This window comes from Archocentrus centrarchus, chromosome 17, assembly GCF_007364275.1.
Source record: "Archocentrus centrarchus isolate MPI-CPG fArcCen1 chromosome 17, fArcCen1, whole genome shotgun sequence".
In the NCBI taxonomy this organism is placed as follows: domain Eukaryota; kingdom Metazoa; phylum Chordata; class Actinopteri; order Cichliformes; family Cichlidae; genus Archocentrus; species Archocentrus centrarchus.
In genome coordinates this window covers 25,146,636-25,262,175 of record NC_044362.1, presented here as the reverse complement: position 1 = coordinate 25,262,175, position 115,540 = coordinate 25,146,636, and the positions used below count along the sequence as shown (strand labels likewise).

General features: G+C 39.6%; 2 protein-coding genes, 1 long non-coding RNA gene and 4 other non-coding genes across 9 annotated transcripts; 2 read left to right on the top strand and 5 right to left on the bottom strand.

Moving 5' to 3' along the window:
* The first annotated feature begins 1,206 nt into the window (after positions 1 to 1,206).
* Positions 1,207 to 35,136, top strand: LOC115795540 (rho GTPase-activating protein 29-like). Of its 2 annotated transcripts, XM_030751512.1 has the most exons (22): positions 1,207 to 1,375; positions 1,973 to 2,367; positions 18,468 to 18,611; positions 22,058 to 22,154; positions 22,451 to 22,523; positions 22,856 to 22,916; positions 23,606 to 23,755; positions 24,440 to 24,504; positions 24,642 to 24,752; positions 25,137 to 25,217; positions 25,530 to 25,697; positions 25,855 to 25,992; positions 27,295 to 27,482; positions 28,493 to 28,659; positions 29,184 to 29,318; positions 29,655 to 29,750; positions 30,370 to 30,533; positions 30,683 to 30,871; positions 31,071 to 31,208; positions 31,463 to 31,698; positions 32,309 to 32,609; positions 33,082 to 35,136. In XM_030751512.1, exons 2-22 carry the CDS (start codon positions 2,055 to 2,057, stop codon positions 34,267 to 34,269), a joined length of 4,203 nt encoding a protein of 1,400 aa, XP_030607372.1. In that variant the 5' UTR covers positions 1,207 to 1,375; positions 1,973 to 2,054; the 3' UTR covers positions 34,270 to 35,136. The 2 variants fall into 2 exon arrangements, with proteins under 2 accessions (XP_030607372.1, XP_030607373.1); XM_030751513.1 differs by lacking the exons at positions 1,207 to 1,375; positions 1,973 to 2,367; positions 18,468 to 18,611 and adding an exon at positions 20,873 to 21,169 and having other exon boundaries at positions 33,082 to 35,127.
* LOC115795541 (uncharacterized) lies at positions 32,626 to 35,324 on the bottom strand. Its single transcript, XR_004021267.1, has 3 exons — positions 35,204 to 35,324; positions 34,294 to 34,386; positions 32,626 to 33,214 (listed from the first exon to the last, which is right to left on the bottom strand). It is a non-coding gene; the product is annotated as an uncharacterized LOC115795541 (long non-coding RNA).
* Positions 35,325 to 35,550: 226 nt separating this feature from the next.
* LOC115795539 (retinal-specific phospholipid-transporting ATPase ABCA4-like) lies at positions 35,551 to 84,840 on the top strand. Of its 2 annotated transcripts, XM_030751510.1 has the most exons (51): positions 35,551 to 35,730; positions 36,402 to 36,454; positions 37,042 to 37,154; positions 37,242 to 37,335; positions 37,529 to 37,670; positions 37,842 to 37,981; positions 38,687 to 38,814; positions 38,974 to 39,171; positions 43,790 to 43,879; positions 47,316 to 47,553; positions 48,368 to 48,507; positions 49,220 to 49,336; positions 50,802 to 50,999; positions 52,435 to 52,640; positions 54,525 to 54,701; positions 55,236 to 55,458; positions 56,021 to 56,242; positions 56,563 to 56,767; positions 56,876 to 56,968; positions 57,453 to 57,650; positions 58,104 to 58,281; positions 58,637 to 58,768; positions 58,985 to 59,124; positions 59,212 to 59,349; positions 59,699 to 59,880; positions 60,090 to 60,195; positions 61,389 to 61,594; positions 61,944 to 61,998; positions 62,304 to 62,363; positions 69,016 to 69,176; positions 69,420 to 69,544; positions 69,844 to 69,942; positions 70,808 to 71,089; positions 71,360 to 71,392; positions 71,524 to 71,629; positions 71,720 to 71,794; positions 72,061 to 72,230; positions 74,370 to 74,547; positions 74,717 to 74,832; positions 75,054 to 75,201; positions 79,040 to 79,163; positions 79,346 to 79,475; positions 79,629 to 79,749; positions 80,652 to 80,714; positions 80,996 to 81,102; positions 81,801 to 81,942; positions 82,215 to 82,349; positions 82,641 to 82,744; positions 82,954 to 83,046; positions 83,214 to 83,463; positions 83,881 to 84,840. In XM_030751510.1, the coding sequence occupies exons 3-51, from the start codon at positions 37,089 to 37,091 to the stop codon at positions 83,995 to 83,997; spliced, it is 6,951 nt and encodes a 2,316-aa protein (XP_030607370.1). In that variant the 5' UTR covers positions 35,551 to 35,730; positions 36,402 to 36,454; positions 37,042 to 37,088; the 3' UTR covers positions 83,998 to 84,840. The 2 variants fall into 2 exon arrangements, with proteins under 2 accessions (XP_030607370.1, XP_030607371.1); XM_030751511.1 differs by lacking the exon at positions 36,402 to 36,454.
* trnak-cuu (transfer RNA lysine (anticodon CUU)) lies at positions 66,566 to 66,638 on the bottom strand. Its single transcript has one exon. It is a non-coding gene; the product is annotated as a tRNA-Lys (tRNA).
* Positions 67,680 to 67,752, bottom strand: trnak-cuu (transfer RNA lysine (anticodon CUU)). The gene has a single exon. It is a non-coding gene; the product is annotated as a tRNA-Lys (tRNA).
* On the bottom strand, positions 68,104 to 68,214 carry trnal-caa (transfer RNA leucine (anticodon CAA)). The gene is made up of 2 exons: positions 68,177 to 68,214; positions 68,104 to 68,149 (listed from the first exon to the last, which is right to left on the bottom strand). It is a non-coding gene; the product is annotated as a tRNA-Leu (tRNA).
* Positions 68,609 to 68,681, bottom strand: trnak-cuu (transfer RNA lysine (anticodon CUU)). Its single transcript has one exon. It is a non-coding gene; the product is annotated as a tRNA-Lys (tRNA).
* Positions 84,841 to 115,540: the final 30,700 nt, after the last annotated feature.

The following is a 115,540-nucleotide window of genomic DNA, read 5'->3' as shown; positions in this document are numbered from 1 at the left end:
ATCCTGTGAAAGAATTATTTTTTTTTTGATTGGCAGTCAACATTGTTCATTTCTTGTTGTGTGGATGGATGTTTGAATTGTGTGACCTTCCCTGTTTATGTGACCTGTGTGTGTGTGTGTGTGGTGTGTATTGGTTGATGATTTCACTAAAACAGTAAGAATGGTAATTTTATCTGTGAGATGAAATGCTTAGAAATATAAACTAGATGAGAAATACGTTCATCCTTTTGTATATGAAAATAAAGACAAATCTTGATTAACCATGTAAATTGAGTTGTTTGTATCTGTTTCACTGTCTTTACTGTCTCCCATGAGAACATGCTACAAAAAGGATTAACACAAAACAGCTGTAAATATTTAATGCTAGCAGAAGAAATACCTGCACAGCATCTATGCCTGTGATATAGTTCAAGTATTCTGTGTCCAGTAGATGGCAGCAGTGGTGCTGCTGGTTTGATTTGGCTGACGCTTTCATTTTAAAATTTCCAGCTGTGATAGTAAAAAACTTAAATTTCAATTAAGAGTATAGACTGGATTCAGTTCAGGGTGTCACGGTCAATACTGGTAATTTATTGTTGTGTCTGCCTATATTATTATATTATATTATATTATTATATTATATATATTATTTTGCAGAACAGAAAGATTAGTGTAGTGTAAAGAAATCTGTCTTGTTCACATAGTTTACATGCAGACGGATGTATCACTGATGTGTTAAATAACGTTTAAGTCCCAGAATCATTACATTAAATAAAAGCTATTTCAGCAATTTTGTGTCAAAAAATAGCGGGGCAAAAGTAATAAATGGAATATGGGTGGCAACTGTGGCAATACTTCATATTACAACATAAATGTATGGCGTCACACGCCACCAAATGTTGCCCATGAGTCTGATTCTGGGAAATAACTACTACATTAAAGTCACTCGTACAGTCCACCTTCCGCATGTTCCTATAATATGATCATATGCCTGATGAACCTCAAATTTACCCTGTATCCCATAAAGATACACTATAGCGCGTCAGATAATAAAGCCAGTTCCATCTGAGCTCCTGTACTTCAGATCAACCTATGGTACCAAAATAAAGAACGTCCACCAGGGCGTGAAGGCGTCACAAAACTATCCTCCGAAGGAAACTAGCCAATCAAAACACGCCGTGATAGTCATGTGACGACCCGACTGGTAAATTACGATTGACTGGAGAGTTGCCGACAGTCAGCTACTTCTCGATGTACAGTTAGGCAAAGCTGACAACTTTTTGCCTTTGTTGGAGTTTGTTCTTTTCTCGCGGAAATACTCCGTTGCCTTCCCCGTTTTAATAATTAACGCTTTATCTGGATATTGTGATCATTATGTCAGCAAAGAGCCAAACAGGTGAGTGTAAATGGCGTATTTTGGCTGTGCCAGCAAAGCAGTTTATGACCCGGGGTCGACTGTTTCTACCGGGGAAGTAGCATCACTTTTTTACTGTAAACTGTACGCAAAGAGAAAAATTTGGGGTGGCATATTTTTACTTGTTGCTCGTATTTAAACATATCTAGTAAGCTTAAGTTGTCTTGACCGTATTTTAAATGTGAGTGTTTTGTTTTTGTGAAAATGTGTTACTGGAAGATAACGTTATTTTTACAACTTAACGCTAGCTTAACTAGCCAGGAGCTAAAAGCTGCATAACGTTACAAAAGATTCAATTAAGTAAAAATATCACATAAAAGTGGACAAGAAAAAGTAATTTAAAGACATTAAAGGGCACGAGGAAAAGACCATTACTTATGTGAACATTATACGTGCTGTAAACTCAGTATTTGTTAAATAAATACATAATTTATATAAAATAGATATAGTAATATAGATTGGTTTACACGATTACTGTAGAGGTATATATTTTTTTGTAATACAACAGATTAATATGTTTCGATTGTACAGCCCCATCTACAGATACATCATTTCCACGCATCATTTTCTGTCTTTCAGCTGTCCAGGGACCAGGGCAGCGTGGTGGGTTTAGGGGCTAACTGACCTACTGTAAAGGGTCGCAGCTGCACTGGCTTCTGGGATGCTACGGAAGAGCGGCAGCAGCAGCAGCAGCAGTAGTGGTGGTGGCGGTGGAGGTGGTGGGACAAAGCACACCCAGGGACTGCCACAGAACCTTTCCAAACCCCATGCAGGATCTCAGTCAGCTGGATCCAGCAAGACGTTGGATATGGGCCGCAGTTCAAAGAACCCAAACCCCCTGAGCAACATGGGGCTTACCTCCCGCCTGATGGGGGCACCGGGAGTGGATGCAGAGTATGTAATGCAGCTGGTGAATGATGTGCGATTGTTTGCTGATGTGCTACACAACCTCAAAGAAGCTTTCCAGTGTAAAGGTGAGTTCAGGTAGAGCTGGAATGCGGGGATTTGTGCAGGGGCTGTGGAGGTCAGGGAACCATAAAATGACTGATGATGAAAGAAAATGCACCCTGGGCGATAGTACCTGCGCCATTAATATCAGATGCCAAGGACATTCTTGAGGTTATTTTGTGATAAGGTAGAATTGTTAGTAGCAGGCATGTTTTCCCTACAGGTCTACTTATCCATCAGGTATGATTTCTTTGACAGCTTAGATTGACCTATAAACCCAGACAGGGTTTATATGTCACATATAAGTGATGGTTGAGAGAGCAGCGTTTAATGGTAAGATAAGGAAAGTTAGTTTTTGAAATCAAACAACAGCACTGACTGATGGTTTAGAAAAAAAAATCACTTTTTAAATCACTGCTTTTTCTAGCAGTGCTGTAGTGAATATAATGTCTTGGAATCACTATTACTATACCACACTTTCAAAAACCACAACATATAGTGGCACATGGCGCTGTAAAACACTCTGAACAAAGTGTCCAGGAAATCTCTGCATTTATTTTATGATATTACATCCCAAAGTGTGCTATCATAACAAGACAGCTGATACCAGCTGCGGCATGTCAGGCTCACATGAACTACACTCACTCACCCATATATTTTATACACAAAAATACAAGAGGAGCTGAGAGTAAAACAGAAACAGGGTTTACTTTCTTTCTGTTTTTCTGACTTTGTTAATTGGCTTTAATTGCTTGGCATTTGTTTGCAGACATATACAAACGCTCTACCCATACAAATGCTCATTATTTCACACATTGTAAACACTGATAGTAGCTTGCTGTATATTATTAAAGGGCTTTTAGAGCTGTTTTATACAAAAGCTTAAAGTTGTCAGTTTAATAATTGTTGACTCCATATGTTAAATTGCAGTTTATAAGTGTAAGATTGTGTTAACCTTATCTCCTACTGTACTCCTAAAAGATACATACACACACACACACACACACACACACACACATACTGGAGTCCTACTGTAAGTCTGGTAGTAAGGAGTGAGTTGTTTAGCCATTCCTCTTTCCTTGGGGGAGGGGTTGCAACCTCTGTGAGAGAGACTTGGTTTGTGCCATGCTGAGTGTTACTCTGAGCCATCACAAAAACATTTGGGGTATTTGCCTCTCCAATAACAGCAGCGTTTATTCAAAAGGAGGGATGAAATCATACTGTATGACCCTATAATGTCTTTTGGATTAGTGTTATTGCTGAGACACTGACACAAACAGAATGGCAGACTAGCGTGTGCAAGATGCTGTTACTGCAGTGTGGTTTCCTGTTCATTCAAAAGTAAACAATGAGTCATTTTTAATGAGCAATTGGCAACAAAAAGCACTAAAGGATAGCAACAGAAATCAAGCATACTAATGAATAGTTCTAGTTTAATTAGAACTATGATTGAAGACTTAAAGAAAGACAAAACCAAACGTAATGCTAGCAAACAGGAATCCAATATGTGTAGTACTTTGAACTAAAAACTGTTTTTAAAGCATAAAAAATCTCCCTTAAATGAAATTATTGATATATTTTGAATTATATTTTGTCTACTTGAGTTTCCAGTAGCTCCTTATAGAGTAGGGAGATGGCTCAGTCTTTCATCACACTGTCTTTAAGTAAATGTAATCATAAAACTATAAAACTATAAAACAGACGGATAGCCATGTGGCAGTCAGTGTTTGGCTATTAAATCATAGCATCCCTTGTTGATGTGGTGATGAACTGCTAATTTTATCATCTTTGTATAAAAGCATTTTTGTCTGAGGTCTTAAGGACAGGTTAAGTCGATCTGATTTAAATTGATTTACAGATTTACCGTTTAAAGTCTAAGTGTTTTCTAGGGTCAAGAAACAAATTCTTTTGAATTTGATTGGACTTAATGTATTAACAGCAATATCTATTTAATTTTCATGAAATTTATGGTTGCATATATATATATATATATATATATATATATATATATATATATATATATATATATATATATATATATATATATATATATATATATATATATATATATATATATATTCATATAACAACATAAATTTACATCCTGTAATAAATTCACATTGTTAGAGTTATTAAAGGGGAAAGTATACTGTACTTTCTGTGTCAGTTAGTGTTGTGTGATTGGAGGCATGCTTTATGTGTCTTTTGCTTGAATAGACAAACATCCTCACTGCGACAGGAAGAAGGTTTTGACAGAGGTGGGGAGGAGGTTAGCGAGGCACATGTCACTTCTTCTGTTATTCTTTTTTGTGGAGTACTGTGTGTGTGTGTGTGTGTGTGTGTGTGTGTGTGTGTGTGTGTTTTTGTCTGAGAGGTGTGCAACCTGTTGAGCTCTTGCGAGCTTTTATTGCTATTGCAGATAGGCATATTTAAGACCCATATATCCACTTACAGAGCAAATCTTAGTTTGGAATATGCTTAGCTTTCCACTCAGACCTTGCACCATGTTTGCTAGACGCAATGCATTAGCATGCAGCATGTCTGGTTGGTGGAAACCTACAGGAACTTTCCATGACCGTAAGCTTGAGTTAACTGGACCACCCACATACACATCATGAACTTAACATCTACTTTTTTTTCCTCCATAAATTATTTTTTGTGAACATTAAGTCTTATAACTGGGCCCTCAAGCCACAGCACTCACAAGAATGGTTGCCTAACAGAAATCAAACTGTCAAAGAATATGGCCCAAGAAAGACATGTGAGGGTGAGTGAACTTCTATTGAGCCGGTGATCCCTGTCTCCATGCTCCTGTTATCCCCAAATTACCTTTATCTACTCTCAGGGGCTATAATCAATGAACCCTAGCGTGTTAGCTGCTCTGCAGCATACTCATAATAGTGTTATGATCCTGATGTCAATTTTGAACTCTAACATTTGAGTTCATTTTAATTGTAAAAAAAGAAATGTTAACATGTCATTTCAGCATTTAGTTTAGCACAAATCTTTATTGAAAAGAAAGGCAGAGAAAGTAGAGATCAACAGCATGATTTCAGTACATAGCCTATCAGTCAAATCACACATAATCCCTGCATGTGATTGTTGTCAGTGTTGAATCAAGCATTTCCTTTGGTTAGAACATTTCTTTTGCTTTTACCTATGCCCACCTGGTGAGGATGAATAGCCCTTATGTTAGTATTACAAGCATTTAATAGTATGAATGTAGCACGCAGCACTGCAGGGTCAATATTAAAAAGCAGCGAAAGTGTCAGAAAATGTTCTTCATTGTTAAGTTTCCATTTTAGTCTCCGTTCAGCTGCAGAATACAGTTTAGTTAATGGTTTTAATCGGCATGAAAAGGAGTCCCAATGCACACAGCCTAGCTGCTGTCCCCCTCCCATCCCCCCGCTCTCCTGCATACTCTGCATTCCTTCTGAACAAATGTTCACTTGTAGCTATAGTGCCTTCAATAGACTACTGGAAGGTGTGAGGCACATTGATGATAAAAAAAAACCTTGCAAAATAAATACACTTTAAATTTGAGGCCGTATCAACTTTTCATAAGAAGGTATATAGCAAAGGTTCAAAGGTTGTCTTGAATTTACAATAACCTGCTTTTAAGGGAACTAAGGAAATATTTCACTGAATGAATGCCACAAGCTGGGCAGTAAGCTTGATGACCATTTCAAGTCTTTTTTTTTGTTGTTGTTGTTTGTTTTCACCAAAAATTTCACACTAAAATATGTTGGTTTTTTTTCTTTTTTTTTCTTTTTTTTCTCCCTAAAAATGTTGAAATTGGCTAAGGAATTCATTGCTTTGTCCTTCATCAAGCCAAAGCAATTTTAGGAATGTGCGTTCAGAAATATGCATTGGAAGCTATGGATAGTGGGGCTGAACAGGGTGAGGCTTTAACTTTAAATGTCTCGCGTGACAGCAGCAGATGGGCTTCAGAACACCGTGTGAACTTTTATTTCCTTACAGGTTTCTTTGCTCAAGTGCTAGTAGGTTTCTTATTTTATTGTTGTAGCCTCAGGTGCCGAAGAGTTTCACACCAGCACCTATCCAGTTGCACATGATAGAGCAGACATCTTAATTCGTAGCTGCAGAGCATGAGCTTAAAAGCTTATTCACTTGTTGTATGGTTTTCATTGTACAGTGTGTTTGTCCACAGATGAACTAAAGATGATGTTCTTCAAACAATCTAGTTCTTTGTAAGAAGAGGGTTTAAATGTCTTAAAATGAGGAAGAACTGAACAGAACATAGGTCTGTGAGTCAGCTAGCCTGTCAGACCTATGTTCAGCTATGAAAACTGTTGGTGTCATCATGACACTGATAAGATTTGGCTGTATTCCACTTAAGCTGCATTGTACTGTGCCTCAATGTACCAGTCTGTAACTCTGTTGTTGTCTAAAGGAGCAAAAACCTTAATACTAACTGTTAGAAGCAGCTTTTTGGATATTATTTTCTGCTCAAATGTGTCTTGAGGTTAAAATAAAAGATTAAGCTCTATAAGTGACTGACATTGAGCAGGCTCATCAGTAAATAAATGCTGGCATTTGCATTCCTTCTGTACTTTTATTGTAGATTTATTTACTGATTATAAAGCCACGACCACTGTGGTGGTGGTGGTGTGTGTGTGTGTGTGTGTGTGTGTGTGTGTGTGTGTGTGTGTGTGTGTGTGTGTGTGTGTGTGTGTGTGGTGGGGGTTAGTAATAGCTTCCACAAATATCCTTTTCTCTCTCTGTCACACACGTAAGTGCTCCTGTGCCAACTGAAGTGGCCATGTGCAGGTGGTTCCTTCAATTGAGAGAAAAGGTGAAATCTACCCCATAATGGTTTAATGGTTTGCTGCTCTTAGGAGAAAGAGAGGCTAGATTTGTAGGGCAGTAACTTTCCCCTGTGATACTGAAGGATGTTTTTGTGCAAGCTTGTGGTTGGGTGTGTTTCCTGGGGTGGGATTTATGGTTATGGGCTCTGGATGTTTGTGTAGGATAGTGGTCATGGAGAGTGCTGGATTAGGCACTGAAGCTTCTGCTAGCAGGGGACATTGCAGCTGGTGATTGGGTCAGACTACTGAAATTTACAGCTGTGGGACAGGGACAGGCTTGCAGCAGTGAATGAGCCAAGGCCGCACTGTAGAGTGTTGTGTTTTTTTTTTTTTTTTTTTTTGGTAGAGTAGCAAAAACAACTCGTGCGTTTTGTTTCCCCAGCTTTGACTTTAGGAAGAGAACAAGAATATTACGCCTGTCTCCACAAGTTCTTAAGGCTCCTCATTTCGCATGTCTAATATAATTAGTCGTTTCTCTTGCCCAAGACAACAGCTTCTATAGACATTTAGAAAGCAACTAAAATAGGTGAAGATTTATTCTCACAACCTTGTACTAACCAACTTCTTGAGGTGAGGTTATCATCAGATGTGCGCCTGTGCCACAAAACTCTAACAGTGCCAACCGTTCATTGTTCTTGTGATTATAACAGTACCCTTAGAGACTGAACTATCAATTAATTAATTAGCTTAAATCATGGTTCCAGCATTTCAAATTCAAGCATTTGCTTTACTTCTCTTTACTTTGGACAGTTCAAAAATGCCACTTTGCGCTCTCTGAAATTATGCTTTGCATTAAGTTTTATAAACATGGACTATGGTGAAAATAACTGACAGATTAATAATAATTAAAGCCACTGTTAACTGGGGTTCTAATCACAAAAATTCAAGAATACAAAGTAGACTTGATTAGAAACATGTAACGCCGAAGCCCAGACCTCACTGAGTGTAGTTCACTACTAATAGTCTGATGGCAGGTAGCTGTTTATGGACTGCCTGCTGTTTACTGTCTTTGTGATGTCTGGGGCTCACTGTGTCTCCAAACAAGGCATGGGAAAGACAGAGAAGCACCCAGCAATGCTGTGTTTGTTTGGACAGAAGGGGAAATTAGTGTTTAGAGATGGGATCCTGGCAAAACAATTCCACCTGTTGCATATCAAGTTGCAGGCAGCTCAGTAATGCCAGCAGAGTCTGATACAGTGATGTTTTCTGGCCTTGTAGTTTGCTATTGAAGAGATTTGTGGATAATCTCTGTTTAGCTTATTTCTTTCTATCTGTGGGAAACACAGAAATTGGCCATTTTTGGGGTGGGGTGGGGGTGGGGCGACTAATTCACCACTCAGGACAGTGTGTCATCAACCTGGAATGTATCACACAGATATAGATCTGAAACTAAATCTGAAGATCATCCGCTGCAATGGGTGTGAATGTACCACCTTTCCTTCTTGTAAAAAAGAAGGAAAGGTCTTGGTAAAGCCCTGCAGCTGTTTCCCAAAGCGGTGCTGTGCCACTAGAGTTCCTGAAACTTGTTTCATGTCGAGCAGATCGCGTGTCCAGACAGGCCAGTTGAAAGCTTGTTGTTATCAGTGGGGGGAGCGGAGGCTGTAACCTCTGTCAGGCCACCTGAAGATTTGGATTAGATTGGTCTCTCCAACCACCAGACTCACAATGAGCTTTATTAGACACAATGGGTACACCCCCCCCCCCCCCCCCCACACACACACACACACAACAATGTGAGAGGCAGCATTAATTTAAATGGCAAATGTTTGAGCTGCTGTATTGCGTTAAACTTAAGCCACCACTTAGGCCTCCTTAGAAGTTATACTCCAGAGCACATGTTTTGAGTATTAAGCAATATAATGGAATTATACATGTGGATGTTTGCAACACACTGCATAGAGACTGACAGCATGGATTATTCTGAATGAGTGGTCTGAGAACTCTTTATTGCCCTTCTTTTCCTGTCATTAGTTTTTTTTTATCCTTCAGTGCAAAATAAAGTGGGAGGATATTGTCGTCATACCATTCGTGCGTCTGTCTGAGAGGTTTTACCTTTCCGGTCTCTAGACTCCAAAACCACAGGGAGTTGAGCCATGAAATATGACATATTTTCATCCTCTTAAAATAATGGCCTAAGTCATTTTTTTAACTAAAGTTTTTTTTTGTTTTTTTTTTGCCTAAATCATCATATTTTCAATGTTTGGTTCAGTTTTTTGTCTTTTCTGAAGAGCCTGAAACAAATGACTTAGGCCTTTATTTTAAGAGGGTAACAACATGTAACCTTTCAAAGATGTGCAACGCAATATTCATATTCCTGGATGTTTAGTACGTTTGTACACTTTGGTTGTAATTATCTTAAGTGGAGAGTAAACAACATGGAGGATTTCAGGCTCCATTAGGGTTCATCATATGTTTCATTATGTACACACAAGTATGACATGATGTTATTACCTTGTAAGGATGCATTATATCTGGCTTATTGTTATAGCTTGTATAAATAGAAAGACATTATGTAATATAGACCCTTTGACAAGAGTGTAGTGTGTATGTTCTCTGATTTGTGTACCATGGAAATTTCTTGTGCCTGTTCTAGGATTTGGATACCAAAAAGTATTTGTAGAAATGTTAAAGAATCACAGAATTTTAATCTCTTACGGCATGCTTAAAATTGTTTTTGATTTAATGAGTATTGTTAATACTGAAACATATTTTTGCTGGAATATATAGTCAGGGGTGACTAAAAGTATTCGGATAAAAGTTCACAGCAAGGGCTTCAAATTAGGGCAAAATAGTTTTGCAGAAGGTAAGAAGATGTCTGCTGATGGGTTTTCTATTATGAAATGGGGCTGTCATGTTATCCTGTTTTCTACATTTATTTTATATTTTCATTAATTGTGGGTGGATATCCCCATCAGTGATGGGTCTTGTAGATCAATTCCCTTATCACTTTCCACTCTACACCCATTATGTTAATTTAAACATTATTTAACCATCAAGTGTTCACTGCATTCAGAGCTCTAGACGCATGACTACCCAACATGTGAATTCACAATAACATTCTATCTAACATGCTGTTATATAGCTTAAGTAATGAATTAATTAGAAGTTTAAGACACTTTTCGAGTAGGAACACCAAATATTTCATAGTTGCACTGTCTTATCTGTCTTACTGTCTTAAATATGCATATGTATTTCCTTTTTCCCTCTGTTTAAATGCATTTTCCTTAAAGAGAAAGAGATCTTGATCTTGTAGGAAGTAAATGAAGCAGACCAAGCGTGAAGAGTGGTTGGGACATCACCAGAGCCTTCCACCACTGTAAAGAAAGACAGGGGAGGTTTGAGATGCACTGGCATAGGCAGGGGGTCTTACTTTAAACAATATGGCCTGGCTGTATGCCTCAGCCCTGTCATCTCTACCAAAACAATGGAGTGGCCCCCACAATCACCAGCAAATTTCCAGTGAGCTTTTTGATCCCATTGTTCTGACAGAGCCACTCATCTGCTGCTTTTTTTTTTTGTTGTTAACCAGCTTTCTCTCATTTGTCTCATGCTGCAGTAAGCACGGATACGCTTGCACAAAGCAACAGTGGTGATCTGTGTGCGCTAAAACTTCAATTTTGACCTTGTTTTGGCAGCTATTTTTATGTTTCTAATTTTTAAGTTCTTTTGGTTATATTTTTAACTTGGATTTTTAGGGTGAAAATTATCTGTGATTTAAATAACCTATTTTGACCCAGGCTATTCTGGCATAGGAAAGGAAAAGTACGTGCAAGCTTGGCCAGAAAATAGTTGAACTATTTAACAATTTTTGCACAACTGGAATAGAATAATTTCTGATATTTTTATAAAGAGTTTTTTCTTCCACAAACCCTTAACTGAAATGTGGAAACTATTTTATCTGCCTATTTATATTCCAGCATAACAAATTGACAGCTTTCGTAGGGGTGGTGCAAAATGTTACTTCATGAAACTCTATTCTCATCTCGTCTTTGTTTGCTTATGGTCACTGGTGGCATGTTTATCATTAATTGAGATTGCTGGCTGCTATTTATATATTTGTGCCACTCTAGTCCAGTGTTTTAGCTCTGCACAGTGCTGCATTTCTGACAGCTGGCAGTAAACAAAAGGATGAAGAAAATGCCTTTTTTGGCTTTAACTGTCATCCTCTATATTTTTTCTGGATGTTTGTCCTTGCTGACTCAACATCATGGCTGCTGTTATTTCCTCACAATTTCTGCCCCCTTTAATTAGACTAATCTATCCTTCACTTAAATTATTTTATTTTCAGAGGAAATGGGTGATCCTCATCTACATTTCTGCTGTGATTCCATAACAGAGCCTTTAATCATGCTCCACTTGTGTCATGCTAACTGAAAATTCTCAGATGTGCATCTCATTAGGACAGGCTCTTATATGCTAATAACCAACTCACACATGTCTTTGATAAGAAAATCTTCAAAAGCCAGTAAGTTAACTACTAAGCCCTCGTGACCACAACTGAAAGGGAGGGTTAAAAGGAAGGGGAGGGTGCTTAATGAAGATCCCTTTTCAATAGGTGGACTTCAAAGCCTGTGTTGCAGGGTCAGGGACCTCTCACCTTGGGGGAAGTGACCAGGTGAACCACCTGCTGTAATGGACACCTTTTTGTTAATCCTTTTTGTTAAACCTGTGGAAAAGGTATGAGGTGCAAGATGGACCATGTTGTTAAGCCATTTATATTTTGTAAATGATAAAAACGCAGATCTTTGTGTGGTTAGTAATATTACCTTGCAATTCTTCTTGCTTAGCCTCCTGTAATTTCTATTTCTCCTGTTGTTAGTGAAATAGTGTCACAGATGGTAACATGTCTCAATTTCAGGTTTGTCGTTTTTATGTTTTACACCAGTCAGTTGAATTAGTGTGTGTGTTTTCACAAGAGTAGGAGTAGAAAGTGTAACAAAAACACACCCAGGCTTTCTTTTTCACTCCCTCTGTAATTCCTTTTAAAATTCCAATAAATTTAGTCTCGTCTCACCCTCCTTGATTGCTAGCGTAGCCTTGATGAAAAACAGATGAGTTTCTGTTTCCAGCTGGTGGCCATGCTTCTTCCAAAACAGTGAGTTAAATATGAATTCACCTATTGTCTGGTGTCAGCTTACGGAACTTCTACTAATTAGCCTGGATCAGAGCAGGACTCCTCTCCTGTTGTTCATTGTGTGCTTCATTGTGTGCATAATTTTTATTGTGTCACATTATTTGTTTTTCATGCTGACTTTCATTTTGCCCAAGGTGCTCAATTGTCTGTAAAACACTATAGCACTGCTTTGAATTGTTCCAGAGGAATTATTCGTTTCAATTTTATTTTATTTCTTTAGTGCCAAATCACAACAACAGTTGCCTGATTATTTAAAACCTTGTATGTCAGAAGAAGGTTTTTAAAGTCAATGCTGGGTTTAACAGGCAGCCAATGAAGAGAAGCCAATATGTGAGAAATATATTCTCACATATTTCTCTTTCTAGTCCCAACTGAGTCCCAGCTTTTCAGGGCGATTTTAGAACAAACTGATAATAATGAATTACAATAGTCCAGCCTAAAACTAATAAATGCATAAACTAGTTTTTCAGCATCACTCTGAGACAGGATGTTTCTAATTTTAGCAGTCGTACATATTTGTTTAATATGTGCATTGAAGGACATATCCTGGTCAAAATGACTCCAAGATTCCTCAGTGCTACTAGAGGCCAAGGTAAGGCCATTCAGAGCAAGTATCTGGTTTGGCACCATGTTTCCTGAGCTGAGTACAATAACTTCAGTTTTATCTGAATCTACAAGCAGGAAATTAGAGGTCATTTAGGTCTTTATGTCTTTAAGACATTCATGCAGTTTAAATAATTGGTTTGTGTCATCTGGCTTCATGGATAAATAAAGCAGGGTATCATCTGCATAACAATGAAAATATATGCTATACCTTCTAATAACACTGCCTAAAGGAAGCATGTAGAATATAAATAGAATTGGTCATAACATGGAACCCTCTGGAACTCTGTAATTAACCTTAGTGTGTGAAGAAGACTCCCCACTTTCTTGAACAAATTGGCGTCTGTTAGATATGATTAAAACCACTGCAGCGCAGTACCTTTAATACCTATGGCATGTTATAATCTCCATAATAAAATATTATGGTCAACAGTATTGAACGCTGCACTGTGGTCTAGCAGGACAAACACAGAGATAAATCCACTGTCAGAGAGGCCATGTAACCTTCAGTAATGTGGTTTATGTACTGTGATGAATTCTGAAACCTGATTGAAACTCTTCAAATAAAATATTCCTCTACAGATGATCAGTTAGCTTTTTTACAACTACTCTTTCAAAAATTTTTGAGAGAAAACAAAGGTTGGAGATTGGCCTATAATTAGCTAAGATAACTAGGTCAAGTGATGGCTTTTTAAGTATTGGTTTAATTGCTGCCACCTTAAAGGCCTGTGGTAGGTAGTCCGTTAATAGAGATTGATCATATTTAAGATTGAAGCATTAATTAATGGTAGGACTTCTTTGGGCAGTCTTGTAGGAATGGGGTGTAATAAACACGCTGATGGCTTGGATGAAGTAACTATTGAAGTTAACTCAGAAAGCTCAGTCGGAGAGAGTTTAAAGTATCTGTACATAATGATACGTCTATGAGTTGGTTATGAATAATTTTTTCTCTAATGGTTAAAATTTTATTTGTGATGACGTTCATGTAGTCATTACTAGTTAAGGTTAACTCAACAGCTCTGACTCTCGCAGCCAGGCTACAGTGCTGAAAAGAAATCTGGGTTTGTCCTTATTTTCTTCAATCAGTGATGAATAGTAAAATGTCCTATCTTTACAAACTCTTTGTCCAGGCTAAATGAAGATCATCTAAATTAGAGAGACGCCATTTCCTTTCCAGCTTACAGGCCATCTGCTTTAAGCTGCGCATTTGTGAGTTATACCAGGGAGTCAAGCACTTCTGATTTTATACTTTCTTTTTCAGAGGAGCCAGAGTATCCAGAGTCGTACACAGTGAGGATGTAAAACTACTGGCGAGATAATCGACCTCTCTGTGGGAGGAAAGTTTAGATAGCTGCTCTGCACTGTGTTGGCACATGGCATTGAGGAAGATAATAGTGAAGGAATTATATCCTCGTTACACTTAGTTACAGCACTTTCAGAAAGACTTCTACTGTAATGAAATTTATTCCCCACTGCTGTGTAATCTATTATTGTAAATTTAAGTGTTAAGAAATGATCAGACAGAAGGGTTTTTTTCAGGGAATACTGTTAAATGTTCAGTTTCCATTCCATATGTCAGAACAAGATCCAGAGTGTGATTAAAGTGGTGGGTGGACTCATTTGCATTTTGAGAGAAGCCAATTGAGTCCAATAATAGATTAAATGCAGTGTTGAGGCTGTCATTTTCAGCATCTACCTGAATGTTAAAATCACCCATTATTATTTGATCTAAGCACTGCCTCAGATAAAAACTCTGAGATATCAGATAGAAACTGTAAATAAGCACCAGGTTGACGATAGATAAAAATCAGTTTTATTTGTTGTTGAGTTTTCCAATTAGGGTCTTTGGTTGATTAATAAGAGGAGTGGATTGCTGCTACTCCTCCTCCTTGGCTTGTGCTTCAAGGGTTCTGACAATTAGTATGACTCAGGGGTGTTGATTCATTGAAACTAACCTATTCATCCTGAATACCAGGTCCCTGTAAAGCAGAATAGATCAATATGTTGGTCAATTATTAAATCATTTACTAACAGGGACTTAGAAGAGAGAGAGACCTAATGTTTAATAATTCACATTTAGCAGTTTTATTTTTTGGTGCAGTTGAGGATACTATATTGTTCTTTCTTTGTGAATTTTTTTTATCCTTAAATCGTTTTGTTTTTTGGTGGTGTGGGAGCAGACACAGTTTCTATGGGGATGGGGTTTTGGGGGATGACAGGATGAGAGAAGCTGCAGAGAGGTGTGTAAGACTGCCTGACTGACTGACTGATAAATTTAGAAAGACAGGCAACTAGGACTAGAAAAACACTTGATTAAATGCATGAATTAAGGGAGTGCTACTCTTCAGTTTTGTGTGGTTCTACAGGAAAGAGATACCTTTCATAGCAGAATGACTGATACAGTTCGATAACGTCAAAAAAAGAAAGTACAGGAGTAATCTGATTGCATTTTGCACATTTTCTTTCTCTTGTCATCTTGGGTAACTTCACTGGCATTCAAGGCATCTTGCAAGATCTCCCTAAGAAATCTATGCTGCTAACACTGTCTGCGTTGCAGCAAACATATTATGTAACTGGTACCACGTGTGTTCCTTTGGTCACGTCCTCCAAAATTTCATTTCTAATTCTTATTCACAGAAAGAGCCCTTTGACTTCATTTGATTAATTTTACAAGTTATATGGTGCGTAAAGTGGTTTGCACTACTGTTGTAGTCATTCCCTAATAAAGCATAATAAATATGAGATTCACCACTCTCTTGTAACACTGTCAGTACTGAAAAATGGTGACAGAAACTGTGGCTTTTGTACAAATGAAGTCTGTGGCTTTGTGAACTGGGACATTTTTCAAACCTTCTAGGTGGAATTTGGCTTACCTGTGACCACAAATCACAAAAAAGCCCATCATCATTTTAGGATTCATCATCCGTCCATGCATCTCAATATTATAATTGTGACTGAGACAGATTAATCTGCTTACAATATACACCTCTTCCGTTGTATGTGGTGTCACTCTTTGCCTGGAGGAAACAGAAAACAACTTGCATCACAGCAGTTTCATGCAACTGAGTTCATCGCTGTCACAACCACAAGCTTCTCTGTTTTCCACTCTTCAACTGGTACAGGCACAACAATACTGATATAAATTACACAACGTGTACAATCGTGTCAAAAAGAAAGTACACCCTATTTCAGTTCTAAGGTTTTACAAATCATGACATAAAAAAAAAATCATCTAGTCCTTATCAGCCTCAGATGAATGCAACCTCAGGTGAACAACAACACATGACATGTTACACCATGTTATTATTTTTTTAACAAAAACTAATCCAAAAAACAAAACCAGTCCAGTGAAAAACTAAGTATGCACCATGATTCAGTGATTTGTAGTAAGGTTTGTGGGCATTCATTCATGTGCAGCTTTTTTAAGGTCCTGCCACAGCATTTCAGTCGGTCTTGACTTCGACTGGGCCATTTCAACAAATACCTTGATGCTTTTTTTTTCTAGCCATTCTATATACAACAAACTTGGCAAAGCATCTTAAAATTCCCATTTCAACACCATCAAAGTATTAAACAATTATCATAAATGTTAACCTGACCAGCGGATACCTTAACATTAGGCATTTAATTATTAGCAATTTCCTGATAGCCACATTAGTTGCCTGTGCAGCTGGTGGCTGTGGCTAATTAGTAAAAGAATGACGTAAAGTGTTGGAACTAGGCGACAAATGTTATTAGTTCTTCCTGTCTGTAATGTTGATCTTCTTTCAGCGGCTCCCTTTAGGGGTAATTTGTCGCCATATCAATCTTTCTCTAGCATTCTTTTTTGTCACACCAACCCTCTGTATGTCCTCTTTTGCTACATCCATGAACTTTCTCTGTGGTCTTCCTCTTTTCCACCTGCCCGGCAGCTCCATCCTTTGCCCAATGTATCCACTATCACTCCTCTGCACATGTCCAAACCATCTCAACCTTACCTCACTAACCTTGTGTCCAAAGTGCTCAACCTGAATTGTCCCTTGATACACCTATTTCTAATCCTGTTCATCCTGGTCACTCCAAGTGAAAATCTTAGCATCTTCAACTCTGCCACATCAAGCACAGCCACGAAAACCATGGAGGATTCCTGCCTGACCTCACCTGTAAATCTGTTTATCACCACTGCAACACCCCACCCCCATCATATGCTTTCTCTAGAACCAAAAAAACACAATGCAGCTCCTTCTGACCTCTCTATACTTCTCCAGCAACACTCTCAAAGCAAGCATCTTCTCTGTAGTGCTCTTTCTCAGCATTAAGCCACACTGCTGCTTGCTGATTGCCACTTCTCCCCTAGTCACCTCCATACCTCCAACTGGCTTCCCAGTTTTCATCCTCTTCATAGTTGCCCTCATTTCTTCCTTCCACGCTCTTCCTGATTCACTAACTGTCCCCCATTCGTCCTCTCATTCTCATTTTCATCATTTTTGAGCTCCTCAAAGTACTCCTTCCATCTTCTCAGTACGCTATCTTCACTTGTGAGTATATTTCCATCTGTGTGCTTAGTCACCTTCACCTGCTGCACATCCATTCCAGCTCAATCTCTTTACCTAGCCAACTGATAAGTCCTTTTCTCCGTTCTTAGTGTTAAGTCTCACATACAACTCAATTTAAGACTTTTCCTTTGCCACCTCTCTTTGCTGTAGTCCTAGCCTCCCAGTGCTCCTGTCTACTTTTGTAATCTCCCTATCTCACTTTTCTTTCTCTTCTTTTGAATACTTTTCTGTACTTCATATCCAGAGGAAATTGTTCCAGAAGTCTTGTGGTTTTGTTCAGGTGCAGCTTTGCAATTCTAAGCCATGCTGTCATGTTCTTTTTAGACAGAAGAGGCATTTGTCTGGCAGCCCTTTCAAACAAGTCATACTTGTTCAGTCTTTTTCTAATTGTGCCATCATGAATTTAACATGTTAAATAAGGCCTGTAGCTCTTGGGTTTATTGCAGTTTTTCTGAGTACTGGGTGAATTTGCTGGGATGTTCACACCTGGAAACTGTCTTGAATGTTTTCCATTTGTGAATAATCTTGTAGAATGATGGACTTCAAATTGTTTGAAAAGGGCCTTATAACACTCCCCAAATTGATGGGCAGTAACAATGGCTTTTTAAAGATTATTAGTGATGGCTTTCCTCCTTGGCATTTTGTTAACACAAATCTGAATGCTGTAGAATAGCAAACACACCAAACTACTGCTTTTATACAGGTGGTCACACTTGCTGAGGATCAATTAATCAAATGCATTTGATAAGCAGGACCTGACTGCTATTTACCCTCTTAATTGCCATGGAAGCTCAAAGGGTGTACTCTTCATAGTATCCACATTACAGATTATTTGTGAAGTTTTGTTTGCAGCATTGACAAAGGAATGCCAAGAATTAATATGACGTCACTAACTTGTGACTTAAAATGCAGTGGGATGGTGTTTATTTTTTTACTAAGAGATGAAAATGCATGATTAATCTTGTCATGTTCTCGATACTTACTCGTCTCAGCTCTCCCTTCTCTCTTTTTTTTTTTTTCCCCAGAGAATTTGGAAGGTCTTCAGGAATTGGTACAGGAGCGTTTGGCAGAGTTAGTCCACATCCTCAAAATTGTCATTGGCAAACACCAGACCCTCAACTCTGTAGACATTCTGGGAGCAGCTGGCACGGTCATTGCTAAGGTCAAAGGTCAGTAATTTCTCACTAGCACACGTGGATGCACAGAGGCACACAACTGAACTCGCACACAGGCACCCAGATAATGGTCAAATATTCTGGCTCGGAATCTCATCATTGCAACACTGATGTCAGCATGTGGGTCTACATCAGCCCCTCAGATCCATGTGGGAAATACCCTGCAGGAATGTTAACTGATCTCTGCTTGGTTAGGGTTGGCTTGGAGAAATGTTGCTAAAAGCTCACGCTGTAAGAAGTTGTTATTTCTTAAGCAACAGATCCGTTTCACATCTCCCAAAGGAACACAAACAAAGGAAAGCTCAACTGATGACTTGAGCTGCTCGAATTAAGATCCTCTGCAAGTGTAGTTTTTCTCTTGACTTGAACTCATAATATACATGTGCATATTTTAGCTAATGTGGAAGCTTTCAACACTCTGAGTGTCAATCATCCCATTCATGTTTTCTCTTTTGTTCGCTTTGTTTTTTTTTTTTGTTTTTTTTTTCCCTTGTGTTGTAAGGTGTCTGGATGTCTGACAAATTTGATTTGAATTTACACAGCACAAAAATGTGTCATGTGTCTGGTAAAAATTTGATGTATCTGAAATTTTTTCTTAAATGGGTACAAACAAACAAACAAACTTGCAAATAAATCATGCTTAGCATAAAAAAGTAAATGCAGTTTGTTAATGTCATTGTAAAATTCACTGTTTATGCTCCATATTTTAAACATCTGGCCTCATTTAAAAAAATAAAAATGAAGTCAACAGATTTGAAGGAAAGATAAAGAGCTCATGTATTGGATTGATACTCATACCCTGAGGTGAGCCAAGTTGGGTGGGTCCCTAATTAGAATAACACTACTCCCCATTAAATTAAATGATGTCGCAGTCAGGCTGATGTGTTCTTCTCTTGTGATCTTGGTTTGAAAAATCAAACCCTTTCCCCTGTGGAAACCATTTGGAGTACACACATTGTCAGATTGAAAATGAAAACGAAAGAAACACTTTAGTCTGATGTCAGGCTAATGTGTTCATGTACATGGAAGTGCGGTGTTGGTTGTTTTTAGTAAAGCTCTGCCATTTAAATTAAATCTAGTACTGTACTTTCATGTGTAGTTGACTTCAGAGTTTGCCTGTCCACAAGGGGGTGTCTTATATCAACTCACTCCCTGGATTTACTGTCCCTAATGGCCAGTAGGTAATAGAGTACTGACACAGACTGCAGGCCAGAGGAGTGAAAAGGAGAAGCTGAAAGAAGGATGAATCAGTTAGACATAAGATGAAAACTCCAAGGTTTGGGTGATAACAGGGCTTGTGTGCCTCACTGTCTTCAGACTGTCATCTCGTCACCCATGTTCCTCTTTGAAGCTTGGCCATGGCACCTGGAGCACTGGGACAGCTGCCAAAATTCACTGGAAAAAAACCTCCTCCTTCCCTCTTCAAACACATGGTTGTCTAACCTGTTTCATGTGTGATATCATCTGCTCAAGCTCTTACAATTTTTCTTCAATTGACACCGTGTGCAAAATGTAATAAACTTGACAGTGTCACGAGCACGTTCGGCTCCAATTCAGCTTTTAGCCAGAGACAGATGCTGTTGTCTGTTCGTCTTTGTGTGTCGTCACAAACATGATCTTTTTCACAGGCTGTCATTGGCTCAAAACAGACCCAGGCGAGCTTTCTTTCCTGGTCACATTTTGACAGTGTGTTCCTTTTCCCCTCCCACTACTGAAAAACTGCAGGGCATTGCAATAAAAGTGTTGACTTCCTCAGCTTATTGAAATTCTTTCCTCGCTTTCTGCTCCCCTTTGTCTATAAATATGCTTACAGATAAAAGAGCGTGTTTGTTCACGAAGTCATTTTTGTACGTGCATGACAAAGGCAGTCTTGTGTCCCTGTGTACCCTGTTGTAGACTGATTAAATTGATCTTAGGAATGCATATTATTTACTGATTGTGGATTCTGTTTTCTGCATTTAAATACAGTTCTTTTTATTAGTTTTACTTAGTACTATAGCTATTACATTCAAGTAAGTCTTATTATGTCCTTTCTGCAGAAACATTAATATATATCAAGTCAGAATGATACACCAATTTTAGACTTTTTATTGAAGTAATGGTCCCACTTACAGCTAAACCATGAGAAAACAATGGGCCCCGTACTTGAATGATGCAGTTTCCATATTTCAGTCATGACAAGGGGGGCAGAGCTCTGGAATCATTGTTAAGAGACCCACAGGATGTCCTGAGGAAGAAGTCCGCGCTGAGTTGTACGCTAGCATTCAGAGCCAGCGAGGTGCGCGGCAGGGAGGCACGCACCACACCTCCTCTCTTTCTGGTGTCCTCGAGTGTCTCCCTGGAAAGTGGGGTCGCCTCTTCAAGCCAGGATGCCATGACTTTTCTTCATAGGCTGGGACTTTATAATTACGCTTCTGCATTGGCATGGATGGAGATTATCCAGGAAGAGAAAATGAAAGCACAAAATCTTGAAAGCGTTCTGGAAACTAGAACTGTTTAGAGATTTTTGGTCCCATTTGCTAGACAACAATGCCAGGTGGCAGAGAGAAAAGGTAAGTATTTTATATGGTGCTGCATGTGACAGAGCTCAAGCTGTGTGAGTGTTTCCTGTTGCGGGGCAGACAGGAAGTACTCTGCTCAGTCAGATTTCACTGAGTGTGCCTTTAGCTGTCCTGATTACTTTCTGCAACCATGTTCTTGCTGAGTTAAGTGGTTTCTGAGAAGGAAAGCTCTGTGTACGTTTTATCAAAGATTTGTCAATTTTGGATGGCTTTCTAAAATCCGAGGACATTTTGCTGTCACCAGATCACAAAGCAAGGGATGTGTTTTTTGTTTTTTTGAGTGATCAGCATGGAAGCTGACTCAATGGTTATTAACACATGTGAATGGAGGAAGAATTCTTTTGAATTGTTGCTGTGAAATTCTTTGAATATCAACCACTGAAGATTTTTGAGTCTGTTCCAGGAAGACATTTTGATTGGGTAGGGAGATATGCAGACTGCACATGTCAGTGCCTTTAGCTGCTTCTACTCTAACATGGTTTTGAAGCCGTTCTCGTAACATTTTCTGCTAAAACTCTTGACCTTATGTTACTGATCAGAGTTTTTGTGCATCCTCAAGAATGTCAGCACTTACTTGAAACCACTTAAACCCTTGTACAAGCGATAAACAACTTCCTGCAAAAGCCTAACTATGATCTTAGCGGCTTATGATTGCAGAGGTAAAATAACACAAAATTTGATTTGCATTGTTGTTGTTGTGTGTGTTTTTTTTCATTTTAGAAGATTTTTTTTTAAACATATAACATTTAATGTGTTTCCCATATGTTTTTTGTAATGGAGGTGATGGAGGCTCGTCATATACAGGTCCAGTTCTGTGAATGCATTTGGTTTGTAATTCCTTTTTGTTTGACCAAAGTTCTCGTGTATCACTCTGCACAGGCGTTAACTTCAAGGAAGTGAACCCAGAAAAGAAAAAAGCTATATTTGGCGAGATACACGCATCCATTGACACTTTGGCATTCACGTTCGGCAATGTGTGAGTACAATGCTTGTTTACATTTCAACACCGCTTCATTTTATTACTTTTTTGTGTTAGTGTCAAAAATGTTGGGCTGATTTTAGACATCAGGACAGCAGCTTGTTTTTCTTGTTAAGCTATCATTATCTCTGTCCTGTGTTTTTTAAATAGCAGGTTTGCTTTTTGTTTTTGATTTATCCTTCAGAGTTGCTTTGTTACTGAATAGATTGCAGTTTTGACCACAGACATTTTCTGCTTCTCTTTCAAATGGACTCGTGACATATTTACACACATATATATATATATACCCTTAGAGTTTCTGACTTCCTTATGGGAGATGTGGACAGCAGCCCAGGGTTGGGGATCCCCCAGAAAAACAGAAGCAGGGTGAGACGTGTGTGTGTGTGTGTGTGTGTGTGTGTGTGTGTGTGTGTGTGTGTGTGTGTGTGTGTGTGTGTGTGTGTGTGTGTCTGTGTGTGTCTTCCTTTTCCCAGCTTGCAAATTTTCCATATATATTTTCTAAGGCTTTGTTTTGAAGGTGACAGTTTCCAAAGGGGTGCACTTAAAGCAGCAATTTTTCCCCGCCTCCGAGTAAAAAAGCCTCAAAGACTTGCTTTCTGTATTTAATTGGGTTGTTGGAAACCCAGCTGCCTCTGATGTCTGACTTTGATTGTATGTCTGCTATTCCCTCCTTATAATCTGAAATGTCTTTTTCACAGTCTTCTGACAACCTCTCTGTGGATCCCAAGGGATATGTTTCAGAGAAAAGTGAGCTTGTGGGTAAGTGTTGTTCACATTTCATCATTTATCTCTGAGCGATGAATATAAAATAACTGAAATGCAAGAGCTATTTAATGGCTTCTTTACCAAGCATTTAATGGTTGCTGTCAGGGCAGCCTGAACTGTCAGTTTGTATGTTAACAGGGTGATTTAGGCTTTGGACTCTTGAATGCCTGAGGTAGACCCGCCTTAAACCTCTGCTTCCACCCCTGTTATTTCTGCTGCCTTTTTCATACTACATCCTCATTTTCCCCTCTCCATCCACATATCTGACATTCCTTGCCTGTTAAAGAGTAGTTCCATGTGGGATGAGAAACACATGGGATTTGTGTTGAATCAGATAGCAGGTAGGTAGGAGAGGCTGTACAGTGTAACCAGTAAAAAGAAAACCCTGCTGTTAGACTATTTCAAAAGATGGCTCGTCCTTTCATATCCACCTACGCTGACAACTCCACTGACCTCATTGTTTCTTTTTTCCTTTATTCATTTACCTCCTACACACACACACACACACACACACACACACACACACACACACACACACACACACACACACACACACACACACACACACACACACACACACACACATCTGCTGGATAGTAAAACTGAGTTTCATCAATCCAGCTCTGGGATATTTTGGTCCTACTACTTAATTCATATGAATTTCTCTTCTCTTGACTTTACAGGCGCAGAGGTGTCACAGTCACGAGAGGAAGAAGTTGACTTGACCCTGCTGAAGAATGACAGTGGAGTCGAATCTGCCCTACTCTATGCCAAGGCCTGGTCCAAGTACATCAAAGACCTTCTGGCCTGGATGGAAAAACGGCTAGCCATGGGTGAGACAACTGAGAGTATATTAGTTTGGACATGGTGGATTACTGCACAGGGCTTAGGACATTACATTAGATTTCCTCAGAAAAAAATATGCTCCCATTTTACAATATAAATCCACACCATCTGTTGTTGTACTACAGTTATAATAAGATGAATAGAGTTAACAGCCAGTTATATGTGACCCAGGGATAAAACTAGAAGGGCTTTTGGAGAGCTGTTTCCTTCATTATATTTCATGAATTTTGGCTTTCCTCGCACTCAGAGGAAAGCCAAAATTCAGAAGAAAAGCTCTTTCCATTTAGACCTCTAAATTATTAAAATCATTTAATGTGATGCTCAAAAATATTTGTATATCTAAGTGATAATAAAAATTTATAGCATGCCTTATAGTAAATTTTTATCTTATGCGATATTCTAGGATATACCTACAGTACTAGTCAAATGTTGGGGGCACACATGTCCTAACTTTTGACTGGTACTGTATATAATGGATGAATATATTAACATATTGAATATATTAACAAGCAGTATGTCTGATGAGGGTTCTGCAGGTCCTGCTGCTATTTATTTATTTATTAACAGTATGCAAACATTTTTGTAGATTTTTGTGCTAAATCCATTTTATTTACTGTTGATCCATTTCTAATAACAGCGTTTGACTCTTAACTTAATTCTCAAATTTTCAGATACCGAGTATGCTAAAAGCTATGTTAAGATGGCGGAGTCTGCAAAAGCACTGGCTGGTCAACAGGTAACTGAATAGCCATGTTTTAAAGGAATATGGACTATATTTGTTTAATCTTATAGAATAACCCCACATACTTATTAAAATAAATATTTATTGGAAAATTAATGTGAAAATGAATTTCTATATCTCATTTGTCCAAGGACTACATGCCATTCAGTGATATCTACGTTTCTACATTCAAGAAAGACATTGAATACAACCAGCTGCTTATTCAAACCGCAATGACTCTTCAGACCAATAAATTCATACAGGTAGGAGTGACAAGAAGTAGATTATGGCCAACATAAACTTGTTAGTTTATCTTGCCTTTAACAAACTCTAGAACATCATTCGATTTATTTAATGGCATAAAACAATCTGTAAAAATACACCAGTGTATAAATTGTGTGTACTTTGCGCAGATTTTTGTTAACAAGTACAGTTTTACATGTGCTCAAGACATAGAAAGTTTGGACTTTCAAATTCGATAGAATAGAGGTCCCTAGATTCCCTAAAGACCTCTAGTTGACAGTAATATTATGCATGAGTCAGTCTTGTCTTTTACATAAGGATTTTAAGAATAAACTTGGTGTAAAAAAATAAATAAATAAATTTTTGAAATACCAAAGTATAATTGTTGACCTATTTCTTCTCAGCCTCTTGTGGCTCGCAAAAATGAACTGGACAAGCTGAGGAAAGAAATCAAGGAGCAGTGGCAGAGGGAGCAAAAGAAAATGGTATCTACAGAATCACTGTATAGTCACACCTTGTTTGATAATTACTCTTAGCTCAGTAGCAGTGCTCCATTGTAGTATTACAGACTGGTGAGCATTCCACAGTGCATGCTCAATGTTGTCAACCAGCCAGGAGATTAGTCATCAGTGACTAATGTAGTGTTTCTGTTACAAATGAATAATGTCACAATTTCTAATTGTTGCGAAGTTGATCATCCACCAAAGAATGTCTGATTTAATGTCTGATAACTTTTGAACACACATGCCACATTTGAATCAGATTGTCTTTGTGGCCTGTCTGTGTGGCTTTGGCAGCAAGAGGCAGATGCAACCTTGCGTAAGGCGCGGGCACTGAAGACCCAGAGGAGGGAGGAATACCAGAAAGCCCACTCATCAGCAAACCGCTCCCAGGAGGATCAGTCTAATGCTGGGAACAAACAGCTGGAGAAGAAGAGAAAGCTACAAGAGGAGGCACTGCAGAAGGTGGGCAGGAGAAAGGAAAATACAGAAAATAACTGGTGTCACTATTTTGTGACATTATTTGATGTGAACAGTGATTTTTTTTTTTTTTTTATTTTTCCGCACAATGTAGCACCTCTTCCCCATCCTTACACTTTTCTTTGTTTATTGTTTTGGGCAGGCGGGGGAGGCTCAGGACCAGTACCAGAGCTGTATGGCTGATGCAGACGGCAGGAGAATGGATCTGGCCACTGCTAAGAGCACCATCCTCACTCAGATCCGAGAAATTATCTTCCAGTGTGACCTCACACTCAAAGCTGTGAGAAGCAGTTTATATTTATGAGAGAGAAATTCAGACTGTACAATAACTGTTTAATTACAGCTCATATCTTATAGGTACACCACAAGATGAAACTGTGAACAGTTTGGGAGCACTACAAAGAAAAATTTGACTTAAAAATCTTTACCATGCTACTGCTTTCAGTTTAACTGAAAATTCTTCTCTAAGGCTGCGCTTCTGTTTCTTTCTTGGAGAACTCCAGTATAAATGTGAAAATATAGAGATTACAGCTTGAATACTTATATAACTGATACTTTTATCATATATATTTGTGCTTCTTATGTTTGCAGGAAAAGTTTTATTATACACTCAAAAATATAAACGCACAAATCCAAAAAAGTTAAGTTTAAGTGGCCTATTTCGTAACATGTCCATACACTCCAGGAGGAATGGGACAACATCCCACAGGCCACAATTGACAATCTGGTGATGTCTGCGCCACAGATGCGTGACGCCAGTGGTGCACACACTCAGTATTGAGTGCTGTGACCTCTGATCGCTGTGTTCGCTTTGTGATAACACATGGACTGTTCCATAAAGATCTGAAACACTGTTTGCTATTGAAGCCTGAAAGAGGGTTGGTTTGTAGACTGTGACCACAGTATAAAATCAAATTTCTGAAATGTCTCAAGTAGTGAAAGCTTGCTCTATATAGTTGATCTTGTATGTTTAGTCAGGGTTTGGCTATTTTCTTACTTGGACTTAAAGTAGAATTATAAACACTATACTAAGGTTGTGCCAAAGCATCTCAATCAGACTTTTACGAGCCCACTCCAAAACCTTCTTGAGAATATTTTCCTACAAGTCTTGGGGGTCATCAAGATGTTTTGTGGTAAATGTTAAGATGAATCTTTGTGGTCAGCAGTGGTTTTCTCCTTGGAGCTCTCCCATGGATGCCATTTTTAGCCAGTCTCTTTCTTATTGTCATGAAAACTGATGTTAACTGAGACAAGTGAAGCCTGCAGATAGTGTTCTGATCTTTTAGCCTACACTTTACTTTGTCACACAGGTTCTATTTAAGTGATTTCTTGATTCAGCGGGGCTGGCATTAATTAGGCTGGGTGTGGCCAGTGAAATTGAACTCTGATTAAACAAGGGTGGCAGTTACTTTTTCACATGGGGCCATTAGCTTTTTTTAAAAACTGCATTTTATAATTACTTGGGTTATCTTTGTCTAATAAAAAAAGTTGTTTCATCTGAAACATTTAAGTATGACAGATACTCATTTGCTGACTCATTCAGTTTTAAGAAGTTTTTTTCTTTTTTTTTTTTTTTTTTCAGGTAACAGTGAACTGGTTTCAGATGCAGCAGACACAGACTGTGTCACTTCCTGCTCACTACCAGGCCCTGAGTGAGAACGCCAAGTTGTATGAACCTGGCGAGTGCTATGCAGAGTTTGTCCGTAACCTGCCCAAGAATCTACCTAAAGAGCATCTTTACTCTGACTCCATATGCTCAGAAAATACCAGGTACAAACGACTATGAATACACGCTCATATTCTAGAAATAGTTTTTGATTTTTAAATTTTTTTTTTGGCTTACCTTTTTTTTTTCTTATGACGAGAAGGGCTTTGAAATGATTATGCAGAACAAGAAATTTGCATCTTCAGAGCTTCCTAGCTTTCCTAGTATTTTTTAAGAATGATCTGCTTTTTGCTCTCTTTTGCGACAGCTTATTGTAGTTTAAAATTTGTTATCATTCGCCAAAGTGTTGCACATGCTGCTATAATAGTTGACATTTGGTCTTAACTGAGGTTACAATGAGTGGCAGTAAGTAGTCTCATAACTATTTGATGTTTTGCATTTTTTGTCATAGTAGCTGAAGTTTTAGGGCATTGTTTTTGAAGTACTTTCTAATGTCGCTCACACCCATTTGGAAGGTTAACAATGAGTTAGAGTCGGAGAGAGAGGGAAAAGACACCAGGAGAGACTGAATGCATGTTGAATTCCTTGCCCTTCCTCAGGAAATATCTGTGGCTCGGGCTGGATACATGAGGGAAGATTGCGAGAATGAGAGTATGTCTGTGGTTGGGAGAAGTCCGCACACTCTTCTTAGTTTGACCGAATAAGCTTCCTACAGTTAAATACTCATTATCACAAAGAAAATAATATTGCCTTCAGTACACACTGACCTAATAAAAAGATTAATGATTGTGTAGCTCTATTAAGTACATTACTGAGTAAGTTACAGGTGTTGGGACAGACTAAAACAGCTTCTTTCTGGTTAGAATGTGAATTCAGTGCTTGAACTTAAAATTTTTTGTGAAGGCATTTTTTAACGTGACTTTATGTGTTGTAACTGTCGGCTGCTGCGTCTAATTTCAGTTTCTGTTCCTTAATGTTGTCTTTCAGTTTTTACCAGAGCACAAGACACTTCTGAAAACGCGTTGATAATTACTCATAACAAGACAAAAAACAAACTGTATGCCTTCTATCAACCTTTATTTATAGTTACAGAATTACAACTTTATTTCTTCAGGTTCGACAACAAAAGGTCAGTGAGCAGCTATCGTTCCTCCCATGGCAACCTGTCGCAGGCGTCGACCACCTCTTGTGATGTGTTGAGCGGAGATGAAATGGACAGTACCATACTCCGGCCTGCAAAGATCAGCGAGCAAAGGTCCAGCAGCAGCGCAGACATACAAGGTACATTCAAACAGACGTGTTAAGTTTCAGTGAAGTTGCTGATATACATTCAAAAAATAAAGGTCAATAAGGACGGTCTTTGTATGTATCTGTACAACAAAATTCACAGAAAATTTCCTTTTGTATCACATTAGTGCTTTAATAGGCATTGGTTCTTCAAATAAACCTTAAAATAAACGAAACCTTTAAATAGCTATGTACTGTTTTAGAAACTACAATTTTAGAAACAAGCTCAGAATGATTGACACTGTTGGCTCGAGGTTGAACAGCTTTATATTAACCCCATCAGGGACTTGCCCCATGTTTTGAGTCATGGAAATGTTTTCCTGACTAAAGTAAAAACAGTTGGGGTTGTGTGTTGCTTAATCATCGTAAGTCTGGAATATCTGTGTGGACTACTTGTTCCTGAAAATAACTGAAACTGACACTACAAGTGTCACTTCAGCAGCAGCTGTCATGTAGCTTTATTACTGTGTTGTGATCCTGGTTGTGTGTGACTGGTGGTCTGTGTGTGTTTTTTGCAGCACTGAGAAGCCAGGTCCCAATGAGAACCTGGGCTTCCAGTAGTCATGGGAGCCAGGGTGGGATGTGCAGTGACTCAGAGAGCGCCGGAGGCAGCAGTGAGTCGAGGTCCATGGACTCCCCCACGGCCAGTCCAGGTAAGAGGACTTGAAATTTGAAAACTTCTTCTGAATTCATTATAAGAGCTGTATGAGTATTAGGTCAGTAGTTTATGAAAAGGAATACTCAAGGCAGGGAAATGAAAGATTTGTCATACTGGACACAGTTTAAGTGATCCATGAAGGTGAACAAATACACTTATTATTGTGATCTGGAGACGTAATGGACAGATAGATCTCCTTGCCACACTCTTCATTTCAGCAGTAACTATATAACTATTATATTTTAATCGTTGTTTTAAGTGTCATTGATTTTGTACTTATGGTAAAACTATATTTTCACATAGTGAAGCATTTTGGAACAAATTTGTTCAGGTGACATGCGACGGATGTCCAGAACTCCTTCCACTGGGACCATGTCTTCTGCTGATGATCTGGATGATAGGGAGCCACCATCCCCCTTAGACAATGGTGAGATGTGTTTGTTATTGTGGGTGTGTTTTGTTCCTGTCACAGTATGTGTACTTTTCTGTTCAGGAGCTAAGAAAGCTAATCAGTCTGTCTATTTTTGTGACAAGGAAGTCTAGGAATGGAAGGAGAAATCGTGAGCAACCATTGCGCAATTCTTTATCATGCTTTACACATGGCACTGTTCTGCTACTCCAAATCTGTGGTGGCTTTTGCTTAGAGCAAATGTTTTTCTTATATTCAGTGGTGCTGCACAGATAGAGGTCATGTTAGTTTTGGCATATAGTTTCAGCTAACACTTCCTGTATCTGTGTTGACCTCCTCTAGTCATTGTTTTTTTTATTTTTTTAAATTGTGAAATGAAACAATCAATGAGCTATTTGACCTACCCCCCCCGCATAGTCAGAAAGCCCGTTTATGTATAAAAGACCAGAATAACAGCAGGTTTTGTTTTGTTTAAACCTAAAATAATTATGCTAACTCTAAGATAGGGTACTTCTCTTATTGACCAAGTTTCAGTTATTTGCTTTGGAGTAAATGCCAGTTTCCCTTTGAATAATAGCTCTGAATGATGTCACTTGCCGAGTTAGTTCCTGTCCTCATCAACGGTTTTGTTTTTCAGGTCTGGCAGAGATGGTGACAGAGACGTCCAGTTCTCCTGGTCCCTTCCGAAATGCTCAGATGTCCAAAGCTGCTCAAACCCATAAGCTAAGAAAACTTCGAGCCCCATCTAAATGCAGAGAATGTGACAGTCTGGTGGTTTTCCATGGAGCTGAGTGTGAAGAGGTACAGTAAATATGCTCATCATTAGCTGCCTAAATGATAATTATCTTGTGTATTAAGTGTTTATAAATGATCAGTGTATTTGGCAACTGTTCATCAGAAGACAAGAATTAATTATTCTGTATTTGACTCCCGCTTTCTCTCTTTTTCAGTGCTCCTTGGCCTGCCATAAGAAATGTTTAGAGACACTCGCCATCCAGTGCGGTCATAAAAAGCTACAAGGCAGGCTACAGCTGTTTGGTATTGATTTTGCCCAAGCAGCGAAAAACAGTCCAGATGGTATCCCCTTTATAATCAAGAAGTGCACATCTGAGATTGAGAGTCGAGCCCTCAACATCAAAGTAAGTCTGTTTGTTTTTGATCTTTTTTTAATATCTTTTTGTTTTGTTTTGTGATGTGGGGATGGTTAGATTTATGACCTCATATTGTAAAAGTTATTGTGTGACCCTAAATACAATAGTGTGACTTCCGTTTCAAGTGTTTTCTGTGACTATGACTTTCATTTAAAAAAAAATCTCTTTATCTACGTATCTCTCTCAGGGCATTTATCGTGTGAACGGTGCCAAATCTCGTGTCGAGAAGCTCTGTCAGGCGTTTGAAAATGGGAAGGACTTGGTTGAGCTATCTGATCTTTCCCCTCATGACATCAGCAATGTTCTCAAGCTGTACCTTAGACAGGTGGGCCTGAAATTCTTACTTGTGGGGGGGTTATTGAGAACTAGCGTTCCACTTATGTTAAAGGTTATTTATGTTAAAGGCTGCTGTGGTGTGTAGTACTGGCAGATAATTGATGTTAAGTTCATTACTTAGATTTTACTCTTATGTAATTGTGCTTCTTTGAGTTGGACTTTTTTTTGGGTACATGTTAAATGATTTTGATTTTGACATTTTCCACTACAAGAAACTTAAAACACATTGGTTGTTTTACTCAGTTACCAGAGCCATTGATCCATTATCGATTCTACAATGATGTCATCGGCTTGGCTAAAGAGTGCCAGAGGGTGATAGTGGATGAGGCTGACAATAAAGCTCAAAACAACCAGCCAAGGGAAAAAAGTGGGCCGAGCACGCAGCTGAACAAAGTCATTCTTAAGATCAGAGACCTCCTCCACCAGCTGCCTCCAGCCAATTACAGGACTCTGCGCTACCTTATAGCACATCTAAACAGGTAAAAGCTGAAAACAAATACCCAGAATTATTTCAGAGTAAGAATTTCTGTCTGTTCCTTACAATTAGAGTAATATGCAAACTTCCTCATAACGGAAAGGGAAGCAGAGACTTCTCTATAGCACAGGGGAAGTAGCAGACTTACCGACACAAAATTTGTTCTGTGTTTATTGTCTCATTGCACTCAAGTTCAAATTTAACACCAACACTAATAAAACTATAAATATAATTTAATTTAATTTCACAGTTTTATTTATTTGGTGTTCTTCTTTGATCTGTAGGACTTGTAGACCATGACATGATAGAAACAGGCATTTAATTATTAGTGGCTTCCTGAAATAGGCTCTTTTTTTTTTTTTTTTAGCTGTTTCAGACTCAGTATTAAAGGTGATTCACTGAAACCTGTTGTTTCATCATTTTATCCAGAACAATCACTGACCCAAAAAGTAATAATTTTTAAAAAGGGTTCCCTGCTACTCTACAGAATATCAGTCTATGTCTGATTCTAATTCAGTGTAGTGTTTCACAAAATGCAGACAATAATACTTGAACAATGCCTAAAAAGAAGTATTTTCCAAATGAAAACGATCATCACTCTTGTACTATCACAGAGTCACTGAACAGGCCGAGGAGAACAAGATGACTGCGAGCAACCTTGGCATCATCTTTGGCCCCACGCTGGTGAAGCCACAGCATACAGATGCAGAGGTGTCTCTGTCCTCCCTGGTGGATTACCCCTACCAGGCACTGATGGTGGAGCAGCTGGTGAAACACTTTCAGACGGTCTTTGATGCATCTTCCCTGCCTGGTTCTGACATAAGTACCATGGGCCAGGCGTCCCCCAGACTCACCCCACAGGAGAAGGTGCGGCAGCTTAGCAGGCACTCAACCTCCCTGATTGACATCAAAGAGGTGAGGAGGGATTAAAGATATCATAAAGCTGATTATAATGTGAATAGGGTATAAGTAATCAAATGAAAAAAGGGCATAATTTGTCACATGGTTAAGATGCATTAAGAAGGAGAGTCGTTTAGTTATTGTCAACAAACCAGGGTCAGATTGTCCACTTGTAAAGCTACCTCTGCTAGCAGTTCAACGTTAATAACATCCACTGGTAATACAGTTGACTAATATAATAAAAAATAATCTCTATTTTGTTTTATTCTGGTTTAACTTGTTAGAAATTACTATGTGACACAACAACAACAGCAACCGCAACAAAAACATTAACTCATTTATGCATATCCATTTATACAGTATCCTGTATACAGCACATTAAACAAAAAGCTCTCTTTCCTATTCTCACTGCTCTGGGCTGCACCTGGATGTGTTATACGTGGATACAGTTTGGTTTATTGTAATCTAACTGTTTACGTCCTTTCAGAGTACTAAAGTGTACAAAAGATACTCATCTATCATCCCATCATCTCACATCGTGGGCGAGGTGCAGGAGGGCCAACCAGGAAAAAGCAAAACGGAGGTCTCTGCAGTGGACAGAGTCAACGGGGTCCAGACGTCTAGTGGAGGAGAAGTTCAGAGATCAACCTTAGTATTTGGCCGTCCCAGCACCATCATCTCCTCACCCACCACAGTGGCACCAAAGGTACAGCTGCGCACCCAGCGCACCAGACAAGTGTGTCGACCAGTCAGCATGCCGCTGGAACGCTTGCCCACGCCGGCTCAAATTGGCGAGAAGAATAATCGAAACACTGCTGATGCTGTTGATTCAGGTCCTGTTAAGCGGGACACCATTACTGAAACTATACAGGAGATGCCAGAGCCAGAGAAGGCTCGGCAAAGTGGCTCATCCAGGGTTAGCACCTACTACATCACTCCTTTTATTGACACTCAGAGGAGGACTTGGGACAAGAAGTACAAGCACTATGATGTTACACCCAGGACTGCTATGATCATGGCTAATCTGCCGTCTCCCAGCTCTGGAGTGCAGCCTGTAAAGGCAATAATACCAGTCAGCAATGTTATAACTGGAACAACTGCCTCTGTGGTTCCAACTACAAGTAGCGTTAGCACCATATTCTCCGGCAACCTTCATACGGCGGCACTCAAGTCTGTTTGGATTTCTAAAAGGGAAAATGACATTCAGAGTTCACTCCGTGAGTCTAGCAGCTCACCGAACCTTTCACTAACACTCAGGGCACCGAGGACTCTGCAGCCTCCTCCTGGAACTTTCTACAAGCCCCCTAATTCATACAGCAGAGCGGCGACACTCACAAACTGGACTACTGCTTTAACCACCACCACCACTACCACCATCTCATCATCCGCTCTCACCACCACCATCACCTCATCATCTGCCCCCACCAGCCCTGTTCAAGTAGTGTCTACATCCCCTGTCCTTACAAGCCCCACACAGAGGCTGCTCCAGACTCAGGACTCCACTGACAGTGCCATAGACGCCGGGGTCTCGACCTCTGCTCCCGTTTCGCCCCCCCAGTCTCCTCCCCCTAGCAGCCCTGACGACCTTAGCCCCAGTGAGAATAAACCTGTTTACCAAAGACTGCGACCCCGGCGGCTGCAGGAGCTCGAAATCAGAGAGGCTCATTTTGTCTGACACCAAAAAGAAAAAAAGACTCACATAATATCTGTAAATATTGCTGTATCTCTGTCACAGTGAATGCTGGGGAAAAGGATTTTTATCACCAAGCTGAGCATGGGAAGACCCGTGGACCTGTTAAAATAAACCATAAAAGTGTTATAAGTTCTAATATATTCTGTTTCACTGTCTAAGTCAACAGTGGTTGTTTTAAGCATTCAAAACTTCAATGCAAACATGATCGTTTATTGCCACATTTTTTAAATAAGAACACGAACTGTCTAATTTTATGTCAAAGAAAATTGGTGACAAATTGAGCTCTGTCTGTAATTAGCTGTAAGCCTATCACTTTTCTTGTTGAATATTTGATTTAATACAGAATTATATTTTACACAATGCACTTAATCCAGGCTCAGATCCTGATGTTGCCTTCAGTTTTTTAAAAATGTGTTAAATTCTGTATTTTATTACACTAGGTATATATGTAAATATTTTCAATACAAGGTTCTTAATGATAAAGAAGTCAACATTTATACCTTTTAAACATGTTCATAGCCTGTGATTGGTACATCTTTTCTACGCATGTAAATCTTATGTATCTGTGTACATTTTTATATTCATTACATTCATACATACTCCATGCCTGTCACAATGGTTGTGTGACTTTTACAGGAGAAAAATGACACGCAACAGTTCTTGCTGCAAATTAAAATTTCAAAATTACCCTCTCTGAGATTGAGTTTCGTTTCTGTTGTGTTTGCAGATTTCTGTTCAGCACTCTGGAGAGTCTGAGTCATACTTGAAACTTTTCTTTTTTTTTAATTGCTTCATACTATATTTACTTGGTATGTGTCTGTTTCAAGCTACCCTTTTACTTACAAAGGTACTCACTTTTTATCTTTGCACAATATAGCTTTAATGTGCTGCTGTCAAGATTTCAAATTCTCCTCACCTAATTTCCCATGTCACCTGCTCCACCTTGTCGAGCTGCTCAAAAGAATGAGTCATTTCAGACCTGAAACAAACCCCCTTGTCTCTGAGTCTGATCAGCTCCTGTGTCACTCAGTCCAAACTGATTTATTCTGGAGGTGCTTAGCTGAAAGGCTTTCTTCCACAGTTACGTGCAGTGACTGTGCAGGTAAATCTCGCTCCTAACACTGGTTGCTGCCGCGATGAAACCCATCTCCAGTATGGAATGAAATTTCTCTCCACCTGGATTCCTCCTTTCCTCTTCTGTAGGTCTCCCCTTAATTCTGCCTCAAAATGGATGACGGTTGTCTTTTTTTCTGCTTGCCCATGTTGAGCTGGGAGATTAGAGCAATCAGATTAGGAGTGCTGCTGACCTGCAGGCAGAGGAGAGGGAGTGGGCAGCTAGAAGGCACACGGATCTACCTTACCTAATTTTTTTCCCAGTACTTCAGCTTGTCAGTGAACCTGTTTCTCTAGATGCCGTTCCATTTTTTTATCATTCCATAACAGGTAAGGATCTGAATTTATTTCTTTAAGCTTGCTGTTGACAAACTTGTTTGGAAGATCATGTAACAAAGACATATGGTTGTTAATTGCTGTTCAGTTTTGTGAGTTTTTTTTTTTTTTTTACACTTTAGTTTCACTCAGAACAGCTTAGTATTGATTTGCAGTGACCTTTCTCTCTAAAGAGACAAGTGGAGCCAAACTCTACCAGAACAACCCTCGTATTACTATGATAGAAGTGTTTTTCCAATATTGATTATTTTTATAAGTTGATAAATATAACAACAAGCAAACCAAGCCTCCAGACTCAATGAAGGGTTTGATAGCCACCGCTTAGACTTTGGGGGAAGCTCAGCCAGTTTTTACACCTATGGGAGATTTTGGACCGAAGCATTCACCACCATCAACAACAACAGTTGAGGGAACATCTTTGATATGAATGGTGTTCACTCTCACCAGTCACCAGCCTAGGTGCATTAAAGATAGAGGGACACGGTGGACCAGCATCTTTTAAAATAATTTTTTTTTTTCCCCCTTTAATTTGACATACATACATCTGTACCTACATGCAGCATTTTCTACAGGACGACAGCAACAAAAATAAAAATTTTAAAAATGACTTGCAGAAATGTCAGATATATAATGATAGCTTTTACTCTTCTGTTTTGGTCTTACAGCTCCCCCCTTGTTTTCTAGACAGGTGTTCATTCGCCTGCATCCTCACTCAGAGGTAATCTGTTGGACACGTTGCTCTGAGCAAATTACTCTTCATGTCCGAGATTCTCTAAAGCACCATCTGCACAGATCCTGTATATGTCACGGGTATTTTTCCCCTAACATCTACCCCAAATCAATTTGTCTTTGCAATAAATCTGCATGAGAGTAGGTTCAAATTGCATTTATTATTCAAGTCTATGGTTTTATTTCAGTCACTGAACACATATAGTTAACATATATGGTAGTTATTAACATCACCTATTACCACTGCAGTTAAAAATAGCTCATTTGCCTTCATATGTGCATAAAATAAATCAGTAGTGGTTTAGTGGTTGTGCAGAGCCCACCAGCAGTGCGTATGTGTTGTGTACAGTCTGTCTACAGTTGTAGTTTAGTTGCAGTAAAAACCACCACAACCAGTCCAAGTGTAAGTCTGATATAAAATGAACACAAAAAAAATCCAGTCTGAGATAAGACGTGTTCTAAGGACTAGATCCACATATGGTTCTTTGTGAACACCAATAATTCGATCTGGTTTGTCTCATGTCTTTGCGACAACTATAGTAAATGTCATCACTAATGAAGTTGTGTTATCTGCAGGTTTATTAAAGTCTGATGACCCCTTCCAGGGGTTGAGCTATAGAGCAATGAAGACAGGCTCTCAAGTCTGCCTGTTACTGTGGAAAAACTGGACTCTTCGCAAGAGACAGAAGGTAAAATGGCAATTGTTTCAATTGTGCGAGTGTTCCTATTGTTCTGTTACTTCAGTATATATGACTGTGTCACGTGTTTCTCTTCAGATCCGCTTCCTGGTGGAGATCTTCTGGCCAGTGTTGTTATTCATTGGTTTGGTGTGGCTGAGGAAAGCCAATCCACTGTATCAACAACATGAATGTAAGAAGAGATTTGCAAGATGTTCTATCAGTGATGGCGATGATCTATTAAGATATCATTTTACACACACATAGAAAAGAAAAGTTGTGTGCTGGAGTTCCTTTCATTGGATTAATATGTGTTAAAACTTTGGCAAATCTTCAAATCGCAATCACTGCTCATGTGCCCTCTAATTTAGTCTGTGTTCCTTTAGGTCATTTCCCCAACAAGGCCCTGCCTTCTACAGGAATTCTCCCTTGGATTCAGGGCATCTTCTGCAATGCCAACAATCCCTGCTTCAGATATCCAACCCGAGGAGAGTCCCCCGGTGTTGTTTCCAACTATAATAACTCAGTGTAAGTATGATCTCATTCTCAAATCTCAGATCATTCTCAATCTCTTTCAAACCTGGTAAAGGCCAGATTTCAAATATTTTGTTTTAAAAATCTTTAGTGCTGACATTGTTCAATATTTAACAAATTCAGTGTTTTTTAGTGTTTATTTTTTGTTTTTTGGGGTTATTCCAGATTGGCACGGTTCTACGCCGATGTCCAGGAGCTTCTGCTCAATGAGACGGAGGTCCGCCAGTTTGGCAGGCTTTGGCATGAAATGTCATCCTTCTCAAACTTCATGGAAACTTTACGCAACAATCCATCTGCAGCCTCAGGTGAAGGGCAAATCTGAGAATCTTAAGAGGAAAATGGTCAGTAGAAGATTTTATTTTTTTGGATGAACAGAAAATACCTATTGAGAACAAGAGTTCTGGACAGATGTGAACCCAAAGATGCTCATAGTTTTCTTTTAAACAGTTATTCATTCTTAACCTGACATTCACAGAAAACAGTAGCTATATATAATATTAATTTTCTTTGTACAATTTCTTGTAAATTAGTTTTTACACTTCCAATGTTTACCCATTATCTTGAAATGGCAGATGTTGTGTGAATACAGACTTTAAAAATATTTATTATTGTTAATTTTGCCCATTACCTATGTTTTAAAACCTATATGACAGCTACACAAAGATTATTCCTCCATAGTAGTTTATAAACTATAAATTCCCTTCACTCTTTTTTCACTTTGAACTCTTAATCCTGGGTAATCTGCACATTATGATGGTCTTTCACATGCAACTTTTTAATGACTAGGCCTGACGGCATACATGGCATAAATGGTGTTCTCAATATTTCTTCCTTAAAAATCAGCTTTCCTTTTTGGCAGGGAAATGTGTATAAACACCCTTCCTCACTGTGCTTTCCCTGAAAATCGCTGCCAATCTGTTTTGCTGTGGATCATTTCCTCAGCGCAGTGGGTCAAAGTTGTTTTTTTTGCTGTTTCTGACCTTTCACTATCACTGTTCATGATTTTCTAGGTCGCGGGCTGAAGGTAGATGATATTTTGAAGGATGATGAAGTTCTCACGGCCTTCCTGTTAAGGGACGCCGAGCTCTCGGATTCTGTGGTTTATCAGCTCGTCAATGCACAAATACGACTTGAACAGGTACATCTTAGTTTTTTCCAGTGGTTGAGGTTAATTTTTTGGTGCATCTCTCTGTGTTGTCAACCTACACTAAAAAGAGTTTTGGTAATTGCGTATGCTTGAAAAGACTGAAAACTACATGAACTGATTGAACATGATTACAAATTTCATGTTGTTCAGTTTGCGTTTGGAGTCCCAGACCTGCAGCTGAAAGACATAGCATGCAGTCAGGCTCTCCTGGAGCGCTTCCTCATCTTCCCCAGTCGCATGGGACTGCATGGGGTCCGCAATGCAATGTGTGCCCTCAGCCAGCACAGGCTCCAGAAGATAGAGGATGTCCTGTATGCTAATCTGGACTTCTTCAAGATCTTCAAGCTGGTTAGTAGCTTATTTTAATGTGCTTCATGCATATACTCTATTGATTTCCTGAATGAAAATTAGGAATCCTAAACAGTGGTACATGATTTATATCACAAAGTGATCATCTAGTATGTCTAATGGCCATCATTGCAGATGTTTCCCACATCTACCCACTGCTCTCTACTGGCCTCACAAGGATTGTTTTCTTTTTCCATTGAAAGACTAGTCATTATCGGTACTTACACAATCCAGAGAATTTATTTTTGTTACTGTATTGATTTCCCATAATTGGTCTGCTTTGAGATGTCTAAATGTATACACTAAGTTAAACAACTATTTATGTAATTTTTTATATATTTTTTGAGCATTTTAGTCTATTAAAGTCTGGTAACTTCACAGTTCAAGCCAGCAGGGCAACATGTGGTTCCACACTCAGGCATCAATTGTCCTCCTACACAGTTTTTCTGTATGTCCCACTGTGAAATATTGCAGACAACAGAGAATATTATCAGCTGGATCAGTAAAATTGATGTAGTGGTAAGTGGGGAGTCTTCTTCACATAAGTTAACCACGGAGTGCCACGGGTTCTGTGCTGGGACCAATATTTTACATGATACATGCTTCCCTAAGACAGTATTATCAGAAAACACTGCATATATTTTCATTGCTATGCAGATGATATCCAGTTATATTTACCTATAAAGCCAAATAAACTACAGGTGTGATTTAAAGACATGGATGTCCCATAATTAATAGTCATTTTTGAGTCATTTTTGATCGGGATATGTCCTTCAGTTAGCACACAGAACAAATATGTAGGACTGCTTTCTTTCATTTTTGCAGTATGACTAGAATATCTCCAAAATTAGAAACATCCTGTTTCAGTGATAAAAAACTAGTTAGTGCATTTATTACTTCTAGTTTCGCTGAAACTAAAACTTCACTCTCAGACTGCAGGCTTTACTGAGGTTATGCTGTTATGCTGCCATAGGCTCAAAGTGTTGCAGGACTTCATGTGATACACTGAGCACTTCTTCTCCACTCACCTCTTCTCATTCCCCACGTTTATATATAGCAGCATGTCATTAGATTTTTGTCTTCTCTCTCCCTCAGTCTGTGTTTTTTCCTGTCTCCCTATGCTATATTTTTCTTGTCTTTCTCTTTCTTCTTTTCTGCTCGCCCTCACCCCCAGCCACTCGCAGCAGATGGCTGAGCCTCCCTGAGCAAGAGGTTTCTTCCTCTTAAGAGACAGTTTTTCCCTTCCCACTGCCACAAAGTGCTTGCTCATAGGGTGTCACTTGATTGTTGGGGTGTTCTCCAGAATACTGTAGGGATGCCAGCTTACTGTATAAAGTACCTTGAGGCAACTATTGTTGTGATTTGGCTCTATAGAATAAACCTGAATCGAACTGAAGTCAAATGAATTGGTACTGTCCTTCAAAAGCTGACATTCCACATGCGGCTCTTGTGTGTGTGTGTGTGTGTGTGTGTGTGTGTGTGTGTGTGTGTGTGTGTGTGTGTGTGTGTGTGTGTGTGTGTGTGTGTGTATATCCCGTTCTTAATCCATAGTGTTTAATATGATGTCGGCCCACCCTTTGCAGCTGTAACAGCTTCAACTCTTTATGGAAGGCTTTTCACAAAGTTTAGGAGTCTGTTTATTGGAATTTTTGAGAAGACCTGGCTCGTAGTCTCTGCTCTAATTCATCCCAAAGGTGTTCTATCGGGTTGCGGTCAGGACTCTGCAGGCCAGTCAAGTTCTTCCACACCAAACTTGCTCATCTATGTCTTTATGGACCTTACTTTGTGCACTGGTGTGCAGTCATGTTGGAACAGGAAGAGGCCATCCCCAAACTGTTCATGAAGCATCAAATTATTCCAAATGTCTTGTATGCTGAAGCGTTAAGAGTTCCTTTCACTGAAAGAAAAAAAAACAAGAGTTCCTTTCACTGGAACTAAGGGGCCGAACCCAACTCCTGAAAAACAACCCCACACCATAATCCCCCCTCCACCAAACTTTACACTTGGCACAATGCAGTTGGCAACCACCAAACCCAGACTCATACATCGGATTGCCAGACAGAGAAGTGTGATTCATCACTCCAGGAAACACATGCCCACTGCTCTAGAGTCCAGTGGTGGCATGCTTCACACCGCTGCATCCAGTGCTGTGCATTGCACTTGGTGATGTAAGGCTTGAATGCAGCTGCTCGGCCATGGAAACCCATCCCATGAAGCTCTCTACGCACTGTTCTTGAGCTAATCTGAAGGCCACATGAAGTTTGGCGGTCTGTAGCGACTGACTCTACAGAAAGTTTGTGACCTCTGTGCACTATGTGCCTCAGCATCCACTGACCCCGCTCTGTGATTTTACATGGCCCAGCACTTCTTGGCTGAGTTGCTGTTGTTCCCAATTGCTTCCACTTTGTTAGAATACCACTAACAGCTGACTGTGGAATATTTAGTAGTGAGGAAATTTCCTGACAGGACTTGTCGCACAGGTGGCATCCTTTTTTCTTTTATTCACGTGTATTTGTTTTTAACTGAGTGAGTTGTCCTCAATTCAGGAAATATTATCTTCACTTTGCCATTCACCAGAGACTCTCACACTCAGTTGAATCAAAGGGTTTCAGATACACAAAATGCACCTTCACTTTTTCTATATTATCAAACAGCTAATAATGTGTAACTAGTGTTAGCTTACACATTAGAAAAAAGGTTTTGCTGTAAACCTTGATCCTATTGCCAGCTCTGACACACTGACAGTACTGATTCCCTATGAAACCCTAGCCAGTAGCCATTTGTTACAGTGCAGTTCCAGGGGTAAAATGTTTAGTCACTGGGTTCACTGCTTTCTTTCCTCATGATCTGTGTTCCAGCATATAAATAACATCATATTTCTATGTTATCAAGGCCAAAAACTCTATTTTTCTTGTAGTATGTCCTGTTACAAACTTTGTTTTTCCCTTGGCACACTCGTTCTTTATCACATCTGTGTTGAAGTTCAGCCTGGGTGCATCAGATGACTGGCTGAGGGAGTTTATGTGGCATTATCCCTCTTGGCCTCTTTCCTTAATGGGCTTAGGCAAGACCTGCCTGCAGCCTCTGTGGTATTCTGTAAGACAAGATGCCTCTCCTCATATAAATTTATATATATTGAGTCAACACACCTATTATCTGCTAAAAGACTTGACTCTTGGACTGAGACAGTCGGTACATCATGGGGTTGTTGTGGCTTTAATTGCAGCTTTCTTTAAAAAAAACAAAACAAAGTCAAACACTTGAAATACTCAAGAAGTTGCCATAAATAGTTTGTAAATAAGGCTCAATTAGAGGCTACAGTATATTTAGACATAGCAGTGTATGTCGTCAAACACCCTTGATAAGAAAAATACAAACTAGAGCAGAGTATTAAACTGTTACATAGTTTCTTTTTTACATATGCATGTTTCTCTCCTTTTGGCAGAAATTTAGAGTATTTAATTAATGTGTGTCAAAATCTATTTTGCTTGTGCACTGTCTCACAAAATGAAATATCAGCAGTACCTGCTGGGTGGATGATCCCCAGAGGCTGAATCCTTATGATTCTGGTGATGCTAAAAAGTCTTTACAAATATTGGATGAACTGCAATAAATTTTGGTAATATATAAATTAATTCTAATTTATATTGTTCTGGTGATTGATTTTTTTTCTGTCTTCCTGTTCAGTTTATTCATTATCTTATGTTTTAAATATTGCTAACTACCCATACAATAAATGTCAAAATGACATTTGCCTATTCACTACAATGGGCATGCAATAACAATATTTTTTAAAACAGTGCATTTTTTTTTCCTGGTGTTATTCTTTAATATCATTGCATCTTCTCTTTACTGATCTCTTAATTTAACCCATTAACTCCATTATATTTAATGCCCACTGCCACACTGACCTTGGTCTTGTAACAGCTGTCCTCCCATCATTACACTCTTGACTCCCTTCTCCCATCAGCCTTTCAATACCCTCCCTTCCCACTCCCTTGCTTTCTCTCTTTCCCCTTCACCATACCGCCTTCCTCCTTCCTTCGTTCATTGAAATTCAGGCACAAGGAATGTGAGAGGAAGGATATTTCATGTGTGTGTTTGTCTTGGCACTCCTGGTTTCCTTAGCCTCAGCACTCTGCCCTGACCAGTCATTTTCTAACACCTACTGTTAATGTTTTCTCAAGAAGATAATGCCACTGAAGGATGTGTAAGGGGAACTATAATACATCCACATAAAACTATTGGTGGATCTCAAGTTTAACACAGTTTACAAAAGTATATTATTACTTTTTAGAGCCAAATCTGTCATGGAAAAATAATTAGTAGACTATTGCATTAAACTCCTGTAAAGGCTTTGCAAAGAATGTATGTAAAAAATGATTTCCTTCAATAATTACAAACACTTGTCGAAAGGTTCCTTGCAAGTACTTTAAGGCTGACAGTTTTTCATTCTATGACATGAATTTTATCTGGTCACAGGTTGGCATATTACATGATTTATGAAGAGCACTAATGTTATGACATAAAAGAACAAAGAGACAGTTGTGTTTAAATCTCCTTTTATCTACAATCATCTCATTTTACTTCAATAGATCTCATGATTTTTTCCCCATAGATGCCTCAGGTTTTGGACAGCAGCTCCGTGGGAACTGACCTGCATTTCTGGGGCCAAGTTCTTAAAGCAACATCAGAGAAGATTCAAGTTGTAAGTGTTTCAAACTCTATCAATCCCTTCCTTTCTGCTCCTCGATTCTCTTCTTCTTCTTCTTCTTCTTCTACAGCAGGGGAGGCTCTAGTATTTTTAGTCCTACAGGAAACGCGCCTCTTCCTTTGCCCCCTGTTCGAGAATCGCTCACAGAAGCTGGATGATGGGCTCAACGCTGTGTGTGTGTGTATGTGTGTGTGTGTGTGTATGTGTGTGTGTGTGTGTGTGTGTGGGGGGGGGGGGGGGGGGGGTACATGTACAGTATGTGTTTAAAAAAACTAAAATTTTACTGTGCAAGTGCTTTGTGAGCAAAAAATATGTATATGGGACTGTGTGTATATCTGCATACATGTAATGTATATGCATATATCTATGCATACAAAACCATTATAAATGAATGGATATGAAATACAACTCACAAGGAAATAGAATAGGACTGAAGAGAATCCAGCAGATAATCCAACAGATATAGAGAAATATATTTCTCTACAATCAACTTCAATTATACTTCAGTTAAACTTCTGGGATATTGATCTGCTCAGTTAAGTAACAGAGGGGGTTGTTAATCAGTTTCAGATGCTTTGGTGTTAATGAAATTAACAACAGGTGCCCAAGAGGGACAACAATGAGACAACCCTCAAAACAGGAATGGTTTTACAGGTGAATGCCATTGACATTTTTCCCCTTTTCATCTTTTTTAGACTGTTTTTTCAGTAGTTTTGCATTTGACTAGGGCCACTGTCACTGCTGGTAGCTGGTAGCATTAAGTGATGCAGTGAAGTTGTACAGTTAGTCCAGCTCCTCCAGGATGGCACATCAATACTTGCCATTGCCAGAAGGTTTGCTGTGTCTTCCAGCACAGTCTCAAGAGCATGGAGGAGATTCCAGGAGAGAGGCAGTTACTCTAGGAAGGTCCTTAACCCATCAACAGGACCGGTATCTGCTCCTTTGTGCAATGAGGAACAGGATGAGCACTGCCAGAATTCTACAAAATGACCTCCAGCAGAACACTGGTGTGAATGTCTCGGACCAAACAATCAGAAACAGACTTCACGAGGGTAGCCTGAGGGCCTGACATCCTTTAGTGGGCCCTGTGCTCACTGCCTGGCACCGTGGAGCCCGACTGGCATTTCCCATAGAATACCAGATTTGGCAGGTCCACCACTAGCGCACTGTGCTTTTCACAGATGAGAGCAGATTCACCCTGAGCACATGTGACAGATGTGAAAGGGTCTGGAGTAGCTGTGAAGAACCTGTAACAAAGTTCAGCATGACCAGTTTGGTGGTAGGTCAGTGATGGTCTGGGGAAACATATCCATGGAGGCATGCACAGACCTCTACAGGCTTGGCAATGGCTGCTATTAGGTATTGGGATGAAATCCTTGGACTCATTTTCAGACCCAGTGCTGGTGCAACAGGTCCCATGACAAAGCCTGGACTCATGTGGTGAGACTATGCAGGCAATTCCTGGAGGATGAAGGAATTGATGCCATTGACTGGCCCCCATTCTTGCCTGACCTGACTTCAATAGAACACCTCTGGGACATTATGTTTCGGTCTATCTGACACCAGCAGGTTGCATCTCAGACTGTCCAGGAGCTCAGTGATGTCCTGGTCCTGATCTGCAATCCCCCAGGACACCATTATGTCATTATGTCAGGCATGCATACAAGTGGGGGCCATACAACCTACTGAGCACCATTTTGAGTTGCTGCAATTAAATTTCAGCAAAATGGACTAGCTTTCTACATAAGGCATTAATAATTTTAATTTCCATCAAATGATATGGCATTCATTTGTACCTAACACACTATTCAGTCCACAGCAGTATAGCCTGATTTTTTTTTTTTCAAAATGCAATGCAGTATAACACAATAGAATAGATTAATGTGTGTGTTTATCAGACAACACATACACACTGTGACTGAGATGTGTGTTTAGGCACGTTCACTGTTTGTCCCATGGGGGAGTGTATCCCATCATCACCTTAGCCAGGGTTGAGAGAGACAGAGACAGGAGGGTGGGAGGTAGAGGGAGGGGAAAAAAAAGAGGGACATTCTTTTGAGGTGACACATCCTGTAGGTGGGACCTTTGTATCACCGTGGTGACAGAAAGGCGAGCCAAAAGCTCTCATTACCCACCTCTTCTTCCTTTCCATCCAGTGTGTGTGTGTGTGTGTGTGTGTGTGTGTGTGTGTGAGAAAAATAAGAAGAAGAAAATGGAGGAAGAAGGAGTGAGAGTGACAGAAATGCGGGGTGCATTGTAGCATGTGTATATATGTGTGTGTCCACATGTAAAAGGTAGCCTTGAGTGGGAGTCATGGGCTATCAAAGAGCCATTCATCACTGACCTCTACAGCCAGGTTTATTATCAGTGTTGACCCGTGCTAATAAATTTGAATGTGATACGAACAAATACTCCTGGAGGAACACGTGAGCCTGTAAATGAACATAAAACTGCAATTATCAATGACCTCCTTCATTATCTTCAGAGAGGAAATGACACGTAACGGGGAGAATTGCTCTCTGAGTGGAAGCTATTTCTGTTCGGTCAATAGGAGGATATTTAGTCCACCTTGCCGCTCTCTTCTGTCCAACATGTTTGCTTATCTTTTAAGCTATTGTTTTCTTGTGACCGTTTATATTGTAAAATTCACAGGGCTTGAATGAGTATGAGAAACATAAATATCCCCGATTTGTGTGTAATTATCTGATGAAGGTCAAATATCTCAAAATGAGTTGTTTATGCTTTCCAGCAATACCTAATAGTTGTTCATCCTGCTGTAGGTCAGACGATGTTTAGCCATCCTTTGCAGCACTGACGAGCAAACATGATAGGTTTAAAAAATATGAAAATTAAAATTAGTAGCTAGTGAGGGTTTGAAGGACAGCATACAACTCATTTGGTGTTCTAATTTAAGGGCTGCTATTTTTGGTAATGATGACAGGAATGCAGATACTTAATATCAAGGTTAAGTTTACACTTAATGAAATGGATTATAAACCAATGCAGTATTTCATGTTTCCTGTCCTGACAGTTCACGAGAGTTTTACATGAATCAGTTAATGATTTTTTTATGCACAAAGTGTATGACCTAAAGATAATTCATGTACTTGTACTTAATGCAAAGTGTTATCAATATCTAATTTTTCTTGCACGTGTGTAAAGGGCACTGACCTTTCGGGATGTTGGCTGCTTGGTGACCTTACAACCTAAATGATGAGAACACAGTAAAATCATATTTCTGTTTGCTCCAGGCTAACACTTTTTGTAATTTGCGCTTTGTGATTAGTGCTAATTAGCTAATGTGTTCACTGTTGAAGCACTGCTGTAGCTACAGCCTCGTAAAGCTGCATGGTTGCAGACTCTATTGGATTGCTTAATGATTTGGAAAAAAAAAAAAAAACGTTTAACTGTGCCTCTCTGTCCTGCACAGCTGATGGAGCGGGAGAGCTCTCAGGAGCTCCTGAAGGCAGTTTCTTCTCTGTTCCAAACTGGGGGTCCTTCGTCTTTCACCCAGTTGATGTCCAGCGTGTCAAGCCTCTTCTGTGGATATCCCGAGGGTGGGGGCTCCAGGGTCCTGTCCTTCAACTGGTATGAAGACAACAACTATAAGGTGTTTCTGGGGGTGAATGGCACCAAAAACCACAACTATGTCTATGACGATACTGCCAGTAAGTTTTTTTAAAACTTTGAATATCCTACATGTATGAAACTATTTACTACAAGTAGTTTTAGTGTGATTTTTTTTAAAGATAACAATGAGAAAATAATATCACGGGTTTGGATCACAACACATACTCATCAAAAGCTTACATTTGCCCAGAAGTCATAGAGTTATAAGTTTTCCATGTTTACAGGGCCAGGGTCTTCAGTTTTGACTGAAAAGTTTAGATTGAAAGTGGATGGTTGACCTGGGAAAGAAAATAATGCTGCTACAAGGCCCATTCATTCATTGCACTTTGTATTTTTGATAATACAATTTCATTCAATGCAGAGCAAGAAATAAATGACAAGAAATTGATGCAATTAAAGTCTGACTTCAAACAAACAAACAAACAACAACAACCAAAAAAACCTGTCAGTTACACTCCACAAACTGAGAAAAACCTTATTTCTTCATGTTTGTATTTCTGTGAGCAGTCCCTCGGGAAAATACAACATGCATATTAGGTCTTTAAGTATGTTCACTGTGCATTTGGTATGTTTGAGCACTACATATTGTTAGATTTAGTTTGCATGAAAAGGTAGAACACAGCTAATCTCACAGCCATATTAAAAAAAGGTGTTTAGATCACTGAGTCATCCTGTGAGTAGAGGTAGCGTCAAAAAATGATGAGCCCCGATTGGCTATTTTTTTTTCATATTAAGAATCTTTAATTGATAATTTATGGCATCTGCATGGCGGCCAGTTCTGGAGGACATAAGGAAAAATCATTACTTATTACCAATTTGTTTCTCTTTCTCTTCATTTTTTCTAACCTTTAGCTCCCTTCTGCAATGCCTTGATGCAGACCCTGGAGTCCAACCCCGTTACGAAAATTGTGTGGAATTCAGTCAAGCCCCTGCTGATGGGAAAGATCCTGTACACCCCCGACTCCCCCGCAGCCCGCAAGATATTAAAGAGTGTAAGCGAGACCACCTCCAGCCTGACCCCGTCACCGCTCTTCACTTTCTCAACTCACTTTCTCTACTCTCATCATCCTCTACTCTCCTCTTCTTCTCTGATTCTCTCAACACTCAGTTTCAGTGTAGATGCATACAAGCACCCACCCACCACTGGAATGAGCTGACTAAAGAAGCAGAGGAAAGAAAAGGGATGGTGACAGTGGTGGTGGGGAGGGGTAATCTGATGCAATGTGAGGTATGGGAAGAGGAGTGGAGAATTCAAACTAAATGTGTGGGTTCAGCAGTGGAAGGAAAAACAGATCTATCACGCCTCTTTTAATGTTCCTGACACAAAACAGATATCTGTTTCAAGTGGAGTTTTGAATAAAGCCAAATTACATAATGCAACATCCACTTATAATCTACTGTATGTTGTTTAAAGAGCATTCCAACTTAAAGCTTAGATAAATTATTGGTAGAGCTTTTGATCTCTGGTATTTTATCTGACACTACTCTCAAAAAACTTACTTATTGACCATTACCATAGGATGACAGTACTGTGTGTTAATATGCTTTTTGCTGTACTACTCCAGAAATATTTTTCAACTTTGATGGGATGTGTGTGTGTGTGTGGTTGTGTGTGTGTGTGTGTGTGTGTGTGTGTGTGTGTGTGTGTGTGTGTGTGTGTGTGTGTGTGTGTGTGTGTGTGTGTGTGTGTTTGTGTGTGTCCAGGCCAACACAACCTTTGAGGAGCTAGAGAGGCTCCAAAACATGGCCAAGGCCTGGGAGGAGGTGGGACCTCAGCTCTGGGCTTTCTTCCAAAGCAGCGTTCAGATGAATATGATAAGGGTATGAATACTGCACATACCTGCACTCTAATTTAATGCACATTTTCACATCAATTCTCTGTGCTACCATATACATTATATGACAGATGGACATAGGCACTGTTGATATCACCCATTAGTTGGTGAAGTCCGGTTTTGAAGGCCAGGCTTGTTTTCTGCAGTCAGAAGTGCTCATATTTGGTTGACAAAATGGAGTAAAAAAAGTTAACAGCTAATGCTAACAAGCTTTTTAGCAAGGTGCATCCATATGTAAGTGCACTGCAGACATACTCACTGGTCACTTTATTAGGTACTCCTGTTTGAAGAAGGGTGAATTAAGTGACGTTGAATGTGGCATGGTTGTCAGTGCCAGATAGGCTGGTGTGAGTGTTTCAGAAACTGCTGATCGACTGGGACTTTCCCGCACAACAATCTCTAGTGTTTATAGAGAATGATCTGAAAAAATATCCAGTGAGTGGCAGTTCCCTGGGTGAAAATGCCTTGTCGATATCAGAGGTCAGAGGAGAATGGATCATAGGATGGTGTGCTGTAGAGAGGAGGACCCAAATGCAGATGCACAGAGGAAGACTGTGGTGAGCGAAAAGCAAGCCGTTTACTGAGGGCTGATGGCAGGAATACATAGAATGTGAAACACAGTATACCACAGGGAACTGAAAACTATAAACTTACTTAAAGCTAAAGCTAGGAAACACACTAGGACTGGGAGACACTGGAGCTAGGGAACACTAGGAAGGTGAACATTAAACAAACCTGGAATCCCATTGAACATTTAAATTAACAAAACTAGAAAGTCCAAAAAAAACTCAAAAGCTGGGTACATTGACCCAGGACCATGACAAAGATGGGCTACAGCAGAAAACCACACAGGGTATAACCCCTGTCTCTAAAAACAGGAAATTCAGGTTGTATTTTGTAGGAGCTCATCAAAATGAATTTGGAAAAATGTTGCCGGGTCTGATGTGTCTTTATTTCTGCTGCGACATTTGAATAGTAGAGTCAGAATTTGGTGTAAACAACATGAAAGCATGGATACATCCTGCATCCTATCAACTGTTCAGACTGCTGGTAGTGGTTGTATAAAGGTGGATATTTTCTTGACTCACTTTGGGCCCCTAAATACCAACTGAGCATTGTTTAAACACCACAGCCTACCTGAGTTTTGTATCTGACTGTGTCCGTCCCTTTATGACTACAGTGTAGCCATTTTCTGATGGCTGCTTCCAGCAGGGTAACGCACCATGTCACAAAGCTCAGATAATCTCAAACTGGTTTCTTGAACATGACAGTGAGTTCACTGTATATGTAGCATATATGTACTCAAATGGTCACCAAAGAGATTGACATCATGGTGTAAATAATGAAATGGTGAATGTTTGCTTGGGGGCTGTCTCCAGGAACTTTTTCCTGCACATATGCATGTACTGTATTTATATTATGCACAGTAACTATACTCTCTCTCACTGAAGGATACATTGAGGAACCCAACGGTGATGCACTTCATGGACAACAGTTTGGTGGAAAGTGAATTTACCACTAAAGACATTCTTAACTTCCTGTACAATGGTCCGGAGCAAGAGAGAGAGGCGGGTATGCCAAACTTTGACTGGAGGAACATTTTTAACATCACTGACCAGCTCATACGCATGTTCAACCAATACGGAGAGGTAAGTAACCGTAATTCAGCCTTTTTGTTAGACTTCCTCTTAATTCTACAGATAGGAGCATCTGTCTTCCAGGTCTGCTTCCTGGAGATTGTGCCAGGCCTTTTGACACAGGTCAAAACCACTTAGCACAGCTTCAGAGCTGCTCTTCCATCCAGCAGGCTGAAAGGTGGCAAGAACAAGCTTGCTGTCACCCCCTTCCTTTGCTTCCATTGTAAATTCAGTGATAAAGTGGAGAGTAGGTGGGAATGAGTCACCCCCTCCAAACTCAGTGCTTTCTTAGTGCATAGCACTTCATTCAAACAAGCCCCTGTGCTTGCAGCATAAAAGAGAGCAAATCACTCTATCCATGCTTCATGCTTTCCCTCTCTCCTTGTATCTGATTAAAAGGGGGTAGGGGTTTATATTTTGGAAAGAACCCTATCAGTGCAGGCACCTCAATCTACCCTTTGTCTCCTAGTTTAGTGCCAAGACCCTTCAGAGTGCCACAAACAAGCCCAGGGGATTTAGCCAATTAGATATAGCTGTCAGCAGTCACTGGGCCACAGGATAACTGCTGCAGTTAGCATGAGGTCCTCTTACTCTGTCAGGGGTATGTTTCTCACACTGACATCCTATTGGAACATGTGTATTGGTGAGGCTCCTTCTTCTCAGCCCATCTCTGAGAGAACATTATTGTGTAGTGATTGTGTGTTCACATAAAGATGAATGGGAAGTGATCTGTTCTCTTTGAGGGCTCTCAGGCTCTCATTATACAGCAAAGTGAATGAGGACATTAGACACGGTGTACGTGGGAGTGTGAGGGTGGGGTCAGAGAGCTGTACGTATGGTGTACACGGTGGGAGTTTCACATGGTAATTACACATTTGATAAATAGAGAGAGTGTGTGTGGGAAAATGAGTGTTGCAGTCATGTGTGATTAGTGTATGTACATTAAATGCATTTTGCTTTCCTGCTTGTATATATGAACATGCTTATGTCTGCCACTATACAATGAATAGAGTGGCTCAGATTTCCCCATGTGACCAGATCACTCCAATGAAAAGCCAGAAAAGCAACAGCAAAGATTTATTATTCACTTCAGAAAATAAATGATCAGAAAAGAAGGAAACAAGTTATGTGTTTCCTTAGCTTTCAATATTTCATGGTAGTTATAGTGTTGGAACACCTCTGCCTGTTAGCATCTAATCTAATGCGTAAGCTAACTAGACTTTCACATGCACTTTCCTCTATTGCATCAATTTAGATATTATAGAGAAGAAGATTATATTTGTTCTACCATCAGTGCAGAGAACACAACTACTGCTTAAAAGGCATCAATAACTATATATACATAAAAACAAAAATATTTATGCTTGCTAAATGCTAAATCATCTCCCTTTTTCACTGATTCTTGTGAATGCAAATCCACACACCTCTTCTTTCTTTTCCTCTGCAGTGCATCAGTCTGGATAAGTTTGTGGTCTACACAGATGAGTCCCAGATGATCCATCAGGCTTTGTACCTGCTGGAGGAGAACAAGTTTTGGGCTGGTGTGGTCTTCGAAGACATGTATCCCTGGACCACAAGTGTTCCGCCACATGTCAAATACAAGATCCGCATGGATATTGATGCGGTGGAGCGTACCAATAAGATCAAAGACAGGTCAGTAACGGTGTGCAGATTGAGTTTTTCTAGAATGACTACTCGACATTTGTGACCCCTAAAATAAAACTAAATTATTGCTTTTGACCCACTGCCACAAGTTGTACTGTAAAATTCTTTAAACTTATTAAAAGGGAAAACAAATAAAATATTCAATTGACAGACCTTGAAATGAAGTCCAGGCTCGCAGGCTGCATTTAAAGTTCCCAAGAACACAGTGACCTCCATAATTCCTAAACTGATAAGGTTTGGATTCGAGGAGCTTACTCTACGCTCAAACTAAGCAAGACCTCGGTAGGAGAGTCGCTCCTCTGGAAAAGACACGTGAAAGCCTGTCTGTAGTTTACAAAAATTAAAGGACTGTCAAACTATGAGAAATAAAGTTATTTGGTCTGATTAAACCAAGATTAAATTGTCTGACATCCATTGTAAGCATCATGTCTGGATAAAGCATTGTTCAATATCACTCCAAACAGTGCAGAATGGTGATAGCAGCATCATGCTGTAGGACTGTTCTGAGGCAACATACGGAGACTGCTTAGGGTTGAGGGAATGGAGCTAATGGAGCAAAGCACCAAGATATCTTCAGTGAAAACAAACTCCACTTGGCTCAGGACCTCAGCCTAGGTAGAAAGTGGACCTCCTAAGAGAACAATGACACTAAGGACACAACAATGCCAATGCCAGAGTGGGGAAGCTCTGTGAATGTCCTTGAGTAGTTCTCTGGAGAGCCCTGATAATGGCTCTCCACCATATATCCCCATCTAGAAGGACAAAAAATCCCAAGTTCAGGTTCACCGCATCATAACAAGAAAACCCTATGGTGCTTCAAAACCAAAGGTACTTCAGCTACATGCTGAATAAAGGGTCTGAATACAGTATTTATATCCACGTGACATTCCAGTTTTTCCTGCTGATGAATGTGCAGTAGTTTATGGGGAAGTATAGTTTTGATTTATTTTAGGATGCTATTTATTTTAGCATGAGGCTTTAAAAAAAAAAAAAATCTTAACCTCACATAACACCACATTGTTTCATTGGAGTAATTCTTTATTTTTTTCAAAAGAGCAAAACAAGAAAAATGTCAGAAAATTTTCTTCTTTCCTCTTTTATGTTGTTTTATGGGACCAAACACAGAACAGCTGAATACAATAAACATTTTATGGCAAATAAAAAAGTGCTGTTCATGGGCTTTGATTGCACTTCTTTACCAGGAGACCAGAAACTGGATTAGATCAATCCAGTATTATTTAAAGCAGCAAATCCCCCTGACAGCTTGCTCTTTATATATATATATATATTTTTTTTTATCTTGTAACTGCCACATTAATGAGGCAATTTATATGGATTTGTCACATTCCCCAAAGGAGGAAAACATCTCTGGCTGGCTTCAATGTGTCTACTAAAGGGTTTTGGGGCTTCCATACCTGCCCTTTCATCCTGCCATGTGCAGCTTTTACATGCATTTTTCCTTTCCCTTTGATCTCCTATTCATAAGTAGACAGTATGTCAATATCCCCTGGGGTGAACAAGCAGATTTAGCTGTTTGCAGCACACCAGCAGGCTGTAATGGAACCAGTGGGACTCCTGCTTCTATACAATTGAATAATCAGATTGTAAAAGGGCTTTGATTCAGACTTATCCGCTTAAGTAAAATCGGTGTGTATGGCTTTACAGACTTTGGCTTCGGGATAATTTATGATTGCCAAAAAAAACAAAAAAACAAAAAATCAGTGAAGATTGTGGCTGGGATTATTTAATACAACAACAGCACCAAAAGCTTACATATTACTCTGATGCAATGAATGTTGATCTGGAAGCAGCATCCTCTCTGGTAGATCAAGACATGTCTCTCTTTCACTCTCTGTGCTCTCTCTCTCTTAGGTACTGGGATCCTGGTCCCAGAGCAGACCCTGTGGAGGACCAGAGATACATCTGGGGAGGCTTTGCTTACCTGCAGGATATGATTGAACATGGAATCATTAAACTTCACACAGGCAACGACTGGCCGCTTGGGGTCTACGTCCAGCAAATGCCATATCCGTGTTACGTAGATGACCTGTGAGTGGTGCATCATTTTTCACCATATGTGTATATCTGTCTTTTCATCAAAAAAAAGCTTTAGAAAAGAAATAAAGCATTTTCTGCACATCAAAAAGTGGAACTGCCTTAGAGACCAACAAAACCTGGTCTCATTTTGACAATATAACATTTCTGTGTAAGTGATCTTCATTTATCCATTTCAGTAAGTGATTTTTAAGCCATATTTTTAATGTATCACCCCCACTTAACTGTGTGAAAATGATATGCCCCATTTCACATCGTTTTGATGTCAAATTGAAGGATCACTGATTGCAGGATGAAAAGATTTGTTCCTGTATAAACTGCGCAAATAACTGACTGCATTTAACCTACATTTGTGTTTAGTTAAGGAAAAGCTTTCATTTATTGACAGAGGTGTTCTGTGTGAATAGGTTGTGTAATTGAATTTCAGTAGATTTTAAAGCCAGCCCAGTCAAGACAAATCAGCCAGAAATGTAACTGTGAGGAAGACAATGAAAATTTACATCCTCTCTTCTCTTACTCCTTCCCTAGCTTTATGATCACACTGAACCGCTGCTTCCCAATATTCATGGTGCTGGCCTGGATCTACTCCGTATCCATGACAGTGAAGAGCATCGTGCTGGAAAAGGAACTCCGTCTCAAAGAAACCCTCAAAGCCATGGGGGTCAGCAACGGAGTCATTTGGTACACATGGTTCATCGACAGCTTCCTCATGATGACCGCGAGCACAGTGCTGCTGACCTCCATCGTCATGGTAAGAAAACAGAAAGAGCTGGAGAGAGGAGGTGAAAGTGGGAGGCCATGCTGAAGGAGAGACCTGGGCAGAGTTTTATCAGCTGTTTGGAGCAGGGTTCTTAAACCTACAGCTCCCGAGTTTAATGTGGCTCTTTTGCACATCTCCACTAACTCCCTGTGGCTTCAACAAAAAAACAAAAAACAAAAAAAACAGATGGATCTAGATTACTATGAATATGAAAATGAATAGATTTTATTTAATTAAAAGATTTCCCCTCCAAGATTGCTGGATTATCAGTGTGCTTGATCTATGGCTTTACTTTAGTCAAACTTAAATCTGTATGTTTTGTGGCTCCATTCAGATTTTTCTGCATTCATGTTATGTAGGGTGTAATGGTGCCCTCTTGTGGATTATCTTAAATAGATCTATTTTTTCTTAGCTGTTATTTAAACTTTTTTTTTTTACAGCTAATTATTCCTTTGGTTCTTTTATTTTAAAGCCTCAGTGTGCCTGTTTCAACATGAAAGTAAAAATCACTTCAGAGATAGTCATACCCTATATATCTCCTTTTCAATCTCAGGGCGGCAAGGTGTTGAATTACAGCAACCCGATCCTTGTCTTCTTCTTTCTGATGACTTTCACCGTGGCCACCATCATGCAGTGTTTCCTGATGAGCGTGTTCTTCAACAAGGCAAACCTGGCAGCTGCCTGCAGTGGCATTATTTATTTCACCCTCTACCTGCCTCACATCCTGTGTTTTGCCTGGCAAGACCGCATCACCAAGAACATGAAACTGGCTGCAGTATGTTTATTCTTTTGTTTAAAGAATTTTAGACAATCAAACCTGCAGGTATGTTTATAACTCAGGTCTTTCAAGCATAGTAAGTCTTTCAATCTAGATTCTTATAATTAAATTATTACATATTATAAAATGTCACCACATGAAAAAAACTTTTTCTGATGCTGGTGCAACTAGAGTGCTACAGGTAGAAGGCCGTACATTTTGAAAATATGCACGGCCACTAATTTAGAAGACAGATATTTAGCAACTAAAACATTGTAACTAAAACAACTGAGCATGCTTTTTTTTTTTTTTTTTTTTAAATCATCTTACTTCTCTAGAGCTTGCTGTCACCTGTAGCATTTGGCTTTGGGACCGAGTATCTGTCGCGGTATGAGGAGCAGGGTTTGGGCCTGCAGTGGGATAACATTAAAACCAGCCCCTTAGAGAAAGACACTTACTCCTTCCTCACCTCCATCCTCATGATGATTTTTGATGCTGCCCTCTACGCTATCCTGGCCTGGTATCTGGATAATGTTTTCCCAGGTTGGGCTTCCTGGAATTTGTATGATTTACTTACAATATTTTAGCAAGTCATTGACACTGTGGGATTATTACTCCTGGAAATAAAACAGCTTTTTTTCTCCTTTATAGGACAGTACGGCATTGGTCGGCCGTTCTACTTCCCATTCCAGCCCTCATACTGGCAAAGAGCTAAACCCTCACACACAGAAACAGCAGACAAAGGTTAGTCAACAGAGGAGCAGCCCTATGACTAAAACCATGTCAGACAAATGAATTCCTACCTTTATTATCTTTAAAATTGGGGCTAGAAAGGGCAACTTATTACCAGAGGAAGGCTGTTGCTGTTCCATTGAATGTCAATATAAGGTCCAGTTTAGGCTGCTCAAGAGGTTTTCTAAATTTCCCATTCCAGCACTTTCAGAGCCAGAGTTAAATCTACAGCTTGGTAAAGGACAGATGAGTTTGGTGCACTCTTTCCAGGAGAAGGTGTGAAACCAGTCTTCGCATTTGAGGAATTGTGCTTCTAACATTATAATAGGTCAGCATAGCCAGTATATTATTCTAACAAAGAAAAGAGTTTTCTTTTTATCTGGAGAGTTAAAATCAAAATGTAGCTGAAGCTCTTTCATGGTGATGATTTTTCATTACAGGCCTGGTAAAACAAAAAAGCCTGCTAGTAAATTGGTGTCCTGGCTATCCCTTCTAGCTCCTGAGAAACCTGAACCAGAGAACCAAGACAAGGATATTGAGAGCACACCAGAGACGAACACCTGTAACGGCTCAGCCAGCAGGAAAATCTGCAAGCACCAAAGTAAGAGAGAGCAGCGAGAGAGAGCGAGGGAACTGTTGAAACAACAAGAGGAAGCTCCAAACCAGGATTTGGGTCAGGACTCGGGAAATGAAGGTGATGACACAACGACAGAACAAAAGCTCAGAACGCCAAAACACCCTCTCTGACTATATTTCGCAGACCAAACAAGGTGAAGACATACTAGATAAGGGCACAATTGGAAAGAGATGCCATACTGCATGTGAGGAACACTCTGGGGGCATCTGGTGGAAATGCGCAAAACCTGCAGCAGGCTGGAAAAACACTGGGGAAAACCAGAAATTAAATATTTGTGCTGATTAAAAGCTGTAAATATATTATAAATATCAAATTTTGCTATTAGTGAAATTGTCAGTACTGGGCCTCTGTTAAGGAGAAGAAGTGTTTATTTTTAGGTAAAATATTAATAAACTAAAGAGCTTCCAGAAACTTTCTTTGAGGGTGAATTTCATATAATTAAAATAAAGTCTGAGACCTACTTAATTCTGTTGCATTGTGATGAGCTTTTCTATCTATTTTCCAATGCAGGCCAGCTGTTCTTTGAGCCTGACCCGGTGGGACTTGTGATGGGGGTGCAAATTCAGGATCTGGTGAAGATTTTTGATGGAAGCTCACGTCCGGCTGTCAACTGCCTCAACATTAATTTCTACGAGGGGGAAATCACATCCTTTCTGGGGCACAATGGGGCTGGAAAAACTACAACAATGTAAACTGAAATAAGATTTAAACATGAATAAATTAGATTTTTCTTATAGAAAGTACACTCTTTTTTTTTTTAAATAAACACAGAACTCACAGAAAAAGCCTGAAAAGATGTAAAGTGAAGTAATTCATGCAGTCTGTCTGAGCTGCAATGATTGAGCAGTATTTCATATTTGAATGGCTTTCACAGCATCCTCCTGGCAAGGATATTTCATTAAAATTTGACAGTCAGATCCTATTCAACTCTCATCTGTTGTCTATTCAGAGCTTTTTCTTTGCTTTAGAATCAAACTGAGTTTAGATGGCTACTCAAATGTTGGTAACACCCGTTTATGATGCTCTATTTCTGCTTTTTGCAGGTCCATCCTGACCGGTCTCTATCCTCCTACATCTGGTACAGCCTTTATTAATGGGAGAGACATTAGAACCGACATAGACATCATCCGCACTTCAATGGGGATGTGCCCTCAACACAACATCCTCTTTAACCAGTTAGTTCCATTTCAGATATCTAAATCTCCTTTTTGTGAATAAGTTAACAATAACATGCATACAGTATTTCCATAGACACTTTAAAATACAGCAATAAAATATTAAATTAAAAAAAATCAGTGTATAAGTCTTCAAAAATAACAATAATGAGTTTTTAAAGCATTCAGTCATTCAACAGTCTTCTTATGGAAATGTCTTATTTCGTTTTGTGCCAGTCTTACAGTGGAAGAGCACATCCTGTTCTACTCACTGCTCAAAGGTCGGACCCAGGCGGAGGCAGAAAGGGAAGTCGAGGACATGCTGGTGGATCTTGGGCTGCCACACAAGAGAGATGATGAGGCTCAGAACCTCTCAGGTCACTACTTATTTCTCTTTGTGTGTGAGAGAGAGAGAGAGCAGGAGAAAAATTCTCTTTTAAACGTCTCTCCTATTCACATTAAAGGTGGTATGCAGAGGAAATTGTCGGTGGCTATGGCGTTTGTTGGAGGGTCGAAGGTCGTCATCTTGGACGAGCCCACCTCAGGAGTGGATCCCTACTCCAGAAGATCCATTTGGGACCTTTTACTGAAATACAGAACTGGTAAAAGCTCTCATTTAATGGTCTGGGCCACATTTTAACCCTCCAGATCTTTTTTTTCGTAGCTATCTTAGTTTCACATTGTAACTTTTAAATGATGCTTTTTACCCTGAAGCCAACATTTCACTGTTGCACAGAAGATACAGCTCTCCCGAGGCACTGGAATTATGTAGAGGACTGATCAAAAGGGGGAAATTCAACTACATGGCAACAACAAAACAAAGAAGTTTAGTCATAAAATCAATACATTTTGCATCTGCTGGTAAAGGCAGTGAAAAAGCTTTGGTAATACATTTTACTTTGCTGATGTATAATGGGCCCAGCTTTTGATAAAAGTTTGCTCCATGTGCAGGCCGCACTGTGATTCTGTCCACTCATCACATGGATGAGGCCGACCTGCTGAGCGACCGCATCGCCATTATCTCCAAAGGGCAGCTGCACTGCTGCGGGTCCCCCCTTTTCCTCAAGAACTGCTTTGGAGTTGGTTTCTATTTAACACTTGTACGGCGGGTAAAGGATCTCAGGAAGAAGGAGGTGAGACTGAACTTTTGTGCTTAATCAACCAGCTTCAGTGTTTCTCATCCCAGCCGGTTTCTGCACAGAAAGCAAACCAGTTTCTACCACAAACATACGCGAGCAAATACTTGATTTTTTTTTGCCTGTTCACTTTTTAGTCAGAAAATCCTTTTGGGTTTTCTTTTCTGCATCGCTCAAGGTGCTCTTGTCTTTTCTATTTCTGTCAGAATAACTGTGACTGTGCCTCAGACTGCTCTTGTTCCTGCTCCATCTGCACCAAATACAAAGATGAATCTCAGTATCAGTGTCAGCATCTAGACAGGGTTCTGGATGGTAAGTGGATACTGTATATCCTTTTTTTCCCCCCTGAACAGTTTTGGAAAACAAGAACATTTTGGCTCACTCTTGCTTCTTCAAGGTGCTTTTTGTTAAGTACAATTTGGTTTTCAAGTTAAAGTTTTTTTTGTTTTTTTTTTGTTAGGTTAAGGATATGGGTAGGACTGTGACAATGGATGGGAAGGAATTCTTCTGCGATCAGTAGTTTGTGATACCTTCACTCCTGCCCTCTGGAGGTTGTTGCTGATGCTTTACAGCACTTCCAATGTTTCTGTCATCCACTGTTGTTTTCTACCTATCTGACATCTGTTATTAAGTACACCAGTAATGATTTTCTACTTCAGAACATTCCAAACAATTGTACTGGCTATGGCCAAAGTTTGTACGATGGCTCTGACTGATTTTCCATCTTCTCTCAGCTTCACAATTGCTTGTTTTTCACCCATAGACAGCTCTCTGGTTTTCATCTTGGTTACTCCTCTAATTATAAATTTACAGTTGCTGGATTATTTATGATATTATCATTTGTCTGAAGGCAGGGTGGATCCACGCTTTCATGTTGTTTATATTAAATTAGTACCCTACCATGACAGCATAATGTCACAGCACATATACCTAATAATCTGGCCAGTAGGTGTGTTATATTGTGAAATTCTTGGTGCGTACCATCACCTTTTCCCAGTAGAGCCTTGGCCTTTTGCAAATTAAGAGAACAGAGGAGAGCACTAATGCATACATCTTTTTTTCAGCAACAAGCTGCTTCAGATTTCATGCCCTTCATGTCAATGAGGGCCTTCGCATGTATAGCAGAACTAATGCATATGCGTGTGTGTGCAATCTGCTGAGCTTTATTGTACACTGACCCACTTATCAAAGTTGTAAAACAGAGCGTAAACAGACACATTATTATTATTTTTTTTTCACATTTCTAATTTAATGGTTATATTGACCCATGAGTTTGCTATTACTGTTCTGCCTGAGGATACATTACTTAAAATGCAACCCCACGAAACGGGTGAAGCATAAATTTGCTCATGCATTTTAGTGCTTAAATAAGACCTTTTTTTTCTTTTTTTTTTTTTTTTCTCAAGCAGTTTCTGTTCCTTTGTCCTTGTCTTGGTTTCTGTTATTGTGGGAACACTTTACTCTTAAGTAGCTAATTTATATGTGAATTTCTGTCCTCTTTCCAGGGGATGTTGACAGCATCACAAGTCTTATCCACCACCATGTCCCCGAGGCCAAGCTGATTGAGATGATTGGACAGGAGTTGACCTATCTGCTCCCCAGTAAAGGGTTTAAACATCGAGCGTATGCTAGTCTGTTTAGGGAGCTGGAGGAGACACTTGCTGATATGGGTCTAAGCAGCTTTGGCATTTCTGATACATCACTAGAGGAGGTATGGAAATCTTTGTATGTTGACATTATGGATAACTTGCATAGTGTTTTAATGCCACCCCCCCTTGTTAGTCCTTTAACAGCTTTTACAAAGCCACCACTTGCTTTCATTGTATGAATTAGAAATATCTGTTTTACTTTTAAACTTTTAGGTTTGGATCCTGCTATTGCAGCTCTTTCTTCCCTCATTTCTTCCCTGTCATTTTTCTGCTATTGCTTTCTACCTGCATACATTTCTAGTAATGTTCTGATTGAAAAATAAAAACAATTACTTCAGAACTTAAAGGATGAACTTATATTAAATGAGTGAAAAGTTTTGAAAGTTAAGGGAAGTTCTTTTTTCTCTCCAGATATTCATAAAGGTCACTGCAGACGGTGAAGCAGCGAATAATGCCACCACTCCTGGTAAATACCACCACTGATATTCCCCATGGCCTTTTCCAGGAATTGAATTTCTGACCCTTTGCCCATTCTCTCTAACGTGTTGTTAATCCATTTGCTTTACACCTGTTTTTATTAGGCTGTTAGTGTTGCGTATCCTCAAAGTAGATTACACAACTGTGTCTTCATCAGCACCTACAGTACTAGTTTAGATTTTACATGTGGTGGTGCATCATTTGTCAGCTTTTTTTTTAACCCTTTAGTGTGCACGTGTGTGAATGTGTGCATGTTTTTTTTTCACTTATCTGTCCTCATGATCTTATCTCTAGAACAGTGGATGTTACAAGGGAGAAAAAATGGCTGCAAGGTTGGCATAGAGGGAGATGAAGGTCAGAGAGTTAAGAGCCGTTGGACTAAACTCTGGCAATATAAATGCTGTTTTTGTCACTGGACCTGGGCCAATCTGATTTTTTTTCTTTTATTGATTTGATATTATATTCCAAACTTTTTATGTGGGACTTATAACATTATAACATAAGGACAGTTATTTATAACATTATGCAAGGCAGAGATTCCTAACCAGGGAAGCAAGTACCCTAGGGAGTACCTTTGCAGTATCTAGGGGTATTATTGCCCTTAATTAAAGAAGCAATCTCAAAAGTTTGAAAAAGGTTAACAGCTAACAAAAGGTAATGGGTAAACAGTAAAAAAAAAAATAGCCAAAGGGAAAGCATAAATTATTAAAATATAAAAGTGAACAAGCACAATCCAAGACTGGATACCTCTGGAAATTTTCTCCACACCATCTATGAATTGAATTTCTAGACTCAGAAGGATATTTGGATCCATTTCATTTTTTAATATTTTCTAGAGAACATCAGTTTTTCTTTTTTCCAAGTACCAAATATGTTTTTGAGCAGGGGGCTAATTCTGGTAGCAAACAGACAAACCAAACTAATCCCAAACTGATCATTTTGATAGAGGTGAAATGGCCCTTAATCAAAGTAAAGCTAATTAAAATATTAGTCAATAGCATGGCTAAAACATACACTGAACAAATATAAGTGTTAGCTAGCCATAATGGAAAAAGAGTTGAAATAGAGTAGCTAGCTAAAAATCACTAATAAAAAGTTGTACATTATTTTGCTAAAAAGCAGAAGAAGATGAATGGATTATTGGATGGATGGATAGATGGAAGTTTGGCTAGCAGTTCTGTTTTGAAGCCAACAATATTTAGAGATGGAAAGATAGAAATATGTACAAAAGCTAAAATTGTTTGTTAACGGTGCAAAAATAATTTGTTAGCAGTTGATTAGCAGGTAAATTAGTCTCTAAGCAGTAAAATAGTAGTAGTAAACAAAGTAGCAGATAAATGTTTGAAATAATGTGCTAATAGTTCTAGACAGGTGATACAATTAACTGAGAAATTGTTAAAATAATAGCAGTATGAAATTAGTTCAACTGAACATGACACGAAAGGCGGTTTGATGATTTTTTTAGTATTTGCCCACTTCCTGATTTCTCAGTTTTTTGCATATTTCTCACACATGCTTCAGATCATCATTTTAATATTAGACCACGATAATACAGAATGTAGTTTTAAATGATAATTAAGGAAAAAAGGCTGTCCAAACCTTCCTGACCCTGTGTGAAAAAGTAATTGCTCCTTAAGCCTAATAACTGGTTGTGCCACCCTTGGCAGCAAGAACTGCAATCAAGTGTTTGCGATAACTGGCAGCGAGTCTTTCACATCACTGTGGAGGAATTTTGGCCCACTCTTCTTTTTCATTCTTCTTCAGAATTGTTTTAATACATGTTTTACATGTTTTAAACTTGATAAAGATGTTACCTTGGGTTTCCAAATTGATACAATCAGTGTATCTGCTAAAAGTCTCAAAGGAGTTTGAATTTTGGTGATACTGGACCTCAAGGTCAGATGTCAAGTTTACTGAAAATGTTGTGAACGCAAGAGCTTGAAAAGGAGGTTACGTAGGATTTTTTCAGCCATGCCATAGGTGTATTTATTCAGGAAGGATATTACATAGGCTTCTCACACTGATACCTTAGCTGCATCTACTGACAATCTCTGAACTTTGGAATGTGGCAACCTTGATACAATTCTTACAGTCTTTCGACAAAATGACATTCAAAGCTTTTTCCCCAATTTGCATTCAGTGCATTTTCATAATGATGATGACTCCTCTGTTGTCAGATTGTGGAACTGGATTTTCAGGCCAGGGGACAATAGCAGAGGTGTTAAAAGATGTTCCACGCTTATAGTTTCATTTTTTATTCTTTTTGCCTTTTATGTGAACATGGCCTGGAATGCTCTGTCAATATCGCTGCAGTTTGTAGTCAAAATAATGATGAGATTCATAGGAGTGACTCAAACGGTGTATAGATTTAAGTGTTTAATTTTTTGTATTATTAGTTACCAATTAAAAATAAGGAGAGTTTAGGGGTTTAAACAAATGTTTGCCAAATAACAGGCAATGATGTACAATCACTGTTTGGTCATGTATGCTGTCATGACACTGCAGGTAAGATCATGATTCAGAGCACATTCATACATTAGGGTTTAATAAATTTGGTGACACAGGTGTTTCAGGGGTGACCTGGCAGGCAGGGAGTTTTTTTTAATTGTTTCATTTATTTATTTATTTTTACATATGTGGCTGTTGCCAGATGTAAAATCTGGGTTTTTAAGTGATTGTAAAGTTTGCTTTGTTTTGCCAATAAAAAATTTTGATAAGGGGGGGTTAAAACTAACCTGGCAGGGTCAAACTTTTTTTTTTTAGGCCTGGCAAAATGCTCATTTCCTTATGGGCTTGGAAGGACATATTTTTATGTTCCTGCTTGCAATAATAAACATGTCTGTTACAATCAACAGTACTGTATAGTTAAAATCTTGAATGCCCTGGTGTCAATTACTGCACATAGACTGATCATATGTCGAGAACCTTCATCATTTTTCAACCTGAAAACATTTCTTCAGTATTCTTTGGTGATGAAGAACCGTGTGGCATGTTTGAGGTAAAATATCACACAGCAAATAAACCTGTAATTTGTCTTTCCATTTTATGACGACCCAGCAAAAAATAGCATCAAAAATGTGTTTCACTTACAAACAACCAGGCCTTTAGGGATGGATCAAAATGGGTCTAAGAATTTGCTGGATGTATGTTTGTAATAGCTCATGTGATTAGTCATGCTAGTAACTCAGTTTTCAATGTTTTATCCATGGCATATACCATATAAAAGCTAACATGTCATTGAGCTGAGTAGGCACTGACAGCCACCAGTATTTATTTATTTTTTTTATTGTTTTAGTCAGTCAGAGATGGACGGGTGTATTTCAGATCATTGTGCTGCTGCAAGTACGCTTAAGCTTTAGGGCACAAACTGATGGGTGGACATTCGGGATTTTCTGGTAGAGCGCAGAATTCATGGTTCCATCGGGTGCAGCAAGCCATCCAGGTCCTGAAACAAAAAAGTAGCCCCTGAAACATCACACTAACACCCCATGTTTGACTGTTGGTATGATGATCTTTTTATATAGAGATGAGTCAGCAGTGGTTTTCATTCTGGAACTCTCTCATGGATGCCATTTTTAGTCAGTCTCCTTCTTATTGTTGAATTGTGACCCCTGACCTTAACTGAGGCCAGTGAGGCCTGATGTTCTTTAGATGTTGGTCTGTTTTTTTTTTTTTTTTTTGTTTTTTTGTGACCTCCTGGAGTAGCTGGTTATGTACTCTTGGACTAATTTTGGTAGGCCAACCAGTCCTGTGAAGGTTCACCACTGTTCCACTGTATTCACTCTGGTTATCTAAAGCTAATATTAAAATTTGTTTGATGATCTGAAACATGAAATTGTGACAAATATACAAAAAAAGAAATCAGGAAGGTAGCAAATACTTTTTTATAGCACTGTAGTAGGGCACCTATTACAGAAATGTACTATTCAGACCCAGAAAATGTTTTCTGTGACCATCTAAATTTTCTTGTACAAATGTGTTAAGACTCACTTAGTGTGAATGGCCCAGGTACAGGCTGTACAGGCTGCTTAGTTTTTAAACACAAGCAAACCCTAGTTAGAATTTAGAATCAGTTTTTGCTTCTTATATGCTGTTTTCTAGCAGAGTGCTGCTTCAGCTTCATACATTTAGTCACATTCATAAAACTGCAAACACCAGAGATGGAGGAACCTTCTTCTGGGGGAGGTTGAAAGAGGAAGCAAAGGAGCAACGGGAGCAAAGGAGCAAGGAGGAACAGGATGAGCACTGCCAGAGCCCTACAAAATGATCTCCAGCAGGCTCCATCCAAACAATCAGGAACACACTTCATGAGGGCCTGACATTCTCTAGAGGGCTCTGTGCCTAAGGAACATGGAGCCCAATTGACATAGAACACCAGAATTGGTAACAAGATTAAACCCTTGCACCCACCCTGTATGCAGTTCCTCGTGATGCACAACAATGCCTGGCCTCATGTGGCAAAGGTATGCAGGCACTTCCTGAAGAATGAAGGAATTGGTACTACTCACTGACCCCCACGTTTGTCCGATCTAAATCCAATGCCTCAAAAGTTTCATCGCCCAACGTGGGGCTCGAACCCACGACCCTGAGATTAAGAGTCTCATGCTCTACCGACTGAGCTAGCCGGGCTCGTTACTTTGCATTTTACCTCACTGTCCACTACTATGTCCACCTGGTTAGCCATCACCAGTTTGTCCATCAGTATTCTGCTATATTATGCTAGCCACTTGGTTATGTATGTTCCATGTAGGCCCTGACTGCTAGCATCCTGCTGCCTATCTGTAGAAACCTTTGTTGTATTTGTAATACACTATATTGCCATACGTATTCACTCATCCATCCACATCACTGAATTCAGATGTTCCAATCACTTCTACGGCCTTGGGTGTATCAAACCAAGCACCTAAGCATGCAGACTGCTTCTTCAAAAATTTGTGAAAGAATGAGTCGCTCTCAGGAGCTCAGTGACTTCCAGCGTGGTACTACACAGGATGCCACCTGTACCATTAATACAGTTGTGAAATTTCATTGTTACTAAGTATTTGATAGTAAACTGTTACTGGTATTATAACAAAGTGGAAGCACAAAAAAAAAAAATTGCAGAATCAAGCATGTATTTACAGTGGAGGAGCCCCCTCCCCAAGTACAGTGATTTGTCTGCAACAGCATGTGTCTTCTTACAAGAGACATTTGACCATTTGCTACATCAGCAAGGAAGAGGAACAGGGTTCGCCCAACATGGGACTCAAGCCCCTGAGATTAAGAGTCTCATGCTCTTCTGACTTGGCTAGCTAGGCTCCTCCCTTATTGTTACTTCACTGGCTGAGGTTTGAGCCCCTGCAGCCAAAATGTGGCTTCCCCGGGCAATATTACCACTTCGGTGGTATGACTTTATGAAGTGGCAGCATTTGAATCTGCAGCAGAATTTATTCTTGAGTCTGCATTTTTAAAAGAGATTCCAGATATTGTTTTTACAGGTATTAGGTCTTTTCCAGTCTTACTGCCCAAGAGCGTACTGGATGACTGAGTGCTTTGGATATATTAAGTGTTTAAGCTGCTGAGATTTGTCTTTTCTCATGGTTGGTGTCAGGAGACCTATCCATGTTTATGACCGGTCATATGCTAAGCCTTATTTTCCCTTCAAACTTGAAGATTGTCCAAAAGCTCCATCGCCCAACGTGGGGCTCGAACCCACGACCCTGAGATTAAGAGTCTCATGCTCTACCGACTGAGCTAGCCGGGCTTCAGCTGTGTTTTTGGCCAGTGGAGTTGAACTTTGAATTCACCATTTGAGGTCTTAGCCCCTGCAGTCCCTGAGTACCTTCCAGGGGCTATATCAAGTGTCTCAGGTCTCCATTCCGGACTTTTGGAGCACAGGAAAACTGCATACACCTGGGGGCGGTTGAAAGAGGAATCAAAGAAAATGCAGAGCATTCTCAAACTTTTGTGCCATCTTCTCAAGCCGTAGCAACATCGTCCTCTTTATAATGTAACAGTCTCAGAGCTCCTGTACTCATGTATCATTGAAATGGCAGGAAAGCTACAAAACTGTGTATTCATACAGGGTGCACTCTGAAGCAAGAGTAAACATGCATGTCAGGAGTGGGATTTGAACCCACGCCTCCAACAGGAGACCAGAAGTCCCTACATTGTGGAAGGAGCACATCCTTGAGTCTGGCACCTTAGACCACTCGGCCATCCTGACAGGCTGCAAGAGGTGCTCAGCAACATCACTTTGCATGCTACAACTGCATACAAAGACGTACATAATTTTGGCTTTACTAAGTTTTGTTACCCATCACAGAACATGCCTTGACTTTACAAAAACATGCATACAGCACTTTTGATACTGTTTTACTGCTTGAGCAGCTTCTTTTATACTGCTCAAACATATGAAAGGAACACTTTTTTAATCAAAGTATGGCATCAAGTCAATTGATCTGGTCAGTGAAATGGTAGTTGTTTATCTGTTTCAGGTGCTAAATCCTTGCACCCACCCCTACACTTGTTGCACAACAATGTCTGGCAAAGGTATGCAGGCACTTCCTGAAGTATGAAGGAATTGGTACCACTCACTGATCTAAAGCAAATACCTTAATCGCCCAACTTGGGGCTCGAACCCACGACCTTGAGATGAAGAGTCTCATGCTCTTCCGACTGAGCTAGCTGGGCTCCTCTCATAATTACTTCACTGGCTGCAGTTTGAACACCTGCACACAGGCAATATTACCACTTTGGTGGTATGACTTTATGAAGTGGCAGCATCTTAGCCCCTGCAGTCCCTGAGTACCTTCCAGGGGCTATATTTTGGAGCACACAATCATACATTTGTGGTGTTCAGAAAATATAATCATAATACTCAGATAAGTTTAGATGCCTCAGTCAGTGTAATTTTAGCAGTAGCACTCATTCGCTGCTCGCCATAGCAATGCTGCACCTCTAAAATGTTTTGTTTTCCATAGATATGATTTTAGCACAGTGCTTAATGTTTTCTGGTTAAACACAGAACATAATGGAGTGAATGACACCAACTACTCATCGGACAGCAGTGCAGGAAAGGGCTCCAGGCAGGTGAAAGGTGTTGCTCTGATCCTGAAGCAGTTCCATGCTCTGCTGGTGAAGAGGTTCCACCATGCTACACGAAGCCAGAAAGACTTTTTGGCACAGGTACTGGATCTAATAACAGAGCAATTCAGTGATGAGTGAAGAGACAATAGTTGAATTCTGTGATATGTTTAAACTATGTAATCTTAGATTTGGGACTCATTGCTCCATTTCTGAGTACCCATTTGGATGCCAGACAGTTTTGACAGACATGATGTGGACGTCCAGTGAGAAAAAGTTTTTTTGAGCCAGATTTGTTTGGATGCATCAGCAAATGTTGTTAGACTTGTGACTGTGTGATTCCAGATTGTCCTTCCTGCCAGTTTTGTCCTGATAGCATTGATCTTCACCATGATTGTCCCTCCATTTGGGGAGTATCCCAGTCTGACTTTGACCCCCTGGATGTACGGACAACAGTTCACCTTCTTCAGGTCAGACTTCATGGCTCATGCAATACTGTGAAATTATTATTTGGCATATTTTAAATTAGGGACACCCTCTGTATAGTAGCACTGTGGTAGTAATTATTGTATAGTCTTTACCTTACAATATAAAGCGACTTTAGGCGACTGTGTGTTGTGATCTGGCGCTATATAAATAAAATGAATTGGTAAGAAGTCCTGTTTATAAAGTATAAAGTTTATAATCTTGCCTGATAACTTTTGCTTGTTTCTCAGGTCAATTTTATCCATTTTATTTTCTTCTTTGTATTTTGTCCACACTGTATTAGCAACGAGAGGCCATATGACCCCAAAATGAAACACTTCTCAGCGCACTTGTTAAACCCGCCAGGCCTGGGCACACGGTGCATGGAAGGAGAACCACTAGGGTGAGGATTATGCCTAGAAATAACCCTCCTCCTGCTACATCCTACAGCACAGATGCCTATTTTCTTAGGGCTCATACCATGCCAGGAACACATATGGTCAATTTGTATTAAGCATTAAACTAATCTAACAAAATTACATTTACATTTGTTTTCATTGACTTTTAGGTTAACCTTCACACTTCATACATTTTTCAAATTAAGCTAAAATAATCAGAATTATTTTAATCAGCTTCAATACGGGGTGCACATTTGGATGAAAAGGGCAGAAACAGTGAGAACAGAATTTAAGTATTTTTGTCAGTAAGATGACGATGAAGTAAGATTATAGAGTGGATCCCTGGATGAAGGTAGGAGGTAGCCATCAGACCACTCAGAGTTTAGATGCTGCTGGTGTTCAGTTAAATGAGCAGATGGCTGATGCAGACTTCGGATGAGACTCCAAGGACAATGAGCTGGATATGGGGTGGAGAAGGGGTGAAAGGCCCAGTGAGATATTACAATGAATATGAAAATCTGGGATAAGGGGGAGGTGTTGGGTTAGAGACCAGACGCAAAGTGGTCGCTTGACAACAACAGTGGCAATATTACAATTTTGAATTAAGTGATTTGACAAAATGGAAATAATGAAGAAAATAGGGCAGCAAAAAAAAATCTTCCTTATTGAACTTTCATATGAAGTTCATGAAATGTATTTGCCTGAAATCGTGGTGCAGAGAGACTGTTTAGTTGTTGATTAAAAATGAAAAATCCAATGGCCAAATCATAAACAGTACATGGTTAAAACTACACCTAAGTTCATACATACTGGCTTTACATCCTGTGGTTTTACCTTTGCAGTTTAATTTCTTCCCTCCTCTCCTTCCAGATTTCCCTGCAGTAACAGCACCTCAGAGTGGGAGCATCCTGAGGTCTCCCCTGTGGTTAGCAACATTTTACAAAGTCCTGCGTGGAACCAAAGAAACCCATCACCTTCCTGCCAGTGCAGCACAAGTGAGAAACTGACCATGATGCCCATCTGTCCTGATGGTGCAGGAGGTCTGCCCCCTCGCCAACGACTGGAACCAACAGGAGACACGATGTTGGATCTGACTGACAGGAACATTTCTGACTACTTGGTCAAAACCTACCCCAGCCTTATTAGAAACAAGTAGGTTTGAATTTAGCTGTAAGCTGCATTCAAAAGGTAAAGTCAGGAGGATTTGAAGAAGAAACAAAGAAAGTGTGTTAAAAACCCCCAGAGAGCCTGGAAATAAATCTTAAAGCAGATTAAAAACAGAAGAGGTTTAAGGCAAAAGAAAAACTAAATACTGCAAAAAAGGTTTAAAGTTTGAAAAAAGTTTATTTATGTTCTTAAAGTTTGTTTTTGTAAAGTTCAATAATTGCCATTCTGTGTAATTAGAACTGTATTTCTTTTCAGTCTGAAGAGCAAGTACTGGGTGAATGAACAAAGGTAATGATTTTATTTCTGCATTGCAGCCAGTTGTAGTCATCCTTCTCCTTTTGTCATTTATTACAACAACACATCAAACGTGTTAAAGACACACTGATGTGGGATACTGAGTGCAAATCTTCTGTCCTCAGATATGGAGGTTTATCAGTAGGAGGGCAACTCCCCATCCTGGATGTGGACCCTAAAGACATCCAGAATGTTTTTCATCAGCTGGGACGAATGCTCAACATCACAGGGGTGATTATTCTCGTGTTGTCCTTTACAGATGCAGTGTGTGACGTTGAAATAAGTCAGTTAAAAGTAATAATAATAAACTGTTGCCTGCAGGGTTACTATAGCAGACTTGCACTGAGAGACATCGGTACTTTCTTACGATACATGGAAAGCGAATTTAATATAAAGGTAGGTGTGAGCTTGATAGAAGAGTGTGTTTTTCCACAAATAAGGGGCGGAAATTACTGTATGCACAAACACAGTTTGACAGTCTGACACTTTGCTTTTATATTACAAACCTTTCACTTTCTAAAGTCTGTCATGTCACAGGGATGTTGACTGTTTGCTGTAACTTAGTTTAGTATATTTGCTTTCCACTTGTAAATATATACTGAAGGCTAGGCTGGTCAAGCAGCTGTGAGATGTGTTCTGTTAACTCTACTCCTCTCTGCCAGGTATGGTATAATAACAAAGGCTGGCATGCCATGGTGGCCTTCATCAATGTGGCCAATAATGCCATTCTGCGAGCCTTCCTACCCCCATATGCCAACCCTGTAGAGTTTGGCATCACTGCCATCAACCACCCTCTAAACCTCACTAAAGAGCAGCTTTCCGAAGTCACTGTGTGAGTAACAACTTTGGTTTTATTTAGTTGTTTTTAAATGTATTTTTGTACACTGTGTAAATCAACCATAGACTATATAAAAGATGGATGCAGGTGACGCCAGTGTGGAAGTGCCTTAAACCTGCACTCTTTTCTAATGTCTATAAATGATCCTACGTTTCACTTGATTTAATACTTCTTAGTTACTTTATTGTCTTAGTTTCTTATTTATTAAATATTTTTCATTTTGTAAATTATGCTCCCATTTAATTTACACACATCAGGGTAAATTGGGTGATAAAGCAGGATATGATTTAGGAAGGGGCTCTGTCACATTCACTTCTCGCTCCTGTGACAGCCAAAATGCTCAACTCTGTGTTTTCAGAATGGGAGCCCACAAACCACCAGTGATTTTACATCCACCTTTTCTGTGTAGACTATGAAGTCCAGTGTTTAAAGGTTGTGATGGATGCTGTAAAAATACATATGTACAGATCAGAATCTTATAGTTTGGTAATTTTAATACTAGTTTCTTTCTTTATGAAAATAAACTCAACAATCTAAACCTAAATTATGCCTACATTTTATTTTTAGCTGTGAAGTATCACAATAAATGGATTTAGCTTTAATTCTACATGGGCTATCTTTTCTATAAGCTCTGCATATCTAGCAAATTAAAGTACTGTGCAAAGGTCTTGAGCCACCCTTCAATTCTTTATATTTTGCTTCCTAGGAGCCAGAATTTCTTTTAATATTTTAAAGTGATCTTGAGCAATACTTTCTGAAGTTTTCTGAAGGTCTTTCAAAGTTTGTCTTTGGATATTGGCCACTTTTTCATTATTTTTCAACCCAGTCCTTGTAACTGATCATTTTCAGAGGATTTTGTATTGCTAAAACACTTAACACTGACCTATGAATCATACAAGCATTAAAAATGGCACCTAACTCAAGAGATGAAGCAGTGTTGCATGTACACATAATAGACAAGTTGGCAAAGAATCAATTTTAAATTGTATCTTTAGGCACTTTTTTAGTAGCAGCCTGTCACAAAAACACACAATTTGTTCCCATTTCTTTAGTTAAATCTGTTAAATGCCAAATATGACACAGTTAGACAGGCATAACATAGTTGTTTTGCACCAACAAGGTGATTCCCAAAGAGCTATTAGAGCTATCTCAGCATGTTAAGCAGTGTGTCCTTAAAAACCTGAGGAAACTGGACAAGTGGAGGACAAAAGAAAGTGGCAGGCCTAAAAAACTGTTTACAGCAGATCAACTGCATCTGAAAGTGATGTCTGTACGAGTTAGGAAAAAAAAATCTGCAAAGACATGACACAGGACCTGAGAGATACATCTGGCCCTTCAGTTGATCCATCTACTGTTCACTGAAGACTCACCAGAAGTGGTCTAAGTAGAAGGGCGGCTGTCAAGAAGACATTCTTAAGGAAAAAAAACAGGGAGAAAAGGCTGAGATATGCCAAATTACACAATAACTGGACTGAAAATCAGCGGTAACAGGTCTGATGGAGTGATGGATCCAAATGTTTGGTTCAAATCATCATCAGTATGTTTGTAGGAGGTCAGGACTGAAGTACAACAGCAAGTGTCTGCAGCCATCTGTGAAACAAAGTAGAGGCTCTGTCATGGTTTGGGTCTGCATTTCAGCCAGAGGTGTTGAGGATCTGAAATTATTGGAATTATGAATGCAGAAAAATACTGTCAGATTTTGATCCACCATTCAATATCATCTGGTATCTGTGTGATTAGCACCAGCTTAATTTTTCAACACGACAATGATCCCAAACACACTGCCAATGCAGGAAACGCATACCCGTATAGAAAAGCACACAATTTCCATGTATGTTTGTACATGTTTCAATAAATTGCTGCACCTGCTTCCCATTGTCCATTATATTTTCCAAGATATAAACAAATAAAGAGACTTTTGCTGTAAATATATATTTATTACAAAAAAATTTTTATTTTTAATTATCTGATTATTAATTTTGAGAAAACTTAAATCCTCAAACCATTTCTGACTTAGCATGGATCCAGCATCTTTCAGGCGAAGAATATTTTTTCTACTTTTTGGTGTTTTTAAGTTTCCTGATGACAAACACCAGGATATACAGGAATGACTTTGTCTGCTTCCTCCTTCAGGTTGACCACTTCAGTTGATGCCGTGGTGGCAATCTGTGTTATTTTCGCCATGTCCTTCATCCCTGCTAGCTTCGTCCTCTACCTCATACAGGAGCGTGTCACCAAAGCCAAACACCTGCAGTTTGTCAGTGGGGTCAGCCCTGTAGTTTACTGGACAACCAACTTCTTTTGGGACATGGTAAGTGAAGTTAGGTTGGATTCAGTGGAATATAGTAATGCCATATTATTATATCCCATATTATTGGTTAAACTGATAAAATATTATTTAGGAATACAACAACACTGTATTACCGCACCCAGTCATTTTTCATAATATTCTTACTCACTGTTGATATTTGTTTGTCTAGATGAACTACACTCTCAGCTCTGCAATGGTGGTTGGCATTTTCATGGCTTTTGACAAAAAGTGTTACACATCACCATCCAACCTGCCAGCACTAACAGCACTCCTTCTGCTCTATGGGTAAACTGTTGTTTGCTTTCATTTGGCTCAGATTTGTTTTAAAAAGCCAAAACATTGAAACTAAAACTAAGAAGGTATTAAAGAAGGCAAAGATTGTACTGTTGATAGGTTCTAACTGGACGTGATGATAACTGATTAACTGAGCTGCTCAGAAAAAATAATCCAATTATTGATTGTTTCAAAGAACATAACTGGGTTTTTTTGGACTCTCTTCCCTTTAGGTGGTCAGTGACGCCCATGATGTATCCCTTGTCCTACATATTCAACATCCCAAGTACTGCATATGTGTCTCTTTCCTGCATCAACCTGTTCATAGGCATCAACAGCAGTGCCATCACTTTCATCCTGGAACTGTTTGAAAACAATCGGGTATGGACATACTGCCTAAAAATGATATAACCTTCTAACCTTTCACTGCAGCTAATGCGTATTCGAATTAATCATTATGCCTTATATTATGTTTTGTATTCGAAGAATTTTACTTCAATTCAAGTTGAGCTGAGCCAATAATTAATGTCTTTTTTCTTTGCTATTATTTTGGGAACAATAAATCTCATGCAGTTTGCCACAGCTGTGGCAAGTTTATTGATTTACAAAATTATCTGCAGATAATACCAAGACTCTGAACAACCCACTGGGATCAAAGAGGAGTGAATGCATCACATAAAGTGATATTACAAAAGTAAAGCATATAATTTTTGAGAAATATCAGTATTTTGGTGGTTTGATGAAGTGACATAGAAAACCAGGGTCCTAACTGAAGGTAGGAAGCAGTGCAAGACCTTAAAGAATAGATGCTGGAAGTAGTGGCAGAGAACACTGCAGATGACGGCTTGAATGAGGAACAAAGACTGAGTGGTTTCGACAAAGTTGGAAAGAAGTTTGGCTCACCAGAACCCTCACACTGAAGTAGTTAAATGGAACTGTCTTCTGTAAAATGGACCTATCCGTCAAAAACTGTAGTAGAAAACATAGTGGGTGCTTACATAAAGACTGATCTATTCTTTGGCACAGCTAGGGAAGCACGAGGGAAGTTACGTTGCTGGAGTGCAGGCAGGGGATCCCTAATAGTGACTTTTAGAATGCTGATTAAAAATTTGGTCTGAACATGTAAGTCAGCCATGACAACTGCCGACACCTATGCTGTCAAGTGTTAAATAAAGAAAAAAGAGGGAGTAGAAGGAAACAGAAGTTGGAGGGAAGGGGTGCAGATGGTGCTCTCATCATGACAGGTGACTACCTGCTCAAAAAATGGAGATTGTCCTTGCCTCCAGATGGTTCTGTCCACTGCACATCTGCACACAACTTCTCTCACGACACGAGTCATGAGAGGACTTGAAGGCTGAGTGAGCCATATTTTTGTTGTCTGGAAATTTCGAAGAGTTTCAAAAAGTTTGCGCATTTTTATGGTAGATAGATACTTTATTGATCCCGCAAGGGAAATTATTGTGTAACAGCAGCGAGAAAAATACAAACTACAGTAACTAAACATCAAAGTGAGAGTGCCAACTATGAGTACTAAAACTATACATATAGAAACGAAATAGATAAGATGGTAAAATAGATAAGATGCTAAAAGTACCGTTTGCTTTTGTGAATACATTCAACACAATTCAAGAAACATTCAGTGTTATGTTTTAACATTTTAGTAGTGTAGAGACTTATCTGTCAAGGGAAAGCAAGACAAAAGTCATCACTGGAATGAAAGAGGGTCTATTTCCACTGAAAGAAAGTATTGTTTTTCTAATTTAGAGTCTTGCTCTTTGGAACAATTAGGAAACAGCTGGGAAAAACTGTTCTTATATCAAATGTGCAATTAACATAAGAAAAGACATACTCCAGTGTCAAGCACAACTGGCTGATGGGTCTACTTTGAACAAAGTTTTAGAAAGTTTTTAAAGTTGAATAAGCAGAAATTTTAGAGCAATTTGGTTTGGGAGTCCCTGGAGTAGGGATACTGGGACTCCATCTTGCGCCCAGGACTTGAGGAGGGGGCCACACTTACCCATGTGGGTTCACTCTCCTGTGGGTGATGGGCCCATAGGAGGAGCTATAGGGTCAGGGGCTTTGTGGATAGGGTGTGGGTCGAAGGTGGTTGACATGGTGGTCTGATCCCTGGCTTCTCAAATTGGCTATAGGGACATGAACTTTAACCTCTCTGCTAGGGAAGGAGACCCAGATGTGACCGTGCATGACACTGAGGACTACCAGCTAAATATGGGCAAGTTTATGGGCAAGTTTACATCAACACAACTTGGCTTCTGGGATCAGTCTCCTGGAGAGGGGCTGGACACTATTCCACTCTGAGTGGAAGTGCCTGTACGTTGGGGTTTTCCACATTGGGCAAGAGGGTTGCTTCCCTGGTCAGGGAACTGTCCCGAGTGTTATTTGTGCCCCATCTGGGGACTCCATTGTTCCACTGGGAGACCTCAGTGCTCATGTCAGCAGTGACAGTAAACAGCCTGCCCAATCTGAAATGAAAGCATATTCTGTTATTGGTTTTCATTGCTAGTTAGTGTCTATAACAAAAACAACCATGTTTAAGCATAAGGTTGTTCAGAAGTGCACTTGGAACCAGGATAGTTGTTCAATTTTGTAATCATATCATCATATTTGCAGTTGTATGTTGTGTACGCTCAGGTGACAAGAGGGTGAGATGTTGTGGGAGAATGCTGGACAAGCCTGGTGTACCTACACGTTCAGTGACTGATGCACATTGAGCCTGACAGAACCATGTTCTGCACCTTCATTGTTGAGGCAGCTGCATTGAGCTGTGACTGTAAGGTGTCAGTTTCCTGCATATGGGGGGCATTGCTGACCTCAGCTGAGGACAGGCAGTGGGAGGAATACTTAAAGGGTTTCCTGAACTCTCTGTTGAGTCTGTAGACAAAAGGGATGATTTGCCCATAATTATGGCTAAAGTTACTGAAGTAGTTAAAAAAAAAAAAAAAAACTAAAACAAGGCTTTGGATGTTGTAGGGCTGTCCTGCAAAATTGTGTGGAAGTAGGGGAGAGCACCCTTGCACTGGCAAACTGGGATCGTGGTCCCACACCAGAGGGTGTGCTCCAACTTTAGGGGGCTTACACTCCTCAGCCTTTCTGGGAAGCTATATGCCAGGGTACTGGAGTGGAGAGTCCATGTGTTAGTCATTCACAATTTTTGTAATTTTTATGGACAGAAATTCATAAAATTTTTAAAGTGTAGCCATGGGGCAGAAGATATCCAACTTTGGTGGTCTCAGAAGCTCATCTCTGCTTGTTACAGATGATGTGGTTCTTTATGCTTCATTGAGTGATGACCTCCAGCTTGCACTGGGGTGGTTTGCAGTGTGAAGTACCTGAGATGAGAATTAGCACCCCCAATCTGAGGCCATGATTCTCATCCAGAAAAAGGAGGAGTGCCCACCCCAGGTTGGGAATGAGTTACTGCCCCCCAGTAGAGGAGTTCCACTGTCTTGGGGTATTGTTCATGAATGAGGGAAGAAGGGAGTAGGAGACTGACAGATGGATTGGTGCTGTACCAGTCTGTTATGACGAAGAGAGAACTGAGTGAGAAAGCCAAGCTCTTGATTTATTGGTTGATATATGTTCCTACCCCTATCTATGACCACTACCTGTCGGGAAGTGACTAAAAGAATGAGATCATGGATACAAGCAATAGAAATAAATGAGAAGCTTGGTTATTTGCTTAGAGTTAAGATGCTACTCCTCCACATCGAAAGGCACCAATTGAGGGGGTTTGTGACTCTGACTAGGTTGGTTCATGGATATCGACGAGATGAGGTGTTTTGGGAGGAGATCCCAGGTTAGGCCCAGGGCATACTAAAGATATGTCTCTTGGCTGGCTTGGCAGCACACAGAAGAGTTAGAGGAGATGACCGGGGAGAGAGAGACCTAGGAATTTCTTCTGCCCCTGCCCCTGTGACCCAGTCCCAGATAAGTTGCAGAGGATGGATGGATGGATAGATTTATTTTAGGTGCTTAACTATCAAAACTCAGCACAATATTTGCATTCTCTGGTCTTTGGAATGAGCTACTCATTCTTAGAATGTTTGATGGTCTGTGATATGAAGTAACTGGGATGATGTAAATTTAGGGTGATATATTTATCCCATAACATGTAGTTTGATATTTACATGTTTTTATATTTAAATGTTTAGGGGAATGTAAACTCATGGTATGTGTACGTGTGTTTTTGTGTGGTCAGTCTTTACTGATGTTCAATGAGTGGCTGAAGAAAGTCCTGCTGGTGTTCCCGCACTTCTGCCTGGGGCGAGGACTAATAGATATGGCCATGAATCAGGCTGTTACTGATGTGTATGCTCGGTTTGGTATGTACTGCACTAAAATTCCATATTATGTACAATTCTCTGTGGAAATATTCAAGTAGCTTGTACTCTTTATACCACGCTATAGATCTATAGATCTTAGTCTTGCACAGTCTACTCATAAAGTCTTCTTTCACTCACTGAAAATTGGGTTAATTTTGAGTTTTGACCTCATCTGTTTCCAGGTGAAGATTACACAATGGACCCTTTCCGATGGGACTTTGTGGGAAAAAATATTGCTTTCATGGCAGTGGAAGGATTTGTTTACTTTATTCTCAATCTTCTGATCCAGTACAGGTTCTTCTTGAACCATTGGTAAGAACCCAGCTAAAGGCACACTAGCTTAACAGTTACATAAACAACAGAAACTTAACCATAAGATTAGAATTTATCAATTTCTAAACAAGACACAGAGCAGGTCTTTTTTTACTAGAAGCTTCCCTACAGATGATTTTTTAAACCCCTTAGGTTGTCAGACTACAAGCAGGGTCCAGAACAAGATGAGGATGATGATGTGGCAGAAGAGAGGCGAAGGATTTACGATGGAGGGAGCAAGGTGGACATTCTGCAGATCAGGGACCTCTCTAAGGTAAAATAAATAAACAAAAATCACTAATTTCATATTCATAGTGATATTTCAGTTTCTGTTTTGCATATTTATGTTTTATAAGACATGTTTCAAGGTTTCTTTCGGGCCATTCTGAAATTTAATTGAATTCATTTTCAGTTTCAACTTTAGATTTATTTTCAGACATCCTTTCATTTGTATTCACGTCAGTATCCAGTTAAATGAAAAAGAAAATGGAGAAGGCAGGAAAGGTTAGTATTTGTGGGAACATTCAAAAACCTCCAGTAGGAGAAGTACTGAATACAGAAAAGGTTGCCACGCATTGGAATTACAGCTCCCTTTAATTTCATTAGCAATATTTCTACCAGCTACAAGTCACATCATGTAAATACCTGAAAAAGAAATAGAAAAGTCATAAAATGGAGATGATAATGTAAAACAGCTTGAAGATACAGTAACCTATAAGTAAATCCCTCTACAGGCCTCACTGAAAAAGATTATTGGTGGACAGTGGGTGGAAAAAGGGCAATGATTTTTTTTTTAATTAAATGACTCTCAGTTGAGAGTGGGGGAGAGGGTGTTTTTCTGATTGCAGAATGATCGAAATTTTCTTAATATATATTGGAAGGCAAAATTATTGCAGGGCTAAAGGTGTATTTTCATTTTTTTGTGTTTGCCATAAATATCCAAAGTTAATATTTATAATTCAGTGAAGACCTGTGCCTTTTTAATAAATAAATAAATAAATAAATAAAGTAAGTACTAAAAGATATTTTATTCTCTCAACAAATCCACAAGGAAACAGCAAAAATGATGAGAAAAATAACATACATCTCTTTTAAATATAAAAATTATTGTTGTTGTTTGAGTAGTACTACACAACCTAAATGAGTTATTTTTGTCTCCCTGCTTTCTCTGCACAGACATATGTGGGCAGGAAGAGGGCAGCTGTGGACCGGATTTGTGTGGGAGTCCCCGCAGGAGAGGTAAAGTCACTGCGGACATTCATGCAAACTACTACTTTCTTTTCTATTTCCTAAAAGTTTTCTCTTTTTGCATTTCCTCAAGTAGACTGACAAGCTTTCAGCCTGAGCATTGGAGTGGCATTGCAATATGCAGTTCTATATTTATCTCTGGTGTTATCTTTGTTTTCCAGTTAGTCCAATCAAGTTTCATTCTCTATAAATGTGAGTTCGTTGCAGTGCTTTCTTTTCAGTATTTCACATGTCCTTGTATTAAAAAGCTTGGTTGTCTTTTCTTCTCTTAGTGCTTTGGCCTCTTGGGAGTTAATGGAGCTGGAAAGACAACAACCTTCAAAATGCTGACTGGTGACACTGATGTCACCTCTGGAGAGGCTATTGTGGCTGGATATAGGTAGACAAAGTTCATTAAAAAAAAAAAAAAAGGTCCCTGGATAATAGTCTGTTCAGGGCTGCATCGAATTTAATTTTTTTTAGAAAAAGTGAAAACTTTGTTTTGGTTTAGCATGCACACAGTTCCAGATGCGTGAAAACCAGAAACAGTTCACTGAGCAAGACAGTTTGAATACAGGAAGGTCAGCCTGACATTATCTGTGTGTTAACACCATCAGACTATGAAACTCACCACTACGGTACTCTGATTCTGAAAAAAAAAAAAAATGCAGCCTGGGAAGCCTTGAATAACAATTAGACTTCAAAGTCTAAATTCTCATTTTGCCATGGAGTTTTATGCCAGTTATTTGAAAATTTGCAGTTTTCCCCCTAGAATACCTGCTCAGTTAAGTGGAAAATGTCTTTGAACAAAAATCTAGGTATTCAAAGACTGTGGAGCACTGATGTATCAAATGGTAGTAATTATTGTGTGACAAATACAGGCATTAAATTAAATACACTTGACAAAAAGATTAAGTATGTGATGTTTTAGTCCCCTTCCCTTCAGAGGAATCAGCTTCTTAGCAACTCTGATAGCATTCTTAAATAATTGCTATAGATCTAGCCCTTCTGGAATTGATTGATGTTTTGTTCTTCCTACCATGGTGGGTGCTCTGTCAGCCCACTGCACTGAATGGCATTTTTTGTCCTATTTTGTAGCATTTTGACAGAGATTCTGGATGTGCACCAGAACATGGGTTACTGCCCTCAGTTTGATGCCATTGATGAGCTTCTTACCGGCAGGGAACATCTCTACCTTTACGCTCGTCTCAGAGGGGTGCCCGAGTCAGAAATTGCCAGAGTGAGTTGGACTCCAGCTGCTTTACATATTGAGCAGTCTAAGGATGTTTTTCACTTTGCTAATCCAGTGACACTTCAGTTTCAGCAAAACACTAGATATCTGTTTTGTTTTGTTTTTCCAATAATTTCCCATTCTTCTTTTTGGTACTCCTGATTTTGCTCAAACATTTTATGTTATGAAATGCTCAGTTAATAGGTGGGTTCCCCATTCTAAAATATCACTTACCTTTGGACTCAGATAGCCACTAAACATAACTCCTTTTCCCAATCTAGGTTGCAGAGTGGGGCATTCAGAAGCTGGGTCTTTCAGAATATGCAGGCTGCTGTGTGGGGACTTACAGTGGAGGCAACAAACGTAAACTCTCCACAGCCATTGCAATGATTGGTTGCCCAGCGCTGGTCCTGCTGGTGAGTTAGCCAGCAACAAAAAGCTCATCAGCCCATTGTTTGGGTTTTTAGTTTTTATGCAGGGATTTATCAATGAAATGCTCTATGGATCCAGATGGGAAGCCATATGGGTTCAGTCAAGCCTGGCCTACAATGTTTTATACATTGGCAAGCAACTGTGCAGATCAATTCAAACTGGCATAAATCTGAGATCTTTGCCATATGCTGATAAAGAAAAGGTTTTGGTCTCTCTTTGTATGTAATTATGTGCTCAGAAATTCAAGTTGGTTGTTTGTGGCTCTTTGCGTTTAGGACGAGCCCACGACAGGGATGGACCCCCACTCTCGGCGCTTCCTGTGGAACGCCATCATGAGTGTGATTCGGGATGGCAGGGCCGTGGTGCTAACATCACACAGGTTCACCTAATAGTGATATCAATCCACTGCACACATTTGCTGCACCAGCTGAGCAGACAGTTAACTCTTGATGAAATCACAGCTACATTTGCACTCACTTGATTTTATCACAGAGATCTACGAAATGATGAAGTATTGCTCATAAAAATGAAACAGCAGTAGTAAAAATAAAGATGGATTATTGCTGTTCTTTTTTTTTTTTTTACCAGTATGGAGGAGTGTGAGGCTCTGTGCACTCGACTGGCAATCATGGTCAATGGGACCTTCAAGTGTCTGGGTACCATTCAGCATCTCAAATATAAGTAAGACAATTTGGGTTTAGCAGACTCTTACTTTTTAAAGGATATAAGTTGCTGTTTAGTCACAGTGGCTATTTCTAACTAATACACAATAATTAGGTAACCCACCAATGATAATAGCACATAAGAAAACTTGTTGAATATATTTATGTTGTGTTTTCTTGATTTAGATTTGGTGATGGCTACATAGTCACAATGAAAATCAAGCCAGCCAAAGCAGGCTTGTCCCCCGAGCTGGAGCCTGTTGAGAATTTTATGGAAACCAGTTTCCCCGGCTGTGTTGAGCGGGAGAAGCACTACAACACGCTGCAGTACGAGATCGCCTCATCCTCCCTAGCGAGGATATTTCAGCTGGTGGTGGCCAATAAAGACAGGCTCAGCATCGAAGACTACTCTGTTTCCCAGACAACACTGGACCAGGTTTGGATGAGATACAACAATGAGAAATGACCTTGTCTTAATAAAATGTAAGGCTATTTGTTCTGATGACAAAGAGGCAATAATTGTCAGTCTCCTCCTGGCATTTTATTAAAATGCTATATTCATATATGAAAATATTCAATCTTTAAGTTGCAATTTTTGTCATTTATAAACAGTACATAAATATACCATGTGTTATTTAAACATTGCCATTCATTATCTATTTATACACAGCTTCCCCTCCACAGGAGAGATTATAGTTGTTGACAAATATCTTAATAATCTGCTAGTAACTACTGTTGTAAGCTTGACATTTGAAATATCACTTACACATTGCTGGATTATAAATAATTGATGACTCAGTCCTATCGCTATATAATTTGTTCATCCCATGTTGAAGCACTTTCTGCTTTTCAGGTGTTTGTCAACTTTGCTAAGCAACAGGCTGGAGAGGATGAGGACATAACGTTACACAGACGAACGGCAGGTGGAAGAAAAGACATCAAGATCTCACCAGCGAAAAGGAAAACATGAAAAAAAAAATCATTTTAAAATGTTGAGTTGCATAAATGTAGAGGTATTACTCTATGGCGCAGTAATATAATTTCAGTATTTTGCTAGCCGACTGTTTTCTTTCAGAATAGAGTGACCATCTCCCTGCCAAAGTGAAGAGTTCATTTCTCGAGCCACAGCCAAACTTGACAAGCTTTTGGCTGCAAATGGAGATCCATCTTACACAACTGCATAAACACCAGTAATTCTGACACATTGCTTTTACATAATATCAGAACTTTCTGTAGTACTTTAAACATCAATCTGAACACAGAAGGTTGTTTTGAAGTAATGTGTGCTTTCTGCTTAGACTGACTGGCTTGTATAAACATGTACATATTGTATGTTTAATGAATACAGTAATACCCCATAAGCAATATTTTTATTGTCTATAATAATGTGCACCTGTCAATTTTATATGTGATCTTTAAATGAAGAATCATGTAATGCTGTTTGTGGAACTGTCTGAGTGCAAAACATGTTTACAATTGCTTCCACTCGTTTCAGTATTTTTTGTTTTGCTGTATTTTGTTGCTTTTCTCTGCTGTCTTTTACATGTCCATGCCACGTTGTCTCCCAGTATCAGTACAAAATAGCACAAGTTTTTCCTCTTGGAAAAAAAAATGTATAGCAGGAGCTGAAGAGGAAATCTATTTTGTAACTGGCATCTGTTTAATATTTATTCCACATGCCCTGTGCAGTCCTCTCTAGCTTATTTGCACCTCCATCAGTCACAAATAAAAGAGTTTCACGAGATATATATGAAGTGCAGTGTAATGTAAATTCGAAGTGCTGTATTTCTTATTAAATATTTCAGCTCTCCTATGCTTCTTTTAAAGCTCTTTAGTGTTACAGTGGGTTGAGCAGAAAGGCTTTTCACACTGGTGAACTGAAGTGACTCCACTGACCTCCATTCAAAAGCTATAGAAGCAAATACAGATCAGTTGAGTCAGTGGCTGTGAGACAGCTTTGCATTGGGGCCAAGGCGACACTGTGCTGAGTGGTTTGTCACAACCTGGATTTATCTGACACACAGTCCAATTACTGTTCTCCTGAAGCAAGTGGTGGTGTCATTGCCTCAGGCCGCTCACACGTCTGAATTCCATTGGCTACCTCAAAGAAACATAAGGATGACGGCACTGTGCAATTCAAGGCTGCTAATGAATTCTCTGGTGGGGATGTGATGCTCCTCTGTGCCCATATGGTCATCTGGATGAGGCTGATGAGCGTGAGTAGCACACTGTGGGAGAGCAAACAAGTCACATCTATGCTGCTGAATACTGAGTGAGGCCAACTTGAAGAGTACTGAAATTATCCTCGGTGCAATAGAATCAAGAAGCCACATTTTGAATATACAACTATTCATGTTTATAACAGTATGCTGAATGAGATTGTTGCTTGTAAAATAGAAGGTGTCTGCAATTCTGTGTTGGCAATTTGCATAGCTTAAAGCTTACATGTTCTTTAAAAAAATGTTTTTAGATTTACATTTCTGTTGCAGTAGTCTTTGGATGAACAAATAACTTATTTTATGTTGATTTTTACAGTATATGGTATAATGAAAGACAGGCTAGCTAATCTTTTGCTTTCCAGAAGCAATTTTCCCCACTGCAGTTATCTTAAAATACCTTGTGGCTCCTTTTTTGGTAGTTATTTTAAAGAATTATCTAAATTAACTTTAATCCCAATTGTCACCAGGAAAGAAATCTAATTAAAAAAAAAACCCACAAAAAAGTTAGCTGATTTTGTCCCAAACTAAGTTTTTAAAGTTTTTAAAAGATTTCCCCCCAGAGGTTTCCTTATACTTCCACCACCATAATTTGCTGTTGCAGAATTCTTCAAAAGATTTTGATTTAGGATTCTATCAGTGTCATGGCTCTCTCTCTCTCTGTCTCTCTCTCTCTCTCTGTCTCTCTCTCTCTCTCCCTTTTTTGCCAAATGTAGCTACACAGGAAGTGACTAGCAATCAGTGTTGGGCAGTGATCTAAAGAAACATGTTACTCACATTAAATTTTTTAGTAACGTAGTAATGTAACAAGTTATTAATGAGTTATGAGTTACTAAATTCAGTAATCACATAACAGTTACAATTATGTCCTTGTTTTACAAAGGTTTGTTGATTATCTCGATGCCAGGCTGATAGAAAGAAAAAAAATCACTCTTTTCTCCCTGCACAATCAGCTGATTTCAGTTGGTGTGCAGGGAGGAGGGCAATGATGGAGGGGTCTGTTCTGGGGAGTGGAGATATAGACATTACTTTTATTTTTATTGCATGAAAGGACAAGTGTGTGATGGTAAAGTGCAAACTGCATCATGGTACTGCTAACAAAACATCGGCTTATTGCAAACGTCTGCACAGAAAGGTCTCTGGAGCTTGAAAAAAAAAGGGTGACTGGACTTATTTTTGTTTCTCGGAGACGTTTCACCTCTCATCTGAAAGGCTTCTTCAGTTCTCACAGAAAGCATGCTAACACAAAGCTAGTGAAGAACCCAAAGTGATGTTAAAGCTGAGTGTAGTGTTGACCCCCAGGCAAACAGTCAGATCTTGATGAGCAGACAGGCTTGATTGTTGTCTCCATTTCTACCTGTACGTGTTTCTGCAGTAATTTACAGTAATCACTTTGAAGGCTCTTTGAAGCTGGATTTCAAATTTGCTTTGTGTCCAAACCTAAACACCTCATTAGGATGGGGATTTGTGTCAGTGTGTGGGACTGCAACCCAAGGTTTATACTGTTAACTGGTAGTTATGTGACAAGACATTTGAGGTCATGTTACAGAGTGATGGAAAAGTAATGTAACATGTAGTGAAACAAACTACTTTTTCCAGGGAGTAATTAAGCAGCGTACTACACTACTTTTATTAATACATTACTTGATTTGAGTAATGTCCTTAACAGTGTTAGCAGTGATGTGCTGACCAAATACAATAGAAAGTCATTGACACTAAGTGCTTTCAAACAAGAGAGGCAAACTAACCAATGGTGAGTGGGCAGTCCAGGTTAAACTTTTCCCAAGTTTGTAAAGTTTGAGGTGAGTTAATGAAGTGACTACCAATGAGACTGAAGCATAGACTACTTCTATATGACATATACTAGGCAACTGGTTCCTGAAATGTCCAACAGTCAACATCAATATAAATGTAAAAGCTCCTTTTGGTGACGGTTGTTGTGATTTGGTGCTACATAAATAAAACAGAATTGAACTGAATTTAATAAAATCAAAGATGCTGGCAAAGAGTGAATGGCTTCTTGTGTGGAGATTATATCCTTTTTTAACAATGCAAATTTTATGTGATAGCTAATACTGTTTGGCATGAAAATGGTCAATTTTGTGTTAGTTGAATTGAGTTAAGCCTATTTTACCTTCTTTCTGTTATGTTGGGTAATATAACTTGTGCATTAGAAAAACATTTTTCTGTAAAGCAGCCAGTTGCTGTATTTTCCTGTGCAGCACATGGAAGTGGTTACAGTTATAAATACATAAAATGAGAATTTAAAATGTCTGACAGTTGATGGTTAATAGCTGCAAGCCTCTATAAAAGCTTTTCTGTTATTATCACAATATGAACTCTATCAATCCATATGATGTGTATATCTAATTATAAGATATTCTTGCAAAGTGTTGTACATGTGCAGCTGCAGCCACAAAGCCTGCTCTGCAGAAAAGATAAGCACTCTTGTGTGGATTACCCTGAGTTGTAGTAAATGTACAGTTTAAACAAATCTGACAAGGCTTACTACCTGATATTGATTTCTACTAACCCTTTGGTGTCAGACATATACACAATGATGAACTTGCATCATTAAAACATGTAGAAATTACATCTTTAGATGTTCAAGCAGCCTGTGATGTGATGCAATCACGAGCACGCACACTTTAAATGAAAAAGGGGCTCAACAATTTGAAATGTTAGTTAACTAGTCACAGGGGGTGTTGTTCAGCCTGTGGAAATATGAGTTTCATGTCTGCTGTGGCTCTGAGGGAGCTTTGCCACTTCAGTAAGCAGTCTGAGAAAGTTGAGAGTAATCTCATGCCGAGCATGGACAAAGAAGCCACTGTTAGATGCTGGTGTTATGGACCTAAAATGATATTGGGGCATTTACTAATGTGCTACAGTTGCCAGTTGAATTCATGAAAAGTGCAGGACCCAGTGTTTAAATCTCTTCTGCATGTGTGTAGATTGTTTTAGTGTGTAAATTTTAGTGATCAATGGTTGACTTGTAATTTGCACATAAAGCTTAGCTCGACTCATGCATGCAGTGAGACATGATGAGTCGACAAGGGGTCCTTTTGAGTTTAATACTTTTTTAAAAAAAATATTTTCTTTCTTATCTTTTTTTTAAACTTGTGGGCTAGAGCGGGAGATAGTTTGGGTCACAAGTTTAATTGGGGGCACAGTTGAAGGATGGACTCAGAAAAGGTTAGTTGTGTATCTATGTTCGGAGTAGGGAGTGAATAAATTTCTGGATGAAAGAGAAAGCTTCTGCCTGAGGTTAAGCTGAGGAAAATTGTGTATTAAAGTTGGTGAGCATTATGTTTATTATGGGAGAGAGTTATGAATGGATAAAGGAGAGCTAGCCATTGGACTTGTACTTATACAGCACCTTTCTACTCAGTTGAGCACTCAAATGCACACACACATATACAAATGCATACACACAGATACAGTGGGGGCATTTTGGGGATCACCCAGGGGTACTTTGGCACATGCTGTCAGGGATCGAGCCACTGATGATCCGATTGGTAGAAACCAGCAATTCTACTTGTAAGTGCTGAGCAGTGCAATGCTGTGGCGTACCCTGTGGAAGCTGCTGTAAGACAGATGAAAGGCACGGAGAACAAAGACAACATTGAAACATTTTGCAACCTTGAAATAATTTCCAGTTTGCTTACTCAGTTCTGCAAAGTTTCTCCTTCTTCTTTTTCTTTTCCGTCTTCTTCTTCCTTGTCTGGTATGTAAAATTTGCATATGCAACACATACAGTGTAGCAACACTTGGCTGACCATCTGTACCAAAAGTAAATGTCAGGTATTGCATATTTAGATTTTACAGTACTTTTTTTACTCACTGACATTGCAGCTGTATTTATCATTTATTCCACAGCTGACATTTTAACAGTTTCCATCTGACTCAGTGTTTGTCAGCATTTACACATGCAGTGGCGGTTTCATTACCTTCATTCCTTAAACTGAGTGATCGTCTGCTTTAGGTGGTTATCCAGCTCATGTCTGTGATATCTCAGCTCCTCTCACAACTTCCACATTCGAGGACAGTTCATTTACTTCCAGTGCTTAAATTTAAGGTCACTATGTATTCACTTTTTTCAGTGCTTTTACCTCAACCTTTTGGGCTTTAATAATTTGAATCAACAATTCAACTTAATTCAGTGTTCGCCAACATAAAGAACTTTAACTTCGATCAGCAAGGTCCAATGTAACTACTATTCTGGCTTGTTTCAGTCATTGCATTTTGACTCTGCCTCTTCAGCTAAAGTTTAAAGCCTTATAGCTGACATTTTCAAAACCACTAAACTGGATATCCATTATCTGTGATCCATATATACTGGCTACACCAGAAGCCCTGCTTGGCTCACTATGTTTTAGTGAGGAGACAGTAGAGATGAAAATAGAGTGAATATTAGACTTACACTCAGCAAGTGGTTAGAAACACATCTCCAAATAAATGACAGCATTGTTCACTCTGTCTTTAAATTAGAACTGATTGTTCTCAAATCTTCTATGTGGCCAAAAAATTATTAGTGTTTCTGTAACGAGAAAAAAAAAATCTTCATGAAATAAAGTTCTTTACAATAATTATTGTTTTGGGTGCCAGGATATAACAAGATAATGTTGTCCATCTGCGTTACCAAGTATGAAATGTCAGGTAGTTTATAATTTGCATTTGTCATAAAACATGCTTTAATTATCCAGAGAAATACAGCAAGATAAAGAAAGCAACACATGAACCAGCCTTCCCAGTAAGCCATTTATACCTTCAGTGTATGGGACCAGAATCAGACAAGTGAGGGGGAACACATTCATCAATAAAGTCTATACTGAGCACAGGCTCAGCTGTTTCCTAAATTAGCCTAATCATGGCGTTTTTTCCAAGAAGGCAGGAATCATCAATCATTTGTTGGTAATCAATCTGTAACTGTACTGACCGAATCAAAGATTATTTCCGGATTCAACAGGTGACAGCACTTTGTATTATATTTCTAGGATGTCCGTGACAGTTTTACATTGTTTTTGAAGACGTTTTTGTCAAAACTGTGACCATAATCACATGAGGGTAGTAATTTTATGAAAATATCCAGCCAGTGTCTTATGTCAACAAAGTAAAGCATTTCTTCTGAGGCGTCCCTCTGTTATTGAATCAGTTCTGTGCCCTGAACCTTCAGGAAGTATCTTTTGAAGTCTGAGGGATGTGTGGGCTCATAGAAGGAATTGCTGATCAAGTGTGCTTTTAAAGTGCATCAGAACTGTGCAAGCCAGCCTGCATCTTCTTGCCTATATATGTGTGTTTTTGTCTCAATAGAAACTGCAGGAGCTGCTCTTAGAGATCTTGAGCAAATATTTCTATCTAACCCCTCAAGACACCCCCACACTATTTTTTATGCTAGATAAAATATATTTGTGAAACTCCCGAAACATACAAATAAAGTATGCTGCCATTTCAAACTTTGGTTGTTTGAACTTCAACTCTCTGACTGGAGTCCCTTGGCAATTAGGTGGGAAATTATCACAACAATAGCTGTGAAAAGTATTCATTTGTGAATTGTTTATATTACTGTTAATCGGTCTTAACATATATATATTTTTAACACTTTGTTGTCTTCTTTAGGTGTGTGTTTCACTCACAAAAATCCAGAAGGGTATTTTCATTTAGAGAGCACACTGCAGATAGAAAACATAGTCTCAAAGTCACTTCGGACTCATGGGACTGATGGAAGAATATGAAGTTATGCTGATGTATTGGGTTTGTTAGACGAAAAAGGGACTGCAAGAAAAAAATTTCTGGAGTTGGTATGGTTAAAGGCATCTTGTCATCATGCGAGATATTGTTGGTCCTGGTGTGTGGGCTTGTGTCATCCACAGGGACAGCTTTAATCAATAGTAGAGTTGGATCATCATTAGTTTGCCATTCTTGCACTCTTGCTGATGTGAATACCAATTTCCGAACTGTGTGTGTTTAGGCTATCATTTACTGTGGCACACTGTCAACATTTTCACAAGTTTGGCTCAGGAAACACTTTGGTGCCATCAGTTTAATGTTCTCCCAAGGTGTCTCATCAGCTCAGCTCGGAGTACAGAAGCTCAAAATTCTGAGACAGAATGTGTTTGCTTCTCTGCATCCACGATTACCATAAATCTCAAGCCAAGGTGCCGTAGTGATGTAGTGAGCCATTAGAGATATGACAAATACATTCATTAACTTCCGCACAGCACCTCAGCTCCATGCTGCTACTCCTGGGGGTGAATAACTTTGTTGTTGCCTCCAAAGGCAGAGGTATTGACCCCAGGGTTAATAGGAGATGATCAAGAAAGATGGATCTGGAAGGCTTACCTTCAAGTGGTTTTCTTGGCCTATTGATTATGAAAAATCTCTGAAAGCGAAGGGTTGTTTGGTCTCACCTGCAGGTCATTAAAAAAAACAACAACACAAACATCTGTGAAGAATTTTCTCAAAAGTTCTGTATGCAATATATCACTGCATGCACACAATACATAAAAAAGACACTGAATTAAGAACTTAAACAAATAATTCATCTTTTTTTTTTACCTACCCAGCTACCTACCTACCTACCAAGTTTCCTTGGTTGAAGAACAGTGCACTGCAATGATTCATCTGAACATTGATAGGACCCTTGTAAATTTGCTTCACTCATGTCATATAGCAAGCATTACACAAGGATATATTTTTTTAACAAGTCTTTGTGATGGTGAGGATGATTCTTATGGGAGGCAGCATCATGCAAGTGAAAAAATTTTGATGAAGCAGCTACCTGGTGTGTGAGTGTGGCTGAATAGGTGACAAACTTCTTAAAATGCTTTGGAGCTGGCTTTTAGAGCCTAGGTTGAAAGGTAGTGTGCCAGGTAAAGTGTTGACCATTTCCTGAAGAAGCAAGACATATCAGAGATGAAATGGTCAGCTGCTGGTCATGCATACCCTTTCTCTTGGCTTACGGCTTAAAGCCTCCAGTATTGATACAATCATTTGCACTTTTATCAGCTACTGTATAGTAGTCTTGTTTTTAAGATGCCAGGACAGTAATTAGGTCAGCGTTGCAGATTGTATTGCCACCTGACACTTTCTGAAATGTTCTGATTTTGTATGCTCTATTAGATACTCTACAACGTGCATAATATATTAGCTCAACCAGAGACACAATTGTGGAAAATGAACTATGAATAGTTCTCTTTTAAAGGTCACTCATGCCTCATTTACAGAACATAATGAATTCATTTGCCTCGGGAATACATGTGAATCTTTTATGAATGCCTAATTGATTTAATTTTGGAACATTAAATAATGAGAAAGGCAGAACAAGTCAGTTTTTGCTAAAAAAAAAAAAATGCAGCAGGTGCTAGGTATGTCCACTTAAGGGCATATGTTGATTATGGTTTTTGAGTCTTCTACATTTATACATCCTGGTGATATGATGCACAGATTCACAGTAGGCTTCAGTCTGTCCTGATGCAGAGCAGGCTGACAGAAAATATGTTCCACCTAACCTTCTGCAGTAGCTGAATATAATGAGGATGATGCCATTAGTCTTTTAATGTCAGAGACAATAAGGCTGACAGGGTGCCATCACACTTATTGTAGCTTATTGGAGGTCAGTGTCAACAGATCATCTGTTGCATTCATAATATTGCTAATAATATTGGACACATTAAAATTTTAGGAAATAAGCTTTTTTTGTTGTTTTCTTGCCCAAAGTTAGGTGAATAAAATGAAATAATAAAAGATAAATAAAAAAAGAATAAAATGATACTATTCACATCTATGCATAAAGTATGATGAAGGCGAATTTGGCATAAACACTGTAAACACTGTAGCTATTCTGAATTTGTTTTAAAAGAAAACTCCTAAAACACATAAATAGCTATATATATATATATATATATATATATATATATATATTTTTTTTTTAAATTTAATTAAATTGAAGAGAAATTCAAGCTGGCTGCTGCCCCTTAACTTCTGTCTGTTCTAATCAAGTCACAATATCAGGACTGAAAAATAGTGTCAAATAGGGCTGGGCAGATTGAACAAATATTGATAGTATCAATACCAGTGTTGGTGTTAGTATAAGATTAGCACTAGCAAGTTGTCAGATTCATTTTCTCTTTAGCTTCTCTTCTCCTGTTTCATCAAATATTAGACATGTGTCTGTAAACACTGCTCCTCTCATATCTTACATGAACACTTTGCACCTCCTCCTCCCCTACTGTGTTGTGGTTTATTGTCATGATGTCACATGACTCAGAGGCGCTGACTGGACACATGTAGGCTGCAAGGGGTTGAGAGCATGATATCAGAGCGAAAGAGGACTATTCTGCGCTGATATTTTACGTTTGTAAATGAGAACATTGCAAACTGTTGTGTGGGAATGCTATTTGCTGCTGTGGCAACACTACCAATTTATAAAAACACACAAAAAACACGTAAAAGAACTTCAAGCAGCAAAAAAAAGAAGAGCTAAAAAAAAACAAAAAATACCTCAAACATGAACTATGAAAATGTCTGAATATAATAACCACTTTGTAGTAACTGTGAAAGGTGTGTTGTTTTAACTATTTAACAGTGCAAAGCAAAAATCACAGTAATTTAGTGGTCATTAAAATATATTCAGATTCAGCATACTGATGATGCATTCACCTCATAAATCATGACACACTGCTCTTCCCTACGTAAGCTGCCTTTATGAGTTATTGGTTTTGGCACTTAGTATTAGCAATACTGGCCCTGTATTTACTTGGTATTGGATCAATACCAAATTTTCTCCTAATGCACACCACTGGTGTCAAAAACTGCAGTTCCTCAAATGGCCACTTGAGGCTGTCCAAAAGCAAGCCAATCTTTATTGACTCCCATGTTAAACTTCCATGTTACAGTATTAAAAACCATCATTACAGCCTAGTACAAAAAGCAGTTTTGATCTCTATAGGTAATTTACCCCTTTATAATAACTGTATCAGGTGATTTATTTACAATGTGTTTTTAAATAGTTCACCTGTTTAAATTTTACTCAGAGTTAAAAGTTTTTTCTATGATACCACTATTTAGTGGGTATCTGTGTCAGTGCAATGTGTCTGGTGTGCATCTTGCTAATCATGCTTGTTGTTATGAGCTAATACGTTAGCACTCCATACTATCATCTAAACATGGTCACTGTACGAATCCAAGATGGTGGTAGCCACAATGCTAAAAAAAAAGGCTTCAAAGTGAGAGTTCACTCTGTGACACTAATCTAAGCTATGCTAATGGGCTAGCTGTAGCTTTAGAGCAGGTTGTGTACCAGAAAGTCAGAGGTTTGATCTCTGACTCCTCCAGTCTGCATGTTAAAATTGCCCCAATACATTCATTTATGTCTGTGTGTGTGTGTGTGTGTGTGTGTGTGTGTGTGTATGTGTATGTGTGTGTCTGTGTGAGTGAGTGAGAATGTGAGAGAAAAAAAGAGATACTGTAAAGTGTATGGAATAAATTGTATGAATTTGTGTGGGAATCAGTCAGTGTGGCTTGTAGTATGAAGGTGCTTTGAGTCCAGTTAGTGTGAAAGGTCATAGCTGGCATTTTACTGGATTAATTCTGCTTCACTGCAATTCATTACTTGAAAATCCAAGAGCCAAGTGACAGTACTAAAAACACTAACCCAGTAAAATGCTTTTCCTTTTACAGTATAAGAAAATTCTTTATCTATAAGAAATACTACGAGATAGCATCTGATGTTTTTGTGTTCATATTTAAACTTAAATAAAGATTAAAAAAAGACAGCAATAATATTATTTGAAATGATGTCAGTATAAGAAAGAGAGTGATGCTTGTTACACTTAATTCTTAAAGGGGTTCAGAACTTTTTCAACTTCGCTGCATAACTTCCTCAGGGTTTTTAAACTTTAAAGACAACTGCCTTCTGAATGAACTGAACAGGCTGACCTTGACAAAATGTGTGATTCTATATAAATGTGTCGGGGTGTGTGCGTATGTGTGTATTCACATTCCAGGCAGTGATTGTAAGTGATTTAATAAAACTGCCATATTTCTTTTCTCATGCTTTTTCTCTCACAACCCTGGAGCTCTTTCCTTGAAAGAATAGATCCAATCTCTTTTTACAATACCCACATGACGGCCTTGGCAGTCGTTGGCACAGATCAATCTCTCTGGCTTGAAAGTTAATCTGGGAGAGGGGCCTGTCTATGCTCTGACATGCTCAGCTGTCGGTCAAAGATCTCAGTGCACCTGTCCTGACAGCTGTAAAACTTACTTCGGAAAGTGCCCTCCCAGGACTCACTGACTACCATCTAACACCATCAAAAATTCTTGCAAAAACATTTAAGTCTGCCCAGTTTGTTTGCTGTAGATTATATATTTAAGACATTTAGATGGCACATATGGAGCAAGGATTGCACCCATGTAGCAGCTCCTAGTTTATTAGGTGCACTTGGCTAAAATTGAGCAGTCCCTTTCATAAATCCTATCTTTAGTATTTAAGGTTTTTCCAATGGGAAATTGGTGCAGACATAAATGGAAATACAGTATATAAGACAAAATCAGAGTTTGTACATTTCTAACAAGATTGAAAGTCAATATTTGGTGTGACCACCTTTATTCTTCAATTCAGCCTGAACTCTTTATGAAAGTTTTCTTGTCACTTCTTTAAGTAGTCTTCAGGAATAGCTCCACCGGCTTCTTTAAGCACTTTCCAAAGCTCTTCTTTAAATGTATGTTGCCTTTTGCTCCAGTCTGTCAAGCACTTCAATAATGCTTCAATAATTATTGAAGTTCTTCAATAATGTTGAGGTCTGGGCTCTTGGGAGGCCAGTCCTTAACGAATAATGTTCCACTGTTTTTTTTTCTTTCTTTTTTTAAACGGGAAATAGATGCCTTAACTCAGTGTATCTTTTGAGAGTTTCTTGAGACATGACAGGCAACACTGACCTAAAAGGTTTTCTTAAATATCTTAGAGCTCTCAGAGAGATGGGAGAAGATGCAAAATTTATGCAGAATGGCCCTTTCCAGGTTCAGGATCATGCAGTGCCAACCACTAGGCCACTTTGCTATTAAAAGTAAATAAAAAATGAAAGGCACAAGGGAGATTTATTAATAGGAAATCAGCAATGTGTATTATTATTATTTTTTTTTTGCCAACTTATCGGCCATGTAATTCAAGCTTTTGTTGTTGCTGCAAACTTACACTTTACATAATGTAGGAAAAACACTTAACTTGCTCTTCCATGTATTATATGTATTATGTATTATACATTGTTTTCATGTGTAGGAGTACTGTACACACATTATGCATGCTGTACAAACAAATGCCTTAAAATAACACCACTGACCTCAAGCATTGACCATGTAATACATCACAAGGATCACTTCTATACTTAATATTTGAGAAGTGATCTATATTTATATATAGAATAGAATAGAATGCCTTTATTGTCATTATACAGGATGTACAATGAGATTGGAGGGCCACTCCTGTTCAGTGCCATGTAACAGAAAATCAAACTCTCTAAAATAAAAATATTATAAAAATATTATAATCTAGTATGATCAATATAATCAAGAGATATACAGAAATAAATATAGTATATTGTTTCACTAAAACACACTGAAGGCAACAAAAGCAAAGGAACAGCAGCTTTTATTAAGTGACTTTGTGTTTTAATGGTATTGTCATGTGTGGGCAGAACATCACAGTGTAAATCTGTAGCCAAACAGAAGCTAATAAAAAGGATGGATCCCTGTAACCTGAGTCAATACGGAGTCAACAAGTCTGGGCTGTGACAGGTTTATTGAGCCTATTCATTCAGAAAGACGACCCCTTAGCTCCTGTGCACAAAGATAAGGAATGACAAGTGCAGCCAAAACACACAAATGCAAACCTAAGAACAAGTGACAACTAAAATTATCAATGTTATGAAGCAACACTGTGAAGGATTAAAAAAAAAAAAAATCTCTGTCTCTTCATCTGCATCGCTCTCCATCTATCTCTACAAAGCGACAATTCACGCTAAGTTGCTATACAAAAACTTGATCAAATTAGATGCCTCTGGGTTCAGTAACTTGGTTTGGTGGAAAAACAGACCAGAGTTTATAGTAGCTTTGATCATTTTTAACAGCTTGAGGGGATGTGACATTTATGCTGCTCACAGTACATGTTTTTGTCAATAATTGCCATTGGGGGAAGCACAATGTTTTGAAGAAATGAGGGGAGGTGCTGGCAGATTACACAGCAATGTTTGATGGTGTTTCATTTTTCATGTCTGGTCCTTATATGTCCAAAAAAAATATACTTTTTTGTACTATTTATATTTAAAGACTAAGGCTAACAAACTGATTCCCATTGTGGTGAATCATGCATAGTAAGTTCTAAACAATTTTGTCTCTGAGGATACAACTGTCTCTAACTATTATAAGCCCATTAAAGCGAGCTCTATAAAGAATCTGGCCCTGACATTTTTAATCTACATTAATCATTGTTTATACAAAGAGGATTGGCCTGAGGTGTAGAGACATACAAAGCATTTATATTTTTAAAGCAGTATATTTTTGAAGGCTGTTGACAAGCATCCTCAAATGACTGCATGAATTCAGATTAGGACTGAACCAGTGATGAACAGTATTTGTGCTCTGCGTGGAAAATTTAGGACATATTAAAATTAAAACACTAAAGGGTGGATGGGTAATAACATTAAAACCAAACTGTGCATCATTTGGACGAGAAATTATGTAGTCCTCCTCTTACTAATGAAAATGTATTATTTGATCTGCAACAACTGAAAACTTTATGATGACTAATATTAACTAGAGATACAGCTGTGCACCTCCGCACTCAGTAAGTAAACTGAATTAATGATATGACTCTTTCTGTTATGCTGAATTTTTGCATTTGCATGGCACAGGCAGGACTGGTGTTTTTTTTCTTTGTTTTTTTTAAAATAAGGTGTGAAAAACAATCTACCTGTCAACAGAAGCTATTCACATTGCCTCCATCAGTTCAGCGAGTCTTAAAATGCTGTCTCCATATCAAACTGTGACTCTTTGCCACAAAATGCCATCCAGATGCAGCTTTGCAGACCAACTGCCCTCACAGTGGTTGTGTCATGTAGCAAAGTCTGTGTGTCAGAAACACACTTTTCCTTCTCCATTTTAACACCTCCGCCCCCCCACAGCCACATATTCAGAGGGCTCTTTTAATTAACAGGCTGGGTATAAATACACCTACGCTTTTCTCTCCCCAAAAATGACATTTGAAGAGCTTCTAAGGGGCAATTTCTGCAGTGGAAACATTTATGGAAGTGCTTAAGTTTCTGCAGCATTAAAGCACCTTATTTGGGGAACCGTTACCTTTCTGCAGCCCTAACATGAGCTTTTGTCTTCTTTAAAATTTCTGTGTGAATTTACATTCACCAATTTATAAAAAACAAAAACAAAAACAAAAACAGAAAAACTTAAACATAAAAAGATATTGGAAATTCAAATTCCTTCCTACAGCAAAGGATAAACTCTCATATTCAAGTCTTATGAAATAGATTCTGCCTGCAAACACATGGCACTATAAATTAATTTAATTACATTTTCACATAAGACAATTTCTTTATTGCATCTTTTTGATATATAGCGCTTTTGAAATAACCACACTGAGCATACATTTCAAGTTAGGTTTCCTCCATCTCAGAAATACTTGCTAATTGCTTCTGAATGGCACATTATGTAGGAGGCCCTCCACACATGATGTGTCTGTCCCAGCATCCACACATGCACTCTTGAGCACTTGCACCAGGTTGTAGGCGAGAAAAAATGCCTACACAGTACACTTGACCTGCACTTGATAAGCTCTTTTCTTGATTGTGCTTTAAAGCAGTACGATATTCACAGCTGAATGTATCCCATATTCAGTACAGTCTGCACCCCACTTGTCTAGATCTTGGGTTACACAGAAGGAGGTTTAGCTTTATGACATGTTGAATTTAACTTAAATACAGTGACTATTACTTGTGGCTATATACTATAAAGTTATAGTAAAGTCACACAAGATAGATCATATACGAAATGTGCTTTACTTGAATTGAATGGTAAGAATAAGAATCATCCATCCATCCATGCATGGAGCCTATCCCAGCTGGAGGAAATCTATGCAGGCATAAGCAGAACATGCAAACTCCACGCAGAAAGGCCCCAGTGGACCAGGAAGTTCAAACCCATAACCTTCGAGTTGTGAAGCAACAGTGCTAAATGCTGCATCTACATGCTGTCTAGAGTAAGACAAGTGTTAAATTTCATTTTATTTAAAATTTGGATATAGATTTTGCATCCTCAAAAACCTTTGTAGAAGAAACTTATCGCAATCTCATGTTGTGTTTCCTTTATGTGCAGCAGACAATAAATGCAATAAATGCCTCTAGCTCTGGCTTGGAGCTGAGGTTTGCTATGTAGGGCGACTACATGTCAGGACCACTTCAGTGAAAATACAACTGTTAATCCATCTGCAGAAATTTACATTTTGTGGTATAGACAGCAGCAGTAAAGCCTTCCTCAAAGAACAGAGCAGACATCATTTGCACTAAGCATAGCATGAAGTGGAGGATTGGGGTGGAGATGGGTTGCAAAGTGGCTTGCTGAGGCAGCTGCAGCTGTATACAGACTAAAGCAGCAGACATAATACTATGCTCAATTTATATCACTAAGGAGAGCATTGTTAACTACGTTTGTACTAGTTTGCATGCTTCCAGCCTAAATTTCACTGTGATAGTGAAATATCTCACGCTTTTGACAACTGTACAGTACTGTAAATGTGCATTTGATGCAGCAAAATTGGAAGCATAAGGGTGCAATGTTATTGAGCCATCTTGTACTGTAGTCTTAATGGGCACACGAGCACTGTGGTGATGTTGCTTAAGCATAAGTTCAATAAGGAAGCTATGCATTCACTCCTCTGTCTGCTTTCCTGGGTATTTGGCTGCTGGCTTATTCTTCACATCACTTCTGCTTTTCCATGCTGTCACACTCAAAGCTGACATCATTGCTCTAGTCCAATCATCTTTCTGCCCGCGTACTTCAATCAGTCTCCACTTTGCATACTTTAAATCTCACTGCTTATCTGTCATTCTTCCTTGAAGACTCATTCGTGCAACCCACCACCTCCACATCTCCACCTCCTCCAAGCCTCAGTGCTCCATCCAAGCCTCCATCTTTATCTTCACTACCACCGCCACCTGCCCTAATTCCCATCATCTCTGCAATTCTGTTCTGCTTCGATTGGCCATCGGAGTCTAACTGCCAAATATATGCATTGAATTCTGTATATCAATAAATAATCAACTTTTCCTAATGATCTGTCCTTATTTTCCTGCTAGTATGTCTGTTTGTGTACCTGCCACACTTATTTTCAGAAGATAAATCAACTGCTCCTGACCAACTATTGGCAGATGACAAGCCTTTAAAAATTATCTCCTTCCCAGTCACAGGCAGGTTTTGCAGTCTCCCAACACCAAATAATCTTTTCAATTTCATTTATTGGCCTTAATATTTGTAAAATTTGGCATTACCCTGTTGTTTCCTCCTTCATGTTTCTTACCTTCTAAGCCATGGCTATAAAGATAAAAACTTCCTGGATACATGGCACACAAGTATATACTTAACATGCTTCTCGCTAATATTGAAAAAAAAAAAATACAGACCTATAAAATTTCAAGTAGTTGTAGCTTTGGCCCCAGTGGCAGCTGATCAGCAAAACTTATAATATAACTCAACGCTTTATAGGGCACTCATTGAGATACTTTGAAATTCAGAATTTCAACCATACAGTGTTATTAGGGGACATAACAAACTTAATTACTGTTGTGACATAATGTTTCATTTTCACAGAGAAAATCAAGGTAGATGAAGTTACTATATTTGGTTCCTTGCCCATCTGTGGTAAAAAATCCAAGAAATGTATATATATAAAAAATACAAGAAAAACAAATATATGGTGAAAGGAGCATGTATTTTAGAACATTACAACAGATTCATTACAACATCACTGCTCCCATGTCACTTGGGCCTGGAATGTCCTGGTTTTAGATGGGAGGGAGGATATCTGCCACGTGATCATATTCCTTCTCCTCATTATCACTGATGGCAAGGTGGGCTAGCATAACCACAGTCTCCCTGCTCTTGCCATAAACCATCTAAACAGACATTTGCTAAAAATTAATACACAAGCAATAAGACAACTGGTATAATGTCAAAAACGGACAAAAATCACTCATTTTCACTATTTATAGCTTTAAAAGTTTAGAAATGGGTTAAATTTCTCTCTGAAGAATTATATTATTTTTCAGTGCTATAAAAAACTTTGGCAATATATATATATATATATATATATATATATATATATATATATATATATATATATATATATATATATATATATAATATATATAAACATGCTCTAAGCTTTATTCCCTCATTTGTAAAGGAAATACACTTAGTATGATTTATTAGATGCATCAGGCATATGTCCAAATATGGTCATCCCTAGTGTTTATGTGAACAGGGCGTATGATCAATGTTCTGTCCTCATCAGGTGCCCATTTACTTGACTAGACAGACAGCTAACGATGGAATGGATTTCTGAGGCCGAAGTAGGTTTTGAAAGTTTATTCCAATCTTCAGATACACGAAATCCTTCCTTGGGATTCGTAAAACTAAATAAACAAACAGAAATGTACATAAAAGTGTGTTTGCTTCATCCTTCTACATTCATTGTAGCATACAAATTACATGTGGAAATGAACATGCTAGTTAGCTTGCTAGCTCTACATGACTTGCAGAAAATCTTCAGACATATTATCTACCCACAAACAATATATTGCCATTAATTTCACTACAAATTAACTTAAGATGCATGAAAGCATACATTGGTCCTTAATACACAAAATTACAAACAATATTAACTTACAAGCAAAGCCTTTCCAAGGGCAAGAACGACCTACAGTACAAGGATGAACGCCTCTTCACCTTAGCATGCTCTGACCCAACTGACGTAATGAACTTCTTACTCTAGCTAGATATGACGTCACAGGAAGTTACATCAACTGAAGGTAAGTGTCAAAATAAAATGCAGGCTTAACAATGAATATTCCCCCACTAGAAAGGTGGCGCTAAACCCCCAAAAAGTTCCAATGCCATGACACTCCTCGCCTGGTATTGTGAGATACCACTACAATTGCAACTATATTACGTAAACACACAATTAAGTTTCTATACACAGTCCTGTGACTCTCAGTTGTCGTGGGACATGAGAAGCACTGTTTCAGATATAGGCCTCTGGTAGGTCTTATCTGCTCCATTCTTGAAGATCTTGACCTCGACTTTTCTGACTTTACCATCTTTGTCTGGAAAGGTGTTGTTGATAAGCCCCATTGGCCATTCGTTGCGATTCACTTGCTGGTTTTTCAGCAGCACCAAATCCCCTACTTGAAGGTTTGGACGGTCGGCTTGCCACTTTCCCCGGCTCTGAAGCGTCCCAAGATACTCCCGCCTCCATCTTTTCCAAAACACGTCTGCAAGGTGCTGCACCTGCCTCCATTGCTGCCTGTGCAGATCTTTTCCGTCAAAACCTCCTGGGGGAGGAGGAGGAGTGTAGACCTTTTGGGTAAGGAGCATCGCTGGCGTGAGCAGGAAAGGTGAGTCTGGGTCTGTCGTGATAGGGGACAGTGGTCTGGCATTGATTATGGCTGTTATCTCTGCCATGAGAGTAGAGAGCACTTCATGTGTCAATCGAACCTGGCTGGACTGGAGAAGTATCGCATCTAGGATGCGTCTGGATATCCCTATCATTCTCTCCCAGCTGCCTCCCATGTGGGAGGAATGAGGCGGGTTGAAAACCCACGTGCAACCTTCTTCTCCTAGGTACCTTCTGATGTTGGACAGGTTCGGGTCTGTCTGCAGGAACCCCAGCTCCCGACAAGCACCAACAAAATTGGTACCACAGTCTGACCGAATCTGCTTGGCAGGTCCACGCAAGCTGATGAACCTCCGGAAGGCATTAATGAAACTTGAGGAGTCCATTGACTCAATCAGCTCAATGTGGATGGCGCGTGTACTGAGACACGTGAAAAGGACAGCCCACTGCTTGCTGTTTGCCTGGCCTCCCCTGGTGTGCCGTGTGACAACTGGCCAAGGACCAAATACGTCTAGGCCCACAAAGGTAAAGGGGGGTTCCATGCTCAAGCGATCGGGTGGTAGGTCTGCCATCCGCTGAGTGTTTGCTTTGCCTCTGAGTTTTCTGCAGGTGATGCAGTTGTGTAGGACACGATTGATCAATCTTCTTGCTCCAATGATCCAATATCCAGCAAATCGCACTGCTCCTTCTGTGAAAACTCGACCCTGGTGCATCACTCGCTGGTGACGGTGCTCTACGAGAAGTTTTGCCACGTGACCCCCTGGAAGAACAAGAGGATATTTCTCTTTGTATTGCAGATCGCCATGTCTGAGCCGTCCTCCTATTCTCAGCATTCCTTCTTCATCACAGTAGGGACTGAGCTTGTGCAGAGGACTGTGTATGGGGATGTCTTTCCCACCGGCTATGCAGGTAAGTTCCTCCTTGAAGGTCTCCTTTTGGACACTTTTGATGATTACTTCTCCTGCTTTTGCCAGCTCTTCAATGCTGCGTGGCCGTTTGCAGTAATGCCATGAACAGCATGTCTGATCCTTGGTTCTGTTCTTGACAGATTGGACAATGTGGACTAGCAAGCTCATGGCCCTGATCAGCTTCTTCCATGAAGAAATCCGTTCGAATCTCTGACATCCAAGCTGAGGCCACTTGATGAGCAGGTGAGTGGCAGTTACTTGTACCTCTGCATCTGAATCAGGGTCAATGAGTTCATAGGCTTCTGTGTCCGGGTCTCTGCTAGCTTGTGACAAGAAGGCAGGCCCCTTGAGCCAGGTGCTTACACTCAACATGGTTGCAGACACAACCCGAGTACCTATGTCGGCTGGGTTACAGTTTGTGGAGACATAGTGCCACTGCTTGGGTCCTGACGATCTTCTGATACGTTGCACCCTGTTGCCAACATATACATAGAACCTCCTGGTCTGGTTACTAATGTATCCAAGGACTACACGACTGTCTGTCTAGAATTCAACAGTATCCAGATCGATGTCCAATTCACTGGCGATGACCTCTGCAATTTCCACGGCTAGAACGGCAGCATTCAGTTCTAACCTGGGGATGGTGAGCGCAGACTGTGGAGCTAGTTTAGCTTTGCCCAGTACAAATCCGACATGGGGCTTCTCTTCTGCATCAGTGACCTTGAGATAGGCGACAGCTGCAATAGCTTTCACTGAAGCGTCTGAGAAAACATGTAGCTCTTTCCTTGTAGCCATTGAAACTGACGTAGCAACATAAGGTCTTCGAATCTGTAACTGCTGAAGATCACTGAGAGAATCTTTCCATGCGTTCCATTCAGCTTCCCTGTCTGCAGGAAGAGGAGAGTCCCAATCCAAAGCCTTGCTTGAGAGCTCTCTGAGCAGCATCTTTCCCTGAATTGTGACTGGCGCAGCAAACCCCAGTGGATTGAATAGTCCGTTAATGGTGGCTAGGACACCTCTCCGTGTGTAAGGTTTGACTGTGTCGGTCACTTGAAAGGTGAAAGTGTCATTAGTTAAGACCCACCTTAGGCCTAGGCTTCGCTGAATAGGTGTTGCATCAGCATCTAGGTTGAGTTCCTTGAGCCCTTTAGCGCGGTCGTCTACAGGAAATGCTTCCATGACTTCCTTGCAGCTGGATGCCACTTTGTGGAGACGGATGTTGGATATGGCAAGCATCTTCTGTGTCCGTTTCAATAGATTGATTGCCTCGCTGGCTGTGGGTCGTGACAGAAGCCCATCATCCACATAGAACTCCCTCTCGATGAAGCAGCGCGCATCTGAGCCAAATTCCTCTTCGCCGTGAGCTGCAGCACACCGAAGTCCATACATGGCAACTGAAGGAGAAGGGCTGTTGCCAAATACATGAACCTTCATGCGATACTCACAGAGGTCATTGGCGGAATCATTGAGCTCACGCCAGAAGAACCGCAGGAAATCTCGGTGGTCCTCCCTGACAACGAAACTGTGAAACATCTGTTCTATGTCCACAGTTACTGCAACGGCTTCACGTCTGAACCGCAACAAAACACCGACCAAGCTGTTGTTTAGGTCAGGTCCAGACAGCAGGACGTCATTGAGCGAAACGCCATGGCTCTTCGCGCTTGAGTCGAAGACCACCCTGATTTGGCCAGGTTTCTGCGGGTGATAAACCCCAAAGATGGGTAAATACCAGCACTCTTTCCCAGCTGGGAGAGGAGGAGCCCGCTCAGTGTGGTCACGATCAAAGATGTTCTGCATGAAGGTGACAAAGTGCTTCTTCATTTCAGGTCTTTTCTCCAGAGTGCGTTGGACAGAAGCCAGCCGCATGAGTGCCTGGTCGTGACTGTGAGGTAGGCGTTCACGAGGTGTTCTGAACGGAAGTGGGGCAACCCAGCTGTTTGCATTGTCCATGAACATCTCTTTATCCATAAGCTCTAGGAACAGTCTGTCTTCCACAGAAAGTCCTATCTTGTTGTCATCTTTGGTTGTCTCAAAGACTGTGCTTCCTAGTGTACACTCGAGAGATCTGCGACTGTCTGGAATGGCTGTTTGTTCAGACAGGGACCCAAACTTCTCCTTGACATGAAACCTGTTAGGACAGGGGCTGAAGAAGGAAGGGCGTTTGTTCTCAAGGACGTTGGTGCAGTAAGTTTGAATAGCTACAGGCCTGTGAGTGCTCCCCAAGCAAACATCGCCTATGATGACCCATCCCAGGTCCACTCTCTGTGCATATGGAGCATTGTGTGGACCATTCCGCTGCTCTCTCACTTTGTGGACTCTCAGTAAGTCGCGACCCAGCAACAGGAGGATCTTGGCCTCAGGATCCAGTGGTGGGATGGAGTGAGCTATGGGTTTGAGGTGAGGGTGGTATGAAGCCGCTTCAGGAGTTGGGATCTCAGCACGGTCGCTTGGAATGTTGCTGCATTCAATCAGCGTGGGCAAGGTGAGCGTTGTAGTTCCATCTAGTGACTGCACAACGAACCCTGTGGCTCTTCTACCCGTCATCTCTGTTGTCCCAGCGCACACACGCAGTGTGAAGGGTGAGTCTGATCCCTTGATGTTGTACATGTCAAAGAAGTCGGGTCTTGCAAGAGACCGGTTACTTTGATCATCTAGAACTGCATAAGCTCTTATCACTCTCTCAGGGTGTGCTTCAGGAAAGACTTTTACTAAGCAGATCCTGGAGCAGGACCGTGGCCTTTGACCTTCTCCACACACCTCTGTGCAGCTTGACTCGACAGTTGGTGGCGGTGTTTCTCCTGCGCTCTCCCCGCCATGCCCAGGTGATGACAGTGGCGGCCCAGGATGGAGAGCTGAGACGTGATTCTCACTATCTCACTCCTTACACTTAATGACTACAGTGCACTCTTTGGCCATGTGACTTGTTGAGGAACAGCATCTAAAACAGACACCAATGTCCTTCAAAAAGGCTTTCCGTTCCGCTAAGGGTTTGCTGCGGAACCCTCTGCAGCGCTTGAGAGGATGTGGCTTCTTGTGAAGGGGACATTGCTTCTCAACATCACCAGCCTTGTGGCCTGAAACCTCCCTCTTGTCCTTCTCTTGTGATATATCTGTCTTGTGGGCAGACACTAGACTCTTCTGCAGTTTCTTCGCGGCGGTGCCTTGCTTTAGGTACTCTGTGTTACCAGCTTGCAGCCTGAAACCTGGATCGTTGCGTGCTCGTGCCTCATCGCAAACGAACTCACAAAAGAAGGTAAACGGAGGGAAGGTTACACCATGAGCGGCCTTGTACCTGAAGCCCTGTGTAAGCCACCGCTCTTGGAGGTTGTATGGTAATTTCTCCACTATAGGAGCGACTCCACGTGCAGTGTCCAAGTAGTTAAGGCCAGGGAGATAGCCTTCTAGCTTAGCGGCTTCTAACTCATGAAGGAGGTCGCTGAGCTCTCTCAGCTTCATTGGATCCTTGTTGGTGACCTTTGGGAAGTTCGTAAGCCTGTCGAAGAGTGACTTCTCTATAATCTCTGGAGAACCGAAGCATTCTTCCAAGCGTTCCCAAGCCTTGGTCAATCCGGTAGAGGGGTTACCTACATGCACAGCTCTTATTCTCCTAACTTGCTGTGCAGATTCTCATCCTAACCACTTAATTAGGAGGTCCAGCTCTTCACTGGCACTCAGGTGTAATCCAACGATGGCGTTGATGAATGATGATTTCCACGCCCAATAGTTCTCAGGAGCATCATCGAACTGCAAGAGGCGGGGGGAATTAGATCTCTGCGTGCCAAGTATCTAGCTACATTGCTAATGTCTGGACTGTCATCTACTGGCTGTTGTGAAACACCTTTGAAAGGGGAGAATTGTCCCGCACCAGCTGTAGATTGCCATGGAGATGTGTGATGAGGTATAGTCTTGGTGGGTTGCGGTGCTGGTCTGGAAGGTTTGAACATTTTAGAAGAATGAGCTTCAACTGTGAACTCAGTAAGGCGCTGTCTTGGGGGAGACTCAGATTTCAGCACATGAGTTATTGGTGTTATGGGTTTTGCGTGTGGCTTAACATCTTCTGTTAACTGTAGCTGAACATACTGACGTGTTCTTTCTTCCACTTCTTGCAGGAGTGATTTATTATCGGCCTCTTCGGACTCCTCTGCTGCTTCAAGTGAACTAGCTTCTGCCAAGGCAGCTGCCAACTCCCTTTCATGTCTGAGTGCATTTAATCTAGCTTCAATTTGTGCTTTCTCAATCAGAATATCTGACTCCTTCTTAGCAAACTCAGCTCTTGCGCGGGCTGCCTCCACTTTAGCATGAGCTGCAGCTATGGCTCTGCTAGCTGATGATTTGTTTGACAAAGATTTACTGGTAGATGCACGAACAACTGACCTGGTTTCCACAGTAGAGTGCTGCGCTGTCTCTTCAGCTGCTGGGTTGGGTTCTATAGTGGGGTGTTGAGATGACTCGTCAACTGCTGTTTTCCCATCCATCATTCAAATATGAAGCGAGCAAGGTGTGAGCAGTGGTGACGATGATGAGAAGGAGGACGACAATCAAGGGTTACTCTCCTTGAATAGTTCTGCCCGCTGTGCTGGATGCTTTTTTACTGTTCTGTCCTCATCAGGTGCCCATTAACTTGACTAGACAGACAGCTAACGATGGAATGGATTTCTGAGGCCGAAGTAGGTTTTGAAAGTTTATTCCAATCTTCAGATACACGAAATCCTTCCTTGACTTGCAGAAAATCTTCAGACATATTATCTACCCACAAACAATATATTGTCATTAATTTCACTACAAATTAACTTAAGATGCATGAAAGCATACATTGGTCCTTAATACACAAAATTACAAACAATATTAACTTACAAGCAAAGCCTTTCCAAGGGCAAGAACGACCTACAAGGATGAACGCCTCTTCACCTTAGCATGCTCTGACCCAACTGACGTAATGAACTTCTTACTCTAGCTAGATATGACGTCACAGGAAGTTACATCAACTGAAGGTAAGTGTCAAAATAAAATTCAGGCTTAACAATGAATATTCCCCCACTAGAAAGGTGGCGCTAAACCCCCAAAAAGTTCCAATGCCATGACAATCAAATATGGTCATTTCACGTCCATCACAAACAACACATATGCCATTACTTAGCACAGCTATTCAACAGTAAATTGTGTGAATTTTATCAACCTAGCATGGTTAGTTTTGACCTTTTGAACATAAATGCACAGCGAGCCGAGCCCCATAAGCGTCTTTTTTTCAATTCCGCGACAGGACAAACTTTGACGTGTTCCGGGTCTCTGCTGATTGGTTGAATGCTACAGTGAGGTGTTCAGTGATGCAGCGTGATCTTTGCTGATTGGCTGGATGAAAACCACATGCTTCTTAACCTGACTGCGATGCAGTACTGTCATCATTTATCAAGCGTGTGGAAATTAACAAATATAGTCAAGAGAAAATGAAGAGCACAGAAGAGAAATAAAGTCCACAGAAACCTGAGGATCCTGTGAAAGCTTTCAGTTAGATGTGTAAACTATGCCACATAAAAATAAACCTTTCCCATGAATGTCAGTGGGTTTCTATGTGAGGCAAAATCACTTAAATATGAGATTCCTTATGCATTAAGCAGGTAGTGGACAGTGAGGTTTGCATCTCATAGACTGTAAAGAGTCAAAAAAAAGATCAACTATTGCTCTATTATTTGCACCTGTTGTGGTATTCTGTAGTGCACCATACAACCCTGAAAAAATATGTGGCTTACATCTTGTTACAGTTTTTACTTGCAGCAAAAAGTGCATTCAGCTCACAGAATATTTTGATGTTTCAAGGTGAACACTCTGTAAAATGGTGCTGTAAAACTAGGGACAGCTTAGCTGTGAATATGTGGAATGACATTCAGCTGCTGTTTCATTCTCAGGTCTGCTTATTTGGTTCACATATAGCATAGCAATATGTGTTTCTATGCAATATGTTGTCCTAGATAGAAAGAAAACAAGGAAACAAATGTGAGAATTTCTTCCATCAGCTCTTCAAATATTAAACTTTATTTTAGTCTTTTGCAGTTTTTGTTAATAATAAAACAAGTTCATGATCAGAAAAACAAAGCAACAACAACAACAACAACAACAACAACAACAACAACAAAACCCCAGCAAAAACATTGCACTAAACTAGGGATTTGGGTCTTTTGCAAACTGAAAACAACAATGTAATTTGCAAAGCATCACAACAGCCGAAGTACAATTTCCAAGGTTACCCATCTGGAAACAAACCTAATTATAAAGTGTTACATGCAACCAGAGGTCTTTGTCTCATTATAGCTCTACTTCAAATGTGAAATCTAAGTCTTCTCTGCTACCAATAACTGTTAACTTTAATGACTTCAATCATCACAGCTGACTTTTTTTTAGACACATCAATCTGCAGCTCTATCTCGAACCCAAACTGTTTTCCACTGCCCTCAAACACGCCTCGAATGTATGAGAGAACACCCGACACAATGAAAACTGATGTTTGATAGAAGCAGCTTCTTTCCTCATTTAGGTGGGTAATCGACACAGGAACCGAAAAAAAAAAATCATCGCTTTGAAAACACAGCTTCTGCTTTTTTCAGTTTTTTTTTTTTCCAAAGTATTCCATATCCATCTTAAAATGGAAAGATGTTTCCCGATTCTGTGCCTGTAAATACGGCACACAGTAGTTGCATTTTGACACACAGTGATAAGGTGACACAGCAATGATTTCCTCTCTAAGTATTTGCCCACAGCTGTCAGGATGATTTGCTACACCATACGCTATCATTTTCACGATCAGACAAACACTTTTTATTTCTGCTTAAAGCATATTTCACACTTCCTATAGAGATAAATGTGTGATTTGATTCAGATCCTTTGTGTTGGCAAATCTGCTCTGACAGCTACAGTAATTCACACTGTTGCTCAGCAGATGCTAATGGCTACACTCTTATAATTGTAAACACGGGCTTTCACTGGACTCTCATCAAATGGGATCAGCTGGACCACAAAAGTTATATTTCTCATTGGCTGATGGTAATGGCTTTCAATGGGAAAAAATAAATAAATTGTACTGTTTGTTAATTCATATCCACAGACTACGTCACATTATGTGCCATAAATTGGTCTGGTCGGGGTTCATTTCCCAACTGTGTTTGTTAATATCAATCACTGACAGGAAGCTGTTACTTAGCAACATATTTACAATAAAAAGGACGAGGATAATCCTCAGTGTTCACACCGTATTCCTGCCTTTTTTAGAGAGTGTTTTTGTGTTGTTTGCTTTGAACTGATGGCATTAAGTCACTAACGTCCCACATGAATGTTCAATTTAATTTCATTTGAGGTGACAAGTTAAAAAAAAACCCCAAAGAGGACAAAATGCATGAGAATTAAAACAAGAACATCAATACCATTCTCACATCTGCAAATATGAAGCTGCACCAAGCAGCTCGGAGCTTAGCTTAGCACAACAACTGGAATCAGGAGGAAACAGCTTGCCTGGCTCTGACTTAGTAACAAAATCCACCTACCAGGTCTTCCAGAGTTCTATTTCATTTTCTTAATCCATGGAAAGCTGAACTGTTGGTTTAAAAAATGGGTTATGTGGCAAAATAAAATAAATCAAGTTACTTCAGGAATAGAACAGCTGGAAACTATAGGCCTCACATACGAGATAAAAATAAGAAGAATAAAACAAGAATAAAAATATGAAAGAGAAATAAGGCACATTTCTCAAAAATTACACACACACACACCATGTGTTTGTGCATCTGCATAACAATGATGAAATCTTTGTCAGCTCGAGAGAATTGGGTAACTTATTAGCTTTCAGGTAAGGACTCATAAAAAAACTAAAACCTAAGTCAAAGTGAGTATGCTTCACTGAGTTGAGCACACAAATAATAGAAAGAAAAGAACTTTAGCCAGTGGCAAAGTTGGGGAGTTGGCAGAGTTTATAGTTTATTGAGCTCTTGCCAGGAGGAGACCTTCACAGGTCTTCCCAGCTATACCAGGCCCTGACTTAAGGTTAGTTATAATAATTCAGAATTCAGTGCTTCAAGATACTGACAGAAGCATATAAGCTGACACACACAAAGTTGCTTGACAGTGGTGCACTCAAAATCAGAATCAAAATCTCAGGAGATACTACTGTGTACCAAAGCACGAACTGAGTGTGGGTGCTTCCTTCTTTCTGGCTGACCTGCATTAATCTGACCTAGAGTGGAGAGTTTTGACTCTCAGAGTCTCAGCTCCGGGTGGTCAGTGTTCTCACACTGCATATTATTGTGTGTCCTATAATTGTGCGTACTATGTGTATGTGTGTGTAGTGTGGGGATGTTGCCCTGGCAGCAGAAGATGGTGAAAGAAGTCGTCAACACACAGGCCATGCAATCATACCTCCTGACCACAGAAAGGATCCCTAATGAGCCCATGTTCATGCTGGATGAGTGAACAAACCAGTGCACGAGGTCTTAAGGGACGTTTCTGCATTGAGCTGTAAAAAAAGTGTTCTCAGTGCACCATGCAGTCTGAAGGATTTGGTTATTTTGGATGTTATCTCACTAGTTTTAAATTATTCAGTATGACACGAGGCACAAAAAAACAAGACTTCTTGAGAATGCACTTTCCCCCCCAGTATCGAAATATGTGTCTCCTTCATTAACCTTACAAGATTTGTAGAGGATTGTGTCTGCTTCATAATTACTTTCTATTCTTGATTTTTTTTAATCTCCAAAATGTGATTTGAGATTGTTTACCACATTTTTTTTTTAATCCAGTCCCCATCTTATTGATCTCTTCATCTTTCATTAATTATGTTTATCCATCTATCCATCCATCCAGTGGATGTTTATTTTGGAACAAATTAATTCTGATAAGGCATCAGTTGTCTGCACCAGCTTGATTGGTTTGGTTGACATGAATTTCTTGAATCTTGAAAAATTGTTGTCTTCTTTTCAATTTATGGACTTTTCAGTCTTTACCCATGATTGGTCCATTATTAAAAGGTTACAAATCAATGGTGTAGTTTGGAGCCTGGGTTCCTGTGTTTAATGATAATGATATACTTAACTACCAATAATACTTGACCACAAGCATTTTAACTAGATTCTATCATCATTCAGTACTATTACCAGCTTGGTTCACACCCAAACAAGTAGTGAGGTGTGAAAGTGTGGGGTATGAGTAATGCATGGTGTGTATGGATGGTTTTAAGTGGTTATAGGGTGCAAAGGTGCTAAGCATTTATTTACTTTTTCTTCTTGGGGGATGCCACAGCAGAGCAGCCCCGTTCATCTCATCTCTGTCGTTACCATCCTCTTCTGTCACACCAGCCTGCTGCATGTCCTCCTTCACCACATCCATGAACCTTCTCTGTGTTTTTTCTCTTTTCCCTCCTACCCAGCAGCTGCATCTTCAACATTCTTTATCCACTATATATATCCACTATCCCTCCTCTGCACATGTCATAAGGAAGCAAGAACAAAATAAACCTGAAAGCCACGAGAAAGTGGAAGCTGCCCAGCGAGACACATGAGCTTAAAGAGCTCTCACCTCTCAGGTGCAGCAACTTCTCTGGTAACCCACTAAAACTGCTGCTGAAAGTAAACATCGGGGAGCAGGAATCATGGGCCAACTTTTCAGATATTTGTGTTTTCCTTGTTTGAATCTTCTTAGTTAATATAACACAGCAAATGCTCCTCAAATACATCTCAACACCTTTTTGAAGTTGAAAATAGCTCTGAAAATTCACAGATATGTTTAATTATTTGGTTTATTTCTTGTTTATTAACTCCCAAGAAAATCCACTGTCAACATTAAACTATATTCCATTAAACTATATTCTGTATAGACACTATGGTACTGCAACACAGGCCCAGTAAATATAGTATACAGCATGTGGATGTCACACATGAAAGATGGACTTTAAATAATTTTATAGAACCACTAAAGTCCACATACAAATCAGACTATCAAGCTTTTGCAAGCTGTTGCCACTGAGTACAAAGTAATATTTACAGCTCAAACAAGTTGCCCTGTTCTTTATGGAGAGTAATAAAGAAAAAGTAAATATCTCACAAAGTAAGAGTAAAGTAACAAAGCTCTGATTAAGAAGTACAGCGATGTTAAAGGAGTACAGTAGTGCAGGGAATAAAGAAGAAACAATCAAATCCTTATAGCAGAAAAGGGAATGCACAGTACCATGAGTGTGGACATTGGCATCCTCAAATGCCAATGTCCACATTTTGGACAGGGAAAACAGATGGTTTGAAAGAGGAGTGAAAGAAGCCATCTATGTCCACTGTGAACAACCATCATTGAACAGAGGAGGTGGATTACGTCACCAACTTTCCCCCGCTTACAGTGCTGTCCTGAGCTCCCTTCCCAGACGTCTCAACCCCCATTCACACCTTTGTTCCAGTGACCTCAATAGGCCACAGGAAACAATGGAGCGGAGTCCTAAGTTGGTTTCAACTGAAACCACTGATTAAATATGACCCACGCCCCCTTCACACCTGGGCACATGTGTTCAAGCACATGATCAATAGAGGGTCATAACCACCTCCAGGGGACTACGCCCACAGGGGTTTAAATACCTGGGTCTCTCCACCATTTGGTTGAGAACTGAAGAAGCCTTTCGGATGAGAGGTGAAACGTCTTCAAGAAACAAAAAGAAGTCCAGTCGCCTTTTTCAAGCTCCAGAGACTACTATGACCTGGATAACTGAGAATCTACACAGACACACAGTACCATGACTTAATGAAAACAATACCTTTATTTGGGTTATGTATAGCTTCCTATTTACACAAAGGAATGCTTATTAAAGTCATCTACTGCTGTATAAATGGTCCTTTACCATTAACATAGCCAGAGAGGAGGAGAATGGGATGTTCTGCAAATACAAAATACACAGTTACAGTAAAAATGCTTTTAGCACAGCCAGCATTCATGCATGAGAGCTGTTACTATTGGGCTCACAAAACATACTGCACTCAATAAGGCATAGAAACCATCGCTGAAGTTACAAAAAAGCTGCTGTCTCAGAGTACTAAGTTAAAGGCAACTGAACTTTGGGTTGCTGTAAGGACTTTGACTTAGTACTTCAAGATGTCATAAGACCTGAATGTCTGAAAATTTTCATAGACACAAAAAGCCATTTTTAGCTAAAAAAATAAAATAAAATAAAAAAGCGCCAACATTAACTGTACAGGTGCATTATGGTTCACCACATTTCTCATCCCCTTGAACAAGGTCAAGTGCTAAACTTTTGAGAGTAAAAGTACAAAGACCAATTGAAAGCGAAATGGAGGCAGTGAAAAGCAGGAATAAATTAGCAGATCACAATGAATAAATGGCAAAGAAAGAATGGAAACAAAACGAACAATTAACGAACAGTCAAAAATGAATAAATTAGAGGGCCTGAATAAATGTAATACTGAACGAGAAAACCATTATAAATACGGAGACTTCATTTTGGAAAAGCTTTCATTTCAGAGTGAAAAGAGCACGAGAAATTACTTTAAGTTCACTGTTAAGTGTTTCAGAGTTTCAAGTGCCATTATTTAATCCAAAATGTTTGCAGGATATTTCATGATGTAATAAATTTGTTAATTCTGTGCTGTTTTTTTATTTTATAGGCAGCGTGACATCTTCAATTAGACAATGTCTGAATCAATTTACTCACATGAAAACAGGTAAACAGCTTGATGT

Bases quoted from the DNA above. Each gene is read 5' to 3' on its own strand.
- LOC115795540 (XM_030751512.1), top strand. From the start codon at position 2,055: ATGCTACGGAAGAGCGGCAGCAGCAGCAGCAGCAGTAGTGGTGGTGGC. The intron at 25,698-25,854 runs GTGGGCAGGAGA...TGTTTTGGGCAG, and splicing joins AAGAGGAGGCACTGCAGAAG to GCGGGGGAGGCTCAGGACCA. The intron at 30,872-31,070 runs GTAAGTCTGTTT...TATCTCTCTCAG, and splicing joins GTCGAGCCCTCAACATCAAA to GGCATTTATCGTGTGAACGG.
- LOC115795539 (XM_030751511.1), top strand. From the start codon at position 37,089: ATGAAGACAGGCTCTCAAGTCTGCCTGTTACTGTGGAAAAACTGGACT. The intron at 37,671-37,841 runs GTAAGTATGATC...GGGTTATTCCAG, and splicing joins TCCAACTATAATAACTCAGT to ATTGGCACGGTTCTACGCCG. The intron at 81,103-81,800 runs GTAGACAAAGTT...CCTATTTTGTAG, and splicing joins GCTATTGTGGCTGGATATAG to CATTTTGACAGAGATTCTGG.